The following is a 144179-nucleotide window of genomic DNA, read 5'->3' as shown; positions in this document are numbered from 1 at the left end:
CGGAGAAATAGCCATTATTTACTATTTTACACCTAGGGTTACTATACATGATTTAACCCATTTTATAAGAGATTCTCCGAAATTGAAATGCTCCAGGCATTTATATATAAACCCCAGTCGTACTTTATCAAATGCCTTTTCGAAGTCTGCTATGAATAGCAGGCCTGGTTTCCCAGATTTTTCATTGTTCTATTGTTTCCAGTACTTGCCTTATATTATCTCCAATGTATCGTCCATGTAAAAACCCTGTCTGTTTGGAATTAATAATGTCAGACAATACCTTTTTAATTCTAAGCACTATACAATTTGCTAGAATTTTTGCATCACAACACTGAAGTATGAGGGGCCTCCAATTTTTTTAATGGACTGGATCTTTATATTTTCCACTTGGATCCTGTTTCAGTAATAATGAAATCAGACCTTCTTCTTGAGTGTCTGATAATCTACCATTTACATACAGTGGGGAAAAAAAGTATTTAGTCAGCCACCAATTGTGCAAGTTCTCCCACTTAAAAAGATGAGAGAGGCCTGTAATTTTCATCACAGGTACACGTCAACTATGACAGACAAAATTAGAAAAAAAAATCCAGAAAATCACATTGTAGGATTTTTAATGAATTTATTGGCATATGATGGTGGAAAATAAGTATTTGGTCAATAACAAAAGTTTCTCAATACTTTGTTATATACCCTTTGTTGGCAATGACACAGGTCAAACGTTTTCTGTAAGTCTTCACAAGGTTTTCACACACTGTTGCTGGTATTTTGGCCCATTCCTCCATGCAGATCTCCTCTAGAGCAGTGATGTTTTGGGGCTGTCGCTGGGCAACACAGACTTTCAACTCCCTCCAAAGATTTTCTATGGGGTTGAGATCTGGAGACTGGCTAGGCCACTCCAGGACCTTGAAATGCTTCTTACGAAGCCACTCCTTCGTTGCCCGGCGGTGTGTTTGGGATCATTGTCATGCTGAAAGACCCAGCCACGTTTCATCTTCAATGCCCTTGCTGATGGAAGGAGGGTTTCACTCAAAATCTCACGATACATGGCCCCATTCATTCTTTCCTTTACACGGATCAGTCGTCCTGGTCCCTTTGCAGAAAAACAGCCCCAAAGCATGATGTTTCCAACCCCATGCTTCACAGTAGGTATGGTGTTCTTTGGCTGCAACTCAGCATTCTTTGTCCTCCAAACATGACGAGTATAGTTTTTACCAAAAAGTTATATTTTGGTTTCATCTGACCATATGACATTCTCCCAATCCTCTTCTGGATCATCCAAATGCACTTCAGACGGGCCTGGACATGTACTGGCTTAAGCAGGGGGACACGTCTCGCACTGCAGGATTTGAGTCCCTGGCGGCGTAGTGTGTTACTGATGGTTGGCTTTGTTACTTTGGTCCCAGCTCTCAGCAGGTCATTCACTAGGTCCCCCCGTGTGGTTCTGGGATTTTTGCTCACCGTTCTTGTGATCATTTTGACCCACGGGGTGAGATCTTGCATGGAGCCCCAGATCGAGGGAGATTATCAGTGGTCTTGTATGTCTTCCATTTCCTAATAATTGCTCCCACAGTTGATTTCTTCAAACCAAGCTGCTTACCTGTTGCAGATTCAGTCTTCCCAGCCTGGTGCAGGTCTACAATTTTGTTTTTGGTGTCCTTTGACAGCTCTTTGGTCTTGGCCATTGTGAAGTTTGGAGTGTGACTGTTTGAGGTTGTGGACAGGTGTCTTTTATACTGATAACAAAGTTCAAACAGGTGCCATTAATACAGGTACCAGTGGAGGACAGAGGAGCCTCTTAAAGAAGAAGTTACAGGTCTGTGAGAGCCAGAAATCTTGCTTGTTTGTAGGTGACCAAATACTTATTTTCCACCATAATTTGCAAATAAATTCATTAAAAATCCTACAATGGGATTTTTCTGGATTTTTTTTCTCAATTTGTCTGTCATAGTTGACGTGTACCTATGATGAAAATTACAGGCCTCTCTCATCTTTTTAAGTGGGAGAACTTGCACAATTGGTGGCTGACTAAATACTTTTTTGCCCCACTGTATGAGTGGTTAAAACATGCTAATAACGGTCCTCTGAGTATATCAAAAAAGGTTTGGTATACCTGGACTGGTATGCCATCCAACCCTGGAGTTTTCCCGGACTTAAAGTCTTTAATTGCATCCAGAAGTTCCTTCTCTGTAATTTCACCTTCACATGAGTCTTTCTGTATGGCTGTTAATTTTACATGATCAATAGAAAAAAATCCCTACAATTAGCTTTAGTTAGAGGAGATGGAGACGACTGAAACGAAAACAAATGCTTAAAGTACTTTGTTTCCTCCTTCAAAATATCATTTGGTGAATCATGGGTTACTCCGTCATTTGTAACCAGTTTCAGTAAATTCTTTTTGGTAGCATTTCTATGTTGAAGATTTAAAAATAATTTGGTGCATTTTCCCCATATTCCATGCAGTTTGCTTTATTTAAAAAAAATATTACACTTGATCTTTCCTGAATAAGTTTCTTCATTTCTTTTTGTTTTTCCTCTAATTTATTCTGAGCCTTTATGTTACAGTTTTTATTGCTATCTATCATTGCACTCTATACTCTGTAAACTGGCCATCCTGTATACCCAGTTGATGCTTATTTATAAAACCCTCTTAGGCCTCACTCCCCCCTTTCTGAGATACCTACTGCAGCCCTCATCCTCCACATACAGCACCGGTTCTGCCAGTCACATTCTGTTAAAGGTCACCAAAGCACACACATCCCTGGGTCGCTCCTCTTTTCAGTTCGCTGCAGCTAGCGACTGGAACGAGCTGCAAAAAAAACCACTCACACTGGACAGTTTTATCTCCATCTCTACATTCAAAGACTCAATCGTGGACACCCTTACTGACACGTGTGGCTGCTTTGTGTGATGTATTGTTGTCTTGACCTTTTTGCCCTTCTTGCTGTTGTCTGTGCCTAACAATGTTTGCGCCATGTTGTGCTTCTGCCATGTTGTGTTGCTACCATGTTGTGTTGTTCTCATGTTGTGTTGCTGCCATGTTGTGTTGTTGTCTTAGGTCTCTCTTTATGTAGTGTTGTGATGTCTTTCTTGTCGTGATGTATGTTTCGTGCTACGTTTTATTTATTTTTGCCCCTTTTGCCTATTGGTAAGCCGTCATTGAAAATAACAATTTGTTCTTAATTGACTTGCCTAGTTAAATAAAGGTATCCAACTCGGAATTCCAACTCGGGAACTCTGGCCTCTTTCTAGAGCCCCAACATTCCGACCTGAAGATCACTGACGTCATGATTTGACCTTGTATTTTCCCAAGTTCCCAGTTGTCTTGAAAGCACCATAATGTTAATTATTTAGCTATCTATCTAGCTAGCTACATGTCTAATCAAAATACTTCACTTCACCAGATGATTATATTACCCATCAAGTTAGCCGGGTGTGTCTGGGGTGATTACAGTAATTTATTGTATTTCATGAACATGTGCACGTCTAGACAATAATGACCCATTCACGTAGCTATCTGTGGCTGGGGGGTGGTTATAGCATTTATTTCACATAACCCATCAATTTAGACAAGTGTGTCTGGCTAAGAATCATATAATAATTATACAATATTTATACAACATTTATCTGGACACTTTCTATTTTTTATATTGCTACTATGCAAATATGCAAGTAACCATTTCACTGTATCCTGTACATGTGACAAATACACTTTTTTAATTTGATATAGTGTGTGTTTACCAGAGTAATGTGAAGAACAACATGACCTTCACCAAAGTCAGATTAGGATATAGGCCAAGGAGTAGATAGTGTATTTTTGCTACTACTTTCACCACTTTTAGTATTGAAATCTTTGGTTGTTTACTACACTACCTTACTCTGTTTAACACATGGCCTCACATGTGAATCCTTAAAGAGATGGGTTGGGGTAAGGTTTAAGAGGTTGTGAATGATGCGGAATGGGTATAAACAAAGAAGAGCTCTCCAGTAGGTGTACCAAAACATTCAAGGGCCATTTTCTTAAAGGTTTATCAACTTTCAAAGCAGAATGACTTTCCCATTGTTCCTCAGCTGCAGTGTATGATATACCACGTTCTAGCTCAGAGTCTCTACATTTATCCAATGTAAAAAATAAAAGTCAAGAGAGATGCAAGTAAATTTGTTCTAGAAATGCATACTTTATTCATAACAAATATCACAATGAAGTTAATTAATCAAATTGATCATCAACAGTTACACATAAGTTTCAAATGATATGCAAGGTCAGGGATATCAGCTCATGAAATACATCAAACTATCTGAGAACCATAGTACATGTGCTGGTTGCACCTCTTAATCACATCATTTCAGATTGATTTTCTTTTGACAATGTACATGGGAGCATTATTTCAAGGTGTTGACTATTATACTCAATGAATCTGATATACTGTACACAGTTGTGGGAAAAGTACCCAATTGTCATACTTGAGTAAAAGTAAAGACACCTTAATAGAAAATAACTCAAGTAAAAGTGAAAGTCACCCAGTAAAATACTACTTGAGTAAATGTCTAAAAGTATTTGGTTTTATATATACTTAAGTATCAAAAGTAAATGTAATTGCTAAAATATACTTAAGTATCAAAAGTAAAAGTATAAATCATTTCATCCAATGCGCTTTTAAATTCACAGGTATTATTACATTCTCAAAAACGCCACCAATTGTGTGCTATTCTAGATATCTTAGGCAGAACATCTATCCTCTCAGAACAGAGATTCTATAACTGTTGGCTAACAAAAGAAGTGGGGCACATCAACACACAATTGGACTGCTCTCTGTCTGTCTTACCGGACCTCGTAGGAGTTTCTGATTTGATTCCAGAGAGAGGCCATGAAGAAATCGGACAAAAAGATCCAGATGTCCATTCTTGCTCTCCAAGGCTTTAATAACAGCACTCTTCAGCAACTCTTGCAAGGATAGCTCTTCAGAAGAAACTCCAGTCCAGAAGGACTTCAGTGCATTCAGGTTATTGGTTGTGTAACAATGATACACATAGACAGCAGAGAAAAACTCCTGAATGCTCAGATGGACAAAGAAGTACACCATTCTCTGAGACAACACAGACTCTTCTTTAAAGATTTCTGTGCACACTCCTGAGTACACTGAGGCCTCTTTGACATCAATACAACACTCTTTCAGGTCTTCTTCATAGAACATGAGATTGCCCTTCTCCAGATGTTCAAATGCCAGCTTCCCCAGCTTCAGAAGAGCTTCCTTATCCAACTCCATGAGCTCCTCTTGATCTATCTCATCACTTACATTTACATTTACGTCATTTAGCAGACGCTCTTATCCAGAGCGACTTACAAATAGGTGCATTCACCTTATAGCCAGTGGGATCACCACTTTACAATGTTTTTTTGGGGGGGGGGTTGGGGTTTGGGTTGGGGTAAGGGGGGGGGTAGAAGGATTACTTTATCCTATCCCAGGTATTCCTTAAAGAGGTGGGGTTTCAAATGTCTCCGGAAGGTGGTGAGTGACTCCGCTGTCCTGGCGTCGTGAGGGAGCTTGTTCCACCATTGGGGTGCCAGAACAGCGAACAGTTTTGACTGGGCTGAGCGGGAACTATGCTTCCGCAGAGGTAGGGGAGCCAGCAGGCATGAGGTGGATGAATGCAATGCCCTCGTTTGGGTGTAGGGACTGATCAGAGCCTGAAGGTACGGAGGTGCCGTTCCCCTCACAGCTCCGTAGGCAAGCACCATGGTCTTGTAGCAGATGCGAGCTTCAACTGGAAGCCAGTGGAGTGTGCGGAGGAGCGGGGTGACGTGAGAGAACTTGGGAAGGTTGAACACCAGACAGGCTGCGGCATTCTGGATGAGTTGTAGGGGTTTAATGGCACAGGCAGGGAGCCCAGCCAACAGCGAGTTGCTGTAATCCAGACGGGAGATGACAAGTGCCTGGATTAGGACCTGTGCCGCTTCCATGATACTTCTGGTTCTTCAGGTTGGTCTGAATGAGCAGGACGTGTATGAACATCTCAGTCAGTGTCTTGGGCATCTCTTTTCTCTTGTCTGTACTCAACATGTGCTCAAGGACTATTGCAGAAATCCAACAGAAGACTGGCATGTGGCACATGATGTGGAGGCTCCTTGATGTCTTTATGTGTGAGAGAATTCTGCTGGCCAGGTTCTCATCACTGAATCTCATCCTCATTGAACCCTCGTACCTCTGTCACCTGGTCAACACACTCAGGGGGGATATGATGGGTTGCTGCTGGCCTTGAAGTTATCCAGAGAAGAGCAGAGGGAAACAGATTCCCTTTGATGAGGTTTGTCAGCAGCACATCTACAGACAATGTCTGTGTTACATCAGACACCATTTAATTGTACTGGAAATACAATGGAAATCTGCTTTCATCTAGACCATCAAAGATGAACATAGCTTTACAGGCAGCAAGTTTGTTCACATCATCTATGTCTAGGTCTAGATCTGTGTGGAAGCTGTTTAGAAGTCAGAGCATACTGTACTGTTCATCTTTAATCAAGTTCATCTCCCGGAAACGTGACTCGTCGACTGATACAGATGATATATGCTTTTCACCACTGGGTCTGGTAAGTGTGGAAAGCGACCTGTTGAAGTCGATAAATGACAAATTGGGCATACTAGAATTGGTCAGTAAGGACGTAAAAGAGTTGAAAGCGAGTCTTCAAATGAGTGATGAAAAAGCATTGGTAATGGAGAAAGAAACCAAAAAATTAAAAGTGACAGTCTCTAAGATGGAAACGGACATTAGGGAACTTAAAAAGGAGAACAACCTTCTGAGAGAAGCCTTACTAGACATCCAAACTAGATCGATGAGAGAAAATCTAGTACTTACGGGTATTCAGAAAAAGGAGGGAGAAATAACAGAGAATATTATGAAGGACTTCCTGCATACAGCGCTTCAAATCCCACTCGAGGCTGTCGATAAAATCCAACTCGAACGTGTACACCGTTTCGGAAAATATGAGCACCCAATCGTTGCCAAATTAGCATTTTTTAAGGATAAAGCAATGGTGAAAAGCCTAGGGAAAAGACTTGCTGGCACGAAAATAGGCATGAATGATCAGTTCCTGAGGGAGATTGCAGAAAGGCACAAAGTTCTGTATCCAATCTTCAAGGAAAACAGATTAAAAGGGAAACGTGTTGCACTCGTGGTGGATAAACTGTATATCGGCAACCAAATGTTCAGAGACACAAAGACTACTCCATGGCTATTATAAAAGTTGTAATAGAGGAGTCGAATAATGGAGCACCCAATACTAGCAATGATAGGGATTGTAATATTAAAGAACATTTATAGTAAGTATAGTATTTTATAAAACGATAAAACGATATAACAAGAAAAGATAATACATTTTTAAATACAACTAATTAGAACATGGCTTTTTTGGCGAGCGGTTGTTGTTTTGGCGGATGGTTGTTGTGGTTGGTCCTGTGTTCTTTCTGGCGTCCTTTCCCCCTTGCGGCAGGTGTGGATGCGGGTGCGTTTGCACGCTCGGCCCATTTCTTCCGCAGTCAACCATGTGGTGTGCATTTTTGTGTTTGGAAAGGTGCGGCGTTAAGTGAGTGAGAGGGGAAATGGTTGCATATCCCAGAGCCGACGGGGGTCTATGAGCAGGGGTAGTGAGAGAGAGCTTTCAATTTTGTGTAGATGAGGGATATACATTTTTAAATATGGTATACATCTAATCAAATTTTTTGTTGTCCTATCATGACGGAATGATCCCTAACCCTATATCCTGGACACCCACCTGAGCGACCCATACACCAAAGAGAAGTTCCCATCTCTTTTATGGACCTGCTGTGAGTATGCAGCCTAAACAGATAAATAAATGCGGTCAGAGACCTACTTGAGTAACACCGCCCCCTCAAGATTCTGAGCCTGCCTGGCAGGGTTGGTCCTACAAAGCCAGAGCCCCCTGATGGGAGATCATTATATACAAGGAAATTCTCAAAGCTGCTAATGAGAACCTTGACGACCTTTTACCTAGCCGGTGGGGATTCCGGTGGGGTACCCCCACCCAGGTAGTGGCAGTGCTGGCAACACTGGCTGCAGTAACCCATGGGGAGGGGATCACACTCTGACAATCAGAGAGGGGGTTTATCATTGTGGCCCAGGTGGCAGAAAATAATCAAAGGTCTGACTGCACGGAGATGCTTGGGAAAAATGGTTACAACAGGGGATTAGAGTGTTTGTGTCTCAGATGAAGAGGGTGGATCTGATCTCCATCACCTAGGACTTGACATAGATTAAGTAGATTAATCAAATCTCACATTGTTGTCAATTTCTGCTCAATCTGCATGCTTTCTCAATCAGCTGTAACTGTATGTGCACTCGTAAATCAGGTCCTTTCTTGAGCTGGGCTCTGGGATATAACAGCTGTTGAGTATCTGATTTTATGGTGGATTGTGGATGAGGGGGGTTGAGTGTGTTGGAGTATGTGAGTATGTGCGTGTGTGTTTGTCCGGCATCTGTTGTGGGGGGGTGGGGATGTTGGGGGGAGGGGGGAGGGGGGTATGGGATGGACCTCGGGAATTATTTGCTAGGATAATAATTGCTTGTCAATAAATGAAATGTAATACAATGGCAATCCGGGTTATATGTTAAAATCCTACGCATGAACTGCCGACATTATTACGCATATTAATTGATAATGATGGAAAATAGGATATGCATATTTTTTTTATAGTTATATATATATATATATATATATATATATATATTAGGGGTGTAACGATCCATCTACTACATCGATGTATCGATTTCTATTCCTATGATCCAACTACATCGATCTGTGCTCGGCGAGTTGGCCTTTTGGACAACATATATCGATCTAACATCGTTTTAAAATGTAATAAATCGATTGTATCGATACTAGGAAATAACCCATTGGATTTAAGCGGTCAGACTTTATATGGATGTTTTTTCTAGCACTTTTAATGATAAAGGCTTTAAACATTACTCGATTCAGTCTGCCTATCCGTGACGATCATCGCGCCAACAGCAGCGCAAAGGCGCAAAGACAACCAAACATAGCATGGCGGACTACAGAGGAGAAGCCGACGAGCGAGAAATTATCAAGCCACCATTGCGGTCCAGTGTGTGGAAACACTTTGGCTTTTGCAAAGACGGAGATGTTCTAAATAAGTCGCTCGCTGTTTGTAGGATATGTAAAGGTCAAGTAAAGTACAACGGCAACATCGACAAATCTCTCCAACCACCTACTAAGGCGCCATGGGATTTCACACAACACCGACCGTCCAGGCACCTCTTGCAGCGTTCCCGCTGCTACAGCAGCGAAAGGTAAAGTCAACTCTGCAGAAGCCTCAGGTCTCGCCTGCATGTTTAGTCAGAGACTAGGCCAAAACTCAGTTCGGGCGAAAAACATCACGGCAACAATTGCCAAGTTTATCTGCAAAGACATGCGATCCTACAGTGTGGTTGAAAATCCGGGATTCCGTGAAATGATTCAAACATTGGAGCCAAGGTACACAATACCAAGCCGACCACACTTCTCAGAAAAGGTTATTCCTGCATTGTACGAAAGTACTAAGAATGATGTGAAGCTGTCGCTTTCTCAAGCTGAACGAGTAGCGATAACGACAAATGGCTGGACGTCATGCTCAAATCAAGGGTATGTGACAATTACCTCTCATCACATTGATCCGGAGTGGAAAATGAAGACCTTTGTTCTGCTAACCAGAGTTTTAAATGAAGCCCATACTGGTAAAAATATTGGCGCGTTACTGCGTGAAGCCTGCATGGAGTGGAAAATCTACGACAAGAATCCTGCCATCGTCACAGATAACGCCAGGAATATGATTGTGGCGGTGCAGAAGCCCAGTTCAGTCACACATTACCTGCTTCGCACATACACTCAACCTTGCCTCGCAGAAGGGTTTGGGGTGGACCGTGCTTCCAGGTTGTTGGGGAAAGTGCGAAAAATTGCTGGATATTTTCACCGCAGCCCGATTGCATGTCACGCCCTACAGGAAAAACAAACTCTGATGGATTTACCAAAACATAAACTGATCCAAGACATAATCACCAGATGGAACAGTTCATTCGAAATGCTTGAACGCTTTTTGGAACAACAGCCAGCTATAATGGCAACTCTGATGTCCAAGGATCTACGAAAGGGGGTCACAGATGTGTAGGCACGCTGAGTGAGAGTGATATTGCCAACATGGATGACATTGTTCAGTTGATGGGTCCTGTCAAAATGGCAACCACTGTGATGTGTGAAGAAGACCAGCCAACTCTCTCTGTAATTGCTCCTCTTCAAGCAAAACTGCTGAAACACCTACAGCCATGCGAAGACGACTCAACCCTGGTTGCAGAGATTAAGAGGGTGATGGCCAGTGACCTCTCCACACGCTACAGAGGCACCCAAGATGGTCTCAACATAGGTAATTAATTTGGAGTCTTAATTAAAATCAACTTGGTTAATATTTTAGGTTATTAGACTGTATTAATTTGTAAAATGCCACACCTTTGCGTTTTCAAGTTTGAATTTGAGTTGTTTTTTCATATGGAAAAGTAAACAAGATATCTGCAATACAATTCTTAGTTCATGGTGGCTTTACATCATCACTGTGCCACATTTCTTTTAAACATACTAAAGTTTAATCTTCTGATTATTTTGTGTATGAGGAGGTGGTCATCACTTGCAATTTCAGGTCAACTTAATTTAATAATGCAATGAATGCAATATTCTTGTTCTTTAAACAGCATCAGCGTTGGACCCGCGATTTAAAGAACTGCCCTACCTGGAAAAAGAGGACAGAGAACAGGTCTACACAAAACTGGTTTTTGAGGCAGAAGTGTCCCACCAGGTAACTCTTCTCTCCTCTTTCCTCTGCTCTTTTCTCTTCTCCCCTTTCATTTGTCCTCTCTCAAATCTCATCTGTTCTTTATCTTCCTCTAAATTTATGTGTGCAGTATTACAGAGCAGAAATTTGAACAGTTCACACATTCTTACATCAATAGATGCAAGCAATGGGAAATAAGGAGGAAGACGAGGGAAGCTCAAGCACAAAGCTGTCAGGATTCAATGAAGAGACCACAGGTGTGTTTCATGTGATACCAATAAAAGATTGTTGTTGTTTTGTATTAATGAGAAACATGACTATATTTTGAAATATATTTCTTATATTGTAGCTCCAAATGAGTCACCTCCTTGTAAGAAGAAAGCCTTAGATGCGCTGTTTGGCGATTCCTTCACCCAAAGAGAAAGAAAATCCACAAGCGAGACAGCCAGAGCAGAGGTGTTAAAGCTCTATATTTGTATCTGTTTATGCAACCTATCTTCCTTGGCCATGCATGTATGTGATAGAGACAGAGATACTAATACTTTATGGGAATTAACCCTGTTCTTAGAATCAGCACTGTAGAACATAGCGTGTATAATAAGTATAGTGTTAATTGCAGTGTAGCCTAGGTTGCCTCTGGCTATGAATGTTTCTGTACTTGTATCAGTAAATTTTTGGCTAATAACATAGACCTAACAATTATTGTAAATGTGTGTTTACCTTGTGTTATAATAACCTATTTTCAATATAAATGATAGGACTGACTGAAAAGCTGACTTCCTCCATTATAGGCTCCTGGTTGTAATTATTACATGTGTAAGCCCACAACAGCATTGCTGTTAGATAGCTTCATTTATTTAGTTAGCTATACGAAATTAATAATAGCCTAAAACTTATATTAGCTGTATGGCTAGCTTTATTCAAAATAGCAGAACATACCTGCCAGGCGACAAGTCAGCTCTCCCGCGCTGCCTCTCTTTACGCGAAAATCGTCATGCAGACTTGTGCCCTCATGGAGATTCCGTGCAGTGGATAATTAATACTGAGGTATTAATTTGTGATACTTCACTAGGCTAAAACAAGGTTTACTCGTTCATTCGTGTCGGTCAACCACTGAAAACATAAATGTGTCAAACTTTGTCTGCCTCTTCTTATCCATTTGGTGGAATTTCAACCATGCTCCGTCTTCTCTGCTTCCCACCCCTCCTCGTGCACTTCTCCAATCCTCCCTCTCAGTCTCACAACAAGAGGATAATGCTAGTGTCTCGTTTCCCCTAGCAACCAGTTGCTATAGGAATATTCCTTAGTAATTCAAAGTGTTGATGATGATGATGAAGAGTCCAGATGTATGACCACGATAGTTAGATTAGGCTAGTTATTCAATCAAACACATTTATTTTACAATTATAGACCCCTAACCTAGGAAGAAATGTGTATCTTATAAACGTCTGTGTGCAGTTACAGGTAGCATACTCCAAAAACTAGAGAAAATTCGACAAAAAATATATTAAATCCACCTTTTGCACAGTCCTCGGCATTTTAGCTGTGTACATCTCACATTTCCCAACACCGTTGCAGTAACTAGTCGTTTCTATGCGAAGCGGCTGCGGCCGCTTGTAGAAGTAGCCTTAATGACAGCACTTCCCACAGTGCGACCAAAAGAAAGATCTACACATATGAAAGCGGTATTTATCGCTCAATACAAAAAGTGGATTTAATATTTTTCTGAATATTCTCTGTTTTTTGGAGTTCCACCTGCAACTGCACACAGATGTTCATAAGAGACAAGTTTCTTCCGAATCGAGAACAAAGAAAGTATCGCCAAGGTTTGTAAAAAATGTCCTGATTATGGTAAACAGCAGCCTATGCAAGATCTCAGATGAGCTTTAGCTCTGCCACTGAGGTTCGTGTTTACATGGCTATCTAGCAGTAATGTTGGAGGCTACTGGCTTTGATCCAGTTAGTCTACTGGGAGGAGAAGATTTGTCTTTCCCCAGGATACCCCTTGCTTGTGGAGATAATGCTAGCAACCGAATGCTTTAATAAAGGATGAAGGTATAGTAGACCCAAGTAGCCTATTGTAAACTGTAACACATCTCACAATTAGAGTAACATGCAATTTTATCATTGGGGACATCACACTTTGTGCTATAGAGTATAGACTGTTGGGTTTAACAACATTTCCAAAACTCCATACCTGATCATAGGCTTTTGTTTTGAAATGTGTATGCCAGTAATGTTAATTTTATCACCAGCACTTTTGGAACCATAGCACCACTGTAGCTATATAATCCAACCACCTTGACTGATGACTGTCAATTCCTGCTGGAAGTTTTTAACTTTCACAGACTAACCAACCTTTTCTAACTTTCACAGACTGACCAAACTTTTTTCACAAACGTTTTTAGAGTAAGATTGTTGGTCATGAAGATGTCCCTTTCCTAAAATAGTGTAGCAAACAAGGGGCGGGGAAGCGAACCCAGGTTACATGCGTGAAAGGCACACACCCTACGCATCGCTCCAACAGATTTAACCCACTTGGTCAGAATTGTAATGTGGCTCACTGTATTAGCGAGGATCACTACACCGTTTCGACCACTTTGACCACCAATATGCAGCCTACAGTTTTTTAGAGAGACAATAGATTTGTGGGAGTCCTTCGTAATTAAAACACTAACCAGCCGTAACATACGCATTCGATTTCTATTGTCTGCCATTTTCTTTTAGCCTCTGATTACTTTTATCTCCTAATGAAGATTTGTGTTGGTGTACTGGTTTTCCTCAACAGCCACCCTCTTTGGATGTATTATTGTTGCCGGCTGTACAGCCAGAGCTTGTGTGCTCGCCCAGGGTTTCAATTTTAGTCTATTTTAGGATTAGGGTTATGTCATGAAACGTGGGCTACTAGGCCTACATTATAAATATGACACCATCAGCATTTCACTTTGGATATGAATAATCCAAATTATCAATCAGTTATCAAAACGCTCAGATATAACCACCAGGGCAGGAGGGCGAAGAGATGAGAAGAGTAGGCTATCTCAGCTGATTTATGCAGGATATTTAAAATAATAATGTAAAACATATCTGTAGGCTTTTTAGTAACTATTTGAATGATGTTTTAGTCCAATGCATGTTGGTTGAACGCTTTGACACCTTGAACGTGAAAGTGAGTGGTTCAGTGAGTGTCTCCGCCTAGAACATCACAGAGCTGATGAACGCAGCAACGTTCTTTTTCAGAACCATGGCGAGCGCATTGTGACGCTGTCCCTTCTACTCCTACTCAGAGCCATAGATACAGTATTTTCTAAATGGTTATACTCCTACTGTTCTCTAAACAATGGTTTCATAGTTTACAATTGTATAAACTCCCAAATCATGCTCAAAATTCAATTTAATTGATGTCACTGTTGAGTGTTTTTAATCAGTTTGATAAACATGTTTATCCCATTGTGACATAGCCAACCATGACTTATGGAAGACTTTGACGTATTAATGGTCCCTATAAAACCCTGTAATTCTAAGAAAGAATTGTCAGATGGTTTTGAACTCAGTCAAAATCACTGCAGTATGTAGAGCGATAATGAGTAGGTCTATGTTCAGTCGTTTGTTGAAAGCGACCCCGCTGAGATTCCTCCGCGAGAGGTCGCTTCTGTGTGCAGCTGACCTGTTGTTTGCGACCGGTTCGGCAGTCTACTTTTATAATAATAATAATAATATGCCATTTAGCAGACGCTGTTATCCAAAGCGACTTACAGTCATGCGTGCATACATTTTTTTTGTGTATGGGTGGTCCCGGGGATCGAACCCACTACCTTGGCGTTACAAGCGCCGTGCTCTACCAGCTGAGCTACAGAGGACCACATATAGCAAATATTACGGTATCGGTGAGGATGCACTGGCCACCGTGGAGAGCGTGGACCGTGTTGTCACGGTTGAGGAGGGTAAGTTTACATATTTGACAATGTCTAAATAGTAATAGTCCCAAATGCCACCCAATATCCTATTTCTTATTTTGACCAGGACCCATAGTTCTATGGTTAAAAGGCGCTGGTCAAAAGTAGTGCACTAAATAGGGAATAGGGTGTCATTTAGGTAGCAATCATGGTGATGACATTTTTTACAGTGTAGCCCTAGATTAACAACAACAAACAAACTTGCTCCTTTGAAACCAAACCGTTGCTTTAGGTTTAATTGAACATGTTGGTACATTATGCAGACACATAAATACATTTGATGTCATACAATATAAAACACAAGTAAATATATGATCAGCCTAACTACATGGACAGATGTCTGGTGTCTTGTAGCTAGTATTTCTTAAACTTAGAGAAAACAATCCTTTATTGTTTTTCATAAAGATAATGAGCCCACCCTGGACCAGGAGGACCCAGTCCTTGTTCAGGTAAGAATGCTGCAGGCCTATCAATAGCTTGGGTGCCAGTCTTTCTGCTCTCTTGCCAATTCCATCGTGGCAATATGATATTGGCATCACAATCCCATAAGGAGTGGACAGAGAGCTGAAACAGACTGGCACCCAGGCTATAACAATACTGCTTCATTAGCAGGATTGGTTCAATAACAATCTGTCATTCAAACTGTCATTTTACTGACTCATAAATTGATCCTGATTTTCTTCCTTAGTATGTGGTTGAGGAGGTTGGGCACCGGCCCTGTCTGGCTTTAATCCCTTGGTCTGGACCTCTGTGGGTTCCCAGCTCTGTAAGTCCATCCATTCTGATACTCTTTGGTCTTCTCTCTGGTCTTAAAACTGGTTTATGTACTTTAAACATAAACATGACGTTTTCTGAAGAACAATATGGAAATACATTTCTGTAAACATATTCCCTATTTTTTATAACTGCAGCCAACATATTACCTTACCCATGCTGGGAGGATGCTGGTGAGAGAGCTGGCAGTGTTAAACACGCAGGTAACCATGCAGATTATTGGACAAAGCTCATCTGATCTAATAGGCAGGATTACCTTCAGTATCCACTACGGTAGTGAAATACTTTGATGTTCGTTCCCTCATTTTCTCACAGATATTCACAGTGGAGCAGCCCATTTTCATCTGTTTCACTCCTGCTAGGAGGATGGTATGGAATGAACTGTCCTCTCAAAATGAACAGGTAGCCATTCATATGCAGGTACCTCAGATGTTTCCTTAACCTTTCAACACAGACCTGTGTAGTGTCTCAGAATCTATCATGCAGTAGCCTCCTCTTGTGATCCTCCCTATAGCAGTCTGTCAGACCTATAGGCTACCTGTCTATCATTCAAACTGACTTTTAATTTGATCCTGTCTTGTTCCTTAGTATGTGGATGAGGAGGTTGGGCAGCGGACCTGTCTGGCTTTAATCCCTTGGTCTGGTCCTCTGTGGGTTCCCAGCTCTGTAAGTCCATCCATTCTGATACTATTTGGTCTTTAGACTGGTTTATGTAACTTAAACATAAACATGATGCTTTCTGTAGAACAATATGAAAATACATTTCTGTAAACATATTCCCTATTTTTGTAATAGTCTGTAACACTGCAGCCAACTTATTACCTTACCCATGCTGGACGGATGCTGGTGAGAGAGCTGGCAGTGTTAAACACACAGGTAACCATGCAGATTATTGGACAAAGCTCATTTTATCTAATTGGCAGGATTACCTTCAGTATCTACAATGGTAGTGGGATACTTTGATGCCCTTAAAACTGTTCCCTCATTTTCTTACAGATTTGCAAGATTGAGCAGCACATTTTCATCTCTCGTGCTGGCATGATGGTATTGGATGAACTGTCCTCTCAGCTTGAAGAGGTAGCCATTCATCTGCAGGTACTTCAGACATGTTCTTAACATTTATATCTCAGACCTGTGTATTTCAACTATTATCATTGCAGTGGCCTCCTCTTGCAATCTTCCCTATGCCAATATTTTAGTCCTATACAGTACCAGTCTATCATTCAAACTGACTCTTAAATTGATCCTGTCTTGTTCCTTAGTACGTGGATGAGGAGGTTCGGCAGCAGCCCTGTCTGGCTTTAATCCCTTGGTCTGGACCTCTGTGGGTTTCAAACGCTGTAAGTCCATCCATTCTGATACTCTCTGGTCTTTAGGGGGCTTAAACATAAACATAACTTTTTCTAAAAGAAACTTCTGGAAATACATTTCTGTAAACATATTCCCTTTTTTTATAGCCTGTCAAACTGCAGCCAATTTATTATCTTACCCACGCTGGGAGGATGCTGGTGAGAGAGATGGCAATGTTAAACACACAGGTAACCATTCAGATTATTAACCATTACTCATCTGATCTAATAGGGATAATTACCTTCAGTATCCACTAGTAGAATACTTTGATATCTTTAAAGCTGTTCCCTCATTTTCTCAGATTTTCACAATGGAGCAGCCCATTATCATCAGTTTCACTCCTGCTAGGAGGATGGTATGGGAGGAACTGTCCTCTCAAAATGAACAGGTAACCATTCATAGGCAGGTACCTCAGATGTTTCCTTAACCTTTGAACACAGACATGTGTATTTCAACTGCCAATTGTCTTAGAATCTATCATGCAGTGGCCTCCTCTTGCGATCCTCCCCATTCCAGTCTGTCAGTCCTATAGGCTACCTGTCTATCATTCAAACTGACTCTTAATTTAATCCTGTCTTGTTCCTTAGTATGTGGATGAGGAGGTTGGGCTCCGGTCCTGTCTGGCTTTAATCCCTTGGTCTGGACCCTTGTGTGTTCCTATCTTTGTGAGTCTATCCATTCTGATACTCTCTGGTCTTTAGAGGATATTAAAGATTAACATCAAGTCACTAGTTTTCTATAAAACCACATAATGAAAAAACATATTCCCTTGTCTTCATAGCCTGTCTTCTCCAAGGCCAAACCAGTCTACTACCTCACTCGTGCTGGGAGAATGCTGGTAACAGAGCTTGCAGTGTTAAACACACAGGTAACCAAACACATTATTAACCAAAGCTCATCTGATCTTATAGGGAGAATTTACTTTACCCTGTTCCCTTTTTTTTCACAGACTTCCAAATTGGTTATTGAGGAGCCTACCATTCACCTCACTGAAGCTGGGAGGCTAGTGCTTGACGAACTGTCAGCACCTTCAGATAGCCATTCACAGGTAGTCAATCACATTATTAGACAGTCATAGCTGATTAGTAATAGTACACATTACCATGTCCTCTATCTCCACAATTGTGTGTCTTATTAATCACAGAGCAATCTCTATAATTAGGGGATGTCTTTGTTTTTCAGCCAAATAGGGAAGACTCTGGTTTTCCCTATGAGAAGTTGCAGCTGGTTGGGAACTGGGGTTCGTTTCATTTCCATTACTGGAATATCCATTATGGACGAGTGCAGGTACTTCAGACATATTCTTAACATTTATGAACACACCTGTGTATTTGAACTCCCAATTGTCTCTTGGTTTTCTTTTGTATGTCTGTCCCTAATTGAAACCTAGGGGAAACTTGTCGTACGAACATCATGTGGGCTCTATATCACTGCCAGGGATTATACTCAGAACTGAAATCGCCTGCCAAATGTTATAGACATCTACAGCTAACATATAGAGAGAGGTCTGGAGACTGAAGGAGTTTTTTCTTTATAGCAAAATGAAGAGGACATGCATCACCTGTGCATTGTGAGGGGAGTGGAGAAGCAGCTGTGGTGGAGCAGAGTCATCCAAGAAAAAATCCTGGACCCATGGGTGAGAGATTCTCAACTGGTCTTTCGTCTCAAATGCACCTGATTTGTGTCAAATGACGCACATGCTATAGGTCTACTTATATTTCCTGGATGAAATGTAATGTTTCTCTGTCTCTTTTAAAGGGTCTCGTCCAGGTGGTCCTCACCAACAAGAAGCTGACTGGTATTAAGGTACAGTCAGGCAATTTTTCACAGAAAAAAATTTAAAGTGGCAAATGTCCATTTACCTATTTGAATAAATACATGTTGACAGAAAATGAAATTACACGTTCTAATCTCTTGCCTCATTTTTAGTTCCTTGGTAGAAGGATCCATGGACTCATGTCCTGCCTTGTCAAGAGGAGGTCTGAGTTCACCTATTATGAGGATGCCCAGGTACACCCCGTTGTTTCTCTGTGTTATGATTTATTTCAGTGTTTGGTTGAGGGGTTTTCAATATGGTGGTTTTCAGTGTTGGGCTGACAGTGTCACATGTTGTGTGTTAAACAGCAGGTGGATATCTCCACCACAGTGGAGGGGTACCAGGAGAGGGGGGATGAGATGATGGCATATCAGTTCTCCACCTCTGACATCATCACCACCCCTCATGAGCCGTCCTCTGGCTCCTCTCACCAGTTCCCCCAGAATTCTCCGCCTCCCCCTTTCCCTTCCGATTCCCCTCCCAGTCCCCTCCACCTTACCACTCCACCCAGGACCAGGACCAGACCCCTGACAGCACTCCTCAGGTAAAACTCTTTCTACAGTCAATAATTCTTATTTCATTTGTACTTGTGTGTACAGGTGTGTGTCATTGTTTTGGTATCGATAGGTTTGTGTTGTCTGTCAAGGGTCAAGTTGTTAGGTCAAGATGAAAGTATTGTTATGATGTCACTGAATGTTTTGTCTGCTTCAGTTGATGTTGCAGGTGAAATGCAGTTTAGTAGAGTTTAAGTTAATGTGATGTCTGTTTTAGGAGTTTGAGGAGGAGTTTGTGGAGGAGCAAAATAATGCTGCAGATGTGCCCCAGTTGCGGTGGGTTCGCTTTCATGTGTTCATCTATAGTAAAAACCTTTGCTTTGAAATAATCTGCCCAATATTGTAGTTATACAGATGTAGGATCTTAATTTGAGACAGTTTGCTACAGCAGGAAAATAATCCTGCAGCAACAGGATACATTTTTCGTTAGGGCAAATCGAGTCTAAAATTTCAAAGTGGAAATTACAAACTTGAAAATTCCAAATACGCTACAAGTTTGCATTTCCTGCCGTGCAGGAAAATTCTCAGCAACAAAAGAGTGATCAAATTAAGATCCTACATTGGTATGGTCTTTCTGAATCCTGCAGTTATAATATAGGCTAACATAAAATAATTTCTTAATTTCATGGCACTGATGTTTTAGCTTCTTAGGTTGAACATTTGTTATTGAACATTTCTATTTACAGGCGTTACTTTGAAAACCAAGGGACAACCAACTTCTCTCTGAGGCTGGCCGGTATCAGACGTGCTATGGAGGTGAGAAAATGTGAATTTAGCACCTTTTGTATTTCACTTCATGAACATTTCTGGACTATTTGTAAATGTACTGTCTTGTTCTCACAGGCTCTGACATCCTCAGACAGTACCTCCCTCAATTACCTCACCCACGCTGGGAGGATGGTGTTGAGTGGACTATCCGAGCTCAACCAGCAGGTAACCAATTACATAATTGTGCAACGTTCATCAGACCAGATATATAGTTCCCACTGGGCACAGATGTCATTTCAACGTCTCGTTTTGATTTACATTTGGTTGAGTTGTCAACTAATGTGAATTCAATGTGAAATCCCCCCAAAAATTAACGTAATTGGATTTAGGTTAAAAGACGAAATTCCCTTACGTTGATGACTTCTTTCAAATCCAATCAGTTTCCCACTTTGATTCAACATCATCACATTGACATTTTTTATTGATACAACATTGATTCAACCAGTTCTTGCACAGTGGGTTACCTTTAGGCAACAGTGATTCATAGGGTTTAGTTGAAAAGTTTCAACGTCATACTAGCCAAACAATCGGAGGCCCTTTGAATTACAGACCTGAATCTTTGAGTTTATGATCTAAGTTTTAAGGAATTTTATGATTGTTTTGTTTTGAGGACGTGAGGCAGTTTCCAGCAGGCCTACGACCTACTGGTGAACTTCATTAATGAGCCAGCAAACAGGGGAGCGACTAGAGCAGGAGATGGCTCGTAGGAGTAGGTCTACATACAAGCTTGAGCGTTAGCTGCAGGCACCGTCTTCTCATCTAACATCTACTCAATGAGACTTTCTAAAGTGCTTGTCAATGAAGATTATGTAATTATCCTATTTGTTTGACTTCAGATCGACCGCATCAACTTCGCAGATGTTTTTTATGAATTCGTTCTACTAAGCCTTCTAGAAGGAAAGACATCTCTTCCTATATCTGTAAGTGGCCCTAAGAATGGAACATCCTGTTGTTTATCTATGCTATACACACTGTTGTCATATCAGATCTGTAGACACTCACTCATGTCCCCTGTTCCTTCTCCAGAAGCCTGGTAGCTTCCTTTATCTGCTCCTGGAAGTCATAATGAGGATTCACCCTCCTGGAGGAGCCTGGACAGAGGCTGCTGGGAACTTCTACCTCCTTGTTAAGGTACATTTGTCTCTCTCTCTCTCTCTCTCTCTCTCTCTCTCTCTCTCTCTCTCTCTCTCTCTCTCTCTCTCTCTCTCTCTCTCTCTCTCTCTCTCTCTCTCTCTCTCTCTCTCTCTCTCTCTCTCTCTCTCTCTCTCTCTCTCTCTCTCTCTCTCTCAATAATAGTTGATGATGTGTCTGTCGTCAACAGGGCCAGATGAAGGCATGGCTAGAATCCATCTTCAACCTCACTGAGTCAATCTATGAAAGCCCAGAGAGGCTCTCGGGGGAGGTGATGGGGAATCTAGAAATACAGGTTGAGTTCCTGCTGTCCAGCCTGGATTAAGGTTCCCAAACTGAGCCGAGGGCCCCATCACAAAATAAAGTGTTTTGCATTTAAACATTATCTGTCAATCGTAAACAAATGTTACATCATGTGTAGGGGAGAGTGGGGTAAGTTGAGCCATTTTTACATTCAGCATTACTCTGTCAAGGGAAATATAGTATTCTTTCAAAAATATACAGTATCTGTCACGACTTCCTCCGAGGCTGCCCCTCTCCTTGTTCGGGCAGGCTTCGGCGTTTGTCGTCACCGGCCTTCTAGCCACTGCCGCTCCTCATCTCATCATTCTATTTGTTTTGTCTTGTTTATTACACACACCTGGTTCATATCCCCTCATTAGTACCTGTATAAGTGTTCCCTCTGCCCCCTTGTCTTTGTGTGTGATTGTTTATTGTGGAGGAGAGAGAAGCTCGGTGGAGCTCCATGTATTTTGATTCGCCGGGAATATTCCCTGTGTGCCTTGTATTTTCCAGTGCCCCTGTTTTGCGCACTGGAGTGTTTTTACTAGGGGTGTAACGATCCATCTACTACATCGATGTATCGATTTATATTCCTATGATCCAACTACATCGATCTGTGCTCTGCGAGTTGGCCTTTTGGACAACATATATCGATCTAACATAGTTTTTAAATGTAATAAATCGATTGTATCGATACTAGGAAATAACCCATTGGATTTAAGCACGTCAGACTTTATATGGATGTTTTTTCTTAGCACTTTTAATGATAAAGGCTTTAAACATTACTCGATTCAGTCTGCCTATCCGTGACGTCATTGCGCCAGCAGCAGCGCAAAGGCGCCAAGACAACAAAGCATAGCATGGCGGATGACAGAGGAGAAGCCGACGAGCGAGAAATTATCAAGCCACCATTGCGGTCCTTACAAGAAACAGGAATCTAGGAAACTTCACCTGCACTGTCCAGTATCCAGGTATTTATTTCAGTCACACTGGTTGAATTTTTTGGCTAAAAGGTTACTGAATCGATTTCAAGTCACTGAATCGTTTCGGATCGTATCGTTCTAAATGAACCAATATCGTCCTTGAATCGTATCGACAACCACGAATCGTGATACAAATCGAATCATTGTTAAAACGAATCGTTACACCCCTAATATATATATATATATATATATATATATATATATAGAGAGAGAGAGAGAGAGAGAGAGAGAGAGAGAGAGAGAGAGAGAGAGAGAGGTGACAGCATTGGAAATGCTTTTGGTGGTTAATCTGCTTCTGTTTTGTGGGTGGCACTGTGTGCTGTTTTCGATGGATGGGTCCTGGCCTCTCGGAGCCTTAGGGATCCGGAGGGACGTGGGTGGGATGCCGATCAATGGGATGACGGCTAAACTTGGGATGGGGAGGGGCTTTAGCGGGGGAATTAGTGGAGAACAATTGAAGGGTTACTCACTAGCAATGCAAATATCACGGTACAGCTATATGGACACTCAATCATTACGGTATTTTTTATTGGTAAATTTACAAACATATATAATGATAAATAGACTTGAAACTTGTATCTCATTGTGGTGTATGGTGAAATAAGTATAGCCAGTTGTAATTGTAATGGCTTAGCTGATAATAACAAAAGAAGAACAATATTTACATGGCTCAAAGAGAAGGAATATAATATCTATTGTAGACAGGAAACTCATTCAGCAATTCGAGATGAAGTTGCGAGGAAAAAAGGAATGGGGGGAATATACTTATCCCATGGGCAAAGAAATTCAAAAGGGGTGATGATATTAATTAATAGTAATTTCGATCCGAATGTGCAAATTGTCCAAATAGATACGCAAGGTAGATGGATTATTTTAAATATGTTATTGGACCATCAACAGATATGGCTCATTAACCTTTACGGACCAAATAATGATGATCCACACTTCTTTGACAATATATATAATAAATGATCAACCCTGCAAGCAATTCAAGACAATATTATTATGGTGGGGGATTATAATACTGTTTTAAATAGCTCAATGGACCGTAAAGGAAATCACACCACAAACAATCACCCACATGCTCTTAAGGAAATCGTGAACGTCATGGATACATTAGAACTAGTAGATATATGGAGGCTTAAATATCCTGATCTAGTGACATATACATGGCGGAGACTCAATCAAGCTAGTCGTCTTGACTTCTTTCTTATCTCATTCTCGTTGGAACCAAAAGTTTGAAATTTGTTGATAGGGGACTGAATGCGGTCGGACCATCATATAATTGGCATATACATTACTCTTACTGAATTGGGCGAGGATATTGGAAATGTAATCAAAGCCTATTGAATGATAATTGATTTATAATTAGAACAAAGGAATTTATAACTGACTTTTTCCGACATAATATAGGTACAGCAAATCCCCTTATTGTATGGGACAACTTTAAATGTGCCTTTAGAGGCCATGCAAATCAGTACTCATCTTGAAAACAAAAGCAATTTAGGTCAAAAGAGTTTATACTAACAAAGGAAATAGAAAGTCTAACAGAACAGATAGATGGCAATAAAAACTGTAACATAGGCTCAGAATAAATTAGAGGAAAAACCAAAAGAAATTGAGAAACTTATTCAAGAAAGATCAAGTGTAATATATTATAAAAATAATGCAAACTGGATGGAATATGGGGAAAAATGCACAAAATTATTTTTTAATCTTCAACATAGGAATGCTACCAAAAATAATTTTATGAAACTGGTTACAATTGACCAAATGATATTTTGAAGGAGGAAACAAAGTACTTTAAGCATATGTTTTCTTTTCAGTCGCCTCCATCTCCTCTAACAGAATCTAATTGTAGAGATTTTTTTTCTATTGATAATGTAAAATTAACAGCCATACAGAAAGACTCATGTGAAGGTGAAATTACAGAGAAGGAACTTCTGGATGCAATTAAAGACTTTAAGTCCGGGAAAACTCCAGGGTTGGATGGCATACCAGTCGAGGTATACCAAACCTTTTTGATATACTAAGAGGACCGTTATTGGCATGTTTTAACCACTCCTATGTAAATGGTAGATTATCAGACACTCAAGAAGAAGGTCTGATTTCATTATTACTGAAACAGGATACAAGTGGAAAATATAAAGATCCAGTCCATTAAAAAAATTGGAGCCCCCTTACACTTCAGTGTTGTGATGCAAAAATTCTAGCAAAATGTATAGCGCATAGAATTAAAAAGGTATTGTCGGATATTATTCATTCTAATCAGACAGGTTTTTTTACATGGAAGATACATTGGAGATAATATAAGGCAAGTATTGGAAACAATAGAACACTATGGAAAATATGGGAAACCAGGCCTGCTATTCATAGCAGACTTCGAAAAGGCATTTGATAAAGTACGACTGAGGTTTATATATAAATGCCTGGAGCATTTCAATTTTGGAGAATCTCTTATTAAATGGGTCAAAATCATGTATAGTAACCCTAGGTGTAAAATAGTAAATAATGGCTATTTCTCAGAAAGTTTTAAACTGTCAAGAGGAGTGAAACAAGGTTGTCCACTATCGGCATATCTATTTATTGTGGCCATCGAGATGTTAGCTATTAAAATCAGATCCAATATTAATATCAGAGGATTAGAAATCCAGGGCTTAAAAACAAAGGTGTCATTGTACGCTGATGATTCATGTTTTCTTTTAAATCCACAACTAGAATCCCTCCACAGCCTCATAGAGGATCTAGATACATTTTCTAACCTCTCTGGATTATTGGATCACTAAAAAAATAAAAATGTTACATTACCATGTAGTTTACCAATAAAATGGTCTGATGGTGATGTGGATATACTCGGAATACATATCCCAAAGGAAATAAATGATCTCACTTCAATACATTTTAATAGAAAGTTAGCAAAAATAGATAAGATCTTTCTACCATGGAAAGGTAAATACCTGTCAATTTGTGGAAAAATCACTCTGATTAACTTTTTAATATTATCCCAGTTTACCTATTTGCTTATGGTCTTGCCTACGCCTAGCGAACAGTTTTTTAAATTATATGAGAAAAAAATATTCAATTTTATTTGGAACGGCAAGCCAGACAAAATTAAAAGCGCCTATTTATATAATGAATATGAATTCAGAGGACAGAAATTATGAAATATTATAGCATTAGACCAATCACTAAAAGCTTTAGTCATACAAAAGTTATACTTAAATCCGAACTGGTTCTCAAGCAAATTAGTAAGATTAATGTAGTAATGTTCAAGAATGGCCTTTTTCCCTTTATTCAGATTACAACCACTCATTTTCAGTTATTTGAAAAGGAAATAATCTCCCAAATATCACTATTTCTAAAACAAGCCATAGAAAGTTGGTTGCAATTTCAATTTAATCCTCCAGAAACGACAGAACAAATAATGCAACAAAAATTGTGGTTAAATTCAAATATACTAATTGACAAAAAAACTTTATTTTTTGACAAATGTTTAAAAAAGGTATAATCTTCATAAATGATATCATCGGTAGGACTGGTGGAGTTATGTCGCACATGCAGCTAACAAAAACATATGGAAATGTCTGCTCTACCCACAATTACAACCAAATAATTGCAGCCTTACCGCAAAAATGGAAGAGGAAAGTGGAAGGGGGAGAAAGTAAGGAACTTGTCTGTCGGCCTTGCATTAAAGAACATAATTGGTTAAGGAAAACTGTGGTAAATAAAAAAGTATATCAGTTTCATTTAAGGACCAAAGGATTGACAGCCGTCCCATATAGATTGCAAAATAGTTGGGAAGAGATTTTTGACTGTCAGTTGAACCGATGTGGATGTGGTGGAGGAGTCAGGCGCAGGACACAGAGGCTTCGTCCAACAGACTTTACAAGTCAAAAGTGCTAAATTACAATACACGGCCTCGAAAACAAACAGAGGCGATTGAATACGTAAACCATGCGTAAACACTAAACAAACAAACAGAGTGTCAAAACGCAGCTCCGAAAATACAGGCAGACAACAACACACAATCTAACCAATACCAAACAGGGAACTTATAGGACACGTAATCAGAACACAAACAGACACAGGTGTACAAGACAGACCAAAGCAATCACACCACGAAACATTCAACGGTGGCAGCTAGTACTCCGGGGACGGCGAACGCCGAAGCCTGCCCGAACCAGGAGGAGGAGCAGTCTCGGCCGAAACCGTGACAGTACCCCCCTTGACGCTGCGGCTCCAGCCGTGCGCCGACCCCGGCCTCGGGGGACGGCCAGGAGGACGCGGACCCGGGCGCGTGGGATGCCCACGGTGGAACTCAGTCAGGAGGGATGGATCTAGGATGTCCCTCCTAGGCACCCAGCACCGTTCCTCCGGACCGTACCCCTCCCACTCCATGAGATACTGGAGACCACTCATCCGGCGCCTCGAGTCCAAGATGGTCCGGACCCTGTACGCCGGGGCCCCCTCGATGTCCAAAGGGGGCGGAGGGGTCACTCCTATCTCATCTTCTTGGAGTGGGCCAGCTACCACCGGCCTGAGAAGAGACACATGGAACGAGGGGTTAATATTCTTGTACTCAATAGGCAGTTGTAACCTGTAACACACCTCGTTCAATCTTCTCAGGACTTTAAAGGGCCCCACAAACCGCCGACCCAGCTTCCGGCAGGGCAGGCGGAGGGGTAGGTTTCGAGTCGAGAGCCAGACTCGATCTCCCGGTGCGTACACCGGTCCCTCACTGCGGTGGCGATCGGCGCTCGCCTTTTGTTGACGGATGGCCCGCTGCAGATGGACATGGGCAGCGTCCCACGTCTCCTCCGAGCGCCGAATCCACTCGTCCACCGCAGGGGCCTCGATCTGGCTCTCGTGCCATGGTGCCAGGACCGGCTGATACCCTAAAACACACTGGAAAGGTGTTAAGTTGGTGGAGGAGTGGCGGAGAGAGTTCTGGGCCATCTCTGCCCAGGGGATATACCTAGACCACTCCTCCGGCCGGTCCCGGCAATAGGACCTCAGAAACCTACCCACATCCTGGTTGACTCGTTCAACCTGCCCATTGCTCTCTGGGTGGTACCCCGAGGTAAGGCTCACCGAGACCCCCAAGCGTTCCATGAACGCCCCCCAGACTCTGGAGGTGAACTGGGGACCTCGGTCAGACACAATATCCTCGGGGACCCCATAGTGTCGGAACACGTGGGTAAATAGGGCCTCGGCGGTCTGTAGGGCAGTAGGGAGACCCGGCATTGGGAGGAGACGACAGGCCTTGGAGAACCGATCCACAACGACCAAAATGGTGGTATTCCCCTGGGAAGGGGGTAGGTCGGTTACAAAATCCACCGAGAGGTGGGCCCATGGTCGTTGTGGAACGGGCAGGGGATGTAACTTACCCCTGGGCAAATGTCTAGGCGCCTTACACTGGGCACACACCGAGCAGGAGGAGACATAAACTCTCACATCCTTAGCTAACGTTGGCCACCAGTATTTCACGCTAAGGCAGTGCACTGTCCGGCCAATACCTGGATGTCCAGAGGAGGGTGATGTATGAGCCCAATAAATAAGACGATCACGAACCTCGAGCGGAACGTACGTCCGCCCCACAGGACACTCGGGGGGAGTAGGGTCGGTAGAAGATGTCATTGCAGTGGATTGCTGTGTCCTGTGAGGTTGGCATTCTGGATGCTGTCTCTAGCTGCCACACCTCATGTTCATTGTTAACCTCTTCACTCTCTCCTTCTGTGATGTAGAGCTCTGTGTAAATCCTGTTAAGGAGAGTTTGAATTCCTGCTTTTACGATGCCTTCTATCACACATTCATACCTCCCTTTCAGACTCACTTTATGGTTCTTTAAAGCTCTCTGCAGGCTGTCATCCACTACAAGGGAAGAGTGAAAAGGACGTGTATCAAATAAATACATTCACTTTATTGTTATTTTATGTATTTTCCTAACACATGCTTACTAAATGAATAGTGCTAACTAAAAATGTGATATACACAAAACATAAGCATGGTTTGAACAACGAAACAAATGGTCTTACTCTTTTCAGAGCCTCTTGCATCATTGAGTTCATTTAGTTGCTTTGGTACTGGACGTGTTCTGGATCTCTTTCTACACTGAGGACAGCCATAGTCTCCAAAAGAACCAGGCTGCTCCCAGTATCTGGTGATGCACTGTCTGCAGAACCTGTTTCCACAGGTGATAGAGAATTGATCCCTTGACACCTCTTCACACATTGCACACCTGGACTGCTCCTCTGCCAGAGTACTGAAAGAACATTGAAAGAACATAAGGACTGGCATTATCCCTACGGTGAAGCATGGTGGCGGCAGCATCATGCTGTGGGAATGTTTTTCAGCGGCAGGGACTGGGAGACTAGTCAGGATAGAGGGAAAGATTAACAGAGCCAAGTACAGAGAGATCCTTGATGAAAACCTGCTCCAGAGTGCTCAGGACCTCAGACTGGTGCGAAGGTTCACCTTCCAACAGGACAACGACCCTAAGCACACAGCTAAGACAATGGAGTGGCTTCGGGACCAGTCTCTGAATGTCCTTGAGTGGCCCATCCAACCTGACAGAGCTTGAGAGGATCTGCAGAGAAGAATGGGAGAAACTCCCCAAATACAGCTTATAGTGTCATAACCAAGAAGACTCGAGGCTGTAATCACTGCCAAAGGTGCTTCAACAAAGTACTGAGTAAAGGGTCTGAATACTTACAGTACCAGTCAAAAGTTTGGATACACCTACACATTCAAGGTCTTTTCTTTATTTTTACAATTTTTTTTTACATTGTAGAATAATAGTGAAGACATCAAAACTATAAAATAACACATATGGAATCACGTAGTAACCAAAAACATGTTAAAAAAATCAAAATATATTTTATATTTGAGATTCTTCAAAGTAGCCACCCTTTGCCTTGATGACAGCTTTGCACACTATTGGCATTGCAGTAGTATCTAACAATTCACAACAATACACACAAATCTAAAAGTAAAAAAATGCAATTAAGTGGAAATAAATAAGCATGGTATATAAATAATAATTTTGCTATTATGTTTCTCTTTAAGCAAACAGTTAAGAAGAAATTAGATTCTTGAAAATAAAGTTATTGGATTTGTTCTTAATTCCAAGATAGCTAAACCCTTGTGTAAACTCTGGGCAGTGAGAGAATAAGATCATGAAAGCAATTCAACATGGTTAATTCACTAACAAACGTAATCTCAAAGTTTCAGTATTGATTATTTAAAAAATTAAAATCGTTACATCTTAAGATATTGTTGAGAAATTGCACTTACGAACTATCTTATTAACTTTTTTTTTTTCTTCTTAAGAAGCTTCTTAAGTTTTTCCGTAAGAAGTGTTTTGTGAATTTGGGCCTAGCTGTTCATAATGTTTTGTACACTTTGTATATGTAAACTAGACACTTTACTTTTGGTATACACTATACAATTTGTTTTACTAGTTATCAGTTTTGAACTAATTGATTAAGTCATATTTAGTATGTATTTTAACAAATGACAAGAAAATCATATCAAAAGTTATGTGAATAATGTATTGTGAAAAGCAGATACTTGTAATGTAATATGTATGCCAATTGTAGGATTGATTTGGTGCAGTGAACAAGTGACTTTGTGAATATGTTTGTTGTACTCAGTCAATTTGAAATGTACTTGAAAATGAGGGTGGACTGACTGTATTAATTGGCATTAATGGACTGGTTTTACGCACCACAACTTTCTATCCAAGCTGGGAGAGAGCACGAGGACGTCTCATATCATGCAGGTTCAGGTAGGCTATACATGACAGTTGTATATTTAAGCAATAAGGCCTGAGGGGGTGTGGTATATTGCCAATATACCACGGCTAAGGGCTGTTCTTATGCACGACGCAGCGCGGAGCCGTGGTATATTGGCCATATATCACAAATCCCTGAGGTGCCTTATTGATATTATAAACTGGTTACCAACGTAATTAGAGCAGTAAAAATTAATGTTTTGCCATACCCGTGGTATAAGGTGTGACATACCATGGCTGTCAGCCAATCAGCATTCAGAGCTCGAACCACCCAGAAAAATCTATTGGTAGCTTATTAGTATGCTGTTGAATCGAACATTTATTTTACAATCTGCATTGTTTGAATTCCCAACTTTAATTAGCCTACTGAACAAGTAATGCCATTATTGCCACCAGCCAGAAGTCTAAATGTCAGCATTGCGAGTCCATGTATAGCTTCGTGAAATGTTCGGCTTAACATGACAAAATTACGACCAAATAGGCCTGCCCAATGAACATGTATCCATTAGCTAAAGCAAAGCTACAGGCCACATGCCCTGACACCACAGAAAGCCTATCATCGATTCGATAGGCAGCCACATAGACATGTTGCAATTTCAGCACCATGGACAGAGATCGGTAGCCTGTACTTTGTGAGTGGCTGCCTGGCTGAAGCGTTTGCATTTTTATTTGTATTTTATGTAGGGGCAGGGAGAAGGTAGGGGGTGAACTCCGACCTTGCAGGGGTCCAGAGAAACTGCGTTACGCCAGTGGCCAACTGCTTCAGCACCTATTGATGATAGTATCTTCTGACCGGGGAAATTTGATTAAGAGACCCGACTCTTGCTCTAATCATTAACACGCATCGCTTGTGGTACGTTTTTTCATATCTTTCAGCGAGAAATTACTTCCAGAAAACAAAAGGTTCAATTAGTACACACCTTTTATAGGGTTAGGGTTAATGTCCCCACATGGCCATATCTCCATGTTACATCGCTTCTTAATGGAAGACAGACGAAAGACACCTGTGCTATCTAGCGTGCTCCGAACACCTGTGTGAAAGTGTAACTGGGGAGGAAGTGTAGTTTGTCAACTGGAGGCACACGAGGCTTGTGGATCTGTGCAAAACTGCTACAGTAAGTGTAGCCCAAGATGGACTCTTAAGGAGCCTAACATTACTCCTTAAAGTTCAAGATCTTATGTAGACTGGCTCTGGCAGCCAAAACAGTCAAATAATCTAAACGTGAATCAATTCTCAATTGCGATACGGTTCTATAAACATAAATCCATTTACTTTCATATCACATCAAAATGATTTCATAAATGCAAAATATACACTTACTGTACACTGTTTTAACTGGCTTTATCACAGTTGCAGCCAACAGTATTTTTCAGTTACAACATGTTTCTGGCAGTTTTCTTCCATTACACACAGGTGTTCAGAGCATGCTAGATAGCTAATTAGCACAGGTGGTCCCTCTGTCTTCCGTAAACACGTGCTGTAACATGGAGATATGGCCATGTGGGAACACTAACCATAACCCTATAATGGTGTGTATCAATTTAACCTTTCGTTTTTTGAAGATAAGGTCCTTATACTTCCAAAAACGTACCACAAGTGATGCGTGTTAATGTTCAGACCGAGCGTTGGGGCTCTTAACAAAACTCCCCCGTACAGAAGATGCCTTTCGTCCAATGACTCTTGTGTAATGTAATGGAACTGAGAGTCATGATCAAGAGCTACAGTAAGTGTATCTTTTTTATTTGAAAGATTCTTTCTCGCTGATATGAAAGATAAGGGGCATGTTTCGGAAACCAGTTTGAAAGCGATGATTGTTGACTTAAAACACAGCGTCGGAATTTTGGTTCACATGGAGCCAAATGTGGGCGAATGTAACCGTTGAAAACCTTGCATATGGAGAAAGGTTTTCGAGAGCTATAACAAACAGCAGACATCCTTCTTGGAAAGAGCTCTCAAACAATGCAAATTACACTCTCCATCACTAAAGATATTCAGATGCATATTTATTGATTTAGTGGTATACCTTTTTGTTGTTTATTACTTATAACATTTTATTCGTCAAATCCTTTATTAGCAACAGGTGTGGACTAACAGTGAAATGCTTACTTACGGGCCCTTCCCAACAATGCAGAGAGAAAGAAAATAGAGAAATAATAGAAAAGTAAAACATGTAATAATAAAGTAATAATAGATACACAGAGTAACGATAACATGACTATATACAAGGTGTACCAGTACCACGTCGATGTGCAGGGGTACGATGTAATTGAGGTAGACGTACTTACAACTAGGAATAAAGAAGTTGCCATACCAGGCGGTGATGCAGCCAGTCAAGATGCTCTCAATAGTGCAGCTGTATAATTTTTTGAGGATCTAAGGGCCCATGCCAAATCTTTTCAACCTCCTGAGGGGAAAGAGACATTGTTGTGCCCTCTTCATGACTGTGTTGGTGGGTTTGGACCATGAAAGATCCTTAGTGATGTGGACACAGAGGAACTTGAAGCTTTCGAGCCGGTCCACTACAGCCCTGTCGACACAGGGACAATGGTGGTCTGCTTGAAACATGTAGGTCTTACAGACTGGGTCAGGTTGAAAATGTCAGTGAATATACTTGCCAGCTGGTCAGCACATGCTGATGTGATTTATTGATGATGCGCTGTCCATAGTTAGGCGCGATCATATCTTTCACTATTTTGTGACATCGCATTTTCTGGTATATGTACCAAGATGTTCAAATAAACCTAATCTGCGTAGTCTACAAGAGTGTGTGAAATAGTGTATTAAATACAGTAGAGGGACAAGGGGAAGTAACCCACAACCCTGTGGGAAACTAACCCACAACCCTGGCGTTGCAAGCGCCATGCTCTACCAACTGAGCTACAGAGTAAGATGAAGATGATGCTCCTGTGTTGTTCTTTGTGCTACAGGCTAAGTCTATATATGTAGGATGGCTCCTTCTGGCACCAGCAGGCCTGAACTTTGCCAACCCAGCTCACAAGACAAGGGTAAGGAAACCACAGTCTGTATTCATAAGCATCTCAGAGCATTGCCTTTAAGATCATAATGAATAAGATTAATCTGGACAGGTGGGATCTGATCCTAGATCAGCAGTCCTACTCAGACACTTTATGAATACGGGCCCATGACCCTCCAAACTATGACCTTTTCACCTCACACGCCTTTATTTACTTTTTTCCTTCCCTTTTTGGCACTGGAATAAAACCACAATGTTAAAGTAAAGATTGGGAGAAGAAAATAACATTAAAGACCTTTTTAGTGAAAATGAAGTTGAATGTTAATCACTTTGTTTTTCCATATGAAATGAATCTGCCCTCTGTTCTCCCTTTATCACTTCCTCCATCCCTCTCCTCTCTTTTCTCTCTTTTCTCTCTTCTCTCTCTCTTTATCTCTCTCTCTCTCTCTCTCTCTCTCTCTCTCTCTCTCTCTCTCTCTCTCTCCCTCTCTGAACCTTGTCGCTCTCCTTGAAAGAGGCAGAGGAGATTTTTTGTGCTGCATGAGCATGGTGTACTGCGCTACGCCTTGGATGACATGGTGAGAGCAGAGCACCTTTTCTACTTAGCGTGTGCATCATCTAAACTGACTCTGCTTAGGATAGATGTGGATAGAGGCAAGACACACATTGTCGGCTCTACCTCTATGTCCCCAGCCCAGTATACTGCCCCAGGGCTCCATCAACATGAACCAGTGCTGGGAGGTTGTGGACGGTGAGCAGCAGACGGGCCAGAGGAATACTCTGTGCCTCTGCCTCTTTGACAACAAGGAGACCTACCTCCGGGGGGGCCATCGCAGGGTGAAAGAAACGACACACAGTATAATTCCACAGAAATGTTTATCTGGGTAGACAGCAAGTAGGCAATCATTTGATTAGAGGGAAACACACACACACTGCTGATGGCTCCCTCTAGTGTAATACATCTAAAGCTGCAGCTGTGTGGTGGCTTTTGGGGAAAAAGGTTTTGATTTAGAGCCTAATTTTAATGTTCCTCTCACTCCCCATTTACCCAGTCAATATTATATATCCAATTTAGCAGAGACTTTTATCCAAAGCGACTTACAGTAGTGCTTGCATACATTTTTGTATGTGTGGCGCCAGTGGGAATCGAACCCACTATCCTGACTGCAGAGTTGCAAGCGATATGCTCTACCAACTTGAGCCTCATCAGTGAGTAAGCCTCTCTGACTTAGACTAGATACAGGTCCCCTCAGTTCAAGTTCAATGCTGATGGGCTTGGCTTTCTGGATTCTAGTGTTTAGCAAGGGTTAAAGCCTTTAACACAGATATTTTATGGAAATATTACCAACCCCTTCTTGTCTCCTTCTTGTCTGTTCTTCCTGAGTCTCTCTATCTCTCTTTCTCGCTCCCCATCTCCTTCATCACTCACTCACTGTCTCCCTGTTCCTCTCTCATCCTCGTTTTCTTGTCATTAGGCTGTAAATCTGAAGGAATCTTTGCTTAATCCAGTAAGACTGTAATGTAGTGTGTCAACTCTGTCTGAACAGGATTAAAGTGGGGGGGTGTTAATGTGTTTGTGTGTGTAAGTATGTGTGTGCACCAAGGTGTGTGTGTGTGTGCAGCATGATTGGTGTGTCTACTTGAGTTCCTGACTTTTTGTGTATGGCTATGTATCCTAAAGACTGACTGAATGGCATACTTGTGAATTCTTGCGATCTCAATTTGGATTTCTTTGTTCGACATTACTGATATTTAAGGATTGTTCGGTCTTGGTCATTCCTCCTTTGAGATAGAGATCTTTTGTGCCTGGTGTGGATTATTGTGGACATCTCTTCTGGAATAACTACTTTTCTGAGACTAGACAATGTCCAGGAAACAGAAGTAAGAAATCTGAATATTTAGATGTAGACATGGGAATATTGTAGGGTTAGAAAAGGGAATTGCACTCCATTTGTGTAGATATGAGTTAAATTAGTTTGAAAGCTCTAGAGGTCTTGTGTGGTGATATTAGGTATTGTCTGGTTCATGATAATAGTCCAACATAATGTTTTTGATTTCTGAATGTTAAATGTGCATGGAACAATTTGGATCTGTAGGAGCGATACTTTGTCATTGTGATCCGCAAGAGTCTGGATTTCATTGAAACTATGTCTATCCAAAGATTATTTGACGGCAGCTTCTGAAAGTCTGTGACTCAAACCTTAAGGTTTATGTGTCTGGCATATGTCTGGCATATAAGTAACTATCAACTATTTAGAAAACAAACACATAAAAGGAATTTACAGTAAACAGAATTCTCACTATAACTTCTTCTACATATGACTGAAAGTCGTTTGATGTGAACCTCTTTACCACTAATGAAATGTTCATTTAAAGCCTTAATCCCCTTAAGGGCTAATTTAGTTCTATACGTAATACTATTCCAGTCTGGATGGCAGCCATTTTGTAAGGACAGCACAGCCTTCTTGACCTCAGTGGCCTTTTAATGCTTTATCGTTACCATGGAATCGGTTTACATCAGAACTGGCTGTTGCTTAGTGGTTTGTGCCAAACCTGACCCAAACCATTGGAATACTCCCAAAATTGCAAACTCCACCCATCCTGCACACGATCAAGCTTAATCTTAATCAAGTGCACCTCAAGTATACAATAATATATTTGAAAGCATTACACATGAAACAGTAATGGCTAAGTGTTTCCTCTCCAGTCCACATCTGCGTTTACACTGGCAGCCCAATTCTGATCTTTTTATTCACTAATTGTTTTTTTGACCAATCAGATCAGCTTTTTTAACAATAATTGGTTAAAAGATCAGAATTGGGCTGCATGTGTAAACACAGCCTATGTGTTTCAGTCAGCAATCTAGATCTAAAGAGTTTAATCCAAGGTAGTCAACACTACTCTCCTGCCAAAGGCTGCTGCCTAACACACTGGTTAGCTACTGAAGCTGACCTCTATAAACTTGACTCTGAGTACACATTATTCTACAATAGATATAATTAGCCGTTAAACACCGAACACGCACTAGCCTATACACAGAAACAAACAGTTGGAGATCAGCCATGCTCAACATTTCGGCTTGTTGTGTGCAGCTGGTTGTGTGTGTGTGCTGTGTGTGTTTTGTGTGTGATTTTGGTGTGTATCTATTTAAATTGATACTGTGTTGTTTGTGTGTGTATGTTTATAACAATATGTGTTTTTCTCAAGCAGGTGGCAGGAGGCCCTCGTTGTATACCCCAAGACCCATAAACTGACCCAGAAGAAGAAGAGGAAAGTGGACACGCCCACATCCCAGGTAGACCCTGTCTCCTGACTCATCACACCCACAGATACTGTAAACCCGCCTTATTTTCCTCATTGTTCAACCTCTATAGCTTTGTCAACAACATGGTGAGATGATATCTAGTATGTCCAATGCTGGGATGAATTCTATTTCAATTCAGACAACTTGTATATAGCTGAAACTACACAACGGATGTTGTGGGATGTAGACTCATCTTGACAGACTACTTGAGGTCCGAAAAGGTTGGGAAAACTTTGATTTTGCAGTGAACTAAAGAGGTAGTTTATGACTGCATCAGTAGCAGAGTCAGGACTTTCCTGGCATGAGGCTGGAGCCAATTGATTTTACCCTGCTTTATAAGTGGTGCAGTCACAGATAGATGGCCCTACTGATTGATTATTATGTGTGTGTGTGTGTGTGTGCTTGGTGAGGTTGCAGCTCTCAGGATTTGCACATCTCCCAATGGCGCTCCGTCTTCCTAGAATGTCTGTCTGATGGCATCCTGTGCTCTAGTGTAATTAAGCTTTAGTCAGACTTGTGTATGTGATTTACACTTGCTTGTGTGTATGTGTGTATGTGGGGAGGGGAGGGGACTTTTAGCGTTGTTGGTCAGCCGGCTGTGTGCACAAGTGTGATTAAAGGCCCAGTCAGATGGCCACATTAACAGAATTAGCTGCAGCGATCTGATCAGGATTAAAGGGCACTCCCCTCCCAGGCTGATGGGATTGAGAGGTGGAAGAGCAGCCGTGTCCCAAACGGCACCCCATTCTCTATATAGTGCAACACTTTTGACCAGGGTCCATAAGTTGCCATTTGGGACGCACACAGGGGACTTGGTGCTGCTCCGTGGGACATTAAACTACATGAGGGAGAGGGGCTGACTGGACTATATAGGGGATGAGGTGTGTGATTGGAAGAGACGAGGGACGGGGAGCGTGGTCAAGGCAGATAGGTAACTGTTTATTTTGGTGGTCAAGTAGTGGCAGTTGGAGTCTCCACAGATTTAATGAAATGTATTCCTGCATCATCATCATTCCTCCTCCTTCTCTCCCTCTTGTTTGTCTCACATTATCTCTCTCTCTCTCGCTCGGACTCAATCTCTATCTGTCTTTCATCCTTTCAATCTCTCTCCTTCTCTTCCCTCTTTATTTATTTCTCTCTCTCTCACTCTTCTTTCCAGGAACCCGGGCCAGCTAAGGTGGCAGTGACCAGTGGAGTTGACCAGCCGGGCATCAGCAGGAAAAATACCTTAAGCATGAAAAGTAACAGCAGTGCTACTAGCGGCAGTGCTGGCAGCGCTAGTGGTAGCTACAGCAGTTGCCCTAGCTGTAGCATCAGCAAAAGCGATATCAGCAAAATTAGCGACAGTGTTAGCGCTAGCCGCCACGGCAGCGCTAGCAAAGCCATGGTGGAGAAGACTCCGACCGGTCGGTCCTGGCGGTGCCAGGAGGAGCAACAGCAGAGGATCGGAGGCAGGAGACGAACCCTACCCAGCAGCCGCAGCTCCCCATCCATCAGCACCGCCTCCTCTCTCTGTGGCTCGTCTCCCTCCATGAGTGGCAGTGCTTCTCTCAGCCAGCTCAGCCAAACCATCTCCAGAGACGGTAAGAGCAAATACATGGTCCATTGTTTGTTTTATTGGTGGCCCACTCTGATCATATACATCATGACAAACTTTGATGGTTTGTGTGGCTTTAATGTGTGTTCATGCTTGTTTTTCTATGCAATGGAGTGCTGTAAGTGTTTTTGTTTGTGCATCTGTTTGTGTGAGAGAGTTGTGTGTGAGGTGATTTGTGCTCGTTTTTATGGTATTGTGTTAACTTTATGTAAACTGTGCTATGCCACCTTTTTGTAACGAGGCGATGTTCTCGGGGCAAGTTATACACAGGTATGTCAAATAAATGACAAACAGAGTTAACCAAAGTGCCAAGATTTATTACAGAAAAGAGGCAATAAATACAATTCATAAGGCCGGTCACCACAACATGAACAGAGTAACTGGCTGGAACTACAGCTTAGAGGGCACACACAATGAATTAGCGGACAGGGCAACAAATAATACCAAGACTCAAGCCTTGCATGTAAAACTCTTCTAGGAGAATATCATGCACATTTTTTATAAAGTATATTCACACTCGTTGTAAGATGGCACACTGGACATGAAACACTCTGAAAGATGATAACACACTTTGTGATAATTAGCATACAAAAGTACACACGTGAATTCACAAGACTTGCTGCTACTCTATAACCAAAAGACAGCCAGCCCTGAAGGTCTCTGGAGAAGGGGTGACAAAATAAGACAAACATATAAACATAGAACAAAGAAAATGTAAAAACTAAATCTAACATATGTGACACGAACTACTGTTAAACCTAAGAGCAGTGAAAGGCTGCTCCAAAGTTATCTGAAAAATACAAACATAATTATAACCTCGGTTCACTTACACAATAGCAATATCAAAACTTTAATACTTTATTCAATACACAACATTATCAAATAGACTCAAATCATATTAAAGTTAAACGTGCATACCTTTAAAGTTGGTAAGCCATAATCTCTCCCAGCCTACACAACCAACAAAACGGTTGAGTAGGCAGCAGACAGACAGCGTTGATTACTTCTCAAAACAGCATCAAACACATCACTGAAACACAAATCATTGTTTTACATGGCTATCGTTTACTTTAGCAAGCGGTAAAACATTATCAGAACAAGAAACAAAAGTTTCACACACACAACTTTTCCCTGTCCTCCTTGCGGAACCAAAGCTGCCATCTGAAAGGTTCCACTCACGTATTTATGACATTGTTAATCTCTTACCAGCCACTAGGTGCCAAGGGCTACATTGATATTGCCCAACTCACAATTCCTGAAAAAAATTGATGCAGTCCTTGACAACTCCATTGAATTTAAGTATTAGGCACAATATATGTTTTTGCTGTGCATCCCTTTTTCAGGTTTCAGTTTGAGTACATTTTAGAATAAAACATTATTGTCCATCCAAGGATTACAAATGTTCTTGGATTACACTGTACAATAATTGAAAAGATAGCATGCACATTGTATACTTTGTCACATACCTTGTTGCATACCCATCTTCCAACACAAATGTTATGGTTGAACTTCATTTTGCAAAGGTGTAATGGGTATTTGGGCAGGGGGTAGGTGAGTCGGTAGGTGCATGCACACTTATCTGGGAAGTTGTGGCTTTAAGGTAACTGTTTACAGATTTCTATGAAATATGACCTATAATTACTCACAATATGAGTGAAATAGTTTTCCTTCCAAAAAATGGTAATTATCAGATTCCGATTCTGATTCCCATGTAAAATAACCTTTAGAATGACTAAAATATCACCCATAATATTTTGGGGGGATAGAAATGCTCAGAATTTGGGAAAGTACTTTTTCTCTCATGGCTAACTACCAGGAAGTTTGAAAAGACAGGCTGAGTGGGCGGGGAGCTTATATTCATGAGCTCACCTTGATGGACAGCTCTTTGAAATGCCAAGAAACTTGGATGCAGTGTTGCAGTAAAATCATCTCAAGCAAATCTGGTGATACACAAAGCAACTCAAACAATATTGAAATTGCATCAATGATCTCCCGTTTGGCATGTCTCTTGGGATGCGGTTCACAGCAACACTGACGGATGTGTTGACTTGACAACTGCATCAGTGTTTTGAACGACCCTTCCTCCCTTCTGTTCCATGCTGGCTGAAGACCTAGCTAGCCAGTAACTAGCTAACACCAGACACAGATGAAAGGGGAGACATAAATGTCTTTGCCATAGATGACAGTGTAAACTGAATTATATTTGCTGACACCCTACAGTGACATTTTGGCACCAGTAGAGTACAGTCATAGTCAAAAGTTTTGAGAATGACACAAGTATTGGTCTTCAAGTATTTGCTGCTTCAGTGTTTTTAGATATTTTTGTCAGATGTTACTATGGTATCCTGAAGTATAATTACAAGCATTCCATAAGTGTCAAAGGCTTTTATTGACAATTACATGAAGTTTATGCAAAGAGTCAATATTTGCAGTGTTGACCCTTCTTTTTCAAGACCTCTGCAATCCGCACTGGCATGCTGTCAATTAACTTCTGGACCACATCCTGACTGATGGCAGCCCATTCTTGCATAATCAATGCTTGGAGTTTGTCAGAATTTGTGGGTTTTTGTTTGTCCACCCGCTTCTTGAGGATTGACCACAAGTTCTCAATGGGATTAAGGTCTGGGGAGTTTCCTGGCCATGGACCCAAAATGTCAATGTTTTGTTCCCCAAGCCACTTAGTTATCACTTTTGCCTTATGGCAAGGTGCTCCATCATGCTGGAAAAGGTATTGTTCGTCATCAAACTGTTCTTGGATGGTTGGGAGAAGTTGCTCTTGGAGGATGTGTTGATACCGTTCTTTATTCATGGCTGTGTTCTTAGGCAAAATTGTGAGTGAGCCCATTCCCTTGGCTGAGAAGCAACCCCACACGAATGGTCTCAGGATGCTTTACTGTTGGCATGACACAGGACTGATGGTAGCGCTCACCTTGTCTTCTCCGGACAAGCTTTTTTCCAGATGCCCAGCAATATCCTTGCCTGTGAAGCCCTTTTTGTGCAAATGTCACGGTTTCGGCCGAGGCTGCTCCTCCTCCTTGTTCGGGCAGGTTTCGGCGGTCGTCGTCCCCGGAGTACTAGCTGCCACCGATCTATGTTTCATGTTCGTTTGGTTTTGTCTTGATGTTGTACACCTGTGTCTAGTTAGTCCTCATTAGTGTCCTATTTAGTTCTCGTTGTGTGTGTATGGTGTTGTGTGTGATTGCTCTTCTGTTTTGGTGTTCTGAGCTACGTACTTCCCTCCGTTGTTTGGAGAGGTTTTCGCACATGTTAGTGCGCCTTTTGTTTGACGCCTGTGTGCGCCTTTATTTCGCCTCCGGGCTTATTGTGCTCGTTTACTACGTGAATAATTCACTAAAGTCTTTTGGACTTAGCTTCTGCGTCCTGCGCTTGATTCCTGCACCACACCCACCTTCAGCACCCCGTGACAGAATCACACACCTTTAATAATGGAATCAGCAGGAGCAACAGTCACGCCTGAGTCGCTGGAGGAGCATGTCCGCGGCCAGGATGACCAGATACGACAACTGGGGACCGCTCTACAGGACGTCATCAACACCCTGCACCGATGGGAGTCCAGAGGGGTACCCACACCTCCACCTACCCTGCCACCCCCATCGGCCGGTCCACCAGTCCCAGGTCCGGAACCCAGTAGGATTCGGCTCTCGCTCCCGAGGGCGTATGACGGAACAGCTGCCGGGTGTCAGGGGTTCCTCCTGCAGGTGGAGCTATACCTGGCCACTGTACACCCGGTGCCCTCGGGACACGAGAGCGTTTCCGCCCTCATCTCCTGTCTCACGGGCAAGGCGTTGGAATGGGCCAACGCCGAGTGGAGGAGGATGGACGCCACCACCATCTCCTACGCCGAGTTCTCCCGTCGCTTCAAGGCCGTGTTCGACCATCCACCTGAGGGCAAAGCGGCGGGGGAGCGTCTAGTCCACCTGAGACAGGGGAGGAGGAGCGCACAGGCGTTCGCGCTGGAGTTCCGGACTCTAGCGGCAGACGCAGGGTGGAATGAACGGGCCCTCATCTACCATTTTCGATGTAGCCTACGGGAGGACGTTCAACGTGAGTTGGCCTGCAGGGACACCAATTTCACCTTCAGCCAGTTGGTCGATATGTCCATCCGTCTGGACACCCTGCTGGCCACCCGTGGGACGTCCCCGAGTGGGGGTCCGTCCATTCCACCCTCCGGCACCTCCGAGCCGAGCCCTATGGAGCTCGGGGTGCTGGCGCTAGAGAAAGGAGGAGGAGGAGCCCGAGGGGGCCTGTCCCCTGCACCAAGTGCGGTCGTGGAGGGCACACTGCGGCCAGGTGCTGGGGAGGGTTCCCCGAGGGAGGAGACAACAGGCCACACACTGGGGAGCCTTCCCAGGTGAGTAGACGCCCCACTTACCCAGAGCTCTCTGTTGCGCACTTTTGTATACCTGTTTGTTTTCCACAGGTTGCACCTCATTCCCAGCATAAGGCGCTAGTAGATTCAGGCGCAGCTGGGAATTTTGTTGATCAGAAGTTTTGTTTAGATTTAGGGATCCCTCTCCTACCTGTTGACAAGCCTTTTCCCGTTCATGCTTTAGATAGCCGCCCGTTGGGGTTGATTAGGGAAGTCACAGCGCCACTTAGGATGTGTGCGCAGGGGGGTCATGAGGAGACTATACAGTTGTATCTGATCGACTCTCCTGCGTACCCGGTGGTGCTGGGAATTCCCTGGTTAAGCACCCATAACCCTGCTATTTCGTGGCAACAGAGGGCTCTCGATGGGTGGTCTGCTCAGTGTGAGGGGCGATGTCTGGGTGTTTCCGTGGGGGCGACTTCGGTGGAAAGTCCAAACCAAGTGCCCGCACTGCACATTCCGCCTGAATATGGGGATTTAGCTCTCGTGTTTAGTAAAGCTAGGGCGACGCAGTTGCCTCCTCATAGACAGGGGGATTGTGCGATTGATCTCCAGGCAGGAGCAGCGCTCCCACGGAGCCACGTGTATCCTTTGTCTCAAGAGGAGAGAAAAGCTATGGAAACTTACATAGCCGAATCTTTGAGACAGGGATACATACGGCACTCCACTTCTCCCGCCTCCTCGAGCTTCTTTTTTGTGAAGAAAAAAGATGGAGGGTTGCACCCGTGCATCGATTACCGTGGTCTCAATCAGATTACTGTGAAATACAGTTATCCACTCCCTCTGATTGCGACCATGACGGAGTCATTGCATGGAGCGCGGTTTTTCACAAAATTGGATCTCAGGAGCGCGTATAACTTGGTGCGCATTAGGGAGGGCGACGAATGGAAAACAGCGTTTAGTACCACGTCAGGTCATTTCGAGTATCTCGTCATGCCATATGGGTTGATGAATGCTCCATCAGTCTTCCAATCCTTCGTAGATGACATTTTCCGGGATATGCAGGGGCAAGGGGTGGTCGTGTACATTGATGACATTCTAGTGTACTCGTCTACCCGAGCCGAGCATATAGCCCTGGTGCGTCGTGTATTGAGGAGGCTGTTGGAGCACGACCTATATGTCAAGGCAGAGAAATGTCTGTTTTTCCAGGAGTCGGTCTCCTTTTTGGGCTATCGGTTGTCCGCGTCAGGGGTGAGAATGGAGGTGGATCGTGTGTCAGCTGTGCGTAATTGGCAAACCCCAACCACTGTCAAAGAGGTGCAGCAGTTCTTGGGCTTTGCGAATTACTACCGGAGGTTTATCCAGGGTTCTGGACAGGTGGCAGCTCCCATCACGTCCCTTCTGAAAGGGGGTCCGGTGCGCCTGCAGTGGTCAGCTGATGCGGACAGGGCCTTTAGGAGACTGAAGGACCTGTTTACGTCGGCTCCGGTGCTGGCGCATCCGGACCCCGCATTACCCTTTCAGGTCGAGGTGGACGCGTCTGAGGCCGGTATAGGGGCCGTACTCTCTCAACGGTCCGGCACGCCACCTAAACTCCACCCCTGTGCTTTTTACTCTAAAAAGCTCAGCCCGGCGGAGCGAAATTATGACGTCAGGGACAGGGAGCTGTTAGCTGTAGTTCAGGCCCTTAAGGTGTGGAGGCATTGGCTTGAGGGGGCTCGACACCCTTTCCTCATTTTGACTGACCATCGGAACCTGGAGTACATCCGGGCAGCGAGGAGACTGAACCCTCGCCAGCTTCGATGGAACATGTTTCTCGCCAGGTTCGTATTTAAAATCACGTACATCCCTGGGTCCCAGAATGGTAAGGCAGATGCGCTGTCCCGGCGGTATGACACGGAGGAGAGGTCCGTTGAGCCTACTCCCCTACTACCGGAGTCTTGTCTTGTGGCACCGGTGGTGTGGGAGGTCGATGCCGAAATCGAGCGAGCGTTGCGTACCGACCCCAGCCCTCCACAGTGTCCTGAGGGTCGGAAGTACGTTCCGCTCGAGATTCGGGATCGACTCATTTACTGGGCTCACACGTCACCCTCCTCTGGACATCCGGGTATTGGCCGGACAGTGCATTGTCTTAGCACTAAATACTGGTGGCCCACGTTAGCCAGGGATGTGAGGTTTTATGTCTCCTCCTGCTCGGTGTGCGCCCAGTGTAAGGCGCCCAGACACCTGCCCAGGGGTAAGTTACAACCCCTGCCCGTTCCACAACGACCATGGTCCCACCTCTCGGTGGATTCTGTGACAGACCTTCCCCTCTCTCAGGGGAATACCACCATCCTGGTCGTTGTGGACCGGTTCTCTAAGGCCTGTCGTCTTCTCCCTATGTCGGGTCTTCCTACTGCCCTACAAACCGCAGAGGCACTATTTACCCACGTCTTCCGGCATTACGGGGTACCCGAGGATATAGTGTCTGATCGAGGCCCCCAGTTTACCTCCCGAGTATGGAGAGCGTTCATGGAGCGTTTGGGGGTCTCGGTGAGTCTTACCTCAGGGTACCACCCGGAGAGTAACGGGCAGGTAGAACGAGTCAACCAGGATGTGGGTAGGTTTCTGAGGTCGTATTGCCAGGACCGGCCTGAGGAGTGGGCTCGGTACATTCCCTGGGCCGAGATGGCCCAGAACTCTCTCCGCCACTCCTCTACCAACCTAACCCCCTTCCAATGTGTGTTAGGTTACCAGCCGGTTCTGGCACCTTGCCAGCAGAGCCAGATCGAGGCCCCTGCAGTGGATGATTGGATGAGGCGCTCGGAGGAGACGTGGAATTCTGCACACGTCCACCTGCAGCGGGCCATCCGTCGTCACAAGGCGAGCGCCGATCTCCACCGCAGTGAGGGGCCGGTGTACGCACCCGGAGATCGAGTCTGGCTCTCTACCAGAAACCTACCCCTCCGCCTGCCCTGCCGGAAGCTGGGTCGGCGGTTTGTGGGGCCTTTTAAAGTCCTGAGAAGATTGAACGAGGTGTGTTATAGGTTACATCTGCCTGTTGAATATAAGAATATTAACCCCTCGTTCCATGTGTCTCTTCTCAGGCCGGTGGTAGCTGGTCCACTCCAGGAAGGTGAGATAGGAGAGACTCCTCCGCCCCCACTGGACATCGAGGGGGCTCCGGCGTACACCGTTCGGTCCATCTTGGACTCAAGACACCGGATGGGGGGTCTCCAGTATCTCGTGGAGTGGGAGGGGTACGGCCCGGAGGAGCGGTGCTGGGTGCCGCGGAGGGACATCCTAGACCCATCTCTCCTGTCGGAGTTCCACCGGGACCATCCCGCGCGCCTTGCTCCGCGCCCTCCTGGTCGTCCCCGAGGCCGGGGTCGGCACACGGCTGGAGCCGCGCGTCAAGGGGGGGGGGGGGTACTGTCACGGTTTCGGCCGAGGCTGCTCCTCCTCCTTGTTCGGGCAGGTTTCGGCGGTCGTCGTCCCCGGAGTACTAGCTGCCACCGATCTATGTTTCATGTTCGTTTGGTTTTGTCTTGATGTTGTACACCTGTGTCTAGTTAGTCCTCATTAGTGTCCTATTTAGTTCTCGTTGTGTGTGTATGGTGTTGTGTGTGATTGCTCTTCTGTTTTGGTGTTCTGAGCTACGTACTTCCCTCCGTTGTTTGGAGAGGTTTTCGCACATGTTAGTGCGCCTTTTGTTTGACGCCTGTGTGCGCCTTTATTTCGCCTCCGGGCTTATTGTGCTCGTTTACTACGTGAATAATTCACTAAAGTCTTTTGGACTTAGCTTCTGCGTCCTGCGCTTGATTCCTGCACCACACCCACCTTCAGCACCCCGTGACAGCAAAGCAATGATGATGGCACGTGTTTCCTTGCAGGTAACCATGGTTAACAGAGGAAGAACAATGATTTCAAGCACCACCCTCCTTTTAAAGCTTCCAGTCTGTTATTCTAACTCAATCAGCATGACAGAGTGATTTCCAGGCTTGTCCTCGTCAACACTCTCACCTGTGTTAACGAGAGAATCACTGACATGATGTCAGCTGGTCCTTTTGTGGCAGGGCTGAAATGCAGTGGAAATGTTTTTTTGGGATTAAGTTCATTTTCATGGCAAAGAGGGACTTTGCAATTAATTGCAATTCATCTGATCACTCTTCATAACGTTCTGGAGTATATGCAAATTGCCATCATAAAAACTGAGGCAGCAGACTTTGTGAAAATTAATATTTGTGTCATTCTCAAAACTGTTGACCATGACTGTACCTATCTAGCTATATAAACCATGCCCCTACGCAAACAAGCCTTCTCCGATGTTGGTTACAAGTGGGCACTTATTTAAATTAGGTTACTCTATCCCCTTAATAATCTCGCCTCCTGAATCCAAGTGTTTGACATGTGGGAGGGGACTAATAACTTTATGATCAAACTTTATCAATGTAGAAGCAAGTCATTTTTCATACTTTGGTCATCATACTTTGATCTTGTTTCATCCAAATATCAAATGTAATGAAAAACATGATTTTGACTGTTCATGACCTATGTTAAAAAGCAGATTTTTTTTGTGTTGGAATGGTGTGAGCGTATACCGGTCCTAAAAAATATTCCTGCAAATTTGTGGATTTGGCTATTTCAGCCACACCCGTTGCTGACATGTGTATAAAATTGAGCACACAGCCATACAATCTCCATAGACAAACATTGGTAGTAGAATGGCTTTACTGAAGAGTTCAGAGACGTTCAACGTGGCACCGTCATAGGATGCCACCTTTCCAACAAGTCAGTTCGTAAAATGTCTGCCCTGCTAGAGCTGCCCCGGTCAACTGTAAAGGCTGTTATTTTGAAGTGGAAACGTCTAGGAGCAACAACGGTTCAGCTGCGAAGTGATAGGCCACACAAGCTCACAGAACGGGACTGCCGAGTGCTGAAGCACGTAGCGCGTAAAAATCGTCTGTCTTCGTTCGGTTGCAACACTCACTACCGAGTTCTAAACGGTCTCTGGAAGGAACGTCGGTACAGGAACTGTTCTTTGGGAGCATCATGAAATGTGTTTTCACGGCCGAGCAGCCGCACACAAGCCTAAGATCACAATGCCAAGTGTCAGCTGGAGTGGTGTAAAGCTCGCTACCATTGGACTCTGGAGCAGTGGAAACACGATCTTTGGAGTGATTAATCACCCTTCACCATCTGGCAGTCCGACGGACGGATCTGGATTTGGCAGATGCCAGGAGAACGCTACCTGACCAAATTCATAGTGCCAACTGTAAAGTTTGGTGGAGGAGGAATAATGGTCTGGGGCTGTTTTACATGATACGGGCTAGGCCCCTTAATTCCAGTGAAATCTTAACGCTACATAATGCAATGTCATTCTAGACGATTCTGTGCTTCCAACTTTGTGGCAACAGTTTGGGGTAGGCCCTTTCCTGTTTCAGCATGACAATGCCCCCGTGCACAAAGCGAGGTCCATACAGAAATGGTTTGTCGAGATCGGTGTGAAAGAACTTCACTGGCCTGCACAGAGCCCTGACTTCAACCCCATCGAACACCTTTGGGATGAATTGGAATGCCGACTGCGGGCCTAATCACCCAACATCAGTGCCCAACCTCACTAATGCTCTTGTGGCTGAATGGAAGCAAGTCCCCGCAGCAATGTTCCAACATCTAGTGGAAAGCCTTCCCAGAAGAGTGGAGACTGTTATAGCAGCAAAGGGGGTCCCAACTCCATTTTAATGGCCATGATTTTGGAATGAGATGTTCGACAAGCAATTGTTCACATACTTTTGGTCATGTAGTGTATTTAGGCTTGCCATAACAAAGGGGTTGAATACCCTTTTATAGAAATGTCTTCACACACAACAATGAACTGAGCCACTTACAGAAATTATCTGATGACTCTGCTTTAGTCAGCTGTGTCATGAGAGGAGACAATGCTCATCACAGGGATATAACAGAGTCCTTTGTGAAATGGTGTGAGGCCAAATGTACTGTAGACCAAGGAGCTAGTGGTAGATTTTAAGAAAAATAAATATGTTTTTTTATCCCATTTCTATTCATTGTGAAGAGATTGGCACTGTTGACTCTTATAAGTACTTGGGTGTAATAATGGACAACAAACTGAACTGGAAGGAGAATTCTCACAAAAAAGCCCAATCCAGACTACTTTTTAATGAAGCTTACTGTTGATCTTTTAATATATGTGACAACATGCTTCGTATCTTCTATAGCAGTGTCTTGGCGAGTGTAGTGACCTATGCCATTGTGTGCTGGAAAAGGAATTTAGCTAAGGGAGACTTAAATAAGCTTGACAAAATCATTAACGAAGCCAGTGTTACAATTGGCTGCAGCCTGGAATCAATGCAGGACATGTTCATAAAAAGGCCGCAAGTAAAGACACACATGATCATGGAAAATGACACCCACCCACTCCACAGCACTCTAATGCAACTCAGGAGCAGCTTTAGAAGCAGGTTCCACAGCGAGGTTTAGACAGTCATCTTTACCCACAGCCATGAGGCTTTTTAATGAGTGTAATTGATTAACTGTTTTATGGGGTCTTTCTATTGGAAAATGTTGTTGCCTGTTTTCCCCAGAGTAGGATAAAAAAAATCAGCACTTGAATCAGACTATTCTTTTAGGCATGTGCCTTTGTCTTAATGTGTTTGTTATTTTTTATTCTGCTTTTTATCAGGTGTTGGTCATTGTTGCGTGTTCTGTCATTATAAGTCATTGATGATGCATGCTGTGATAAACCAATTTCCCAAACAGGAATTAATAAAGTAATACTCTACTCTACTTATCGACTCAAAACATTTAAGCTTTTCATTTTTTATTATTTTATACAAATTTCTAAAAACATAATTCCACTTAGACATTATTTTGTGTGTAGGCCAGCAAAAAAATCTATAATATATGTACACTACCAGTCAAAAGTTTGGACACACCGGGGAAACCACAAAGCCCCAGCTCGGGACAGATAATTCCTGACTGTTTATACACACACAGACACATGCACGCATGTACAGTGGGGAAAAAATTAGTATTTAGTCAGCCACCAATTGTGCAAGTTCTCCCACTTAAAAAGATGAGAGAGGCCTGTAATTTTCATCATAGGTACACATCAACTATGACAGACAAATTGAGATTTTTTTTCTCCAGAAAATCACATTGTAGGATTTTTAATGAATTTATTTGCAAATTATGGTGGAAAATAAGTATTTGGTCAATAACAAAAGTTTCTCAGTACTTTGTTATATACCCTTTGTTGGCAATGACACAGGTCAAACGTTTTCTGTAAGTCTTCACAAGGTTTTCACACACTGTTGCTGGTATTTTGGCCCATTCCTCCATGCAGATCTCCTCTAGAGCAGTGATGTTTTGGGGCTGTCGCTGGGCAACACGGACTTTCAACTCCCTCCAAAGATTTTCTATGGGGTTGAGATCTGGAGACTGGCTAGGCCACTCCAGGACCTTGAAATGCTTCTTACGAAGCCACTCCTTCGTTGCCCGGGCGGTGTGTTTGGGATCATTGTCATGCTGAAAGACCCAGCCACGTTTCATCTTCAATGCCCTTGCTGATGGAAGCAGGTTTTACTCAAAATCTCACGATACATGGCCCCATTCATTCTTTCCTTTACACGGATCAGTCGTCCTGGTCCCTTTGCAGAAAAACAGCCCCAAAGCATGATGTTTCCACCCCATGCTTCACAGTAGGTATGGTGTTCTTTGGATGCAACTCAGCATTCTTTGTCCTCCAAACACGACGAGTTGAGTTTTTACCAAAAAGTTATATTTTGGTTTCATCTGACCATATGACATTCTCCCAATCCTCTTCTGGATCATCCAAATGCACTCTAGCAAACTTCAGACGGGCCTGGACATGTACTGGCTTAAGCAGGGGGACACGTCTTGCACTGCAGGATTTGAGTCCCTGGTGGCGTAATGTGTGTTATTGATGGTAGGCTTTGTTACTTTGGTCCCAGCTCTCTGCAGGTCATTCACTAGGTCCCCCCGTGTGGTTCTGGGATTTTTGCTCACCGTTCTTGTGATCATTTTGACCCCACGGGGTGAGATCTTGCGTGGAGCCCCAGATCGAGGGAGATTATCAGTGGTCTTGTATGTCTTCCATTTCCTAATAATTGCTCCCACAGTTGATTTCTTCAAACCAAGCTGCTTACCTATTGCAGATTCAGTCTTCCCAGCCTGGTGCAGGTCTACAATTTTGTTTCTGGTGTCCTTTAACAGCTCTTTGGTCTTGGCCATAGTGGAGTTTGGAGTGTGACTGTTTTAGGTTGTGGACAGGTGTCTTTTATACTGATAACAAGTTCAAACAGGTGCCATTAATACAGGTAACGAGTGGAGGACAGAGGAGCCTCTTAAAGAAGAAGTTACAGGTCTGTGAGAGCCAGAAATCATGCTTGTTTGTAGGTGACCAAATACTTATTTTCCACCATAATTAGCAAATATATTCATTAAAATTCCTACAATGTGATTTTCTGGAAAAAAGAATCTCAATTTGTCTGTCATAGTTGACGTGTACCTATGATGAAAATTACAGGCCTCTCTCATCTTTTTAAGTGGGAGAACTTGCACAATTGGTGGCTGACTAAATACTTTTTTCCCCCACTGTACATGTTGGTGGCCCACTTTAATTGTATGCACATTTTACAGAGTGCAGCTACATGGGCTAAAATCCTCCTACAACTTACTGGTTATTCCCATTGACTTATCTGTATTGCAGGTAAAACCTTTCCTTCCTCTTCTCCCTCTTTTTCATATTTCTCCTGTTCCCTCTCCTTGGAACTCCCTCCCCAGATGCCAAACAATTCCTTCTATATTCCGGACCCAAGTCTCGGGCGGAGAGTGGATGCTCCTCCCTAGAGAAGAACACACCAGCTACAGATTCCTGGCAGCCATCTTTGTCCCTGTCTGGTGTTTCTCCCAGGGACCCCCTGAGGTTTGTCTTCCTCCCCATCAACGGTCCCCTGGCCTCTCCCGTCTCTTCCTCCTCTTCCTCCTCTTCCTGTTGCTCTTCCTCCTCCTCCCCTGGTTCTCAGGCCCTGATTGGCAGGTCCCCAATCGGCTCAAGATGCTCTGCCACCAGCACGTCCTTCGGCTGGCTGAGTGGTGAGTCTACCAGGGGCATGGTGAAGCTGGACAAGGGCCGGGCTGAGGGCCGGGCTGAGGACCAGGGTGCCGACCCCCAGGGTCCCAGTGTGGGGAGACAGAAGTACGTGTGGTCTGCTGACGTGCCCAGGGCCAGACGGCTGGATGACAGGGAGATGATGGGGGCCTTCGGGGGCCAGGCAGGGAGTCTGGTGCAGGGTAGAGCAGACAGCCCTGGCAGGGACCAGCTCAACAGGCTGTTTGAACGCAGGTCAGACTTCTTGTCACAGTGGTGTTTGAGAGCATAAATTATTCTCACGTCGCTGATCACTGACAGAGCAGACTGACTGAGCAGAATTGATGCTGTCATAATCTCTAGTCTCTTTCTGCCACATGAGCTGTGGTGTTCACCATCTCAAAACTTGCATCTTCTGTTTTTATGTTCATATGTTCTAAACACACAGAATACTCCTTTGTTGTTTTCCCTGTCCTTCTAGGTCGCCTGGAGCCCCACCCACCATGTCACTGCTGGCCTCTTTCCAAACCATCCTCCAACCACAACATGGGGCTCCAGCCTTCACCCCTACATTACCAAATCCATTCCTATCATCACACCTATTCTTTTGCCTCTGTACTTCCTTATCATTGCCATGCTGAAATTACATCACTAAACATTTAAACTGTACATTTTTAAAGGAATCTGTTTGTGTACTTTTGTATTATGGAAGTTGTTTGAGTTCAGCATTGATATGTGTTGTTCTCTGTGTGTATTTTAAGGGAATGTGTTTGGGTACTTTTGCATTTTGTAAGTCAATTGAGTTAAGCATTGAGATGTGTACTCTGTGTGTTTGTTTGTTGGCATCAGGAGGTCGCAGGTCATAGACCAGTTAGAGGGTGATCACGTTGACAACATGGACACCAGCTCTTCATCTGAGCCCACCTCCTCTTCCTCATCATTCTCCAACACTACACGCCAGACCCGACACAGCAGACCGCAGATAAGCAAAAAACAGGTACACTGACCATTTTTGGAAAACTGATTATAGCGCAACAAACTACCAGTATATTGATCACATTCATTTTGCTTTGGACTACCAAGTACCTGTCTTGTGAGATATGTGGAGATAGACATTGCTGTTGAAACTGAAGAGACATTAAGTAGGGTGTCCAATCAAAACTGCATATTTTGGCCAATGGGTAAAAAAGTGTAGATAATCATCTAAGAAAACCAATGGTCCTCTTGTCTCTATCATAATCCGTTTAAAACTTATTGGAGTTTTTACACTTGTAGGATGGTCAAAATTAGGGTGACTAAATCAATGGAGGCCAGAGAAAAAAAGTTGTCAAAAATCTGGGTAATAGCTTCGCGTCAGCTAGGCTGGATGCTGTGCCAGGTTGCCTGACAGGTTTACCATTGAACTCGTCATCTTTCTTCTTAAATCCGGAGGACATAAAACAATATAGAAGTAAAATAGATATCTATTTTGAGACATGACAGGTAGCATTTTCATATTTTAGTATACGCTGTTCATATTAATGCGAAGTTCTCACAAAAACAAGCGTATCTCTGTGAAATGTCAACGGAGCACTGAGCCTTTTACATTTAATTCAGCTCGTGTCTTGCTAATTTGGTATTTGCGACCTGCGGAAACAACTTGGAAGAGGATGACCATGAAATGTTAACATTTACATTTACGTCATTTAGCAGACGCTCTTATCCAGAGCGACTTACAAATAGGTGCATTCACCTTATAGCCAGTGGGATAACCACTTTACCTTGGAGTAAAGGGGGGGGGGTAGAAGGATAACTTTATCCTATCCCAGGTATTCCTTAAAGAGGTGGGGTTTCAAATGTCTCCGGAAGGTGGTGAGTGACTCCGCTGTCCTGGCGTCGTGAGGGAGCTTGTTCCACCATTGGGGTGCCAGAGCAGCGAACAGTTTTGACTGGGCTGAGCGGGAACTACGCTTCCGCAGAGGTAGGGGAGCCAGCAGGCCAGAGGTGGATGAACGCAGTGCCCTCGTTTGGGTGTAGGGACTGATCAGAGCCTGAAGGTACGGAGGTGCCGTTCCCCTCACAGCTCCGTAGGCAAGCACCATGGTCTTGTAGCAGATGCGAGCTTCAACTGGAAGCCAGTGGAGTGTGCGGAGGAGCGGGGTGACGTGAGAGAACTTGGGAAGGTTGAACACCATACGGGCTGCGGCATTCTGGATGAGTTGTAGGGTTTAATGGCACAGGCAGGGAGCCCAGCCAACAGCGAGTTGCAGTAATCCAGACGGGAGATGACAAGTGCCTGGATTAGGACCTGTGCCGCTTCCTGTGTAAGGCAGGGTCGTACTCTCCGAATGTTGTATAGCATGAACCTACAGGATCGGGTCACCGCCTTGATGTTAGCGGGCTGGAGGGGAGGAAAGCCACCGAGCTGGAGGGGAGGAACGAGCCGGCCGGGAGGATAGGGGACATAGAGAGTCAAAGGATGCAGAAAGGGAGGAGAGGAGGGTTGAGGAGGCAGAATCAGGAGATTGGAGGGAGAAGGATTGAGCAGAGGGAAGAGATGATAGGATGGAAGAGGAGAGAGTAGCGGGAGAGAGAGAGCGAAGGTTGCGACGGCGCATTACCATCTGTGTAGGGGCAGAGTGAGTAGTGTTGGAGGAGAGGGAGAGAGAGGGAGAGAGAAAAGGATACAAAGTAGTGGTCGGAGACTTGGAGGGGAGTTGCAGTGAGATTAGTAGAAGAACAGCATCTAGTGAAGATGAGGTCAAGCGTATTGCCTGCCTTGTGAGTAGGGGGGGACGGTGAGAGGGTGAGGTCAAAAGAGGAGAGGAGTGGAAAGAAGGAGGCAGAGAGAAATGAGTCAAATGTAGACATAGGGAGGTTGAAATCCCCCAGAACTGTGAGGGGTGAGCCATCCTCAGGAAAGGAACTTATCAAGGCGTCAAGCTCATTGATGAACTCTCCAAGGGAACCTGGAGGGCGATAGTTGACAAGGATATTAAGCTTAAATGGGCTAGTGACTGTGACAGCATGGAATTCAAATGAGGACATAGACAGATGGGTCAGGGGAAAAATTGAGAATGTCCACTTGGGAGAGATGAGGATTCCTGTGCCACCAACCCGCTGACCAGATGCTCTCGGGGTATGTGAGAACACATGGTCAGACGAGGAGAGAGCAGCAGGAGTAGCAGTGTTTTCAGTGGTAATCCATGTTTCCGTCAGCGCCAAGAAGTCGAGGGACTGGAGGGTAGCATAGGCTGAGATGAACTGCCTTGTTGGCAGCAGAACGGCAGTTCCAGAGGCTGCCTGAGACCTGGAACTCCACGTGGGTCGTGCGTGCAGGGACCACCAGGTTAGAGAGGCAGCAGCCACGCGGTGTGAGGCGTTTGTGTAGCCTGTGCGGAGAGGAGAGAACAGGGATAGGCAGAGGCATAGTTGACAGGCTGCAGCAGATGGCTACAATAATGCAGAGGAGATCAGAATGAAATGAACTAAACATCTGGGAAAGGAGAGAGCGGGGCCTCCCTCACCACAACTCCCAAATATAACTCTCCCAACTTCCACCTCAGAAACTATAATTGTTGTAAACTACAGAGGTTCAATGTTTTCTAGGAATAGACTAACTTAGTTTATTCAGCTAGCTAACTAGGTGCAGTATTATTCCGTGAAAAACGTCCGGGCACCTCGTCATAAGACGCCACAGCCAGCTAGCATGCCGGTCTCCAACAACACGGTTTAGCGCCAATACTCAGCCACAACAAACCACCAGTGTATCAACACGCAAGCAGATCGTTCGTGTCCGTGTCTAACGTTGTGGGTTAGTCCCGACAGCTTGAGCGAGTCCGTCGTCAACTTATTCAGCCAGTTAGTTAGCTAGAATAGTTAGCAAACTAGCTAGCCATTGCTTTCAGACAAAGAAGAACCCCTCCTTTCACGGCACGAACACAAAGAGAGCCAAACTAACGTTAACTAGTCACCCATGTCCCGAATTCCTTGAACGACTCGGGCTATCAATATGTAAAAAACAAAACACAAGTGTAGGTTATGACTTACCCCTAGCAGCTACTGTTAGCTAGCCAAGTGCAAAGCTAGCCACTGAATTGACTCGGCCAGTTCGCGTCTGTTCGCTCGGTCGTTCCAGCTATTGTTTGCTAGTAGCTATCCAGGTAGCAACAAGCTAGCTAAATTTCAAGCACAGTAGCCACTTGCTACCTAACGTTAACGGTTCAGACAATGAGGTTAGAAAACAGCTGAATGGTAGGCAGTTCTTGTATGTAATTATTGTAGGCAGCCAGCTGGCGTAATTACAAGCACTCTCAGGCGTGAAACAACTATACCGTTGCTAATAGCTACTCGCCAGCTAGTCCAGGTGGTGAGTTAGCTAGCTAGCTAGCTAGCTAGCTTCGTGCTACATCCGGAACCGCCGAATACAGTACTAACCTACAATAATTACATACAATAACCCACGATACCTACCTACAATACCTAACTACAATCTAAATACATAGATTAAGCCTTACTCGACAAAGCCCAAGCTATGTATAAAGCCAAACTTACCCGACGCCAAGCTTACCCGACGACCTCCTCCGACAGCATCCGACATCCACACAACCTGTTGTTTTAAATCCTCAAAAGTGTCCACAGAGCTCAGTGCTTATTATCAGATATATTAGGTTACGAAATCCAACATTTTAGATATAATGTTAATGATATGTTAGAGAAAGACCCCACTGAACGAACATGAAGGATCATATTTAAGGAAGTGAAATGTCATCACCAAAGTGCTTTTTCACACACCCAACATTAAGCAACTCCTGATTACACAATGAAAGAAAAAGAAAAAAAGTATTTTATTGATAAAATTAGATATGTGCTCAGCTGTAGTTCTCTCCTCTCTGTATGTGTTAGGAGCAGGCCCTGGACTCTGCTCTGAAGCATTCTGCCCCAGGTGTCTCCAGACCAACCATGCCCTGCTACCGCCGCTCCAAGTCCCTGGACCGGAGAGCAGCAGAGGCCATGGCCACCACAGCCACGGTAAGTCTGGGGGCCATGGGACCTCCACATTCATAAACTAGACCTGGGTGTGTCCAATACATAATGTTTCCCAGCCAAAGAGATTATCCGTTGAGCATGCTTTTTAGTCCAGGACAAAGTTTAATCTGTGTCTGGGGAAACTGGCCTAATATTACAAATGTGGGGTAAGCTTGATTTAGCTCAACCGGCGTACATTATTATGCATTTTTTTTACATTAAAATTATGACCATTTCCCCCTTCCCAGCCTGACCTCCTCAACTTCAAAAAGGGCTGGATGACCAGACGGACAGACAAAGGGCAGGTTAGTGTTTATAAACTTTATATCTGTGTTTGTGCATGTGAATTCCATTTCTTTAATTGTTTTTTTGTTATCTATCTTGCAGTGGAAGAAGCACTGGTTCATCCTGACTGACCAAACCCTGAGGTTCTACAGAGATGCTGTTGCTGAGGAGGTATGGATGGACACTTATCTTTATTTTAATGGTGTGGCTGCGGATCCTTCTTTTTCGGGATCTTTTGTCTTTTAGTCTGACTAAAAGATCAGAAGCTTCCTGACTGCACATTACATTTAAGTCATTTATCAGACGCTCTTATCCAGAGCAACTTACAGTTAGTGAGTGCATACATAATTTTTTTATTTTTCATACTGGCCCCCGTGGGAATCGAACCCACAACCCTGGCGTTGCAAACGCCATGCTCTACCAACTGAGCTACATCCCTGCCAGCCATTCCCTCCCCTATCCTGGACAACGCTGGGCCAATTGTGTGCCACCCCATGGGTCTCCCGGTCACGGCCGGCTACGACAGAGCCTGGATTCGAACCAGGAACTCTAGTGGCACAGCTAGCACTGCGATGCAGTGCCTTAGACCACTGCGCCACTCGGCAGGATGGATCACGTTCTGTGCATTTGTATATTCTCTACTTTACGCTCAGAGAACAGGCTACTCAGGCGAAGTTAGATCAACGTTAGATGAAGCTGAATCAATGTCTGCAAGATCACATAATGATCACAGTATTCTACATAACAGAACCAACTATAATAGCATAGTATAATGTTTTTTTATTTTTTATTTATTTTATTTATTTATTTATTTATTTCGGGGGGATGGATCAGCTTAATATTGCAGATAGATTGTATCTTCTATCAATGTAATTGTCTGCATCACTTCCAATCCCCCATGTTTTTTTTTTTTTATATATATATTCCCCTTTATTACTTTTCAACCCCACCATCCTTTCCCTACTTGGAGTAAATTAGTGAACAACAACGCCCAGGCCTCTACTTCCGGTCTATACTTACTATCTACACCTTATGGACAGAGTTAATTTTACAATAATTCTATATCTATATATATATAAAAATATATTTATTTTTTTATTTTTTTGCTCCTGAACTTCTTCTACTCTCAACCTCTCCGATCATTTTCATGATGTCCATCCGGTTTGCTTCTAAATGCCATATCTTTCTAACTGTGCTCTTTCCCAAAAGCTCCCAACATACAACCTATATACTTATTATGGACACAGTATGCTTACATTATTAGCTATCTTTGTTATTATTTGTTGTTATTAGTCCCATCCTTCAACTCTATTCAATACCTCCCATCTATCTCTTAACACCATCCATATAGGATTTCTATTTGCCATATATATTTCAACCGTACTGTGATGTTTTACAAAAGTTCTGAACCTTTCTATTCTCATTGCTTCTACAGATTGTGAATTAAAAATAAACATTTTTGCTAAAAGTATTATTATATTATTGATTGATTGACTATGACTTTTCAGATCACCCAGTAATGCTATCTGCAAGGTTAGTTCCAGGTAAATATTGCAATCCTTTAGCCATTCCTGGACCTGTGTCCAAAAACAAGCTACAAATGGACAGAACCAAAACAAATGATCTAATGATTCTATCTCTTCACAGCAAAATCTGCAGAGCTGGGAAGATTGTATCCCCCATATAAATAACATTCTATTGGTAGCAAGAATTTTATATAATAATTTAAATTGAAAGATTCTAATTTTTGAATCCGGTGTCGTTTTGCGTGTCAGTTCATAAACACTATGCCATGGGATCGGTACGTCAAAGATCTCTTCCCAACTATTTTGCAATCTATATGGGACTGCTGTCAATCCTTTGGTCCTTAAGTGAAACTGATATACTTTTTTATTTATCACAGTTTTCCTTAACCAATTATGTTCTTTAATGCAAGGCCGACAGACAAGTTCCTTACTTTCTCCCCCTTCAACTTTCCTCTTCCACTTTTGCGGTAAGGCTGCAATTATTTGGTTGTAATTTTGGGTAGAGCAGACATTTCCATATGTTTTTGTTAGCTGCATGTGCGACATAACTCCACCAGTCCTACCGATGATATCATTTACGAAGATTATACCTTTTTTAAACATTCTGTCAAAAAATAAAGGTTTTTTGTCAATTAGTATATTTGAATTTAACCACAATATTTGTTGCATTATTTGTTCTGTCGTTTCTGGAGGATTAAATTGAAATTGCAACCAACTTTCTATGGCTTGTTTTAGAAATAGTGACATTTGGGAGATTATTTCCTTTTCAAATAACTGAAAGTGAGAGGTTGTAATCTGAATAAAGGGAAAAAGGCCTTTCTTGAACAGTGGGTGAGACAATCTTACTAATTTGCTTGAGAACCAGTTCGGATTTAAGTATAACTTTTGGATGACTGAAGATTTTAGTGATAAGTCTAATGCTTTAATATTTAATAATTTCTGTCCTCCGAATTCATATTCATTATATAAATATGCTCTTTTAATTTTGTCTGGCTTGCCGTTCCAAATAAAATTGAATATTTTTTTCTCATATAATTTAAAAAACTGTTTGCTAGGCGTAGGCAAGACCATAAGCAAATAGGTAAACTGGGATAATACTAAAGAGTTAATCAGGGTGATTTTTCCACAAATTGACAGGTATTTTCCTTTCCATGGTAGTAAGATCTTATCTATTTTTGCTAACTTTCTATTAAAATGTATAGTATAATGTTACTGTAAGACAAAAACACCACGCATGTTTCGCTCATGTGGCCAAAATGCAACAGCGCGCGCCACCAGACATAATCAAATCAAGTCACATTTTCTTTGTCACATGCGTCGAATACAACAGGTGTTGACCTTACAGTGAAATGCTTACTTACTAGCCCTTAACCAACAATGCAGTTTTAAGAAAAATAAGTGTTAAGTAAAAAATAGATAAGTAAAAATTAAAAAATATTAAAAAATATAAAAATTAAAAATTATTAAAGTGCAGCAGTAAAATAACAGTAGCGAGGCTATATACAGGGGGTACCGGTACAGAGTCAATGTGCGGGGGCACAGGTTAGTCGAGGTAATTGAGGTAATATGTACATGTAGGTAGAGGTAAAGTGACTATGCAGCCATTTGATTAGCTATTCAGGAGTCTTATGGCTTGGGGGTAGAAGCTGTTAAGAAGCCTTTTGGACCTAGACATGGCGCTCCGGTACCACTTGCCATGCGGTAGCAGAGAGAACAGTCTGACTAGGGTGGCTGGAGTCTTTGGCAATTTTTAGGGTCTTCCTCTGACACCGCCTGGTATAGGGGTCCTAGATGGCAGGAAGCTTGGCTCCAGTGATGTACTGGGCTGTACGCACTACCCACTGTAGTGCCTTGCGGTCGGAGGCCAAGCAGTTGCCATACCAGGCAGTAATGCAACCAGTCGGGATGCTCTCGATGGTGCAGCTGTTTCACTTTTTGAGGATCTGAGGACCCATGCCAAATCTTTTCAGTCTCCTGGGGGGGAATAGGCTTTGTCGTGCCCTCTTCACGACTGTCTTGGTGTGTTTGGACCATGATAGTTTGTTGGTGATGTGGACACCAAGGAACTTGAAGCTCTCAACCTGCTCCACTACAGCCCGGACGATGAGAATGGGGGTGTGCTCGGTCCTCCCTTTCCTGTAGTCCACAATCATCTCCTTTGTCTTGATCATGTTGAGGGAGAGGTTGTTATCCTGGAACCACACGGCCAGGTCTCTGACCTCCTCCCTATAGGCTGTCTCATCGTTGTCGGTGATCAGGCCTACCACTGTTGTGTCATCGGCAAACTTAATGATGGAGTCGTGCCTGGCCATGCAGTCATGAGTGATCAGGGAGTACAGGAGGAGACTGAGCACGCACCCCTGAGGGGCCCCCGTGTTGAGGATCAGCGTGGTGGATGTGTTGTTACCTACCCTTACCACCTGGGGAAGGCCCGTCAGGAAGTCCAGGATCCAGTTGCAGAGGGAGGTGTTTAGTCCCAGGGTCCTTAGCTTAGTGATGAGCTTTGAGGGCACTATGGTGTTGAACGCTGAGCTGTAGTCAATGAATAGCATTCTCACATAGGTGTTCCTTTTGTCCAGGTGTGAAAGGGCAGTGTGGAGCACAATAGAGATTGCATCATCTGTGGATATGTTGGGGTGGTATGCAAATTGGAGTAGGTCTAGGGTTTCTGGGATAATGGTGTTGATGTGAGCCATGACCAGCCTTTCAAAGCACTTCATGGCTACAGATGTGAGTGCTACAGGTTGGTAGTCATTTAGGCAGGTTACCTTAGTGTTCTTGGGCACAGTGACTATGGTGGTCTGTTTGAAACATGTTGGTATTAGACTCAGACAGGGAGAGGTTGAAAATGTCAGTGAAGACACTTGCCAGTTGGTCAGCGCATGCTCGGAGTACACGTCCTGGTAATCCGTCTGGCCCTGCAGCCTTGTGAATGTTGACCTGTTTAAAGGTCTTACTCACATCGGCTACGGAGAGCGTGATCACACAGTCATCCGGAACAGCTGATGCTTTCATGCATGTTTCAGTGTTACTTGCCTCAAAGCGAGCATAAAGTAATTTAGCTCGTCTGGTAGGCTCGTGTCACTGGACAGCTTGCAGCTGTGCTTCCCTTTGTAGTCTGTAATAGTTTGCAAGCCCTGCCACATCCGACGAGCGTCGGAGCCGGTGTAGTACGATTCGATCTTAGTCCTGTATTGACGCTTTGCCTGTTTGATGGTTCGTCGGAGGGCATAGCGGGATTTCTTATTAGCTTCCAGGTTAGAGTCCTTTAAAGCGGCAGCTCTACCCTTTAGCTCAGTGCGGATGTTGCCTGTAATCCATGGCTTCTGGTTGGGGTATGTACGTACGGTCACTGTGGGGACGACGTCATCGATGCACTTTATTGATGAAGCCAGGGACTGATGTGGTAAACTCCTCAATGCCATCGGAAGAATCCCGGAACATATTCCAGTCTGTGCTAGCAAAACAGTCCTGTAGCTTAGCATCTGCGTCATTTGACCACTTTTTTATTGACCGAGTCGCTGGTGCTTCCTGCTTTAGTTTTTGCTTGTAAACAGGAATTAGGAGGATATAATTATGGTCAGATTTGCCAAATGGAGGGCGAGGGAGAGCTTTGTACGTGTCTCTGTGTGTGGAGTAAAGGTGGTCTAGAGTTTTTTTCCCTCTGGTTGCACATTTAACATGCTGGTAGAAATGAGGTAAACAGATTTAAGTTTCCCTGCATTAAAGTCCCCGGCCACTAGGAGCGCCGCCTCTAGATGAGTGTTTTATCTGTTTGCTTATGGCCATATACAGTTAATTGAGTGTGGTCTTAGTGCCAGCATTGGTTTGTGGTGGTAAATAGACAGCTACTAAGAATATAGATGAAAACTCTCTTATCATGAGATACTCTACCTCAGGCGAGAAAAACCTTGAGACTTCCTTAGATATCGTGCAGCAGCTGTTGTTTACAAATATACATAGACCGCCACCCCTTGTCTTACCGGAGGCTGCCGTTCTATCCTGCCGATACAGTGTATAACCCGCCAGCTGTATTTTATTAATGTCTTCGTTCAGCCACGACTCGGTGAAACATAAGATATCACAGTTTTTAATGTCCCGTTGGTAGGATATTCGTGCCTGTAGTTCGTCCACTTTATTATCAAGCGATTGTAAATTGGCCTATAGTATCGATGGCAAAGGCAGATTAGCCACTCGTCGCCGGCTCCTTACCAAGAACCCCGATCTCCTTCCGCGATATGACAGGGATGAGGGCCCTGTCGGGTGTCTGGAGCAAATCCCTCTCGTCCGACTCATGAAAGAAGTCTTCGGGAAGCTCCAGATCTTTTAGTCTGCGGACTAAAGATCCCGAAAACGTCAGATCCGCAGCCACAGCCTTATTTTAAATGTACCTTTATTTTTAAGTTGTTTGAGAATACACTCTTTTATTATTTTGTACGTGTGAGAGAGAAAGAGCGAGAGTGTGTTTATGTGGGCATCACAGCATCCTCTTAACTTCGACTGTCTTTCTCTATCATATTTAATTTCAGGCTGCTGATTTGGATGGCGAGATTAACCTGTCTACTTGTTATGACATCACAGACTACCCAGTTCCGAGGAACTACGGCTTCCAGATCCACGTGAGTTGACATTTAGAGTCTTTGGATGGGTTAATCTTCAGTCAGATGAGATGATTTGTTATAGCCCGACAGTTCTATGTAGTAGGGCTGTCAAGGGGTGTGTGAGATGATATTACAAGTTAATAATAAAGGGTTCATGGGGGTGTATCTCAGATCAGATCTTTTTTTTTGTCTTCTGTGAGTAGTGCATGTTCAGGGTGAAAATATTCTATGAAAGGAATTATTCAAGGGTAGGAGAGGACAGGGTAGGATAGTTAACATCTACGGGATCGGTGTCCTGTATACGGGACGGTTGAGCTAACGTGCGCTAATGTGATTAGCATGACTGTTGTAAGTAACAGGAAACTTTCCAAGACATAGACATGTCTTATATGGACAGAAAGCTTAAATTCTTGTTACTCTAACTGCACTGTCCAATTTACAGTAGCTATTACAGTGAAAGAATACCATGCTATTGTTTGAGGAGAGTGCACAACAACAAACAACTTATCACGGCAATTTGTTTGATACATTCACCGCTGAAGGTAAATAATGTACTTACATTCAGTAATCTTGCTCTGATTTGTCATCCTAAGGGTCCCAGAGATAGAATGTAGCATATTTTTGTTTGATAAAATCCATTTTTATATTCAAATGTAGGAACAGGGTTCCTGCTGTCTCTGGCTCCACACCCACCCCGCCTGCCCATCTAGATGTGTGAAAGTTAGTGTATAAGCTAATGATCCATCATGTATGACGTTCCTTGGAGTCTGTAAACTTACATTTTGTATTACCATATCATTTTTGTATGTTCTCTATAGTTATGTACTTGAAAATGTATCAATTGACCAATTCGGCACATTTGGGCAGTCTTGATACAAAATAGTCCAGTATTGCAATGCTTCACTAGATCAGAAACTTTGCGCAAACTGCTTCCATCTAGTGGTCAAAATCTAAATTGTGCCTAAACTGCAATATTATATTGTGGCCTTTCTCTTGCATTTCAAAGATTATGAAACAAAAATAAAAAATATAAAATGCATGTTTTTTTGTTTGTATTATCTTTTACCAGATCTAATGTGTTATATTCTCCTACATTAATTTCACATTTCCACAAACTTCAAAGTTTCTCCTTTCAAATGGTATCAAGAATATCCTTGCTTCAGGCCCTGAGCTACAGGCAGTTAGATTTGGGGATGTCATTTTAGGCGGAAATGGGAAAAAAGGGTCTGATCCTTAAGAGGTTAATGACAAAAAGCACACTGAAATCACAGTGATTGAGTCTACCACCTCCTCACCCAGACTGCAGAGGGAGCGTTCACCTTGTGTGCCATGACCGCTGGGATCCGAAGGAACTGGGTCCAGGCCATCATGAAGAACGTGAGGCCCACCGTGGCCCCGGACGTCACAAGGTAAAGGAGACTTCTCTGGTTGTGACAGAAACTATTTAGGATTTATTGATTCATTTTCAATCACAAAACAAAACAAGACTGACAAGACAAAAAGACAACAACAACTCTCTAAACAAAACATTACACAATCCACTTCAGTTTACAATGACTTGCAAACTTTACAAACAATTACTTGCAAACTTTACAATGACTTGCAAAATTTACAAACAAACATGCCATCCAGCACTGAACACCTCAATCCCCTGATATGTGCTTGTTATGATACAGAAAGTCTGATGTCTCTTCTTTACTGTTTTGTCCTATGTATTCCACGCTACTCTTTAGGAAAAGCCTGCGGCTGCTGAAACTTTCCACTCTCAGAGCCAGGTTGAATCCTTGGGCCTCGTGACCATTGACCTTTTAGATATATTTGGGTAACACTTTACTTGACACCAGTGGGGTCAAAACCATGTCATAATGTCATAACAGCTGACATAACTTGTCATAATCTGTCGTAATATGGTCATAACACTGTCAAGACCCATATATTTACAGCTTCTGCGGCATATATTGCGTTATTTTATGGCGGATTATGACACCTACATAAGAGTTTTAAAACCCACATTATTATTTTTTTTTAATGTCTTTCCTTTCGTTTTAAAGTTTGTTTCTTAAATCCTTGTTGTTGTTGTAATGAATTCTTCACAGTCATGTTTTTTTTCATCATATTTTAAATAAAATGACACTGTCATGAAGAATAATGATCATCCTGTGTCACTTTACATAGACTAAGAAAATACACTTTATGACACTGTCAAGCAGTATTATGACCATCATAATCATATAAGCCATATAACAGAGTATTGGGGTAGGTGCATGTCTGACATCGATGTGTGCGCAATTACAATTATCATTTAATATGGTCTATTTCAAAAAAAATTATACAACATAAACATACTGTTGACACGTAGGCTATGGTGTAATGGAATGTTTTGCCTTGAGTGGTGGTTTTGTGGGTTTTGACACGCTTATCTAGGTGTCATAACCAGCCATAAAATACTTACTGTGATTTGGTTTTTTGTGTTTTTACACTCCTATGTAGGTGTCATAACCAGCCATAAAATAACGCAACAAATGTCACAACAGGTCTAAATATATGTGTCATGACCATATTATAACAGGTTATGACAAGTAATGTCAGCTGTTATGACATATTATGACATGGTTATGACCGTGTCATAACATGTTATGACGCTGGGTGTCAAGTAAAGTGTTACCTGTATTTGTGTATCTGTGTACACAGACCAGACCTGGGTCAAATACATTACTATGATGTGCACTTGATTCAGTTTGGAGTTTGCACTTTTGGACATTCCATTGTTTCCATTGTGCCTAGAAAACTAAATCAACCCGCAGTTCAAGTATTTGAAAGTATTTTGGGCGGCAGATAGCCTAGCGGTTAACAGCGTTGGTTCGAATCCCCGAGCCGACTAGGTGAAAAATCTGTCTGTGCCTTTGAGCAAGGCACTTATCCAGAGTGACTTACAGGAGCAATTAAGGTTAAGAGCGACTGCTAAATGACTAAAATGTCAATGTAAAGTAGTTCTGGTGTACCCTATGTAGATTGTAACAGTTGACTTGGTCCCTTTGTCATAGCTAGCTGACTAGGTGATGAGTAAGCTTGCATAAAGTGTTATGTTGTCATTTGACAACAGTTGACCATGCCTTTTGCCTTCTCTTCTGTCCTCCAGTTCTCTTACAGAGCAGAAGGAGCCAACAGGGCTACAGGATCCAGCCCCTACGGAGACACGCTCTGCAGTGGAAGATGTGGATCCAGATCAGAGGAAAAACCGTAGTGTCCGCGAGCGTCGCCGGGAGGGCCGCTACAAAACCTTCGACTGGGCTGATTTCAGCCACCAACTGCACCACCAGGGAGAAGAGAAGGAGGCTGAGCCCAGTGGACAGCCGCGTCCTGTGGTAGGATGGGACACCGCTGATGGCGGCAGCCCCTCACCAGTCTCCTCCTCCTCCTCTCCGGTTGCCTCTAACTCCTGCTCCTCCGTGGCCTCCTCGTCCACCTCTCAGTGCCTCAGGGACACTGTAGCTTCACAAGAGGCGGAGGTACTAGAAAGGGGGGCAGGTCCAACCATGCTACCCCAGGCTCCATCCACGGCCACACCCTTAGAGGAAAGAAGTGTTGCTGGGACTAAAACACCCACAACAACCACAACACTAGTTCATGCTCAAAATAAGGTTTTTGAGAAAAGGGCAGTTTCTGAGGTGGACAGCAGCTCCACCTCTTCTACACTGGAGCTGCCCATTGGGTGTGGCGATGATGATGCCACTGGCCACAACCCTAGTGATGTCCCTAGCGTTGCCCTTAGTGATGGCCTTGGCAACACTCCTAGCAACACCCCTTGTGATGGCACTGCCGGTGTACGGGTGGATGTGGTGATAGAGCAGCACTGGCAGCAAGTGGCTTCCACACCGCTGAGAGAGGAGAGGTGGGTTCCCATCAGTAACTCTGATGAAACCACAGAAGACACGGAGCAGCAGTCCTATGAACAGCAGACTGGACAACTGGTCGGAGAGGTGAGCTAGAGTATGTGTGTGTAACGGTGTGTTAGGAGTGTGATTTAAGTCACTGTGGCTTGTTTGTGAGTGTATGTGTATGTTTGAGCATGCACTTGTGTGTGTGCGTGTGTGTTTGAGCATGTATTTGTGGTGCGTGTGTGTTTGAGCATGTATTTGTGTGTGTGTGTGTTTAGGCGTGTGTTTGTGTGTGTGTGTGTGTTTGTTTGAGCATGTTTCTGTGTGTGTGTGTGTCCTCAGCTGGAGCAGACCCAGAGAGAGTTGTCCAGACTCCAGCAGGTGAACATCAGTCTGCAGCAACAGCTGCAGCAGGAGAGGGAACGCTCCAGGGAGAGCCGCCTACTACAGGTCAGACCATACCTGTAGCTGAATTGGGTCAAATACATACAGTACCAGTCAAAAGTTTGGACACACCTACTCATTCAAGGGTTTTTCTTTATTTTAACTATTTTCTACATTGTAGAATAATAGTGAAGACATCAAAACTATGAAATAACACATATGGAATCATGTAAACTCAGCAAAAAAAGAAACGTCCCTTTTTCAGGACCCTGTCTTTCAAAGATAATTAGTAAAAATCCAAATAACTTCACAGATCTTCATTGTAAAGGGTTTAAACACGGTTTCCCATGCTTGTTCAATGAACCATAAACATCCATCATGGTCTGGGGCAGTGTGTCATAGCATCATCGGACTGAGCTTGTTGTCATTGCAGGCAATCTCAATGCTGTGCGTTACAGGGAAGACATCCTCCTCCCTCATGTGGTACCCTTCCTGCAGGCTCATCCTGACATGACCCTCCAGCATGACAATGCCACCAGCCATACTGCTCATTCTGTGCGTGATTTCCTGCAAGACAGGAATGTCAGTGTTCTGCCATGGCCAGCGAAGAGCCCGGATCTGGTGCAGTCCATGACGAGGAGATGCACTGCTGTACTTAACCCTCCCGTTGTCCTAGGGTCAAAATGACCCGCCACTGTGTTGAACCAACTTTATTTCATTTTTATATTTTTTTGATAATTTGTGAGAAGGAGGCAGTGATACTTTCTTTAAAGTCTCACTGCCTCCTTCTCACAAATGATCCCCCAAAAATAAATAAAGTTGGTTCAACACAGTGGCGGGTCATTTTGACCCTAGGACAACGGGAGGGTTAATGCAGCTGGTGGCCACACCAGATACTGACTGTTACTTTTGATTTTGACCCCCCCTTTGTTCAGGTACACATTATTCAATTTCTGTTAGTCACATGTCTGAGGAACTTGTTCAGTTTATGTCTCAGTTGTTGAATCTTGCTATGTTCAATAGTTAAACGTTAAGTTTGCTGAAAATAAACGCAGTTGACAGTGAGAGGACATTTATTTTTTTGCTGAGTTTAGTAACGAAAAATGTGTTAAACAAATCATAGCTTCCCTATGCCTTGATGACAGCTTTGCACACTCTTGGTATTTTCTCAACCAGCTTCATGAGGAATGCTTTTCCAACAGTCTTGAAGGAGTTCCCACATATGCTGAGCACTTGTTGGCTGCTTTTCCTTCACTCTGCAGTCCACCTCATCCCAGACCATCTGAATTGGGTTGAGGTCGGGTGATTGTGGAGGCCAGGTCATCTGATTCAGCACTCAATCACTCTCCTTCTTGGACAAATAGCCCTTACACAGCCTGGAGGTGTGTTTTGGGTCATTATCCTGCTGAAAAACAAATGATAGTTCCACTAAGCGCAAACCAGATGGGATGGCGTATCGCTGCAGAATGCTGTGGTAGCCATGCTAGTTAAGTGTGCCTTGAATTCTAAATCAATCACCAACAGTGTCACCAGCAAAGCACCATCACATCTCCTCCTCCATGCTTCACGGTGGGACCCACACATGCGGAGATCATCCGTTCACCTACTATGCGTCTCACAAAGACACAGCAGTTGGAACCAAAAATCTCAAATTTGGACTCATCAGACCGAAGGACATATTTCCACCGGTCTAATGTCCATTGCTGATGTTTCTTGGCCCAAGCAAGTCTCTTCTTCTTATTGGTGTCCTTTAGTAGTGGTTTCTTTGCAGAAATTCGACCATGAAGGACTGATTCACGCAGTCTCCGCTGAAAAGTTAATGTTGAGATGTGTCTGTTATTTGAACTCTGTGAAGCATTTATTTGGGCTGCAATCTGAGGTGCAGTTAACTCTAATGAACTGATCCTCTGCAGCAGAGGTAACTCTGGGTCTTCCTTTCCTGTGGCGGTCCTCAAGAGCCAGTTTCATCATAGCGCTTGATTGTTTTTGCGACTGCACTTGAAGAAACTTTCAATGTTCTTGAAAGTTTCCGTATTGACTGACCTTCATGTCTTAAAGTAATGATGGACTGTCGTTTCGCTTTGCTTATTTGAGCTGTTCTTGCCCTAATATGGACTTGGTCTTTTACCAAATAGGGCTATCTTCTGTACACAACTCCTACCTTGTCACAGCACAACTGATTGGCTCAAACGCATTAAGAAGGAAAGAAAATCCACAACTTAACTTTTAAGAAGGCACACCTGTTAATTGAAATGCATTCCAGGTGACTACCTCATGAAGCTGGTTGAGAGAATGCCAAGAGTGTGCAAAGCTGTCATCAAGGCAAAGGCTGGCTACTTTGAAGAATTTCAAATGTTAAATATATTTTGATTTGTTGAACACTTTTTTGGTTACTATATGATTCCATATGTGTTATTTCATAGTTTTTATGTCTTCACTATTATTCTACAATGTAGAAAATAGTAAAACTAAAGAAAAACCCTGGAATGAGTAGGTGTGTCCAAACCTTTGACTGGTACTGTAAGTCAAATACTTTAGAATACTTAAGGTATGCTTGGTTAAGCTTCCCCGTAACAATGGAACCAAATCTCTCATCAATCTCTTTTAGAATGGCCTGCCCACTTCTTTCAACCCGTCCTCCTCCGCAGAGGCGTGCGCGTGGCAGCGCCTTCAGAAGCTGAACCAGGACCTGCGCTTCGAGCTGGAGGCCCAGAGGAGGAGCCAGGAGGTGGCGCGTGAGGCTGAGCTGCAGCGGAGGGCAGAGCTCATCGCCTTGCAGGCGCAGGCGTTAAGCGCAGGGGAGGCTGCAGCCCTGGCACACTCTGAGCTGCAGCAGGAGCGCCGGAGCGCTCTGAAGCAGCGGGAGGAGGAGGAGCATGACCACCGGCAGGAGACGGAGCGGTTGCGCCAGCGGCTGCAAGAGGTGTCAGCCCAGATGAAAGCCACAGAGAAGGTACAGGCCGAGAAGGAGGTGCGCCTGCAGAAGCACCTGGGCCTCTTGCAGGAGAGCCAGGAAAGGGAGCGCAGAAGCCTGGGGGCCAGCCTGGCCCAGGCGGAGCGCCGGACCCAGGACCTGCAGGAGCAGCTGCAGAAGGCTGAGCAGCAAGCGGAGACATTGTTGAAGGGGCAGGGGCAGCCGTGGGCCAGGGGAGGAGAGGTGGCGGAGGCTCAGCAGCAGCTGCAGGAGGAGCTGGCTCGCACGCTGGCGGCTGTAGGGAGGCTGCAGGGGGAGGGGGAGCAGCTGGAGAGACGCTGCCAAGAGCTGCAGAACCAGCTGGCCGAGGTAGACGGGGAGGTAGATCGGCTGCAGAGACGCCTGCAGACGGAGGAGACTGACTACTACAACCTGGAGCACTCCTACGAGAGTGTTTCAGAGGAGCTACAGCGGGCCCTGGGACAGGCGCAGGAGAGGGAGGTGGCAGCTCGCGATGCTCGGGAGGACTACGAGAGGCTGCTGGATAGGAAGGAGCGGGAGCTGAGTGAAGCCTTGGTTAAGATGGCCGCCCTTGGGAGCAGCCTGGAGGAGACGGAGCTGAAACTGAGCGAGGCGAAGAAAGCATGCACCTGTTGTTCCTCTCTTCCTCTCTTCAAAGTGACTGACAACAGACTGAACATCAAATCCAGCGGTCTGAATTCACGGGAAACCCAGACCATCCACCACTCTTACAATACAGATGGAGCACAGACAAATGGCAGCGGCGTCCCTGATGTAAACCACTCTGGACCTGGCTCATGTTCTGTCGACCCGGCCTACCAGTACATCGTTACGGCCGGAGACGACCCGGACAGGTTCATGTCAGTGATCCAGGTCCTGGAGACCAAGCTGTATGTGACCGAGGAGAAATTGAGAGACATCACCCAGAGGCTGGAGGAGCCACAAGGTCAGTGGTGCAGCGGTGCAGCCGCTGACCCCCACCTCCGCTCCCAGCTCACCCAGAGCCGGGCCGCGACCCAGCGGCTTAGCCTCCTTCTCCACAACCAGGCCAAGCAGAGCAGGCGCTTCACCCTGGAGACGGAGGGCCGAACCAGGGTGCTGGGTGGGCAGTGTCAGGCGGCCCTGGCCAGTGTGCAGGCCTGCAGAGAGAGGATCCAAGCCCTGCTGAGGAGGAACCCTGGGGAAGGCAGCAACGTTGACCTAGAAGCCGCGTTCTGCGCCCTGGAGATGCAGCTGGTCACTGCTGCCGCCTGCCTCAGTCAAGGAGGAATAATTGCCGATGAGCAATGGCGCGAGTGCAACCGAATTCAGAGGGAGGAGGAAGACTTGATTGATGACAAGACACAATCGTGTGCCACAATGTCATGCCCAGAAGGAGATGAAGCTGGAATGGAAACGTTGGGTAGAGCATTAGCCCTGGAAGCGTCTACGTTAGAGAAGATGGCGTCGGCACTGCAGAGCCAAGATGACATTTTTTGCCAGACCGAAGCCCTGCTTGGTGGAGACGAAGGTGACTCGGCACACATGTATACCGACGTGCTTTCGAAAAGGATGGCCCTCGGAATGGGGTGTGGCAAACCAGTAGGTGGCGACACTGAGTCGGAGAAGAGCGCCATTGCCAGGGTCTGTGCCAGAGCAGAGCTGGCCTACATCTCTCTAACCTTACAGCGTCGCTACCAGGGGGAGCCGATGCAAGAAGAACTGCACTCAGACAACCCGACCAGGGAGCAGCTGTGGCGGGGCTCTGAGCCAGAGGAACAGTGTGGCGGCACTGGGGATAATAAGCTGAGCTCTGGTCAGGCCAGGGGTCTGGCTGACATCAGTCCTCCAGAGTTGGCTCCTTATGAGGAACAGGTCCAGCTGAAGAACAGAGGCCTCACAGACAACATGCTGGAGAGGGACCAATCAGTTTGGAGTGGGGACAAGGCAGAGAAACAACACAACTGGACAGAAAGACTTGCAGTCCAGCTGCGGAAAAGGGCCAAGGTCTTGCACCAACTCTGTCAGGAGATCCCCAGCAGCAGTGGCTCAAAGGGGGAGAGTAGTTTGGCAAAAGGTGGACGCTGTTTGGATGACCCGGACTCTGTTGGAACCCTGCACTTGACCCTGTGCTGGCCGGAGGTGCTGTTCCAGTCCCAGGTGACCTACGTGGCGTGCCGCCTGCAGCTGGATCACGAACAGGAACTGCTACGATGCAAGGGGCTATGCGACAGCCTGGGGGCGCTGTGTCAGGAGCAAGAGGCCATGCTCAGCGAGGAGCGCCGCGCCTTTAGCCACGCCCTGTCCCGCCTGCAGGAGGACAGCCAGGCCCTCAAGGAGAAGCTGGAGTGGGTGGAGCAAGGGAGGGCTGCCGCAGAGAGCGAGACCCGGCGTAAGGTGGGTGTACTCCTAGCCGACATCGAGAGCATCGAGGATCGCCATGAGGAGCAGGTGCAGAAGCTGGAGGAGGAGTTCCAAGGGAAGATGCGGGAGCTCCAAAAGATCCATGAGGAGGAAATGATACGTCTGCACAGCCACCATGCTCGGTCTGCCTGTGTTGCAATAGACGCACAACACGAGTCCCGCTCTTCACAGACCACCCCTAACACTCCTCCTGAAAAAGCCACCTCCTACCCAGACTTCACCTTAGATTCCACCCTGCCGGCAGAGGAATTGAATATGGATGGAGCCTGCAAAATAGACCCAGTGTCCATGGAGACAATGAAGAATCGAATCCATGTGCTTGAGACGCAGGTGAACACCATGAAAGACGAGGCGGGGAGACGGAATCTGGAAGGGGATGAAATTGCCATGAAGGAGGTTTACCAGAGAGACCTTGAAAACTTCAAGGTATAACACAGCCCCACCCAAATACCGAATACGTTTACACAAACACATTGTGGTAAATTAGGTTTAATTAATTACTTATATTAGGTAAATGCTAATGCTTTGATATACAGTGACTTTGGAAAGTATTCAGACCCCTTGACTGTTGTTACGTTACAGCCTTATTCTAAATTTGATTAAATAGTTTTTTCCCCTCATCAATACCCCATAATGACAAAGCAAAAACAGATTTTTTGAATTTGTTGCTAATTTATAAAAAATAAAAAACAGAAATATTACATTTACATAAGTATTCAGACCCTTTACTCAGTACTTTGTTGAAGAACCTTTGGCAGCGATTACAGCATCGAGTCTTCTTGGGTATGACGCTACAAGCTTGGCACACCTGTGACGATTGGCATTCAGGCCAAAGAGTTCAATCTTGGTTTCATCAGACCAGAGAATCTTGTTTCTCATGGTCTGAGAGTCCTTTAGGTGCCTTTTGGCAAACTCCAAGCGGGTTGTCATGTGCCTTTTACTGAGGAGTGGCTTCCGTCTGGCCACTCTACCATAAAGGCCTGATTGGTGGAGTGCTGCAGTGATGGTTGTCCTTCTCCACAGAGGAACTCTAGAGGTCTGTCAGAGTGACCATCAGGTTCTTGGTCACCTCCCTGACCAAGGCCCTTCTCCCCCTGATTGCTCAGTTTGGCCAGGCAGCCAGCTCTAGGAAGAGTCTTGGTGGTTCCAAACTTCTTTCCATTTAAGAATGATGGAGGCCACTGTGTTCTTGGGGATCCTTCAATACTGCAAAAAAAAAATGTGTACCCTTGCCCAGATCTGTGTCTCGACACAATCCTGTCTCGGATCTCTATGGACAATTCCTTCGACCTCATGGCTTGGTTTTTGCTCTGACATGCACTGTCAACTGTGGGACCTTATATAGACAGGTGTGTGCCTTTCGAAAGCATGTCCAATCAATTGAATAAGGTATTACTGTTTTTTATTTTTAATACATTTGCGAAAAAAGAAAAAAAAGCTGTTTTCACTTTGTCATTATGGGGTATTGTGTGTAGATTGCTGAGGATATTTAAAAAAAATCTATTTTAGAATAAGGCTGTAATGTAACAAAATGTGGAAAACGTCAAGAGATCTGAATAATTTCCAAAAGGCAGTGAAAACTAATCAGTACCAACATCATACCACATACTCCATAAAAGTAGGAGTTAAAAAGTATAGACATATAAAGGTGAAATTCATACCCTGCAGGCTTCCTGTGAGCGAGGCTTCACTGCCATGGAGGCGGTGCACCAGAAGCTGGTGGGGGACCTGCAGCGGCAGCACCAGAGGGAAGTGGCCACGCTCCTGCAGGAGAGAGACCGCCTACTGGAGGAGGAGACAGCCGCCACTGTCGCAGGTAAAACACCTGGGCCATGTTCCGAAGGCAAACATGGTCAAAAGTTGCTGACACAAATGCCATGAATAGAGCCAACATGATTCCTTATTCTACATGTCAGAGAGGCATGCTTGTTCCACATAGCATATTTCCATCTGAACGTTTCCAAACGTTGTGTCCTGCTGAACATGCCCCTGGAAGTGGGATGGGGGGGAGGGTGGGGTATGTGGCAACATGTCTGTTCACTTCCTGTGTTTGTGGCCTATGTGTAGCGATTGAGGCGATCAGGAATGCTCATCGGGAGGAGCTGGAGAGGAGTCCGAGTGGAGGGAGCTCTGACGTCACGGACCTTCGCTCCCAGTACGAGTGAGTGACTGTGTGTGTGTGAAAAAGACACATGCCGTGTCCGAAATCTGGCTTGCCTACTACTTACTTAAACTGCATACTGTGTACTACATACTAGAACGTACTGTTTACTAAAAACAAATGCAGTAAGCAACAAATATCAGAATTCTAGGCTCATCCTACTGAGAATCCATAATCTAATGCAGAATTGTGTTGATTCCCGCCATTCGTTCATTTTGGTACAGTGCGTCCCCTCAGCTGATTATCAGCTGTTGTCAGACACACGTCTCTAAAGACGATTCTCTTCCTCAATAGTGTACAGTGAATTCTATTAGATGAGAAGCTGAAATGAGTTTGACATCCTGGCATTTAAAGCACTACATTTTCCAAATGTAACATACTATAAAACTTGCATACCCAAATTGCCTACTATTTAGAATGTAAGTACGGGTATTCGGACACGGCCACAGTGTATATGACTGAGTGTGTGTATGTATGTGACTGTGACTGATGGGTGCCTTTGTTTCATTGTGTCTAGGTGTCTAGGGGGTGACAGTAGCCTTGAGGTTAGAGAAGCGGGCCAGCAACCAGCCATTTCCAACCTAATGTGTGTTTGTGTATATGTATATCGGAGGGGTTGGGAAAACGCAGAAGACACATTTCCATCTCATATGGACTAATAAAGCATATCTCTATTACATTTACATTTACGTCATTTAGCAGACGCTCTTATCCAGAGTGACTTACAAGTTGGTGCATTCACCCTATAGCCAGTGGGATAACCACTTTACAATTATTATTATTATTATTATTTTATTTTTTTTAGGGCGAGGGGGTAGAAGGAATACTTTATCCTATCCCAGGTATTCCTTAAAGAGGTGGGGTTTCAAATGTCTCCGGAAGGTGGTGAGTGACTCAGCTGTCCTGGCGTCGTGAGGGAGCTTGTTCCACCATTGGGGTGCCAGAGCAGCGAACAGTTTTGACTGGGCTGAGCGGGAACTATGCTTCCGCAGAGGAAGGGGAGCCAGCAGGCCAGAGGTGGATGAACGCAATGCCCTCGTTTGGGTGTAGGGACTGATCAGAGCCTGAAGGTACAGAGGTGCCGTTCCCCTCACAGCTCCATAGGCAAGCACCATGGTCTTGTAACAGATGCGAGCTTCAACTGGAAGCCAGTGGAGTGTGTGGAGGAGCGGGGTGACGTGAGAGAACTTGGGAAGGTTGAACACCAGATGGGCTGCGGCATTCTGGATGAGTTGTAGGGGTTTAATGGCACAGGCAGGGAGCCCAGCCAACAGCGAGTTGCAGTAATCCAGACGGGAGATGACAAGTGCCTGGATTAGGACCTGTGCCGGTTCCTGTGTGAGGCAGGGTCGTACTCTCCGAATGTTGTAGAGCATGAACCTGCAGGATCGGGTCACCGCCTTGATGTTAGCGGAGAACGACAGGGTGTTGTCCAGGGTCACGCCAAGGCTCTTCGCACTCTGGGAGGAGGACACAACGGAGTTGTCAACCGTGATGGCGAGATCATGGAACGGGCAGTCCTTCCCCGGGAGGAAGAGCAGCTCCGTCTTGCCAAGGTTCAGCTTGAGGTGGTGATCCGTCATCCATACTGATATGTCTGCCAGACATGCAGAGATGCGATTCGCCACCTGGTTATCAGAAGGGGGAAAGGAGAAGATTAGTTGTGTATCGTCAGCGTAGCAATGATAGGAGAGGCCATGTGAGGATATGACAGAGCCAAGTGACTTGGTGTATAGGCAGAATAGGAGAGGGCCTAGAACTGAGCCCTGGGGGACACCAGTGGTGAGAGCACGTGGTGCGGAGACAGCTTCTCGCCACGCCACTTGGTAGGAGCGACCGGTCAGGTAGGACGCAATCCAGGAGTGAGCCGCGCCGGAGATGCCCAGCTCGGAGAGGGTGGAGAGGAGGATCTGATGGTTCACAGTATCAAAGGCAGCAGACAGGTCTAGAAGGACAAGAGCAGAGGAGAGAGAGTTAGCTTTAGCAGTGCGGAGAGCCTCCGTGACACAGAGAAGAGCAGTCTCAGTTGAATGACCAGTCCTGAAACCTGACTGGTTTGGATCAAGAAGGTCATTCTGAGAGAGATAGCAAGAGAGTTGGCTAAAGACGGCACGCTCAATAGTTTTGGAAAGAAAAGAAAGAAGGGATACTGGTCTGTAGTTGTTGACATCAGTGGGATCGAGTGTTGGTTTTTTGAGAAGGGGTGCAACTCTCGCTCTCTTGAAGACGGAAGGGACATAGCCAGCGGTCAAGGATGAGTTGATCAGCGAGGTGAGGTAGGGGAGAAGGTCACTGGAGATGGTCTGGAGAAGAGAGGAGGGGATGGGGTCAAGCGGGCAGGTTGTTGGGCGGCCTGCAGTCATGAGTCGTAAGATTTTATCTGGAGAGAGAGGGGAGAAAGAAGTCAAAGCATAGGGTAGGGCAGTGTGAGCAGGACCAGCAGTGTCATTAGACTTAACAAACGAAGATCGGATGTCGTCAACCTTCTTTTCAAAGTGGTTGACGAAGTCATCCACAGAGAGAGAGGAGGGGGGGGGGAGGAGGATTCAGCAGGGAGGAGAATGTGGCAAAGAGTTTCCTAGGGTTAGAGGCAGATGCTTGGAATTTAGAGTGGTAGAAAGTGGCCTTAGCAGCAGAAACAGATGAAGAAAATGTAGAGAGGAGGGAGTGAAAAGATGCCAGGTCGGCAGGGAGTTTAGTTTTCTTCCATTTCTTCTCCGCTGCCCGGAGCTCTGTTCTGTGAGCTCGCAATGAGTCATCAAGCCACGGAGCTGGAGGGGAGGACCGAGCCGGCCGGGAGGATAGGGGACACAGAGAGTCAAAGGATGCAGAAAGGGAGGAGAGGAGGGTTGAGGAGGCAGAATCAGGAGATTGGAGGGAGAAGGATTGAGCAGAGGGAAGAGATGATAGGATGGAAGAGGAGAGAGTAGTGGGAGAGAGAGAGCGAAGGTTGCGGCGGCGCATTACCATCTGTGTAGGGGCAGAGTGAGTAGTGTTGGAGGAGAGCGAGAGAGAAAAGGATACAAAGTAGTGGTCGGAGACATGGAGGGGAGTTGCAGTGAGATTAATAGAAGAACAGCATCTAGTAAAGATGAGGTCAAGCGTATTGCCTGCCTTGTGAGTAGGGGGACGGTGAGAGGGTGAGGTCAAAAGAGGAGAGGAGTGGAAAGAAGGAGGCAGAGAGAAATGAGTCAAATGTAGACGTAGGGAGGTTGAAATCCCCCAAAACTGTGAGGGGTGAGCCATCCTCAGGAAAGGAACTTATCAAGGCGTCAAGCTCATTGATGAACTCTCCAAGGGAACCTGGAGGGCGATAGATGACAAGGATATTAAGCTTAAATGGGCTAGTGACTGTGACAGCATGGAATTCAAATGAGGAGATAGACAGATGGGTTAGGGGGAAAAATTGAGAATGTCCACTTGGGAGAGATGAGGATTCCTGTGCCACCACCCCTCTGACCAGATGCTCTCGGGGTATGCGAGAACACATGGTCAGACGAGGAGAGAGCAGTAGGAGTAGCAGTGTTTTCAGTGGTAATCCATGTTTCCGTCAGCGCCAGGAAGTCGAGGGACTGGAGGGTAGCATAGGCTGGGATGAAGTCAGCCTTGTTGGCAGCAGAACGGCAGTTCCAGAGGCTGCCTGAGACCTGGAACTCCAGGTGTGTGGTGCGTGCAGGGACCACCAGGTTAGAGAGGCAGCAGCCACGCGGTGTGAGGCGTTTGTGTAGCCTGTGCGGAGAGGAGAGAACAGGGATAGGCAGAGGCATAGTTGACAGGCTGCAGCAGATGGCTTCAATAATGCAGAGGAGATCGGAATAAAATGAACTAAACATCTGGGATAGGAGAGAGCCACAACTCCCAAATATAACTCTCCCAACTTCCACCTCAGAAACTATAATTGTTGTAAACTACAGCGGTTCAATGTTTTCTAGGAATAGACTAACCCAGTTTATTCAGCTAGCTAACTAGGTGCAGTATTATTCCGTGAAAACGTCTGGGCACCTCGTCATAACACACGGCACGAATACACAGAGAGAGCCAAACTAACGTTAACTAGTCACCCATGTCCCGAATTCCTTGAGCGACTCGGGCTATCAATATGTAAAAAAAAAAAACACAAGTGTAGGTTATGACTTACCCCTAGCAGCTAGTGTTAGCTAGCCAAGTGCAAAGCTAGCCACTGAATTGACTCAGCCAGTTCGCGTCTGTTCGCTCGGTCGTTCCAGCTATTGTTTACAAGTAGCTATCCAGGTTGCAACAAGCTTGCTAATTTTCAAGCGCAGTAGCCACTTGCTACCTAACGTTAACGGTTCAGACAATGAGGTTAGAAAACAGCTGAATGGTAGGCAATTATTGTATGTAATTTTTGTAGGCAGCCAGCTGGCGTAATTATAGGCACTCTCAGGCGTGAAACAACTATACCGTTGCTAATAGCCACTCGCCAGCTAGTCCAGGTGGTGAGTTAGCTAGCTAGCTAGCTTCGTGCTACACCCGGCACCGCCGAATACAATACTTAACCTACAATAATTACATACAATAACTACCCACAACAACCCACAATACCTACCTACAATACCTAACTACAATCAAAATACATAGTTTTAAGCCTTACTCGACAAAGCCAAGCTATGTATAAAGCCAAGCTTACCCGACGACCAGAGCGCTCAGGACCTCAGATTGGGTCTGGATGTTTTTTGTATTCATGCTCCTGTTTTTTTTTTTTAAGTGTGTGTGTGCATGCATGCACTGTGTGTGTGGGTGTTACATGTATGCTTCAATGCAAAGTACATGCACCTTTGTATAACTGCCGACTCTCCCCTTTGCCCCATCGTCCAGGGTTGAGCTGCGGTCTCTGCACAGGGAGCTGGAGGTGTTGTCAGGCCAGTACTCCAAGAAGTGCCTGGAGAGCGCCCAGCAGAATCAGGCCCTGGAGGCCGATAGACAGGCCCTGCTACAGTGCCAGAGGGAGAACCAGGAGCTCAGCGCCCAAAAGCAGGCAAGACACCACCAGACACCCATACAGTACACTGCATGTACTCCCCCAGTGTGCCAGTTTAGACCAACGACCACCAGACCTGATTTGTGTTTATTCGGCAGGTAGGCTAGTGGTTAGAGTAGGCGAGCCAGCAACTGAAGGGTTGCCAGTTTGAATCCTGGGAAGTGAGCTGGCAATCGGAGGCCAATTGACACCATGGCCCCAGCGTTCCAGTCTGGAAGCATGCTTTCGCCTGTACCTACAGGCCAGCATTGGTATTGCAGTTTAACTTAAGTCTGGCTCAAAAAGACAATTCCAATTGAGAAGTAAAATACAAAAATTCCTAATAAGACACTTTAGTCATCACCTTTGCGAACAGCTACAATTATTTGAGTGGATGTTCTGAGATCAACTTATTTTCTATCACTCCCAGCCAAAAATATCATTTTATATTCATGCTCTGAAGTCATAAACCCAGCTGGATAGGGGGAAGTGCTGGTTGGTTTGTTTAGCTGTCCACGTGCTTGGCACATTCTCCCGGAGCATGTTCGCTTGATACCGCTGTCTGTCATCTGCAAAAATGCGCAGCCTTAGTCTGCCCAAAAAACGGATGTAGAAATATGGCAACAACCACGAAACAATGTATGCGCACGTCAACAGATTACATTGAAATCAATGTTCGGCCATCTTGTAACCTCGTCCCCAGGCTATTGCGCACACAGCCTGGGATATCAACCATTCAAAGTTGGCCTTAGTGGGAGTGACCATAGAATTCTATGGGAGTGACCTTACTGAGTAAAGTATGCCATTTCATTTTAGCAAATCACACGACTGCGAGTCGTGGCTCCAAATGGAGGCAGGACCCAGGCAGGAACATATGGTGTGCTAGCAAAAACATTGGCTGAATCCCAAATCCACCCCTTTCTCTTCCCCCTCCATTTGCGCGTTCATGTGCGCCTCCACCATTTGCACAAGTGTCCCAAAGCTGAGGGAGTGAAAATTATTGAGGGTGTAGGGGCTAATTAGACCGAAGCAAAGTGCTATCCCGACACGCACTGCGATATGTTTGGAGTTTGTGCAATTTAATACAAAACAATGCAGAGGCGTGTCTAATTATATGCCACGTGCATTTGTTTGTCTGATTCAGAGAATTGTCACAGATTAGAATACCTCCCAAACTAAATGTTGAACTGTTACTGAGGTTTAAATCTTGTAAAACAACAGTAGGGATTCGATAATGAAAATGTCATGCTTGTTTTATTATTTAAAGTGGAACATTAATTGCATCATTCAAGTCACCAGTGTCCTGAAGTTGAAGTTGTCACTGAGTTTCGTCAGCATCACGTGACAACAGAGGACCCTCTGAGTGAGGTGGTAGGGGCGAGGGGGTGGTTTCAGATTCACCGATTCCCACTGGCCAAGCTAGCTAATTACAGTGCCTTGCAAAAGTATTCATCCTCCTTGGCGTTTTTCCTATTTTGTTGCATTAGAACCTGTAATTTAAATGGATTTTTATTTGGATTTCATGTAATGGACATAAACAAAATAGTCCAAATTGGTGAAGTGAAATGAAAAAAATTACTTGTTTCAAAAAATTCAAAAAAATAAATAACGGAAAGTGGTGCGTGCATATGTATTCACCCCCTTTGCTATGAAGCCCCTAAATAAGATCTGGTGCAACCAATTACCTTCAGAAGTCACATAATTAGTTAAATAAAGTCCACCTGTGTGCAATCTAAGTGTCACATGATCTGTCACATGATCTCAGTATATATACACCTGTTCTGAAAGGCCCCAGAGTCTGCAACACCACTAAGCAAGGGGCACCACCAAGCAAGCGGCACCATGAAGACCAAGGAGCTCTTCAAACAGGTCAGGGACAAAGTTGTGGAGAAGTACAGATCAGGGTTGGGTTATAAAAAAATATCTGAAACTTTGAACATCCCACGGAGCACCACTAAATCTATTATAAAAAAATGGAAAGAATATGGCACCACAACAAACCTGCCAAGAGAGGGCCGCCCACCAAAACTCACGGACCAGGCAAGGAGGGCATTAATCAGAGAGGCAACAAAGAGACCAAAGATAACTCTGAAGGAGCTGCAAAGCTCCACAGCGGAGATTGGAGTATCTGTCCATAGGACCACTTTAAGCCGTACACTCCACAGAGCTGGGCTTTACGCAAGAGTGGCCAGAAAAAAGTAATTGCTTAAAAAAAAAAAAAAGCAAACACGTATGGTGTTTGCCAAAAGGCATGTGGGAGATTCCCCAAACATATGGAAGAAGGTACTCTGGTCAGATGAGACTAAAATTGAGCTTTTTGGCCATCAAGGAAAATGCTATGTCTGGCGCAAACCCAACATCTCTCATCACCCCGAGAACACCATCCCGACAGTGAAGCATGGTGGTGGCAGCATCATGCTGTGGGGATGTTTTTCATTGGCAGGGACTGGGAAACTGGTCAGAATTGAAGGAATGATGGATGGCGCTAAATACAGGGAAATTCCTGAGGGAAACCTGTTTCAGTCTTCCAGAGATTTGAGACTGGGGCGGAGGTTCACCTTCCAGCAGGACAATGACCCTAAGCATACTGCTAAAGCAACACTCAAGTGGTTTAAGGGGAAACATTTAAATGTCTTGGAATGGCCTAGTCAAAGCCCAGACCTCAATCCAATTGAGAATCTGTGGTATGACTTAAAGATTGCTGTACACCAGCAGAACCTATCCAACTTGAAGGAGCTGGAGCAGTTTTGCCTTGAAGAATGGGCGAAGATCCCAGTGGCTAGATGTGCCAAGCTTTACAGAAACATACCCCAAGAGACTTGCAGCTGTAATTGCTGCATAAGGTGGCTCAAAAAAGTATTGGCTTTGGGGGGGGGGTGAATAGTTGTGCGCGCTCAAGTTTTCTGTTTTTTTAATCTTATTTCTTGTTTGTTTCACAAGAAAAAATATTTTGCGTATTCAAAGCTCTGTCAAATTGGTTGTTGATCGTTGCTAGACAACCATTTTCAGGTCTTGACATAGAAAATCTATTTTAATTCCAGGTTGTAAGGCAACAAAATAGGAAAAACGCCAAGGGGGATGAATACTTTTGCAAGGCACTGTATCAAAGGACATAGTTAGCTAGCCATCTAGCTAGCTAATGGCTTCACAGAGAAGAAGAAAGACTAAACCCTTAAAACCATTGGTCGATGTGTGTCGCACTTGCGGGGAAAACTAGCCCAATAAGAGTTACAAACACAATCTCTTTATTGCCATGACATCGGACCAAAACAACAGAGATGCACAAGACATGCGGGGGAAGGTGTTGTGGGAGATGATTGGTTGGTAGATTAAACGGGAACAACGGCACATTTCTGAGATTTGTCAAAGTACCTAAACCTCTGAGTCAGAGTTGGACTGTCTGTCACAGTGCGCAGCTCTCTCGCTCTAGGAAAGCTAGGCAGAGCTAGAGCTACGTCACAGCTGCACCCCTCCTCTTCACAGCAGCACTACTATGCACTAGATATAACTTTGTGGAATAATGCAGAGCTACGAAAAAAATTACTTATTTACATGGCCTCCATCATTCTTAACTAGAAGAAGTTTGGAACCACCAAGACTCTTCCTAGAGCTGGCTGCCCGGCCAAACTGAGCAATCGGGGGAGAAGGGCCTTGGTGGTTCCAAACTTCTTCCATTTAAGAATGATGGAAGCCACTGTGTTCTTTGGGAACCTTCAATGTTGCAGAAATGTTTTGGTACCCTTCCCCAGATCTGTGCCTCGACACAATCCTGTCTCAGAGCTCTACGGACAATTCCTTCGACCTCATGGCTTTGTTTTTGCTCTGACATGCACTGTCAACGACCTTCGACCAGATGGAAGCCACTTGAAGTTTGCCAAAAGGCACCTAAAGGTCTCTCAGACCATGAGAAACAAGATTTTCTGGTCTGATGAAACCAAGATTGAACTCTTTGGCCTGAATACCAAGCGTCACGTCTGGAGGAAACCTAGCACCATCCCTACGGTGAAACATGGTGGTGGCTCATCATGCTGTGGGGATGTTTTTAAGTGGCAGGGACTGGGATACTAGTCAGGATCGAGGGAAAGATGAACGAAGCAAAGTACAGAGAGATCCTTGATGAAAACCTGCTCCAGAGCACTCAGGACCTCAGACTGGGGTGACGGTTCACCTTCCAACAGGACAACGACCCTAAGCACACAGCCAAGATAACGCAGGAGTGGCTTCAGGACAAGTCTCTAAATGTCCTTGAGTGGCCCAGCCAGAACCCGGACTTGAACCCGATCAAACATCTCTGGAGAGACCTGAAAATAGCTGTGCAGCTATGCTCCCCATCCAACCTGACAGAGCTTGAGAGGATCTGCAGAGAAGAATGGGAAAAACTCCCCAAATACAGGTGTGCCAAGCTTATAGCGTCATACCCAAGAAGACTCAAGGCTGTAATCGTTGCCAAAAGTGCTTTAACAAAGTACTAAGTAAACGGTCTGAATACTTATGTAAATGTCATAATACCGTTTTTTTTTTGTGTGCTATGAATATTGGACCAAATACTTAACTTTTTACTACTTTAATACACATAAGTGAATTCGTCCCAATACTTTTGGTCCCCTAAAATGGGGGGACTATGTACATTTTACATTTTAGTCATTTAGCAGAGACTCTTATCCAGAGCGACTTACAGTTAGTGAGTGCATACATAAAAAATAAAAAAATCATACTGGCCCCCCGTGGGAAAAGTGCTTTAATTTCTAACTGGTTCACCCAATATTGATGAAAATACCCTCCAATTAAAACTGACTGTCTGCACTTTAACCTCAGTAATTGCATCATTTCAAATCCAAAGTGCTGGAGTACAGAGCCAAAACAACAAATCATTTGTCACTGTCCCAAAAATGTTGGAGCTCAGGAGCAGGACAAGACACCCTCTTTGTGACTGATGACTAGGCTATTTCATGCATTACCAAAATTGGGGGCAGGGAAGAAACTTGCTGCTGCTCCCCATGGACATTTTATCCTGATGCTTCTGACAATAGTAAAAGGGTGATGTCTGTATTTTGAAACCTGCTGGTGACAGACAGGTGTAATGTTTATGAGGAGTTCCCTTGTGCGTGTGTTGTTGCATGTGCTGTAAGCCCACAGACAGATATTTCTTCTTCCTGCTTGGCAGAGATTTCAGAGAAGGTAAAATTGTGAACCCGCAACCCAAATGTATCACATAAAATGTATATGCCATATCTCACAATCGATTGGGCTTCCCCGAATAAAGAATGTTCAGAACATGTATTTTTACGTGTATTTATTTCGTAGATCTGTGTTATTCCACAAAGTTATATAGTAGCGCTGCAGTGAGGGGGAGGGGCGCATAACCCTGTGACCTAGCTCTACCTCGCTCTGCCTGTGTGAGAGAGCTGCACACTGTGACAGTCAGTCCAACACTGAGTCAGAGAGGTTTAGGTACTTTTAGACATTTCGGAAATTTGCCGTTGTTTCACTTTAAGGGCTCTATTCAATCAGATACGCTCTAACCGACATCCGCATAGCAGTTGTTTTGGCGATGACGGAGGTGGAACTGTGTTAGAGCTGTCAAATCCACAAGCGGCTCCTGGCATTATACCTACAGTAAAGCGAACATTGCCATTGGCTGCTCGGAGTTGCATTAAGAGAAATCCCATGCAGCCTTGTTTACAAGTTTGAACACTGGAATGTCAGATGTAATCTACACCTCGATTAGGCTGACAGAAATCCTAATTATTTAGTTTAACTATGAGGCCATGTTTGATGTATTGGTCTACCAGAACTTCCGCAGATTTGGGTGGAAGTGTCTGGGAACGAGATCAGCCATCTTCTAATGCTGTCTCCAGTTAATGATTTACCTCAGTGATTGACACACAGCAAACCCTGGGAGGAGATGTAAATGACATTTGTCTAAAGTATTAAATAAAGTGCACAGAATCTGAAAGATACAGTATGTTAATTATCTCGAGGGAAATTATTGAAAAAATTAAAATGTTTGTTTTCATGAAGTAGGACACCAAAGTTTCCATAGACTCAACATGGATGGTTGGCAAAAGGGAAGCTTCTTTGATGTTGGTGTCCGACACTCATATCCCTCTCCTCAGGAGCTGACTCAGAGGCTGACCGAGGAGATCTCTTGCAAGCACTCCCTTCTCAGCGGAGAACTGGCCACTGCTTTTCAGGGAAAAGACCTCTACGAACTGGAGGTACTCCCATTATAGCAGAATTCATACTACACATTCCCTCAGTCAAAATATGATTATTCAAAAGTAGATACAGTGGGGAAAAAAAGTATTTAGTCAGCCACCAATTGTGCAAGTTCTCCCACTTAAAAAGATGAGAGAGGCCTGTAATTTTCATCATAGGTACACGTCAACTATGCCAGACAAATTGAGGAAAAAAAATCCAGAAAATCACATTGTAGGATTTTTAATGAATTTATTTGTAAATTATGGTGGAAAATAAGTATTTGGTCACCTACAAACAAGCAAGATTTCTGGCTCTCACAGACCTGTAACTTCTTCTTTAAGAGGCTCCTCTGTCCTCCACTCGTTACCTGTATTAATGACACCTGTTTGAACTTGTTATCAGTATAAAATACACCTGTCCACAACCTCAAACAGTCACACTCCAAACTCCACTATGGCCAAGACCAAAGAGCTGTCAAAGGACACCAGAAACAAAATTGTAGACCTGCACCAGGCTGGGAAGACTGAATCTGCAATAGGTAAGCAGCTTGGTTTGAAGAAATCAACTGTGGGAGCAATTATTAGGAAATGGAAGACATACAAGACCACTGATAATCTCCCTCGATCTGGGGCTCCACGCAAGATCTCACCCCGTGGGGTCAAAATGATCACAAGAACGGTGAGCAGAAATCCCAGAACCACACGGGGGGGACCTAGTGAATGACCTGCAGAGAGCTGGGACCAAAGTAACAAAGCCTACCATCAGTAACACACTACGCCGCCAGGGACTCAAATCCTGCAGTGCAAGACGTGTCCCCCTGCTTAAGCCAGTACATGTCCAGGCCCGTCTGAAGTTTGCTAGAGTGCATTTGGATGATCCAGAAGAGGATTGGGAGAATGTCATATGGTCAGATGAAACCAAAATATAACTTTTTGGTAAAAACTCAACTCGTCGTGTTTGGAGGACAAAGAATGCTGAGTTGCATCCAAAGAACACCATGCCTACTGTGAAGCATGGGGGTGGAAACATCATGCTTTGGGGCTGTTTTTCTGCAAAGGGACCAGGACGACTGATCCGTGTAAAGGAAAGAATGAATGGGGCCATGTATCGTGAGATTTTGAGTGAAAACCTCCTTCCATCAGCAAGGGCATTGAAGATGAAACGTGGCTGGGTCTTTCAGCATGACAATGATCCCAAACACACCGCCCGGGCAACGAAGGAGTGGCTTCGTAAGAAGCATTTCAAGGTCCTGGAGTGGCCTAGCCAGTCTCCAGATCTCAACCCCATAGAAAATCTTTGGAGGGAGTTGAAAGTCCTTGTTGCCCAGCGACAGCCCCAAAACATCATTGCTCTAGAGGAGATCTGCATGGAGGAATGGGCCAAAATACCAGCAACAGTGTGTGAAAACCTTGTGAAGACTTACAGAAAATGTTTGACCTGTGTCATTGCCAACAAAGGGTATATAACAAAGTATTGAGAAACTTTTGTTATTGACCAAATACTTATTTTCCACCATCATTTGCAAATACCTACAATGTGATTTTCTGGATTTTGGAGTGTGACTGTTTTAGGTTGTGGACAGGTGTCTTTTATACTGATAACAAGTTCAAACAGGTGCCATTAATACAGGTAACGAGTGGAGGACAGAGGAGCCTCTTAAAGAAGAAGTTACAGGTCTGTGAGAGCCAGAAATCATGCTTGTTTGTAGGTGACCAAATACTTATTTTCCACCATAATTAGCAAATATATTCATTAAAATTCCTACAATGTGATTTTCTGGAAAAAAGAATCTCAATTTGTCTGTCATAGTTGACGTGTACCTATGATGAAAATTACAGGCCTCTCTCATCTTTTTAAGTGGGAGAACTTGCACAATTGGTGGCTGACTAAATACTTTTTTTCCTCACTGTATGTGCTGGATCCTCCTAAATTGTATCCATAAAAAATTATATGGACGGCACTCCAAAGGGTACATATCATTATTATTGTTATTATTATTAAACCTCTATTGACAAATTCACTTAACACTCAGGTCTTTTTTTAACCTCCATTTGTTGTGTTGTGCTGCAGGTGATCCTACGGGTCAGGGACACAGAGCTGCAGTGCCTCAAACAGGAGACCAACTCTCTGAAGGAGGAACTAAAAGCTGCTCACAGGGTACATGCATTCACCTCCTAGCATTTAGAAAACACTCAGAGAAAACAACCATTTACCAGAGACACTTCATCACTTTCCTCATTGTATAACACTTGTGTGGCAGTGCATCAATGTAGAGGTCTGTGCAGGACTGATTTATTCATCCCTCTCCTGCCCGCACCTACAGCTTTTCATACCGCACCGCCCACACCCCCTGACTTTCTGTCTGACTTCCACCCGCTACCACAAGAACTGATCCCGAACCCAACCGCAGTCCCGCAATGTAATTTTAGCATGTGTGCCAAGAGGGGGGCCACTAAAATGTTTTGCCACGAGGTGGGGGGCCCCCCAACCAAATCTCACTTAGGGCCCCCTAAAGGCTAGAGCCAGCCCTGGTGACAAATATGGGTGATCAATATTTATTTCTAAGCAATGTAGTAAACTATAGCCTAATCATATTTATGAAGTGCATTTCCTTGGAAAGATAATTGCCCCGTGCTTCTCCGCCCATGCAAAAGCTATAGCCTACTCTACTCAATTGAGACCACATGCGCACCTGATCTCACATGTATGGCTACTGAACTAGCACTTTCTCTTGAGCTACGTTTTGCATATAGGATATAGCATAACTTTTAGGATGACGATTTGCAGGCAGAGACAAATAAATGGTAATCAATATTTATTGAAAATGAAAAGGTGCAACGCTCGCTCACCATGGTAGCCAATGCGCGTGTTGCGCCTTCAATGATCCAATTTTTTGATTGCATGTTGGTTGAGCGCCCTCCACTTCTTTCCATTATCAATATGAATTTACAGACACTCTAGTAAACTATAGTCTAATCATATGTGATTTCCTTGGAAAGATAACTGCCATGTGATTCTCTGCCCATGCATAGGCAGCCTACTCTATTTCATTGAGACCACACATATACTAGGCCTGCACACGCCCAACTAGGAGACGTGAGGTAAATGCCGACCACCCCCCAATGGTCTGCACTCTACATCAATGCCCTCTAGCAGATGCGTTTTCAAAAAAAAGTATATGTAAAATAGACCATGGCCATGTCTGAATACCCATAAGAGCGTACTAAATAGTATGCAAGAAAATAACGTTTTATAGTATGTGAGATTTCAAAAATAGTACTCTGAATGCATAATCTAATGCGCGATTGCATTGACTCCCGCCATTCGTTCATTTTGGTACAGCCCATCAATTTATCTGATTTATCTGTTGTCAAACAGCTGAGTCAGGAAAGACGAGTGAATTCTACTAGATCAAACGTTGAAATTAGTATGCAGTTTAAGTATGTAGTAGGCTAGTATGGGTATTCGGATACAGCCCATGTGTATGTGTTTCAAGTAGGGATGGGGGTTTGAAATAATTTCACTATTCATATAGTATTATGAATTTTTGTCGGACATCCAGATATTTGAAATAGGAGCTACATGTAATATTTTTGCATTGTAATTTCAGAAAATGTCTTCAATATATCTACAGTAATAGTGAAATGATAGTGTTTCACAATAGTTTTCCCCAGGAAATGTGTATTGGGCCCACACAAAATTGCATTCTAATGGTTCAGCCTTCTTATTGGTCAACAAAAGATGGACTGGCTCTTGTTGTCAAATTGACTGGGCCTGAGCCGCACACTAACGATTCGGCTGTGGCACAATCAGTTAGCGCACGGAGCCACTCAAATTGACTGGAGCCACTCTAGGTGGTGGACAGTAGAAAGCTATCTGCTTTGGTTTTTGAGATGATCGATCTGTCGAGGGAGGAGCTGGTTTTTACATATTGTGTATATTTCTTCTGAACACATAATAATAATCAAAATACTTGTATGTTTGCTAGCTGGACAGGTATACGCCGCCGGGTACTAATCTGTAAACCAATCAAAACTTGTGTCTTATCCATGGTACCATCTCTGCTGATCACGTCTGCCAATCACATTATCCGTATCTAAGGTAGTAGACAGCTGGTGAGATCTGTCCAACAAGCTGCTATCAGGTAAAGTATTTTTTATTTATCTGTAATCTAACTAGTTATAGAAACGTGATATCATCAATGCAAGCTGTAAAATGAGTCCCAACTTAGAACACAGCAATCTTAGAAATGTAGCTAGCTTGCTAGTTAGCTAGTTACAACATGTAGATATGTTGCTAGCTAGCAGGAGCAGATAGCTTTATCACTAGCTAGCATGTTATTCTGGGACAAGGAGCATTTTAGCTATCAGTTTATTCAATTGTGAAGTTGGGTGGATGTCCTTTGGGTGTTGGACCATTCTTGATACACACAGGAAACTGTTGAGTGTGAAAAACCCAGCAGTGTTGCAGTTCTTGACAAAACCGGTGTGCCTGGCACCTACTACCATACCCCGTTCAAAGGCACTTAAATATTTTGTCTTGCCCATTCACCCTCTGAATGGCACACATGCACAATCCATGTCTCAATTGTATCAAGGTTTGAAAATCAATGCAAATAGTCCGGGTAGCCATGATTAGCTGTTCAGGAGTCTTATGGCTTGGGGGTAGAAGCTGTTAAGAAGCCTTTGTACCTAGACTTTGCGCTCCGGTACCACTTGCCTTGTGGTAGCAGAGAGAACAGTCTATGACTAGGGTGGCTGGAGTCTTTGATAATTTTTAGGGCCTTCCTCTGACACCGCCTGGTATAGAGGTCCTGGATGGCAGGAAGCTTGGCCCCAGTGATGTACTGGGCCGTACGCACTACCCTCTGTAGTGCCTTGTGGTCGGAGGCCGAGCAGTTGCCATACTAGGCGGTGATGCAACCAGTCAGGATGCTCTCGATGGTGCAGCTGTAAAACTTCATTCCAAATCTCCTCAGTCTCCTGAGGGGGAATAGGCTTTGTCGTGCCCTCTTCACGACTGTCTTGGTGTGTTTGGACCATGATAGTTTGTTGGTGATGTGGACACCAAGGAACTTGAAGCTCTCAACCTGTTCCACTACAGCCCCGTCGATGAGAATGGGGGCGTGCTCAGTCTTCTTTTTTCCCCTGTAGTCCACAATCATCTCCTTTGTCTTGATCACGTTAAGGGAGAGGTTGTTATGCTGGCACCACACGGCCAGGTCTCTGACCTCCTCCCTATAGGCTGTCTCATCATTGTCGGTGATCAGGCCTACCACTGTTGTGTCGTCTGCAAACTTAATGATGGTGTTGGAGTCGTGCCTGGCCATGCAGTCATGGGTGTACAGGGAGTACAGGAGGGGACTGAGCACGCACCCCTGAGGGGCCCCCGTGTTGAGGATCAATGTGGCAGATGTGTTGTTACCTACCCTTACAACCTGGGGGCGGCCCGTCAGGAAATCCAGGATCCGGTTGCAGAGGGAGGTGTTTAGTCCCAGGGTCCTTAGCTTAGTGATGAACTTTGAGGGTACTATGGTGTTGAACGCTGAGCTGTAGTCAATGAATAGCATTCTCACGTAGGTGTTCCTCTTGTCCAGGTGGGAAAGGGCAGTGTGGCGTACAATAGAGATTGCATCATCTGTGGATCTGTTGGGGCGGTATGCAAATTGGAGTGGGTCCAGGGTTTCTGGGATGGAGGGCTGTAAAACGGCCTCATCTTCTTCGGCACCATAAGGCTTGAAAATCCTTCTTTAACCTGTCTCCTTCCCTTCATCTACACTGATTGAAGTGGATTTAACAAGTGACATCAATAAGGGATCATAGCTTTCATTTGGATTCACCTGGTCAGTCTATGTCTTGGAAAGAGCAGGTGTCCTAAATGTTTTGTATACTCAGTGTATGTAATGGGGAATTGATAGAATCTAACAATCAAAGGGCAAACAATTCACACAATGAAGTTATGAAACAATGAATGCGTTCGAAATGGCGGGCGAGAGCGCATTCTGGAGCGAGACGTGCCTTGTGCATCTTAGCCACACTCCCCTTCTTCTTGGACCGTGCCATCCCTGTGGCATCCGCAATGGATTAGTCCACTGAGACAGACTGAATCAGCAACTGCTCGACTAAAGAAATCTCGGTCGACCAACAGCCTATCGACCAAACAATTGACCAGTCGACTAAATGGGGTCAGCCCTAGTTTATTCCAAGTAATAATTCAAGACTACAAAAACCTTTAAAATCACAAACTACATTATTTTGCTGTGATGAATTATTTTATTCATTATTGTCTCTCACTTTTGTCTCTATTCAGCTCTCCTGTGTCCTGCTCCCAGAGATCAACCAAGTGCTATTCACCGGGCTGATTTACTCACCTGTGAGGAGAACCATCCTACTGCAGTTTGAAATAGCCCTGCCGTCACTACTTAGACATTGGGACCACCTATGCATTTGCCTGTTTTCTTTTCTTTGTGGATTTTGTTTTACACGGTCGAGTGCATTTAGGGTTGAAGAATACCAACCAATACTAAATTCAATGTAGAATCAGTTTAACATGTGACAAAAATATTATTTTACTATTGTAAAATGCAGTTGGGAGAATTATATTGTCTCTGTCAGGAGCCCAGGCTTTTGCCATAGATGTTAGTTCTCTTCTCTGGACCACACAAGCTTTAAATTGCATTCTGTTAAGGCACTACTTTTACATCGGTCAGCTACATTGGTGACCAGGGTGGGATCCTTTCGATATGCCTATGGGGCCTGGGCACACAAATGCTCCTAGAGAGAAGGGGGAATAGTGAAACATGTGTTGTTGACAGTTCTACAGTCTCCATCAGAGGCCCATACTTTTGGCATAGATGATATAGCTCTCATTTCTGGACTGCAACATTGTAAGATTGTGCCATCCACGGCACTTGGATTGGTAGGTTACACTATATTTAGATACTTCAAATACTGCCCCAGACACCTTTGCTATTTGTCACTGTACTCAGTAAATGGTGAAACACTTTGTGATGGTGTTCTTCGTTTGAATGCCTTCAGAAAGTATTTACAACCCTTTTTCCACATTCTGTTGTGTTACAGCCTGTATTTAAAATGGATTCAATTGTGATTTTTTTGTCAATGGCTTATACACAATACCCCCATAATGTCAAAGTGGAATTATGTTTTTAGAAATGTTTAGTCAATAAGTATTCCAAACTTTTGTTATGGCAAGCCTAAATAAGTAGAAATAGAGTAGAAATGTGCTTAACAAGTCACATAATAAGTTGCATGGACTCACTCTGTGTGTAATAATTGTGTTTAACATGATTTTTGAATCAGACGATTTTGTAACAAAAATATTTTTGTTGTCCTGCAAATTATTTGGAAACGGTCATCTTTCTGCTTTGTATGCCTAGGCCTACCTATTGTATTAAACACATTTGTCGCACTATTCACACACACTCAGAATTCACTGCTTCATCTTCAGTAGCCTACCTCTCCTCTTCTAGTTGGGCATGTGAGATCAAGTGCGCCTAGTATACAGTGCATTCGGAAAGTATTCAGACCCCTTGACCTTTTCCACATTTTGTTACGTTACAGCCTTATCCTAAAACGTATAAAAAACATAATAATCCTCATCAATCTACACACAATACCCCATAATGTCAAAGCAAAAACTGGTTTTTAGAAATATCAAATTTACATAAGTATAAGTCCGGGTTCTGGCTAGCCACTCAAGGACATTCAGAGACTTGTCCCGAAGCCACTCCTGCGTTGTCTTGGCTGTGTGCTTAAAGTCGTTGTCCTGTTGGAAGGTGAACCTTCGCCCCAGTCGGAGGTCCTGAGCGCTCTGGAGCAGGTTTTCATCAAGGATCTCTCTGTACTTTGCTCCATTCATCTTTGCCTCGATCCTAGTCACCCTGTCCCTGCAGCTGAAAAACCTCCCACAGCATGATGCTGCCACCACCATGCTTCACCGTAGGGATGGTGCCAGGTTTCCTCCAGATGTGATGCTTGGCATGCAGGCCAAAGAGTTCAATCTTGGTTTCATCAGACCAGAGAATCTTGTTTCTCATGGTCTGAGCGTCTTTAGGTGCCTTTTGGCAAACTCCAAGCGTGCTGTCATGTGCCTTTTACTGAGGAGTGGCTTCCATCTGGCCACTCTACCATAAAGGCTTGATTGGTGGAGTGCTGCAGAGATGGTTGTCCTTCTGGAAGGTTCTCCCATCTCCACAGAGGAACTCTGTATCTCTGTCAGAGTGACCATCAGGTTCTTGGTCACCTCCCTGACCAAGGCCATTCTCCCCGATTGCTCAGTTTGGCCAGGCAGCCAGCTCTAGGAAGAGTCTTGGTGGTTCCGAACATCTTCTATTTAAGAATGATGGAGGCCACTGTGCTCTTGGGGACTTTCAATGCTGCAGACATTTATTGGTACCCTTCCACAGATATGTGCCTCTACACAATCCTGTTTTGGAGCTCTACAGACAATTCCTTCGACCTCATGGCTTGGTTTTTGCTCTGACATGCACTGTCAACTGTGGGACCTTATATAGAAAGGTGTGTGCCTTTCCAAATCATGTCCAATCAATTGAATTTACCACAGATGGACACCAATCAAGTTGTAGAAACATCTCAAGGATGATCAATGGAAACAGGATGCACCTAAGCTCAATTTCGAATCTGATAGCAAAGGGTCTGAATACTTATGTAAATAAGGTATCTTTTATTTTTATTTTTTAAGACATTTGCAAACATTTCTACAAACCTGTTTTCACTTTGTCATTATGGGGTATTGTGTGTAGATTGATTAGGATTTTTATTTATGTAATCCATTTTAGAATAAGGCTGTAAAGTAACAAAATGTGAAAAAAGTCAAGTGGTCTGAATACTTTCCAAATGCACTGTATGTGTGGTCTCTTTGAAATAGAGTAGGCTGCCTATGCATTGGCGGAGAATCACTGGCAATTATTTTTTCCAAGGAAATGTACTTCCTAAATATGATTAGGCTATAGTTTACTACATTGTCTAGAAATAGGTATTGATCACCCATATTTGTCTCCGTCTGAAAATCGTCCCACTCCTAAAAGGTTGGATATAAAAATAGAGAAAGTGCAAGTCACTCTGTTCTCTTCAAATAGTCTGGCATATTGGCTGATATAGCCCATTAATACCTATAGCTTAATATAATGGGCCACGTGAGAATCTCTGGTAATTTATCAATTTCTTAGGTTATTTTTGCACATTCTTGTTTTGCCTACACTTGCGCAATAATGCTGGGACCATGGCTGGCAAGTGAGCTGCATCACATACAGTATTCATACCCCTTGACTTATTCCACATTTTGTGTTAAAGCCTGAATTCAAAATATATTAAATAGATGTATTTTCTCACCCATCTACACACAATACCCCATAATGACAAAGTTAAAATTTGTTTTTAGAAATGTTGGCAAATGTATTGAAAATGAATTACAGAAATATCTAATTTACATAAGAATTCACACCCCTGAGTCAATACTTGGTAGAAGCATCTTTGGCAGCGATTACAGCTGTGTCGTTCTGGGTAACATGCTGACCACACCGCTCTCGTCGTGTGCGCGAGCGTTGCAAAATAAATGTACACATACATGTTATTCAGTCATTGCACCCACACTGCTCACGCGCGTCTGCGTAGCCCAGGCTCTAAAATAGAACTTGGTCTCCTCATTGGTCTCCCATCTCCTCATTGGTTTTTAGGAGCATATACCCACGTGGGTGATTGAAAGATGAACTGAGGTACACACTCCAGCCCAGTTGGTGGTGGTAATGCACCTTAAAGTTGGTTGCCAACCGCCATATAAAGTCCGAAGAAGAAGCCTGAAGGAGGAGAGATTTAGTTTCTAGTGCTCTGTTTACCCTTTTATCTGTGGATTAATTGTCGGAGTAGAGGACCTTGTGCAGTTCAGGTAAAATAACAACCCAATGTTTATATCCCAGGACAAATTAGCTAGCAACAGCCAAAAATGTTTAATGCTTTTCGACATTTCCCCAAATTAATATAGTTGGTTCAGATATTTCAACCTGCGTGTCCCTGATCGCATCTGGTGTTGGTGGACAAAATCAACATGCGCGCGCACCCGGTCTAGTCAGCGTGTAGGTCTCGAAGGTTGTGTTTACACAGACACCCCCAAACAGATATTTTATCCACTAATTGGTCTTTTAACCAATCACATCAGATCTTTTCACATCAGATCTTTTTCAGAGCTGATCTGATTGGTCAAAAGACCAATTAGTGAAAAGTCTGTTTATAATGGCGCTGGAGAAGAAGGCTGCCGTTTTACAGCCCTCTAACCAATTGTACTATTATGTGTGTTTTTCCGCGTTATTTGTAATTTATTTTGTACATAATGTTTCTGCCATCGTCTCTTATAACCAAAAAGAGCTTCTGGACATCAGGACAGCGATTACTCACCTCGTATTGGACAAATATTTTTTCTTCAACGAGGCGGCCGCGAAGGATATCCTACAGACACCCGACAAGGCCCAAATCCCCGTCATTCGCATGAGGAAGAGACGGAGATATCGTGGACGTAGGTCGGGGTGCCTTGTAAGGCGAGCGAGTAAACTGCCGCTCCCATCAATCCTATTAGCCAATCTTCAATCATTTGAGAATAAATTGGATGACTTAAGATTACGGTTATCCTACCAAAGGGACATTAAAAACTGTAATATCTTATGTTTCACCGAGTCGTGGCTGAACGACGACATGGACAACATACAGCTAGCGGGCTATACGCTACATCGGCAGGATAGAACGGCTGACTCCGGTAAGACAAGGGGTGGCGGTCTGTGTATATTTGTAAACAACAGCTGGTGCACAAAATCAAATACTAAGGAAGTCTCGAGGTTTTTCTCGCCTGAGGTAGAGTATCTTATGATAAGCTGTAGACCACACTATTTACCAAGAGAGTTTTCATCTATATTTTTCATAGCTGTCTATTTACCACTACAAACCAATGCTGGCATTAAGATTGCAATGAATGAGCTGTATAAGGCCATAAGTCAACAGGAAAACGCTCATCCAGAGGCAGCGCTCCTAGTGGCCGGGGACTTTAATGCAGGGAAACTTAAATCTGTTCTACCTAATTTCTACCAGCATGTGAAATGTGCAACCAGAGGAAAAAAAACTCTAGACCACCTTTACTCCACACACAGAGACGCATACAAAGCTCTCCCTCGCCCTCCATTTGGCAAATCTGACCATAACTCTATCCTCCTGATTCCTGCTTATAAGCAAAAACTAAAGCAGGAAGCACCAGTGACTCGGTTAATAAAAAAGTGGTCAGATGACACAGATGCTAAGCTACAGGACTGTTTTGCTAGCACAGACTGGAACATGTTCCGGGATTCTTCAGATAGCATTGAGGAGTACACCACATCAGTCACTGGCTTCATCAATAAGTGCATTGATGATGTCGTCCCCACAGTGACCGTACGTACATACCCCAACCAGAAGCCATGGATCACTGAGCTAAAGGGTAGAGCTGCCGCTTTCAAGGAGCGGGACTCTAACCCGGACGCTTATAATAAATCCCGCTATGCCCTCTGACGAACCATCAAACAGGCAAAGAGTCAATACAGGACTAAGATTGAATCGTACTACACCGGCTCTGACGCTCGTCGGATGTGGCAGGGCTTGAAAACTATTACAGACTACAAAGGGAAGCACAGCCGTGAGCTGCCCAGTGACACAAGACTTCCAGACGAGCTAAACCACTTCTATGCTTGCTTCGAGGCAAGCAACACTGAGGCATGCATGAGAGCACCAGCTGTTCCGGATGACTGTGATCACGCTCTCCGTAGCCGATGTGAGTAAGACTTTTAAGCAGGTCAACATTCACAAGGCCGCAGGGCCAGACGGATTACCAGGACGTGTACTCCGAGCATGTGCTGACCAACTGGCAAGTGTCTTCACTGACATTTTCAACATGTCCCTGACTGAGTCTGTAATACCAACATGTTTCAAGCAGACCACCATAGTCCCCGTGCCCAAGGACTCTAAGATAACCTGCCTAAATGACTACCGACCCGTAGCACTGACGTCTGTAGCCATGAAGTGCTTTGAAAGGCTGGTCATGGCTCACATCAACACCATTATCCCAGAAACCCTAGACCCACTCCAATTTGCATACCGCCCCAACAGATCCACAGATGATGCAATCTCTATTGCACTCCACACTGCCCTTTCCCACCTGGACAAGAGGAACACCTACGTGAGAATGATATTCATTTTTTACAGCTCAGCATTCAACACCATAGTGCCCTCAAAGCTCATCACTAAGCTAAGGATCCTGGGACTAAACACCTCCCTCTGCAACTGGATCCTGGACTTCCTGACGGGAGGCCCCCAGGTGGTAAGGGTAGGTAACAACACATCTGCCACACTGATCCTCAACACGGGGGCCCCTCAGGGGTGCGTGCTCAGTCCCCTCACCCATGACTGCATGGCCAGGCACGACTCCAACACCATCATTAAGTTTGCCGACGACACAACAGTGGTAGGCCTGATCACCGACAACGATGAGACAGCCTATAGGGAGGAGGTCAGAGACCTGGCCGTGTGGTGCCAGGATAACAACCTCTCCCTCAACGTGACCAAGATAAAGGAGATGATTGTGGACTACAGGAAAAAAAAGAGGGCCGAGCACGCCCCCATTCTCATCGACGGGGCTGTAATGGAACAGGTTGAGAGCTTCAAGTTCCTTGGTGTCCACATCACCAACGAACTCTCATGGTCCAAACATACCAAGACAGTCGTGAAGAGGGCACGACAAAGCCTATTCCCCATAAGGAGACTGAAAAGATTTGGCATGGGTCCTCAGATCCTCAAAAAATTCTACAGCTGCACCATCGAGAGCATCCTGACTGGTTGCATCACCGCCTGGTATGGCAACTGCTTGGCCTCCGACCGCAAGGCACTACAGAGGGTAGTGCGTACGGCTCAGTACATCACTGGGGCCAAGCTTCCTGCCATCCAGGACCTCTATAACAGGCGGTGTCAGAGGAAGGCCCTCAAAATTGTCAAAGACTCCAGCCACCCTAGTCATAGACTGTTCTCTCTGCTACCGCACGGCAAGCGGTACCGGAGTGCCAAGTCTAGGTCCAAAAGACTTCTCAACAGCTTCTACCCCCAAGCCATAAGACTCCTGAACAGCTAATCATGGCTACCCGGACTATTTGCACTGCCCCCCCACCCCCATCTTTTTACGCTGCTGCTACTCTGTTAATTATTTATGCATAGTCACTTTAATTCTACCCACATGTACATACAGTGAGGGAAAAAAGTATTTGATCCCCTGCTGATTTTGTACGTTTGCCCACTGACAAAGACATGATCAGTCTATAATTTTAATGGTAGGTTTATTTGAACAGTGTGAGACAGAATAACAACAAAAAAATCCAGAAAAACGCATGTCAAAAATGTTATAAATTGATTAGCATTTTAATGAGGGAAATAAGTATTTGACCCCGCTGCAAAACATGACTTAGTACTTGGTGGCAAAACCCTTGTTGGCAATCACAGAGGTCAGACGTTTCTTGTAGTTGGCCACCAGGTTTGCACACATCTCAGGAGGGATTTTGTCCCACTCCTCTTTGCAGATCTTCTCCAAGTCATTAAGGTTTCGAGCCTGACGTTTGGCAACTCGAACCTTCAGCTCCCTCCACATATTTTCTATGGGATTAAGGTCTGGAGACTGGCTAGGCCACTCCAGGACATTAATGTGCTTCTTCTTGAGCCACTCCTTTGTTGCCTTGGCCATGTGTTTTGGTTCATTGTCATGCTGGAATACCCATCCACGACCCATTTTCAATGCCCTGGCTGAGGGAAGGAGGTTCTCACCCAATATTTGACGGTACATGGCGCCGTCCATCGTCCCTTTGATGCGGTGAAGTTGTCCTGTCCCCTTAGCAGAAAAACACCCCCAAAGCATAATGTTTCCACCTCCATGTTTGACGGTGGGGATGGTGTTCTTGGGGTCATAGGCAGCATTCCTCCTCCTCCAAACACGGCGTGTTGAGTTGATGCCAAAGAGCTCGATTTTGGTCTCATCTGACCACAACAATTTCACCCAGTTCTCCTCTGAATCATTCAGATGTTCATTGGCAAACTTCAGACGGCCCTGTATATGTGCTTTCTTGAGCAGGGGGACCTTGCGGGCGCTGCAGGATTTCAGTCCTTCACGGCATAGTGTGTTACCAATTGTTTTCTTGGTGACTATGGTCCCAGCTGCCTTGAGATCATTGACAAGATCCTGCCGTGTAGTTCTGGGCTGATTCCTCACCATTCTCATGATCATTGCAACTCCACGAGGTGAGATCTTGCATGGAGCCCCAGGCCTAGGGAAATTGACAGTTATTTTGTGTTTCTTCCATTTGCGAATAATGTTGTCACCTTCTCACCAAGCTGCTTGGCGATGGTCTTATAGCCCATTCCAGCCTTGTGTAGGTCTACAATCTTGTCCCTGACATCCTTGGAGAGCTCTTTGGTCTTGGCCATGGTGGAGAGTTTGGAATCTGATTGATTGATTGCTTCTGTGGACAGGTGTCTTTTATACAGGTAACAAACGGAGATTAGGAGCACTCCCTTTAAGAGTGTACTCCTAATCTCAGCTCGTTACCTGTATAAAAGACACCTGGGAGCCAGAAATCTTTCTGATTGAGAGGGGGTCAAATACTTATTTCCCTCATTAAAATGCAAATCAATTTATAATTTTTTTTACATGCGTTTTTCTGGATTTTTTTGTTGTTATTCTGTCTCTCACTGTTCAAATAAACCTACCATTAAAATTATAGACTGATCATTTCTTTGTCAGTGGGCAAACGTACAAAATCAGCAGGGGATCAAATACTTTTTTCCCTCACTGTATTACTTCAACTACCTCAACTAGCCGGTGCCCCCGCACATTGATTCTGCACCGGTACCCCCCTGTATATATAGCCTCCCTACTGTTATTTTATTTTACTTCTGCTCTTTTTTTCTCAACACTTTTTTGTTTTATTCTACTTTTTTATTACAAATAAATGCACTGTTGGTTAAGGGCTGTAAGTAAGCATTTCACTGTAATGTTTGCACCTGTTGTATTCGGCGCATGTGGCCAATAAAATTTGATTTGAAGATGAGAATTGGGCTGCCTGTGTAAATGCAGCATAAGAGGTTTCCACACCTGGATTGTGCAACATTTGCACATTACTCTTTTCAAAATTCTGTCAAATTGGTTGTTGATCAAGCATACTGAACAAAAATTAACAAAAATATAAACGCAACAATTTCAAAGCTTTTTCTGAGTTACAGTTCAAATGAGGTAATCAGTCAATTTAAATAAATAAATTAGGCCCTAATCTATGGACTTCACCTGACTTAGAATACAGATATGCATATGTTGGTCACAGATACCTTAAAAGAAATGGGCCTCAGGATCTCGTCACGGTATTTCTGTGCAATCAAATTGCCATCGATATAATGCATTTTGTGTTCTTTGTCCGTAGCTTATGCCTGCCCATACCATAACCCCACCGCCACAATGGGGCACTCTGTTTACAACGTTGACATCAGCAAACTGCTCGCCCACACGACACATTACACACTGTCTGCGGTTGTGAGGCTGGTTGGACGTACTGCCAAATGATCTAGAATGACATTGGAGGCAGCTTATGGTAGAAAATTAATATTGAATTCTCTGGCAACAACTCTGGTGGATAATCCTGCTGTCAGCTTGCCAATTGCACGCTCCCTCAAAACTTGAGACATCTTGTGGCAGTTGAAGAGCACACTTCTCCAGCGTGCCATGGGCCATCGAAGGTGAGCATTTGCCCACTGAAGTCGGTGACGAAGCCAAAATGCAGTCAGGTTAAGACCCTGGTGAGGACGACGAGCACGCAGATGAGCTTCCCTGAGTTTCTGCAGAAATCCCGAAAAACTTGAGACATCTGTGGCATTGTGTTGTGTGACAAAACTGCACATTTTAGAGTGGCCTTTTATTGTCCCCAGCACAAGGTGCACTTGTGTAATGACCATGCTGTTTGATCAGCTTCTTGATATGCCACACTTGTCAGGCGGATGGTCATCTGTAGCTCAATTGGTAGAGCATGGCGCTTGTAACGCCAGGGTAGTGGGTTCGATCCCCGGGACCACCCGTACATAAAAATGTATGCACACATGACTGTAAGTCGCTTTGTATAAAAGCGTCTGCTAAATGGCATATTATTATTATTGTCCTGGCAAAGGAGAAATGCTCACTAACAGGGCTATAAACAAATTTTTGCCCAACATTTGAGAGAAACTTTTTGTGCATACAGAAAATGTCTGTAATATTTTTTTTCAGCTCATGAAACATTGGACCAACACTTTACATGTTGTGTTTATATTTTTGTTCAGTGTAGATTTATGTCAAAACTGTAACTCTGCTACTCAGGACCATCCACTGTCTTCTTGGTAAGCAACACCAGTGTATATTTGGCCTTGTGTTTTAGGTTATTGTCCTGCTGAAAGGTGAACTTATCTCCCAGTGTCTGTTGGAAAGCAGACTGAACCAGGTTTTCCTCTAGGATTTTTCCTGTGCTTAGCTCCATTCCATTAATTTTTTTATCCTGAAAAACTCCCCAGTCCTTAACGATTACAAGCATACATATAACGTGATGCAGCCACCACTATGCTTGAAAATATGGAGAGTGGTACTCAGTAATTGGATTTGCCCCAAACATAACACTTTGTATTCAGGACAAAATGTTAATTGCGTTGCCACATTTTTAGCAGTATTACTTTAGTGCTTTGTCGCAAAACGGATGCCATGGTTGCCCTTAGTTTGATGATGTGTCACGTTCATTGAAGGACGGGACGGACCAAGGCGCAGCGTGATATGCATACATGTTTATTATACCGAATAAACACAACGACAAAACAACAAACTAAACGAAACGTGAAGTCCAAGGTAGACACAAACAACATACCTTACACGGAACAAGATCCCACAACTAGACTGTGCCAATAGTCTGCTTAAGTATGGTCCCCAATCAGAGACAACGAGCGACAGCTGCCTCTGATTGGGAACCACACCGGCCAACATAGATCCACACATACTAGAATATACAACATAGAAAACACACAACAAAGAATATACACACCCTGACTCAACATTTAAGCGTCCCCTGAGTCAGGGCGTGACAGTACCCCCCCCCCCCCAAAGGTGCGGACTCCGACCGCACAACATAAACATAACAGGGTAGGGGCCGGGTGGGCATTCCGCCTCGGAGGCGGATCCGGCTCGGGGCGTGACGACCTCTCACTCTCCGCCTCCCTGTTGCGCCCCTGGTCTGGTCTGGACCTCGGCGCGCTACTTCCCCTCTCCTTCCTCCCACGATACGCCAGGCCCTGTCTGGACCCTGGTGTGGGAGACCCCGAACCTGGAGAGGGGCTGACGTCATGGTCTGGACTGGAGCCGCTGACCGGAGCTGGACTGGGCACCGGTGGAGCGTACTGCTCTGGCTCCGGAGTGGAACTGCTGACCGGAGCAGGACTAGACCCCGGTGGAGCGGACTGCTCTGGCTCCGGTGTGGCGCAGCTGACCGGAGCTGGATCAGGCACTGGTGGAGTGGACTGCTCTGGCTCCGGAGTGGAGCAGCTGACCGGAGCTGGATCAGGCACCGGTGGAGCGGACTGCTCTGGCTCCGGAGTGGAGCAGCTGACCGGAGCTGGATCAGGCACCGGTGGAGCGGACTGCTCTGTCTCCGGAGTGGAGCAGCTGACCGGTGCTGGACCAGGCACCAGTGGAACGGCACGGGCCGTGCCGGACTGGACAAACGCACCACAGGCTTATTTATTTATCTTCTGTCACGTTCGTTGAAGGACGGGACGGACCAAGGCGCAGCGTGATATGCATACATGTTTATTATACCGAATAAACACAACGACAAAACAACAAACTAAACGAAACGTGAAGTCCAAGGTAGACACAAACAACATACCTTACACGGAACAAGATCCCACAACTAGACTGTGCCAATAGGCTGCTTAAGTATGGTCCCCAATCAGAGACAACGAGCGACAGCTGCCTCTGATTGGGAACCACACCGGCCAACATAGATCCACACATACTAGAATATACAACATAGAAAACGCACAACAAAGAATATACACACCCTGACTCAACATTTAAGCGTCCCCTGAGTCAGGGCGTGACATGATGTAATCCGGAGACAGGTGTTTAGTACAACAGCCTCTGTGTTCTCTTTTCGACTCCCTCCGCATTTGCAATCAAACGCCTGAATCTCCTTAGCTATCATACTCTGCTTCCACCGGGCATTCCACTGATTTCAAAACTCGGTCCTCCAGAAAGTAGAGAGCTATCTTTAAAGGATTACCTACACGTACTAAGCAGCTCATTATAGACAGAAGCGTGCTACATGGCAGACCAATCCGAACTCATCTCTCATTATCTTCCTGTATTTTTCTGTGGCTAAACCAACTAGGCTCGTAATATAATAATTGTATTCGTATTTACAGATGGCATGCAAGTTTGTTATTAAGGCACATAAAAGTTCACATGTTCCAGAAGGCATCTGCCAAAACACGCATTTTATGTTCAAATGCCTCTCCTGTGGTGTAGTTTCCTGAAACGAGTCATATATATGCTTCCGCCACATCGGCCACAACAGGCAGGTGCATGTTGGAGTTGATATTAGCTAGCTAGCTAGCTACCATTATCTAGCTAATGACTTGCCTAGTTAAATAAAGGTTAAATAAAAATGTAATAAAAAATGTCAGACCTCTGTGACAAACCTGTATTCATGACTCATGAACATACTTGCTACTAGCAAACGTACTGTACGATGATTCTGATGTCACTCATTATTGAACATAAAATTGGAACATTCATGCAAAAGCTAGCATTAGAAGCTAAGCTATCTGTTAGCTAACCCTCTACTAGCATAAGCCTAGCCCTAGTTGATACAAAAATATGAAAGTGAAAATCTTAATTTAATTAGATGATAGACTTACCAAACAAATGATCCTCCTTGGAATAGCGATTAGTGCAGTTAAATCATGAACAAGGCATGTTTGCCCTTGCTATCAAAACTGTATCCCATACCCGAAGAACAAACACTGGAAAGTGGCGCGATCATAAAAATAGCTCTGATATAAAAACTATCAGCCTGTAAGGAAGAAGGAGACTGGAACATCTTTCCCGCGGAGTTCAATGACCATATAAGGTTCTCGCTCTTCTTCTCTACACAGGATTGTGACGTCAAAACTAGCTGCTGGTAGCTAAAATATTATCCTCATAACTTTTTCAGTGTGCGATTTTAAAGTAATTGGTTGAAGGACATACATCTGGTGAAATAGAAGCAAATATTCATACACGATTGTGTTAGAAATAAAAAACATTTTATCCAGGAATATTGACCACGAAGATCGCCATACTCCCATTGACTATAATAGGGGATCCTGTTTTCTGGAAACAATTGCCTGCAGTACCGCTGTCAACCTTGAACTTGAAATCCTCAAGGCGAGTGAGCAGTCATTCTCCCCTGGTAAACGCAGCATAGTCCTTTATCCGGCTTCGGTATACTGGCAATGGTGTTCGGCATGGTGTGCATGAGAAGCTGAGACTTCTTGTGCTTATGGCGATGGGCTTGTCCTGTCTGTGGTGAACGGCCAGCTGGATAAGATTCTTCCGAAAGTGGTGTAGGGCTTCGTAACCACCAAATTTTTGGTCCTCTTGCAGACGATTTGCTGGTACTGCATGTCTCCTGGAAATACATGGTTGTGGTGTTAGCATTTTACACTTTTTGTGGAAGGGACAGATGGCAACACACCTTTGTTGGTAAATGTATCAACCGAATGGGACTGGCTAGAGTATTGTTAAGGGACAATGAGGGGACATTGGGAGCTGCTTTTGAAAGGAAAGATCAGTCAGCAAAGTGAATGGGCTGGGGGGCTAAAGTGAAAAGTCTTAGGAAGGCAGATCTTACAGTATGAATTGGTGTGTATGGGAGAGTTAGGAGAAATGGCACCTCAATCGCTCTCATACACAACAATACATTTACTGTATAAGCACAACCCTGCACAATCAAAACCCTTCCTCATCTCAAAGTACTATATGTAAACCTCCCCTAGCCCATTGACAGATCATTCTTGTCAATAGTAGCCCTTTGCAGGGGAATTTTGAGAATCTGCAGAGAGAATAATGAGGTGGTTGTGTCATTACTGTTGTCTTGATTTTATACCTTTCAGTGTCCCTTGCAGGTTTCTGTCCCACAATCTTGTTGCGCTCCATAACTGCAAGGTGTGTCCACTCCCTCATGCTTGTGTAGCCAAAATGCCCCTGCTTTGGGGTATTTTTCAGCAGGGCACTGTGGAATGACTCAAGATAACCTGAGTTTTCCAAAAAGAAAAGGTAAAAAGAGAAGAGGGGTAGACTAAATTGATGACATGGTCTGGAAGATACTCTGTGGTCCTCAGGCTACCTGCAACCCCATAACACAAACACAAACCATACAAACACTACCCAATTCATGTTTATACCATGCTTACTGTAAAATGAGAAGTCTTAGCCATCAACTTGTAAATATTTAGGCCAACTTTCCTTCACCTTGTGCAGAGCTAGGGGTTGGAAGCGCATGTTGGTGAAATCAGATTATGTACCACCTACAACAAAATACACAACAATACACAATTTAGCTAAGCGTATTTAACATGGACGTTTCAATAGTCAGCTTGCTGTTAGTTAGCCTCTTAAGGATCGGACCCTTTTTTTCAATTTTCCCCTAAAATTACATACCCAAATCTAGCTGCATGTAGCTCAGGACATGAAGCAAGGATATGCATATTCTTGATATCATTTGAAAGGAAACACTTTTGAAGTTTGTGGAAATGTCAAATTCATGTAGGAAAATATAACACATTAGATCTGGTAAAAGATAATACAAACATTTGAATATAAAAATTGATTTTTCAAACAAAACTACACTACATTGTATCTCTGGGACCCTCAGGATGACAAATCAGAGCTAGATTACTGAATATAAGTACATTATTTACCTTCAGAGGTGAATGTACCAAACCAGTTGCCGTGATAAAAGTGTATTGTTGTTGTGCACTATCCTCAAACAATAGCATGGTATTTTTTAGCTGTAAAAGCTACTGTAAATTGGACACTGCAGTTCGATTAACAAGAATTTAAGCTTTCTGCCCATAGAAGACATGTCTATGACCCGGAAAGTTGTCTGTTGTTTACAACATCATTCTAGTCACATATCGCATATTGAGCAGCAACTGTCCCGTATAAGGTTAACTAGTGTCACTACAATGGCAACAAGATTGCTATCCAGCTGAGACTGTCTGAGAACCAACTAACCAACCATAGACGATTTATACACATTCAGCATTGCTACCAACACACAGAGTGAGTTAGCTATATCGACAATTCTATTTTTAGAAACTGAGTGTTTTCCAGACGAGTGGAATGGATGGCTACCAAATTTAGATACTCTTATTTGGTAACATTAGCTAGCTTATGTTAGCTAATGTCCGTCAAAGATTTCAGAGTTCAATACAGGACTGTAACGCTAGCTAGGTAGCTAACTTACCCAGATAGTCCAGCTAGGCTAGCAAGCTCGCTAACGTTAGGTTACCTCTAATTGAGAATCTTCAGTTTTGTTGTGAAAAAAAAGAAAGAAAAAATCAATGGTATCGCATCACTTCTCAGCTTTCGTCAAAATGGATTCCCCATCAGTTCAGCCTGAAAATCACTCTGTTAATCTTTGGTCACTGCATTATTTTTGATAACCGCAAGCCACTGGCAGAATCGGGGTGAATCTCTGGTAGGTAGAACAGTGAAAGATAACTGTTTATGATAAAAACATAATGTTGTTAATATAGTAATTACTATATGCCGTGGCAGAGCCAGGGTGAAATTCCCCTTTGATATAGTTGGTTCACAGTTGGTTTTGGTATTTTAACCTGCATGTCATGAACGCATCTTGTGGGGATAGACAAAATCAACATGCGCACGATGGTCATCTGGTTATTAGCGTAGAGTGTGCCGCATCATCCCATGGGATCTGTCAAGGCTGGGCACAGCAGAAATATTCTAGTTCCTACACATCCGCTTCTATACCTGTATATATTCAAACAAGATAGGCCTTTTATAGGCTACGTTGATGAGCATCATGCTCATGCCAGTCGTCTAGAAGGCTAAATGTGTTAGTAGGACTCCGTTTCAGCGTGTTTTGGGAGTCAAGCAAAAGTAAACTATGACTCCAAACACAGGATGTGTCGACTCAAAAAATTCTGGAGTCGTTCACTACTACATCAAGAGGCTGTGTTTACATTGTAGATAAAAGCAGGCCATTGGCTGCCTTCATCACAATGGGTACGTACGGGAGTTCGGCAAATTTGCCTGAGCAGATAATGTTGAAATATACTTTTTCTGATAAAATGTGCAAGAATTGAAAGTGCCAACAACTTTATAGTCATTATAAGAATGTTTTACTGTCGTATACAAAAAATCAGCTCCTCCCTCGACAGGGATCGATCAACTTCACATATTTCGGTTCGGCCCACCACGTACTCAAATTGACTGTGCCTAAGCCGCACGCTCATGACAAATCGCTCAGCCCCAGTCAATTTGACAACGAGATTTGCTGGCCACAAACATATTACATGTAGCACATACGTTTTTAACCTGAGCACTGCTGTGCGAGGGAGAGGCTGGCACTTTATTGCTGCAGCCGTGCAGGTGAGATGGGAGCATGCAGACGGAGGCAGAGAGCGAAACACTACTTTGCTACACCCAAGACTACCTAACTTGTAGCAGCCACAAAGTTATTTATCATTCCATATACAGTGCATTCGGGAAAGTATTCAGACCCCTTACCTTTTCCCACATTTTGTTACGTTACAGCCTTATTCTAAAATGGATTAAATGAAAAAAACATCTCATCAATCTACACACAATACCCCATAATGACAAAGTGAAAACAGATTTGTATAAATGTTTGCAAATTTAAAACTAAAACAAAAACGGCAATGATAAAAAACAAAAATGTATTTACATAAGTATTCAGACCCTTTGCTATGAGACTTGAAATGTAGCTCCTGTTTCCATTGATCACCCTTGATGTTTCTACAACTTGATTGGAGTCCACCTGTGGTACATTCAATTGATTGGACATGATTTGGAAAGGCACACACCTGTCTATATAAGGTCCCACAGTTGACAGTTCAAGTCAGAGCAAAAACCAAGCCATGAAGTCAAAGGAATTGTCCGTAGCACTCCGAGACAGGATTGTGTCGAGGGACATATCTGGGGAAGGGTACCAAAACATTTCTGCAGCATTGAAGGTCCCCAAGAACACAGTGGCCTCAATCATTCTTAAATGGAAGAAGTTTGGAACCACCAAGACTCTTCCTAGAGTTGGCCACCTGGCCAAACAGAGCAAACACTCCACCAATCAGGCCATTTATGGTAGAGTGGCCAGACGGAAGCCACTCCTCAGTAAAAGGCACATGACAGCCCGCTTGGGGTTTGCCAAAATGCATGTAAAGGACTCTCAGACCATGAGAACAAGATTCTCTGGTCTGATGAAACCAATATTGAACTCTTTGACCTGAATGCCAAGCATCACGTCTGGAGGAAACCTTGCACCATCCCTACGGTGAAGCATGGTGGTGGCAGCATCATGCTGTGGCGATGTTCTTCAGCGGCAAGGACTGGGAGACTAGTCAGGATTGAGGGAAGGATGAACAGAGCAAAGTACAGAGAGATCCTTGATGAAAACTTGCTCCAGAGCGCTCAGGACCTCAGACTGGGGCGAAGATTCACCTTCCAGCAGGACAATGACCCTAAGCACACAGCCAGAGCCCGGACTTGAACCCGATCTAACATCTCTGGAGAGACCTGAAAATAACTGTGGAGCGACACTCCCCATCCAACCTGACAGAGCTTGAGAGGATCTGCAGAGAAGAATGGGAGAAACTCCCCAAATACGGGTGTGCCAATCTTGTAGCGTGATACCCAAGAAGACTCAAGGCTATAATCGCTGCCAAAGGTGCTTCAACAAAGTACTGAGTAAAGGGTCTGAATACTTCTGTACATGTGATAGAGATTTTTTTTATAAATGTGCAAACAGTTTATAAAACCCTGTTTTTGCTTTGTCATTATGGGGTATTGTGTGTAGATTGATCAGAAAAAGATTTTTTTTTTTAAAATCAATTTTAGAATAAGGCTGTAACGTAACAAAATGTGGAAAAAGTCAAGGGGTTTGAATACTTTCTGAATGCACTGTAACAGTGCCTGTCTTGACTGGAGTAGCCTAGCTAGCCAGCTATAGCTAGATAGGCTAATTAAGGCCACATTTGGCCTTTCTCCCCAACTCCCCTGTTGGTTGCTCGTTGTAGCCTACTCCTTCTAATTTCTTTTAGCTTTTAATTCCAAAATGTATTTCCATCTTGCATTGCATTAGTGAACTCTCACTACACTTGCTACACATTGAGCCTCTTTGCTGCTTTGACAACAAACAAAAAGCTACACACATGAAGGCTACCAGATGGCTACCGGTCTTTTTAATGGGGTGCAGTGCATGTCATAAAAACTACATTGAAAAGTTTATTTTATTAAATTACTAATTTGAAATATCGTGGTATATACTTGTATGTAAAAATGTCACATGGATATTGTAATGTAATTCAGACTCAATACTTTTCAGTGTTAAAATAGTCCTATAATTTTATTTTGAGCAAAAAGGAATATTCACACTATTTGAATATTCAAATAACAGTGCACATCCCTAGTTTCAAGTCGTCGAATATAAATTGGTTCCCCGTTCCATAGCGGTTCTGAAAACATGTATCCTCTCCAATTCACCAGATTTCTTGTCAATAGACCATTAAAGGGAATCTGGCAAAACGTCAATCTTCCCTATGTGTGTATGCAGGATAAGGCGTACGCCACAGACAAGCTCAAAGCCCTGTATGCTGAGCTGAGCTTCAGCCGGTCCAAGGTCCAAAGTGACATTCCCAAACTGCGAGAGGAGCTCCAGACTGCAACAGGGTCTCCCAGGGATGAGGGCAGGGGCGGCGATGACCTCAATGCTGCTCAGGCATACGGTAAGACATGCACACACAAACACCCCCACCCCACACAGTGCAACCTCTTCACACTCACATGGGCACACCTGCATGCACACTTACGCTTAATCTTACTGGCATGTATAGTGACTTAGGTCTTCTCTCTATGCATACACTGTAGACATAGTGAAGTCGACAAGCAACCCTGATTTCCTGAAGAAGGAGAGGTCGACACTCACCAGGCAAATCAGAGGGGTCAGGTCAAAGGTGAGAGGTCATCTGCATACAGGGTTGAGGTAACTCTCACCCAATCCCATTTTGATAATACTCTGCAATAACTAAAAACAAAACACTGATCTTGTGCCTTATTTCTTCCCTTTTTATCCATCTGTGTCGTCTCTTTGTCTGTCAGAGTCTGAAAGAGGGTCTCTCTGTCCAGGAGAGAATGAAGCTGTTTGAGCAAATGGACTAGAGGAAGTCCTTCATTTGCTCCTTCGTCAGTGTGTTTGTGTGTGTGTGGCATTTGCCAATCGTGTGCTACAGTGCTAGTCTGAATAGAAGTCTCTTTAGCTAACATTGCAACTCCTTTTCATTGCCAATCTTCATCTTTGGCACATGACATTGAGTACAGGGAGTGTATTAGCTAAAGATACTGGATACTGGTACCCAGGCTACTGCAGTGCTTGGCTTGCCTGTGATCTGTAGAGTGTACCATTTGGGAGATTTGTAGAGCAGTGATGTGGTGAGGTTGCAAGTATTGTGATTAACTATTAATTTATATATTTATTATTACACAGACCAAAATATTGCACAGGTGTGCTAGTTAATAAAAAGATCTTACAGGGCTCAATGCACAATGTGTTTCTCTCCTCCTAGTCTACTGCACCACAGCCAGACAGTCATGTGAACTGTTTAATTAGGGCACACTGTAGCAAAAACGAACTACCTATGTAAGAACACACTCAAATCTAAACACTGGTCATGTAAAAACGCATGTCTGATTTAAAAAAAATAAGTATTTTAATACACTTGTGTCCTGTGTTTTCGTGTTCCATATTATTAATAAAATGTTTTTATTTGAATGTCAGTTTGTCTAAATACATTTAATCTCTGAACTATTTTTCTGTTTCCATCCTCTTTCTCCCAATGGCCATGGTAACACCTGACCACAAGGTGTCCCTCTCGCAGCAGTCAGAGCATTCATTGGCATTCTCTCACTCACTGTCTTTATGGCATTTGTTTTTCTCAATACGATGGGAAAATGAGGCCTCGCATCCCTTCCCCACCATTGATTTGGTATCCACTATTAAACTATAGTTCTGTAAACTGCCTGAAAACATGCAACGGTGGTGTCCTTTAGTGGTATGATCGTCCCATTGGAGGATTGTGTAGATATACAGTCGTGGTCAAAAGTTTTGAGAATGACACAAATACTAATTTTCACAAAGTCTGCTGCCTCAGTTTTGATGATGGCAATTTGCATATACTCCAGAATGTCATGAAAAGTGATCAGATGAATTGCAATTAATTGCAATGTCCCTCTTTGCCATGAAAATGAACTTAATCCCCAAAAAACATTTCCACTGCATTTCAGCCCTGCCACAAAAGGACCAGCTGCCATCATGTCAGTGATTCTCTCGTTAACACAGGTGAGAGTGTTGACGAGGACAAGGCTGGAGATCACTCTGTCATGCTGATTGAGTTAGAATAACAGACTGGAAGCTTTAAAAGGAGGGTGGTGCTTGAAATCATTGTTCTTCCTCTGTTAACTATGGTTACCTACAAGGAAACACGTGCCGTCATCATTGCTTTGCACTAAAAGGGCTTCACAGGCAAGGATGTTGCTGCTAGTAAGATTGCATCTAAATCAACCATTTATCGTATCATCAAGAACTTCAAGGAGAGAGGTTCAATTGTTGTGAAGAAGGCGTCAGGGCGCCCATGAAAGTCCAGCAAGCGCCAGGACTGTCTCCTAAAGTTGATTCAGCTGCGGGATCGGGGCACCACCAGCGCAGAGCTTGCTCAGGAATGGCAGCAGGCAGGTGTGAGTGCATCTGCACGCACAGTGAGGCGAAGACTTTTGGAGGACGGCCTGGTGTCAAGAAGGGCAGCAAAGAAGCCACTTCTCTCCAGGAAAAACATCAGGGACAGACTGATATTCTGCAAAAGGTACAGGGATTGGACTGCTGAGGACTGGGGTAAAGTCATTTTCTCTGATGAATCCCCTTTCCGATTGTTTGGGGCATCCGGAAAACACCTTGTCTGGAGAAGACAAGGTGAGCGCTACCATCAGTCCTGTGTCATGCCAACAGTAAAGCATCCTGAGAACATTCATGTGTGGGGTTGCTTCTCAGCCAAGGGAGTGGGCTCACTCACAATTTTGCCTAAGAACACAGCCATGAATAAAGAATGGTAACAACACATCCTCCGAGAGCAACTTCTCCCAACCATCCAATAATGCCTTTTCCAGCATGATGGAGCACCTTGCCATAAGGCAAAAGTGATAACTAAGTGGTTCGGGGAACAAAACATCGAAATTTTGGGTCCATGGCCAGGAAACTCCCCAGACCTTAATCCCATTGAGAACTTGTGGTCGATCCTCAAGAGGCAGGTGGACAACCAAAAACCCACAAATTCTGACAAACTCCAAGCATTGATTATGCAAGAATGGGCTGCCATCAGTCAGGATGTGGCCCAGAAGTTAATTGACAGCATGCCAGGGCGGATTGCAGAGGTCTTGAAAAAGAAGGGTCAACACTGCAAATATTGACTCTTTGCATAAACTTAATGTAATTGTCAATAAAAGCCTTTGACACTTTTATCGAATGCTTGATTGTTAATCTAACTGCACTGTCCAATTTACAGTAGCTATTACAGTGAAAAAAGACCATGCTATTGTTTGAGGAGAGTGCACAACAACAAAAAACGTATCACGGCAACTGGTTTGATACATTCACCTCTGAAGGTAAATAATGTACTTACATTCAGCAATCTTGCTCTGATTTGTCATCCTAAGGGTCCCAGAGATAAAATGTAGCATAGTTTTGTTTGATAAAATCAATTTTTATATTCAAATGTAGGTACTGGGTTATACAGTTTGAACCCCTGCTGTCCCTGGCTCCACACCCACCCCGCCATCTACATGTGTATAAGCTAATGATCCATTATGTATGACATTCCTGGGATTGTGTAGACTTACATTTTTTATTACCATATCATTTTGTATGTTCTCTGTAGTTATGTACTTGAAAATATATCAATTTACCAATTCGGCACATTTAGGCAGGATACAAAATAGTCCAGTATTGCAATGCTTCACTGGATCAATCTGAAACTTTGCAGAAACACTGCTGCCATCTAGTGGCCAAAATCTAAATTGCGCCGAAACGACAATGTTATATTGTGGCCTTTCTCTTGCATTTCTAAGATGATTGGAGAAAAAAAAATGCATGTTTTTTTGTTTGTATTATCTTTTACCAGATCTAATGTGTTATATTCTCCTACATTAATTTCACATTTCCACAAACTTCAAAGTGTTTCCTTTCAAATGGTATCGAGACTATGCATATCCCTGCTTCAGTTCCTGAGCTACAGGCAGTTAGATTTGGGGATGTCATTTTAGGCGAAAATTGAAAAAAAGGGTCAGATCCTTAAGAGGTTAATGACTGCGGCAATTATGACTTCCATTGTGTAAACAATTCCAGATTGCTCATATTCTTGAAGAATGTAGGTTATGCTCACTGGTTTGAGACCACAATAACGTGCCACTAACAGCTTTATTAAAAATATTGTGATTAATCATTTATTTTAGAGATTAAATAATTTTTAAACATATAGGTCCATTATTTCAACACACTTCTGGTTGTAGTTGTTTAAATTTATACTGGAGTATATTTTATTTTACCTTTATTTCAACAGGGACACAAAGAACTGGTGTCTTTCACACGGGAGCCCTGCATCTTACAATTTCACACATTTGACAAAATACAAGAGAATACAAAAATACACACTTAAGAAAAACAATCACATTCCTCAACAAAGATGTCCTCGATCAATATTTTGAACTGCCCGAGAGTCACCAATGTAACTAGTTGAAAGGAACTTGTTCCATACATGGAGTGCAAAGGCTGTTTTTCCTAAATCTGTAGCAACAGACGGAATTTCCAGTTAGCCATCCCTGTGACTGGGTATTGTAACTCGTACTTCTATTGGTGAGTAAAGATAATGTGGGAGTTTTTGGCCAACCTACTTTCTGATAGCAGTGATGAGTGCAAAACCTGTCACCCATGATAAAACAATGTGCACGATGGAAAACTGCATCTTAACAGCTTCACTGAAGTGAAAGCTGCATTCATGTAAATGAGGTCAGCATGGTCTAGGGACTGGAAAAAACAGACTGCATGATCTGCATTCTACAATTAAGTGAAAGGCATGACCTAATTCTATAGAATAAATCAATCAGATCAAGCATTAACTGGGTATAGCTGATGTTTTGGCGGTGTAAAAGGAGGAACTCCTGTTGGAGCTGTCAAATCAGTGAGTGGCTGCTCTTGTGATCATTGTCAGGAAGCCACACCTGTCTCACTCCTGTTAGAAGTTCAGAACGAGAAAGTGTAGGGTACAGTGCCTTCGGAAAGTATTCAGACCCCTTGACTTTTTCCACATTTTGTTAGGTTACAGCCTTATTCTAAAAGTTTTTTTTCCTCATCAATCTACACACAATACCCCATAATGACAAAGCAAAAACAAATAAAACTGAAATGTTACATTTACATAAGTATTCAGACCAGTGGCGGCTCCTGAAAAAATTCTCAGGGGGGGCAATTTTTCTGATGATTTAGGTGACCTACACACATTTAAAAAAAGATATGTCCAGCAACAACACGAAGACAGGGGCAGCATATAAGTCAATACCAGAAGCATTTATTGACTGATCTCAAAAGTGTTGGCTTACAAAAGCAAAATAAGTTATCACAGTAAAAATAATCAAGGGTGTTCTTTCACATTCCTCAACACTGCATAAACAATATGCATTTCCATAAAACACCTCATCTAATTGTGCCACAAAGTTGACAAGTCCAAGAAAAATACCAGGGTTGGTGGAGCCCTCAGTTTCATCTTTGCCTCGCTAAAGCTAACTCAAACACTCCGCAAAACTTCACACACTGGATTAGCCGGCTGAGGATGTGGCGGTTCTTGCTAACCTCATCGTTGTGGCGGCGGACAGCTAGCCTGTATCCCTCATCCAGTTGAGTGGCAATGTTCACTCTCCCCAAAGCAGACAATCTCAAACAGCTATCCATGTGGGTCTTTGACAGCTCATGTTTCTTAATCTTTTCTGAAAGATGGTGCATGTCCGTTACACCAGTCGCTGTCCAAGCGGTGCTGTCTGCCGTGCCGCCTTCAGGGTGAAAGAGTAAGCAGGGGTAGCAGAAGACTGCATTAGCTACATCGCAGCCTGCTAGCCAGGTTTTTCGTTCGACCCATTTTTGGAAAATCCTCGGGTGTAGGACTTTCTCCCTTTAGTAGAAACCTGTTGAATTATTAAATTTGGTCTGGGAGGTACTAATTGTTTCGTTGCCAATTTATCTTGATTTGTTCGCCGACAAAAAGGAACTTCTTTTAAAGAGACAATCGAGTTGCACTGAACGCTAGCCATCTTGACAGTAGTACGTGAATTGATTGACGCTGCTACCCGCTCTTTTCTTAGTTACGTTCATGGTTATGTTACGTATGACGAAAGCGCGTAAGTGCAAGCCCTCCCCGGAACCCATAGAGATTGTATTGAAAGCTCTGATATTTGAAAAAAAGATTTTACATGAGAGTCTATGAGAGACTTCTGGGGCGATTTTCAACCTGACTGAAATCGCCCCAAAAGGGGCGGGGCCATTTGAAGCACGACTTTAGCCTGATTGGACATTTAGTGGCAGATCAGACGTCTAGATTAGAACACTGATAACTACTGTTGCCGGGATATAATTGATTAGAAAAAAAATCCCTTCCTTTTCCCGTTTGGCAGTGCGTCGCCCATATCGCCCTAATGAACACACCGCCCCTGATTCAGACCCTTGACTCAGTACTTTGTTGAAGCACCTTTGGCAGAGATTACAGCCTCAAGTTTTCTTGGGTATGATGCTACAAGCTTGGCACATCTGTATTTGGGGAGTTTGTCCCATTCTTCTCTGCAGATCCTCTCAAGCTCTGTCAGGTTGGAAGGGGAGCGTGGCTGCACAGCTATTTTCAGGTCTCTCCAGAGATGTTCGATCAGGTTTAGGTCCGGGCTCTGGCTGGGCCACTCAAGGACATTCAGAGACTTGTCCCGAAGCCACTCCTGCGTTGTCTTGGCTGTGTGCTTAGGGTTGTTGCCCTGTTGGAAAGTGAACCTTCGCCCAAGTCTGAGGTCCTGAGAGTGAGTAGGTTTTCATCAAGGATCTCTGTACTTTTCTCTGTTAATCTTTGCCTCGATCCTGACTAGTCTCCCAGTCCCTGCCACTGAAGACATCCCCACAGCATGATTCTGCCACCACCATGCTTCACCGTAGGGATGGTGGCAGGTTTCCTCCAGACATGACGCTTGGCATTCAGGCCAAAGAGTTCAATCTTGGTTTCATCAGACCAGAGAATCTGGTTTCTCATGATCTGAGAGTCTTTAGGGGCCTTTTGGCAAACTCCAAGCGGGCTGTCATGTGCTTTTAATGAGGAGTGGCTTCCGTCTGGCCACTCTTCCATTAAGGCCTGATTGGTGGAGTGCTGCAGAGATGGTTGTCCTTCTGGAAGGTTCTCCCATCTCCACAGAGGAAATCTGGAGCTCTTTCAGAGTGACCATCGGGTTCTTGGTCACCTCCCTAACCAAGGCCCTTCTCCCCCGATTGCTCAGTTTGGCCGGGCGGCCAGCTCTAGGAAAAGTGGTTCTAAACTTCTTCCATTTAAGGATGATGGAGGCCACTGTGTTCTTGGGGACCTTCAATTCTGCAGACATTTTTTGTTACCCTTCCCCAGTTCCGTGCCTCGACACAATCCTGTCTCCGGCACTATACGGACAATTCCTTCGACCCCGTGGCTTGGTTTGTGCTCTGACATACACTGTCAACACCTTATATAGACAGGTGTGTGCCTTTCCAAATCATGTCCAATCAACTGAATGTACCACAGGTGGACTCCAATCAAGTCTCAAGGATGATCAATGGAAACAGGATGCACCTGAGCTCAATTTCGAGTCTCATAGCAAAATAGCAAAATAATATGTAAATAAGGTGTTTCTGTTTTTAATCTTTAATACATTTGCAAAAATCTATAAAAACCTTTTTTCGCTTTGTCATTATGGGGTATTGTGTGTAGATTGCTGAGGAATTGTTTTCGTCATTTAATCCATTTTAGAATAAGGCTAACATAACAACATGTGGAAAAACTCAAGGGGTCTGAATACTTTCTGAAGGCACTGTATATAGAAATAATGACATCCAAATTTAAAATCATTAAATTAAATAATGACGATTTATATCAGCCTAATCGAGTTGTATAGATTACATCATTACATTACTACATTAATAATTATAGTTATACATACATAACATTACTACATTTGAACTAAACAGGGTTGATTGGCTACATTGAGTCGCATTGAGAGAAATCCCAATGTCAATATCCGCTTTAGGTATAATGCCGGAGCCGCTTGTGGATTTGACAGCTCTAAAAGGCTTACATAGTATCCAACGGAGGTTCGTGACGCAAACGGAGCTCCATATACAGTAACTGAATTTGCATAGACTGTGAAATCATTGTGGAGAGCCCTTAAAGGAAAACTCCACCCAAAACTATCTTTTGGTATTTGTTTCATTAGTCAATTGTTGATATAGTCCCAAAATGTTTTGCATGTTAGCATTCAAGATGTATATCTTTCAAAATACAGAAATACAGCCATTATAATCCATTTTGCATCATATGATGCAGAATGCATCATACTGGCAGTATTTCTGTATTTTGAAAGTTATATATCTTGAAAACTTGATTGCTGACATGCAAAACATTTTGGGACTATATCAACAATTGACTAATGAAACAAATACCAAAAGATAGTTTTTGGGTGGAGTTTTCCTTTGAGGCCATGTCTTCATTGACACCGTTGTTTATTTAACCTTTATTTTGACAGGGAGTGAATGCTGAGACCAAGGTCTCTTTTCCAGATGAGCCCTGTACAGCATCACAATACACATCAAAATACAAATACAATAAACTACACATTCATATACACAATAAAATACAGGTTATTATACACAACAATAAACAAAAAGCAAAACACAATAATAAAAAACAGACACATTCTTCAGTATAAAGGTCCCTAACAACCGTCTGAAATGCCATAGAGGCACCAATTCCTCCAATTTTAAAGCGTATTGTAGATCATTCAACACGTAAGGTGCAAGGAAATTAAAGGCTGATTTACCTAACTCTCTGGACACCAAAGGAGTCTCCAGAGTTAACCAACCCTGTGAACGAGTTTGATAACTTGTCACTTTAAATCTTAATAGTGATGTTAGGTAAGTTTGAAGTTTGTGGAGCAGGGCTTTGTAAACAAAAAGAGTGTAATGATGTGATCTACGTGACTTCAAAGAGGTCCCACACAACCGTTTGGTAAAGAATACAGTGATGACTAATAAAACAGTCTCCTGCTGACTAGAGACAGACGAGATCACAAGTTTTTAAAATGATAAATCAGTGTCAATCCAAATATCAAGGTATGTGTATGCAGGGACTCTTTCAATTATAGAACCATTTGATGAGTAAATATTTCATCCATCTAAGACAATATTACGAAAACCTATAAAGTAAGAGATTTAAATCAGTAAGGGCTTCCTGTACAACTGCAAAATCGGACAGTAGCCTTGTCACGCCAGGTCAGCAGTTGGGGAAATTGTGTACATAATAGTATCATCTGCATATAGATTAAATGTACAATTTTTAACAGCTTGACCAATAGCATTTATATAAATAGTGAAAAGAACAGGTCCTAGTATCGACCCCTTCGGAACACCTTTATGTACTTCAAGAGATTCACAATGGCCTGAGTTCTGTCACTAAGATAATCATGAAACCATGAACAGGGGTCAGAGCTCAGGCCTATCGAGGACAACTTATTCAATAAAATAGCATGATCAACAGTATCAAAAGCTTTTGACAGGTCCACAAACAAAACAGCACATTTCATTTTAGTGTCTAAAGCAATGACAAGATCATTAACCACTAAAGTGGTTGCTGTAATAGTGCTATGCCCAGGCCTAAACCCTGATTGGTTTACATTCAAAATACATTTCTCAGATAAAAAAGAGCAAAGCTGTACATTTACCAAGGATTCAAGAATCTTAGCTAGACAAGGAAGCCTTTAAATGGGGCGATAATTATTAAGATCACTACTATCCCCGCCCTTATGGAGTGGCAGCACAAGAGCTGATTTCCATACTTTTTGAATATTTCCTAATAACAATGTTAAATGAAAAATGTGGGTTATTGAGCCAACAATGATGGGCGCTGCACACTTAAGCAGACCGGGATCCAATTGGTCGGCCCCTGTGGATTTCTTGTTGTCTATTGCTAGCAAAGCATCCAGGACTTATTTTTCTGTAAATAGACTAAAAGATAAGCTTTGACTATCATTTCTCTGATCATTCAGCAAGTTTCCCCTATCAGCATCCAGCCCAATATCATTGTGAATAGGCTTAGAAGTTATTTCAAATAGATAGCCCGCTGAAATAAAATGGTGATTAAATGCATCAATGATGGCATTTTTCTCCGTAACGAGGCCAGTGTCTGAATTAATTTGTTGTGGCAGAGATTTTACAGTTTTCCTGAATGTAGCTGGGTTCCAATTACAATCCAAAAGAGCCGGGCCTAAACCTGTATTTCTGGCCAAGCATCATCTCTTTTACGAATGACGTCTGATAATTCCGTAGTGTACCAGGTATTCAATCTATCTTTAACCCTTAATTTTTTCAAAGGAGTACTACAATAGTATTGAAAACTAAAGCTAAATCAAGTTCAGGGATAGCTGAAATACAATCAATGTCACTAAAATAAAGATCACGTAAAAAAGCTTGTTGACTGAGGTTTTTAAAGTTCCTCTTTGTGATGACACGAGGCTTAGATTTTTGTAATCTCACATCTCTAACACAAACAACTGGGCAGTGGTAACTAATATCTTCGGCAAAGACACCAGTAGAAACATATTTATCTTGTGTATTCGTTAAAATAAGACATCCTTGAGGCCTGATGTGAGAGGGAGCCCTGGGGGTACAGGCCTGTGGTAGAAACCCCCTGAGCTAGACCTTTAGGATACAGTGTAGAGGATGAAGGAGCAGGAATCTCTGGAAGCAGGTGGGTGAAACTGTTGGTCAGCAGGATGGGATCCCCCAAAGCCATTTCAGCCCCATTCACCAAAGACTGCTGCCTTGCGCATGGCTTACGGTGTGTGACATGCCTCCACTGGGATGCAGGATAACTGCTGCATCCGCCAGGTCCGCATAAAGCGTCCTTGAGCCGTTATTCTCCAAGTGGATGGGAAGGGCGGTTGAGTTGGGAGGGGAGAGGTGACTTCACTAGGGAGGGGTCTCTGCAGGGCAGCCCTGGCCAGTCAGTCAGAGAGAGGTGACACAATGTTGAGGCAGTGGCATGACGACCAGGCTGAGGAGTGGAAAAGGAAAAGGTCTTAGAGCTGGACCTATCCAGTATACGCTGCAATGTCTCAATTTGCTTACTCTGGATGTCCAGCTCAAACATTCCTCAATAAGCTGACAGTTTCCACATTGGAAATTTGGCCGTTCAATATTTTCCCCGTAACTGTGCAAAATAGATGCAGCTCCGACATGGGATGAAACGTTCACCGTAGTCTCTGAAGGTGGCAGCTGCCAATCTGGAAAAAGTAAGTTTCCCCGTATGGCAGAAAGTGGTAGACGCCATTTTGGAAAAAATCTGTTTATATCCACACAAATCAAATAGGTTGACGAGGAATCAGCTAAAAGGCAATCAATCCACACAGTGTGATAGTTAGATTGAATCACACTGTGTGGGATTACCACAGTATAGGCAGCAAGCCAGAACCCAACCACAAACCAGCCAGCCAGCATTACATTTTACATTTTAGTCATTTAGCAGACACTCTTATCCAGAGCGACTTACAGTTAGTGAGTGCATACATGTTTTTTTTTTTTTTTCATACTGTCCCCCCATGGGAATCGAACCCACAACCCTGGCATTGCAAGCACCATGCTCTACCAACTGAGCTACACGGACCCACAATAAACACAACCAAGGCACAAAACTCACCAGCATAACAACAGCAAGGAGAGAGTGGTGACTTACTCAATGCGATTAAATGCTGGGGCCCATCAAAGCAGCAATGCAACGGAGGCCGTGTTACCAGTATGATAGCCAGGAGAGAAGCATCTTGGAGGGGATGTAGTTTCCATTACAGGCCGGTGGAAAGCCGGGAGGGTGGTAAGCCCTACACCGGGCCTTGGGAGAGTAAATAAATAGTACATCCAAGTGGAGCTCAAGTTTGACAGTAGTCTAAAAACATCCAAGGCACAAAGTGGAAGGAAGAAAGCAGCAGTAGGCAGGTGTCTGCTCAGATAATTCCCCAGTGCAGGCCCCAGTGCAAAATAGGATGCCCAGGTATATCCAAGTAGTATCCAAATAATGGGGTTTGGGGTTCACTGGAGGTGCCCCCCCAGATAAGCAATGGCAAAATTTGTAGAATTGCAGGAAACAGTCGACTTTGGGCCCGAAAAACGGTCCAACTCCTTTTTCGCAATTTTCAAACAGAAATGGGGTGTGCCTTTGGTGGTTTATCGATGTGTCATTCTGGTGAGTTTATTAGCTAAGCTATTCATTTGTAGCTAGCCAGTAACTCCTCCAGTATGTGTTGATGTCATTTCACAGGATTTGTTTTTGTACGGAAGCTGTGGAAATCGGTAACAAATGGCACTTCTGTAGCCAAATATCTTATTCATACAGTTTCAATACTTTATTTACGAGTTTTTGCCAAAAGTCAAACTTTTGAAGTAAGTGTTTCCAGATTTCTATTAAATATTACCTATAATTAATGAATGAGTGAAATAGTTTTCCTTAAAAAGCAGCTTTTCTGTGTTGGAATGGTGTGGGCGCACCCCAACAACATAATGGTGTGGGCATATACCGATCATTACAGAAACAAGTTTGAGGTGGGGTTTATGAAGTGTTTTTTCTCTCCAATTTATGCTTTGGCCACAAATACGAATATAGAATGAGTCAATACAATTATTTGGGTAGGAGTTATGAATTTTTAAAAGTGAGATTTTCACAGGACAGTTACTTTAAAGTAGAGGAGAGATTAACTTCATCACTACTTGTATTTGTGAGAAGAATTGAAATCACTGAGGTGTCTGTTTAAACAACTAGCATACAGCTCAGACACCCATGCATACCCCACAAGACATGCCACCAGAGGTCTCTTCACAGTCCCCAAGTCCAGAACAGACTATGAGAGGCACACAGTACTACATAGAGCCATGACTACATGGAACTCTATTCCACATCAGGTAACTGATGCAAGCATTAGAATCATATTTAAAAAACAGATAAAAATACACCTTATGGAACAGCGGGGACTGTGAAGCAACACAATCATAGGCAGAGACACATGCATACAAACACATGATAACAAACGCACTATACACACACGTACACATAGATTTTGTGTTGTAGATATGTGGTAGTAGAGTGGGGGTCTGAGGGCACAGAGTGTGTTGTGAATTCTGTAATTAATGTATTGTAATGTTTTTTAAATTGTATAACTGCCTTAATTTTGCCGGACCGCAGGAAGAGTAGCTACTGCCTTGGCAGCAGCTAATGGGGATCCATAATAAATATAAATACATTGACATGCATATAATTAATTTTAGCTCCCCGTGTACATTTAAGGGCCAGCCATGCTGCCCTGTTCTGAGCCAATTGAAATTTTCCAAAGTCCCTCTTTGTGGCACCTGACCACACTACTGAACAGTAGTCCAGGTGTGACAAATCTAGGGCCTCTAGGACCTGCCTTGTTGATAATGTTGATAAGAAGGCAGTGCAGTGCTTTATTATGGACAGACTTCTCCCCATCTTAGCTACTGGTGTATCAATATGTTTTCACCATGACAGTTTACAATCCAGGGTTACTCCAAGCAGTTTAGTCACCTCAATTTATCAATTTCCATATTATTCATTACAATATTTAGTTGGGATTTAGATTTTAGTGAATGATTTGTCCCAAATATAAGGCTTTTAGTTTTTGAAATATTTAGGACAAACTTATTCCTTGCCACCAATTCTGAAACTGCTTTGTTTCCCCCCTCAGGAGACAAAAGATTTGACATGGGTCCCCAGATCCTCAAAAAGTTCTATAGCTGCACAATCGAGAGCATCCTGACCGGTTGCATTACCGCCTGGAATGGCAACTGCTCGGCATCCGACCGTAAGGCGCTACAGAGGGTTGTGCGTTTACCCCAGTACATCACTAGGTCCAAGCTTCCTGCCATCCAGGACCTATATACTAGGCGGTATCAGAGGAAGGCCCAAAAACTTGTCAATGACTCCAGTCACCCAAGTCATAGAGTGTTCTCTCTGCTACAGCACAGCAAGTGGTACCGGAGCGCCAAGTCTAGGTCCAAAAGTCTCCTTAACAAGCCATAAGTCTGCTGAACTATTAAACCAATGACCACCTGGACTATTTACATTGACCCCCCGCTAGGTTTTTAACTGCTGCTACTCGCTGTTAAAAATCTATGCATAATCACTTTACCTCGACTAACCTGTACCCCCGCACATTGACTCGGTACCAGTACCCCATGTACAGTGGGGAGAACAAGTATTTGATACACTGCCGATTTTGCAGGTTTTCCTACTTACAAAGCATGTAGAGGTCTGTAATTTTTTATCATAGGTACATTTCAACTGTGAGAGACGGAATCTAAAACCAAAATCCAGAAAATCACATTGTATGATTTTTAAGTAATTCATTAGCATTTTATTGCATGACATAAGTATTTGATACATCAGAAAAGCAGAACTTAATATTTGGTACAGAAACCTTTGTTTCTAGGTCTTGACCAGGTTTGCACACACTGCAGCAGGGATTTTGGCCCACTCCTCCATACAGACCTTCTCCAGATCCTTCAGGTTTCGGGGCTGTCGCTGGGCAATACGGACTTTCAGCTCCCTCCAAAGATGTTCTATTGGGTTCAGGTCTGGAGACTGGCTAGGCCACTCCAGGACCTTGAGATGCTTCTTACGGAGTCACTCCTTAGTTGCCCTGGCTGTGTGTTTCGGGTCGTTGTCTTGCTGGAAGACCCAGCCACGACCCATCTTCAATGCTCTTACTGAGGGAAGGAGGTTGTTGGCCAAGATCTCGCGATACATGGCCCCATCCATCCTCCCCTCAATACGGTGTAGTCGTCCTGTCCCCTTTGCAGAAAAGCATCCCCAAAGAATGATGTTTCCACCTCCATGCTTCACGGTTGGGATGGTGTTCTTGGGGTTGTACTCATCCTTCTTCTTCCTCCAAACACGGCGAGTGGAGTTTAAATCAAATCAAATTAAATTAAATTTGATTGGTCACATGCGCCGAATACAACAGGTGCAGACATTACAGTGAAATGCTTACTTACAGCCCTTAACCAACAGTGCATTTATTTTAAACAAAAAAGTAAGAATAAAACAACAACAAAAAAGTGTTGAGAAAAAAAGAGCAGAAGTAAAATAAAGTGACAGTAGGGAGGCTATATATACAATAAAATAAAGTGACAGTAGGGAGGCTATATATACAGGGGGGTACCGTTGCATAGTCAATGTGCGGGGGCACCGGCTAGTTGAGGTAGTTGAGGTAATATGTACATGTGGGTAGAGTTAAAGTGACTATGCATAAATACTTAACAGAGTAGCAGCAGCGTAAAAAGGATGGGGTGGGGGGGGCAGTGCAAATAGTCCGGGTAGCCATGATTAGCTGTTCAGGAGTCTTATGGCTTGGGGGTAGAAGCTGTTGAGAAGTCTTTTGGACCTAGACTTGGCACTCCGGTACCGCTTGCCGTGCGGTAGCAGAGAGAACAGTCTATGACTAGGGTGACTGGAGTCTTTGACAATTTTGAGGGCCTTCCTCTGACACCGCCTGGTATAGAGGTCCTGGATGGCAGGGAGCTTTGCCCCAGTGATGTACTGGGCCGTAGGCACTACCCTCTGTAGTGCCTTGCGGTCAGAGGCCAAGCAGTTGCCATACCAGGCGGTGATGCAACCAGTCAGGATGCTCTCGATGGTGCAGCTGTAGAATTTTTTGAGGATCTGAGGACCCATGCCAAATCTTTTTAGTCTCCTGAGGGGGAATAGGCTTTGTCGTGCCCTCTTCACGACTGTCTTGGTGTGTTTGGACCATGATAGTTCGTTGGTGATGTGGACACCAAGGAACTTGAAGCTCTCAACCTGTTCCACTACAGCCCCGTCGATGAGAATGGGGGCGTGCTCAGTCCTCTTTTTTTCCTGTAGTCCACAATCATCTCCTTTGTCTTGGTCACGTTGAGGGAGAGGTTGTTGTCCTGGCACCACACGGCCAGATCTCTGACCTCCTCCCTATAGGCTGTCTCATCGTTGTCGGTGATCAGGCCTACCACTGTTGTGTCGTCGGCAAACTTAATGATGGTGTTGGAGTCGTGCCTGGCCATGCAGTCATGGGTGAACAGAGAGTACAGGAGGGGACTGAGCACGCACCCCTGAGGGGCCCCCGTGTTGAGGATCAGTGTGGCAGATGTGTTGTTACCTACCCTTACCACCTGGGGGCGGCCCATCAGGAAGTCCAGGATCCAGTTGCAGAGGGAGGTGTTTAGTCCCAGGATCCTTAGCTTAGTGATGAGCTTAGAGGGCACTATGGTGTTGAATGCTGAGCTGTAGTCAATGAATAGCATTCTCACGTAGGTGTTCCTCTTGTCCAGGTGGGAAAGGGCAGTGTGGAGTGCGATAGAGATTGCATCATCTGTGGATCTGTTGGGGCGGTATGCAAATTGGAGTGGGTCTAGGGTTTCTGGGATTATGCTGTTGATGTGAGCCATGACCAGTCTTTCAAAGCACTTCATGGCTACAGACGTCAGTGCTACGGGTCGGTAGTCATTTAGGCAGATTATCTTAGAGTTCTTGGGCACGGGGACTATGGTGGTCTGCTTGAAACATGTTGGTATTACAGACTCAGTCAGGGACATGTTGAAAATGTCAGTGAAGACACTTGCCAGTTGGTCAGCACATGCTCGGAGTACACGTCCTGGTAATCCGTCTGGCCCTGCGGCCTTGTGAATGTTGACCTGCTTAAAAGTCTTACTCACATCGGCTACGGAGAGCGTGATCACATAGTCGTCCGGAACAGCTGGTGCTCTCATGCATGCTTCAGTGTTGCTTGCCTCGAAGCGAGCATAGAAGTGGTTTAGCTCGTCTGGTAGGCTTGTGTCACTGGGCAGCTCGCGGCTGTGCTTCCCTTTGTAGTCTGTAATAGTTTTCAAGCCCTGCCACATCCGACGAGCGTCAGAGCCAGTGTAGTATGATTCAATCTTAGACCTGTATTGACTCTTTGCCTGTTTGATGGTTCGTCGGAGGTCATAGCGGGATTTCTTATAAGCGTCCGGGTTAGAGTCCCGTTCCTTGAAAGCGGCAGCTCTACCCTTTAGCTCAGTGCGGATGTTTCCTGTAATCCATGGCTTCTGGTTGGGGTATGTACGTACGGTCACTGTGGGGACGACATCATCGATGCACTTATTGATGAAGCCAGTGACTGATGTGGTGTACTCCTCAATGCTGTCTGAAGAATCCCGGAACATGTTCCAGTCTGTGCTAGCAAAACAGTCCTGTAGCTTAGCATCTGCGTCATCTGACCACTTTTTTATTAGCTTGAATCACTGGTGCTTCCTGCTTCAGTTTTTGCTTATAAGCAGGAATCAGGAGGATAGAGTTATGGTCAGATTTGCCAAATGGAGGGCGAGGGAGAGCTTTGTATGCGTCTCTGTGTGTGGAGTAAAGGTGGTCTAGAGTTTTTTCCCCTCTGGTTGCACATTTAACATGCTGGTAGAAATGAGGTAGAACGGATTTAAGTTTCCCTGCATTAAAGTCCCCGGCTACTAGGAGCGCTGCATCTGGATGAGCGTTTTCCTGTTGATTAATGGCCTTGTACAACTCATTCAGTGCAATCTTAATGCCAGCATTGGTTTGTGGTGGTAAATAGACAGCTATGAAAAATATAGATGAAAACTCTCTTGGTAAATAGTGTGGTCTACAGCTTATCATAAGATACTCTACCTCAGGCGAGCAAAACCTTGAGACTTCCTTAGTATTTGATTTTGTGCACCAGCTGTTGTTTACAAATATACACAGACCGCCGCCCCTCGTCTTACCGGAGTCTGCCGTTCTGTCCTGCCGATGTAGCGTATAGCCTGCTAGCTGAATGTTGTCATTGTTGTCGTTCAGCCACGACTCCGTGAAACATAAGATATTACAGTTTTTAATGTCCCGTTGGTAGGATAACCGTAATCTTAAATCGTCCATTTTATTCTCAAAAGCTTGAACGTTGGCTAATAGGATTGATGGGAGAGGCAGTTTACTCGTTCGCCGTCGGATCCTTACAAGGCACCCGGATCTGCGTCCACGATATCTCCGTCTCTTCCTCACGTGAATGACGGGGATCTGGGCCTTGTCGGGAGTCTGTAGAATATCCTTCGCGAACGCCTCGTTGAAGAAAAAGTCTTCGTCCAATACCAGGTGAGTAATCGCTGTCCTGATATCCAGAAGCTCTCTTTGGTTATAAGAGACGATGGCAGAAACATTATGTACAAAATAAATTACAAATAACGCGGAAAAACACACATAATAGTACAATTGGTTAGAGGGCTGTAAAACGGCAGCCATCTTCTTCCGGCGCTGTTAAGACAAAAAGCTATATTTTTGTCTCATCAGACCACATGACCTTCTCCCATTCCTCCTCTGGATCATCCAGATGGTCATTGGCAAACTTCAGACGGGCCTGGACAGGCGCTGGCTTGAGCAGGGGGACCTTGCGTGCGCTGCAGGATTTTAATCCATGACGGCGTAGTGTGTTACCAATGGTTTTCTTTGAGACTGTGGTCCCAGCTCTCTTCAGGTCATTGACCAGGTCCTGCCGTGTAGTTCTGGGCTGATCCCTCACCTTCCTCATGATCATTGATGCCCCACGAGGTGAAATCTTGCATGGAGCCCCAGACCGAGGGTGATTGACCGTCATTTTGAACTTCTTCCATTTTCTAATAATTGCGCCAACAGTTGTTGCCTTCTCACCAAGCTGCTTGCCTATTGTCCTGTAGCCCATCCCAGCCTTGTGCAGGTCTACAATTTTATCCCTGATGTCCTTACACAGCTCTCTGGTCTTGGCCATTGTGGAGAGGTTGGAGTCGGTTTGATTGAGTGTGTGGACAGGTGTCTTTTATACAGGTAACGAGTTCAAACAGGTGTAGTTAATACAGGTAATGAGTGGAGAACAGGAGGGCTTCTTAAAGAAAAATGAACAGGTCTGTGAGAGCCGGAATTCTTACTGGTTGGTAGGTGATCAAATACTTATGTCATGCAATAAAATGCAAATTAATTACTTAAAAATCATACAATGTGATTTTCTGGATTTTTGTTTTAGATTCCGTCCCTCACCGTTGAAGTGTACCTATGATAAAAATTACAGACCTCTACATGCTTTGTAAGTAGGAAAACCTGCAAAATCGGCAGTGTATCAAATACTTGTTCTCCCCACTGTATAGCCTCATTATTGTTATTTTATTGTGTTACTTTTTTTGTGTTTATTTAGTAAATATTTTCTTAACTCTATTTTCTTAAAGCTGCATTGTTGGTTAATGGCTTGTAAGTAAGCATTTCACAGTAAGGTCTACACCTGTTGTATTCGGCGCATGTGACAAATCAAATTTGATTTGATTTGTTAAGTGTTGCAGTTATTTCAGTCACTGTAGTAGCTGACGTGTATAGTGTTGAGCCATCCGCTTACATATACACACTGGCTTTACTCAAAGCCGGTGGCATGTCTTAGGAAAGATTGAAAAAAGTAAAGGGCCTTGTCACGGGTGTAGAGAGGAGTAGGCAGGAGGTAGTTGCAGGTTTAGAACTACTGAATTTATTATCGCACCATAGCTTAAAGTGGGACGAAACCCACAGTGCTAAATATACAGTACTCAGGAAAATAGTAGGAGAGACTCCTCTCAGGAAAACAAGCAACATTTACAATGACCGACAAAGACAAATGACAGAGGGAGTATATATACAGTGATAGAGAGGGGTTTGGAACCAGGTGTGTGTAATGATGACGAGACAAGTCCGGGGTTGATGAGTGAAGGGCGTTTGCCAGCAGCAGGTTCGGCAGCAGCTAGAAGGCCGGCGACACTGAACGCCTGAGCTGGACAGGAGGGGGAACCAAAGCGAAGGCTGGTGTGACAGGCCTAGACAGCTGCCCTGGAGAATTCCTGATTCTACCTGGATTATGTTGGAGAGGCTTCCATTAAACAACACCCTCTGTGTTCTGTTAGACAGGTAACTCTTTATCCACAATATAGCAGGGGGTGTAAAGCCATAACACATATGTTTTTCCAGCAGGAGACTATGATCGATAATGTCTAAAAGCCCCCCCAAACTTTTTAGCATCAATTTCTCTCAGCCAATCATCAGTCATTTGTGTAAGTACTGTCCTTGTTGAATGTCCTTCCCTATTAGTGTGCTGAAAGTCTGTTGTCAATTTGTTTACTGTAAAATAGCATTTTATCTGGTCCCAAAAAATAAACTAAAAATGTTTACTAAGGGTTGGTAACAGGCTGATTGGTCAGCTGTTTGAGCCAGTAAAAGGGGCTTTACTATTCTTAGGTAGCGGAATGATTTTTGCTTCCCTCCAGGCCTGGCACACACTTTCTAGTAGGCTTAAATTGAAGATATGGCAAATAGGAGTGGCAATATTGTCTGCTATTATTCTCAGTAATTTTCCATTCAAGTTGTCAGACCCCTGCGGCCTCTCATTGTTGATAGACAACAATAACCTCTTCCACACTCACTTTAGGAATTCAAAATTACAATGCTTGTCTTTCATAATTTGGTCATGTATACTTGGATGTGTAGTGTCAGCGTTTGTTGCTGGCATGTCATGCCTAAGTTTGCCAATCTTGCCAATGAAAAAATAATTAAAGTAGTTTTGTGATGAATTAGCCATCTAATTCAATGAATGATGTAGCCAAGTTTGCCTTTTTGCCCAAAATGTCATTTAAGATGCTCCAAAGCTTTTTACTTTCATTCTTTATATCATTTATTTTATTTCGTAGTAGTTTCTTCTTTTTATTTAATTTAGTCACATGATTTCTCAATTTGCAGTATGTTTTCCAATCGGTTGTGCTGCCAGACTTATTTGCAATACCTTTTACCTCATCCCTCTCAACCATACAATCTTTCAATTCCTCATCAATCCCAGGGGATTTACAGTTTTTACAGTCATTTTCTTAATGGGTGCATGCTAATTAGTAACTTGAATAAGCAATTTCATAAATGTGTCAAGTGCAGCGTCTGGTTGCTCCTCATTACACACCACAGACCAGCAAATATTATTTACATCATCAACATAAGAATTCCTACAAAACGTATTGTATGACCTCTTATATACTATATTACGCCCAGCCTTTGGAACTTTGGTTTTCCTAGATATGGCTACTATATTGTGATCACTACATCCTATGGATTTGGATACTGCTTTAAAGCAAATTTCTGCAGCATTAGTTAAGATGTGATCAATACATGTTGACGTTTTCATTCCTGTGCTGTTTGTAACTACCCTGGTAGGTTGACTGATAACCTGAACCAGGTTGCAGGCACTGGTTACAGTTTGAAGCTCTCTCTTGAGTGGGGAGCCTGATGAAAGCCAGTCAATATTTAAATCACCCTCTCTAAGCTTTACAGGAATGTGGTTCTGAATATAGACCGCAACACCGCCCCCATTGGCATTTCTGTCTTTTCGGTAGATGTTATAACCATGTATTGCTAGCACTGTATTATCAAAGGTATTATCTAAGTGAGTTTCAGAGATAGTCAGAATATGAATGTCATCTGTTACTAGCAAATTATTGACTTCATGAACCTTGTTTCTTAGGCTACATATGTTAACATAGGCTGTTTTTAGCACTTTTCTGGACTGCTTCATTGTTTTTAATGCTTTACTGGGAAGCTTATCAGAAGTAGACTTGCTCATGTTATTTATATTGGAGATGATAGTGCAGGGTGAGCTGCACACAGTGGACTTCCTACGAGGGCCACTGCCTCAGTGCTAACAGTATAACTCTGGTTCATAGGCACATGATTACTGCATACAATAGCTGTAGGATCAACAGAGGTATTCAGGGCAGTTAGGGGGTCATAAATTAAGTTACTTACATTATGTCTGCCAACGCCCCTGTGATAATGTACATTTGATGCAGCATTATGATAACTCAGCGACACAATGGTAGGGATTAACTGAGCTTGACTTGGGTCATTGATAAGTCATTGTCTCAACGCAGCCTTGAAATGCCCAGGAGCCTGTTTCCAGAAGGTTTCGACGTTATCTATATAAAAGTGATTCCAACAGAGCTACAGTAATCTTTTAGCCAGGTGTGTAATGCCAGTAGCCTGCTGAATCTTTCACACCCGCGGCCCAACGATGGTACCGGCCCTGAAATGATTGGCCGCTTTTTGGAATCTTTCATTGCTAGAATCAGTTCTTTAAAATCAATTTTCAGAAGTTCCAAGCTAGCCCTCCTGATGTCGTTTGACCCCACATGGACTACGACAGCGTCAGCTCCTGGTCATGCACAGCATGCACAGCAAAAAAGTTTTGTAGGGTTTAAAATCGTTTTTAAAATCTGTTTACATTTTTTGTTTTTTCCCAAATGACTTTCTTGGTTTTGCTTTTCCAGGTTTGGATTTCGGCATTTTTTTCTGGTTTACCCCATTTTTTCCACACTTTTTTAATAGAAAAACAACAAAATTGGATTTTCTGTGTTCACAACAATGCTTAAACCACATCAGGGGATGACTTTTCAGTTCTGGGAAAAATCTAAGAAACTTTAGTTTTTGAGTGTAGTTACCCTTTAATTCAGTGAGCATGCCCTGCACTGTTGTTTGGTTAGCATGTTTTCTGTAGTACAGTAAGTGCAAGTGATTCGGCAGCAAATGGAATAGGTGGAGTAAACAGCCAGCAACACTCTGTATTATTCAGAGCCACATGAAATGACACCATGTATAGACTCTACAGACCCTACTCAGTATTCCCTACAATACTTTTCCTGCTGCACCAAGAATAGTTCTTGCTCTAAACCAATATGTATTCCATATACAGTGATTCGCATTGGGGGCATTTATTTCATCTTGGAACATGTTTTAAAACCCACATTTAATGCAAATGTCACTTAAATATGAACACATATCAATCATTGTTCATGTTTAGACAATTATTTTTTATATTTTATGAATGGTTATTGACACAATTCTACTATTATGTGGTGACCTGGAAGTACTTTTTTAGTGTTGCTGAGGAGACGCTGATCATGTGATGCCCCACTTTTGCTGCCACTGGACAGTGAAAAACAAGTAAGTTAACTTTTAAATTTAAATTAGTTGGTAGTAGTTAAGTGTTGAGTTAGATTACATACTGTAGCTACCTCAATTATTATTTCAAATAATTTCGGTGACTTCACAGCAATTGCTAGCTAGCTAGCAGGCTCAGCTAAATACAAATCCCCCTAGATACAGCCATGTCTCATAGTCTCATGAGATTTGTAAATGAAAGAGAAATATAATAATACTAATTGAATGGAGTTTCGTATCTTCCCGTGTTCTGGCGCAGCACAGAAATACCCTAATCCAGATGATGTGACAAAGGCATTTCCTAACAGACCTGCTAACGTTCTTTGTTGTTACTTTAAGGTTGGAACCAACATGCAGTATCTCCAGCAGGAAGAGAGGCAAGAACCATGTGTTCTTCAGCTCAGGGACAAGCTACACTATTCACAGCCCTGTGTAACATTCAATGTAATTGCATTGCTGGATTATTTTTTTTTATGTACAAATATAAGGAAATGTATGGTTTAAACATGTCTTTAATGTTTATTTGTTTTAGCTCTTAGTGATAATTCCTTAAGTGTTAATACATTTGTGTTTACATCATTAAGCCTTTATTTATGTGTTATGAATGACCAAAGGTGTCTGACCTTATAGTAAGTGCAGAGTCATATGATACAAGGCATTTATGTATGTTTTATAAATGATCAAAGAGGTCTAACTTGAAATTAAGTACAGTGTCATGCGATATAGTCTTTATGGATGTGTTATGAATGACCGAAGGTGTCTCACTTCAAACTAAGTATTACAGGACACTACATAAAGTGTCAATAAATAGGTTATTAACGTTCTGCTGATTTATGAAGGTTCTCACATTATCCACAGGTTACTGTAGGGTGTGAGAGGTATTTAAATAGGTTGATGGATCTGCAAAGCTTGCGTTTGTGTGTGTGTTAGAACCAAGATGACTTGGAGTAGTCCAACCTGAGGCCACCGCACCAGGTATTCCTCTTCCGTTCCCATGCTGGAGACCAGGGCTTGATTACAACCTGTTACAATGGTGCCAACAATTTGTGGCTGATCTTTCAGTGGAGCAGTTGGTGAATGTGTCAAAGACCTGAATGGGCCCAGCACCGCGCAGTATGGCTTGTTTTTGTTGTGTGCATGTTTGTGTACTGAAGAACATGTAACTTGGTTCCAGAAGAAAGACACTTTCAATTTCTTTAGGTTGGGGGCTTTCATCAAGGTAAGTGGTTCTTAGTGTAATGTCGTCCCCAGGCTATTGAACACACAGCACATATAAGCCTGGGATATCAACCATTCAAAGTTTGCTTTAGTGGGAGTGACCATAGAATTCAATAGGAATGACCTTACTGAGTATACTGAGTACAGTATTTGTCATCGTCACTACTTAACACAGTCAAAAAGTCATAAATATTGCTAAACCCTGTCCATTTCTACAATTTATCTTCTTAAAATTAGATTTTAAACCTAACTAATGAAGGCCAAGTTTGATGCGTTGGTCCACCAGACCTCCTGCGCATTTGGGCGGAAGTGTCTGGGAACGAGATTAGGTGTAATGTGACTAACATGACATCACTTTAGAGCATATGTCATCGCACGACCCAAAAATTCCCCCTTCATAAAGCAATTGTTTATATCATATTTGACATAGTGGGTTATGTCAGATTTGACATTGGTGATTATGTCACACAGTTATGCCACTTTTATGAACCCTTTATAAAGCAGGACATATGGTTATAGATGCTTTGTAACACATTTATGTAGTGCTTATGTAGGCTTTATGAAGCATTTATAAGCTGAACATCATTTAAAGTGGGACCAAAATTTGCTTTAAAACTTCAAAACTTTCTCTGAGACTCGTGACAAAATGTGTAGAATAGCATTATAAAACTGCATATTTTTCTCTCTGCCCCATGGCAAAATGTTTTGAAATGCAAGAAATAAACACTGAGTGTACAAAACATTAGGAACACCTGCTCTTTCCATTACATATACTGACCAGGTGAATCCAGGTGAAAGCTATGATGTCACTTAATTATTATTAATTAATTATAACTTCAGTTCAGAATGTGTGGCCACTTTTGTGCCACAGTTAAACCTCTCACTCAAGCCCTTGTCTTAAAAAAAATAAAATCTTATGTTGTACCTACCCCAAATTTTCCATGACTTTTCCATTTGTTATAGACAAATGCTGCGAAAAGTACATTAAATATATAATGCACATAAAATCAATAGTCTAATGTTTGGATTCAGTTGCGTGTCAGATGAACTGTTGTGTCCTCACCTTTGGTTGGATAATTTCCCCATAATCTCTAAAGTGTTCCTTTTCAATTGCTACCATGGTTATGCATATGCTTCTCATAATTCTCTAGTTAGATTTTTTTAAATGTGTCCCTATATAGGCCAATTCACACGTAAAAGGTTCAAATATAAAAACAAATGGATTGAACTTAGTAGAACATTTATTGAACTTGTTAGGAAAGTAGTTCAATTGCACTAGTTTGTCATAATTCATGAAAAGAATGCATCAGTGATTTGTATTTCCTGCAAGTTTCCAAAGAAGTAACAGCATAGGAATAATATGCCATTTAGCAGACGCTTTTATCCAAAGCGACTTACAGTCATGCGTGCATACATTTTTGTGTATGGGTGGTCCCGGGGATCGAACCCACTACCTTGGCGTTACAAGCGCCGTGCTCTACCAGCTGAGCTACAGAGGACCACTGTATGTGCCTGTATGTGTTGTGTAGCCAGTTAGCATGCCGAAACAGTCATTTCTAAAGGCTTTCCCAAAAAAAACTTACTAAATGCCAGAATGTTATCATGATGATTTATTTCCATCAGGTGGGCATTTGTTTTGTTTTTCCATCGGGTGCCATCACATGTCCAGTACAGAAACACTGCTAACCAAACACATGGGTCTCTTGCTAGGTGTGCACTTGCATTTAAGGGAAACTACACCCTCCAAAATCTTTTTTTTGCAGCCCTAAAAAGTGGTTTCCTGATGTGGTTTAAGCATTGTTGTGGACTTAGAACATCCAATTTAGTTATTTTTCTATACAAATATAAAAAGGTGTGATTCTGAGAGTGAAAACCTGAAAAAAAACAGGGGAAAGATCCAAAACCTAAAAAAACTAAAACAAGAAAAAGGAATTTGGCAAATAACAAAACATATGTTTTTTTTTTTTGGGGGGGGGGATTATTTTATAGGACCCTAATCGAGGCATCTCACCTTCAGCTCCAAAGGCTCTCGAGCAATGTTCCTTGTAAGCTGCATGCATGCGCGAGACTGCCGCGCAGCTCCCCAGGACTGCTGTGCAGAGTGCAAAAGATATATCAGCCCACAGAGAGAAGCACGAGATTGAACTTCACTCAACTTTCTAGAGATTTCCCTGTTAGTTAACACTATCAATGTTTCCCTTTACTGTGGAAGTTGTGATCAAATCAACGCAATATTAGCCACTTTCAATGCAACATACCGAAACAAAATGAACTATGCAAGAGATTCTGTTGTAGGCAGAACACATCAGTGTAGGATTCTATTATGCATGACTCAGCCTGGACTCTACACAGACCGGTGCGGCATAACCAATCAGAGCTGCAGTAGGCCTATATGCAAATAGACCATTGCCATCTATGGATCTATGCCATTTACTTTGAACTGGACTGTGTTTACAGCTGTGGTCTATTTGCATATAGGCCTACTGCAGCTCTGATTGGTTATGCCGCACTGGTCTGTGTAGAGAACAGGCTGAGTCATGGTCCTCTGTAGCTCAGCTGGTAGAGCACGGCGCTTGTAACGCCAAGGTAGTGGGTTCGATCCCCGGGACCACCCATACACAAAAATGTATGCACGCATGACTGTAAGTCGCTTTGGATAAAAGCGTCTGCTAAATGGCATATTATTATTATTATGCATAATAGAATAGATGCCTTGTTTTGAGATCAAAGCGAGAGCTGCACATAGCCATTTTGTTCATATCCTTTGCTAGTTAGTGAGTTATTAGTCCAGTTATAGAAACTTTGTAGTCTTTGAAAAGCAATTCAGGTAAATAGCTTTTTTTTGTCTTAAAACGGGGAATGTTGTATTTTGAGACAGGCTTGAATAAGCTAGGTAACCAATAGGCAGAGGGTAACATAATTTGTCTGATTCTCTGTAATAAGGGTATGGGAATAATAATGCATTTTAATTTTGTAAAGTGGTTTCTTGTATCAAACAACACAACAACATTTTCAGTCACCTCGTTGTCTGAAGGACAAGTGGATAAACAGGTTAATGTCAAATGTTTTTTTCAAAAGTCTCATGGAATGATGGTCTATATAGAACACCACATATTGGCTGCTGCTGTAGGCTGAATGATAGAACAGATTTTTCCATGTTAAACTTTTATGGGATGCATTTTCTCAATTTTTTTTTATGGTAGGCCACTCTGGTAGGCCTAAATTATGATCAAATAGCCACAGTAGCCTACTTAGCCACTGTTAAAACTGTAACTTAAAGCGGGTACAGCCTCAGTGTTCACAGTAAACACGCGCTGGAAGTTGCACAGAATTTTCACAACATTCAAGTTTGCGCTCAGCAGACCTGAAATTTGCTCAGTACCGAAAAAAAATGAAAGGGGACATTGCGAGGTGTTGATTCTATTGAAATGCCTGAAGACTGCCTGTAAATAGAATTAACTACCTAGTGTAGTGCATGCAAAATGTCGTTCTGGTTTCCAAAGATTAGCAGATACACTTACCAGTATACAGATGTAGGATCTTAATTTGAGTCAGTTTGCTACAGCAGGAAAATAATCTTGCAGCAACAGGAAATTTGAATTATGTGGATTATAATGAATGGTAATTTTTTTGTAGGGGTTGATACGTTTGTCATTAGGGCAAATCAAGGGACATTTTTAAAGTGGAAATTACAAACTTTAGAAGCCTTTTCAAACCACGAATACACTGCAAGTTTGCATTTTCTGCAACAAAAGAGTGATCAAATTATCATCCTACATCTGTATGCTAAAAACAAATGCACTCATCTAATCCAAACACACAGAGATAGGATGTATATTGGGTACGTAACTTGACACCCTGACTGAGGACACAGTTCCTCTGTCTGGCTGGGGTTATTGATTTGTGGCTGGGCTGCCAGGGAGCTGCTGGACAGAAAGGTGCAGACACCGCCTCAGCTGTCCATCAGATAGTCAGCACACTGGCCCATAACAAATTATGTCACTTATAAAGTATCCTACTAAGGTTGCCAAATTTCAGATTTTGCAAAACAGGACAATATTGTGCACGCACAAGGGTGTGGGGATTTTGGAGGCAGAGCTACCAGAACACGAAGTTTGGGTTATTGGAATATCTTTCTTTAAGGAACTGTATGGATTCTGACAGGACAATTTTTCAAGTGTTTGTACAGGGTCCGGTCAGAAGTCTGTGAAATATTGTATATCTGACCTGCACACAGTCATGCCGATATTAGTGCTATTTTACTGCAGACTGTAGTTTTTCATTGGGTGACCTGGAAAAACCTTTCAAAGAACAATAATGTTGAGGTCAATTTTAATCTTCCAATTTAAACACACCGATCAATCAACTTTCTGAGCCTCCTTTGTTTTTCTTCTTTTCAAGATCAGGGGTCAAAGTTATAACTGTGATTTTATCAATACATGTCAGAAAGAAAGTTGAAATACTGAAGGTGAGAGAGATACAGATATAGTCAGCTAGACAAAGACCTGCACAAGTAACGTTGTAATTTTTTAACGTATTTTTTCCCCCTCTTTTTTGTCTCTATACACATAATGGGCCACCAAAAATCTAATTTCGTCAATTGTTTAGATTACTTAAAAGTTCCCCGAAGTTGGCCTGTATAACACTCTATAACAGCAGCCCCTTGGGCCCAGGTCAAAAGTAGTGCACTAAATAGGGCATAATGTGCAATTTTGGATGCAGCCATTGACTAACTATTATAGGAAGGGAGACATAATGCAAATATACTACAAAAGGGCACACTGGTCGGAGAAATCCTAGACAGCACTTCACTCTATTGCCTGCATAGCCACGCCAGTCTCCTAGAATTCAAGTCATGAATGTCTAAACACACCCCTTTCATTCCCTCTTGCCTGATTTAATGCATTGTAATGAACTCTAATGATCCGCATAGAGAGGAGGAGGGTTGGGGGGAGAGAGAACCTGAGTTGACTTACTACTCACTTGAATCGAAGTGCAGTTGAGCATAACATAGAAATGCTTTACTCACATGCAGTGGTGGCTCCTGAAAAAATTCTCAGGGGGGGCAATTTTTCGGATGATTTAGGTGACCTACACACATTTAAAAAAAGATATGTCCAGCAACAACATGAAGACAGGGGCAGCATATAAGTCAATGCCAGAAGCATTTATTGACTGATCTCAAAAGTGTTGGCTTACAAAAGCAAAATAAGTTATCACAGTAAAAATAATCAAGGGTGTTCTTTCACATTCCTCAACACTGCATAAACAATATGCATTTCCATAAAACACCTCATCTAATTGTGCCACAAAGTTGACAAGTCCAAGAAAAATACCAGGGTTGGTGGAGCCCTCAGTTTCATCTATGCCTCGCAAAGCTAACTCAAACACTCCGCAAAACTTCACACACTGGATTAGCCGGCTGAGGATGTGGCGGTTCTTGCTAACCTCATCGTTGTGGCGGCGGACAGCTAGCCTGTATCCCTCATCCAGTTGAGTGGCAATGTTCACTCTCCCCAAAGCAGACAATCTCAAACAGCTATCCATGTGGGTCTTTGACAGCTCATGTTTCTTAATCTTTTCTGAAAGATGGTGCATGTCCGTTACACCAGTCGCTGTCCAAGCGGTGCTGTCTGCCGTGCCGCCTTCAGGGTGAAAGAGTAAGCAGGGGTAGCAGAAGACTGCATTAGCTACATCGCAGCCTGCTAGCCAGGTTTTTCGTTCGTACCAATTTTTGGAAAATCCTCGGGTGTAGGACTTTCCCCCTTTAGTAGAAACCTGTTGAATTATTAAATTTGGTCTGGGAGGTCCTAATTGTTTCGTTGCCAATTTATCTTGATTTGTTCGCCGACAAAAAGGAACTTCTTTCAAAGAGACAATCGAGTTGCACTGAACGCTAGCCATCTTGACAGTAGTACGTGAATTGATTGACGCTGCTACCCGCTCTTTTCTTAGTTACGTTCATGGTTATGTTACGTATGACGAAAGTGCGTAAGTGCAAGCCCTCCCGGAACCCATAGAGATTGTATTGAAAGCTCTGATATTTGAAAAAATAAGATTTTACATGAGAGTCTATGAGAGACTTCTGGGGCGATTTTCAACCTGACTGAAATCGCCCCAAAAGGGGCGGGGCCATTTGAAGCACGACTTTAGCCTGATTGGACATTTAGTGGCAGATCAGACGTCTAGATTAGAACACTGATAACTACTGTTGCCGTGATATAATTGATTAGAAAAAAAATCCCTTCCTTTTCCCGTTTGGCAGTGCGTCGCCCATATCGCCCTAATGAACACACCGCCCCTGCTCACATGTATAAATACATGTAGGGGTGGTTTCCCGGACACAGATTAAAGCTGGTCCTGGATTAAAAAACAAACTCAATGGAGAATTGCAATTGAAAGTGCTTTTCAGACCAGGACTAGGCTTAACCTGTGTCTGAAAAATGGGCCCATTTGGCCAGAGTACATTTAGAATTTCCATTAAACTATTTCGGAGATGTAGAGTCTGGACTGAAGAGGGGAGGGGAAACTCATTAATAGTAAGCTCTTCATGAATAGTGAATACATTCAGTAATACCCATGAATAAGGCATCTCATTTATAAGCACTATTACTAATGCAGTGGTACTGGTGTCATGGTAGCTCTGTTTACCTGTTGGCTGGCTGGGTTGACCCACGCATGGCCCAGAGAAGGAAAGTGGAATTAAGGCCTTTGAAGTCACTTTCACTAAGGGCACATTCACATGTGTCCTGAATGTGTCCTGATTTCCTTTCGCTGCGCTATATGTACTTTCCTTTCGAAAGCGCTGTACACGCCTTCAGTAGCCTGATACAGTAGAGATCCAGATACAGTGTGAGCCCGTCTACCTCCGGAGGTGGTCAGCCAGATATGGTTCTTTAAACTGGATACAGGTCTTTAATACCAAGTGTAAATGGAGTCTATCCCTGTATGATCCGGATCCTGGAGCGTTTGGTACCCTGATCAGCGCTAAATGTGTAGAACGCAAACTAATCCTAGTGCTGCCCAAGTAGTGGGTCCAAGATCCAGGACCACAGTACCAGAGTAGTGTGACACTGTTGCGGTAGAGTTGTGTGTGTGTGCATGTGCATCATTCAGAAATGAATACTAAAGCATTACTAAATTGACTATGCTCATTAACTCTGTGACAGTAGAGGCTCCTCAGAGGAGGAAGGAGATGTCCATCCTCAGTGAATTTCAGAAAAATATAAACAGTGAAACATAAAAAAAGTTATCATTTTTAGATACAGCTATACTAAATACATATTCACGTCACCAAATAGTTTTTTAAAACACACCGTTTTGCAATGAAGGTCTACAGTAGCCTCAATAGCACTCTGTAGAGTAGAGACTGAAAGAGTAGAGAGAGAGAAATGCACGCAGGGAGAGAGATCAGTATAATTACACTTCTATTCCTGCAGCATGAATAAGACATCATTACTTAGATAATGGGCTCTGAGTGTCCCCAGCAGTTTCTCACATCATGTGTGTGTGTGTGTGTGATGTGTGTGTGTGTGTGTGTGTGTGTGTGTGTGTGTGTGTGTGTGTGTGTGTGTGTGTGTGTGTGTGTGTGTGTGTGTGTGTGTGTGTGTGTGTGTGTGTGTGTGAAAGAGAGTGTGTTTTGTGAAGGGGGGTCTGAGAGAGAGCAAGAGCCAGTGGGGGAAAAACGTGTGTGTGCATGTTCAGGAATACTTCCTTCCAGGCAGAGGGGAAACTACTCTGTGACTGGTGATTGAATTGAGCTCTGTGGGATTCTGATGACCATGATCAGTGTCCCGCTGTTACCTCCTACTGTCACCCCTCCACCCTTCACTCCCCCTCCACCTGAGACAGACCCGCTGTTACTTCCCATGGTCACCCCTCCCCCTTCTCCCCTCCACCTGAAAGGAGAGGCTCTTCTCTCCCTCTCTTTGATCCGAGTCTCACTAAATTAAATGGAAGTTCAGGAGAGAGAAGGAGGAGGAGAAAGAGAGTGGGAAGGAGATAATAATACCTTGACAATAGGAGGTACTATTTACCACATCAACGCCATGCCCTGAAAATTAAATTGAAATTGAGAAAGGGATAGAGAGACAGAGGGATAGATAGACAGAGAGGGATAGAGAGAGAGAGAGGGGGTGGGGGGTGGGGGAAGTGACATTACAATGCCTACCTGTGGAGTTCTGTGTTTTAAATGTCAAGCAGTGGGAATCAAAGGGGGGAGGTAGCGGAAATGGGCCAGGAGGAGAGGCTGAAATCAGGTCAGCTACAGACTCAGGTGGGACCACTTTAAAATAGCTGCGAGCAGTAGCATAGCTATATCGTGACAGCATATTCAGGGCCGATTTCCCAGACACAGATGAAGCCTAGTCCTGGACTAAAAGCGAGTTTAATAGAGAATTCCCATAATGTATAGTAGTGTGTATAGTCAGAGGGCATCAGTACTTTTGGATTAGCAGTGCTAGTGTAAAGGACGTGACGCCGCCTGCTTAGTGAAAACCACTTCATCTCACAACAAGGCTCGAACCCAAGACTTTTGTGTTGTGTTGGAAGAATGAGACTTTGTTCTTTATAAAGGACTCTGGTTTATTAGCTATCTCAAACATGCTCACGTTCCTCAGCTAGCATAACAACCACGTTTAGCCAAAATACGGTGGCCCTTCTGGATAACAATACGGTGGGTCAAAAGACCCATACAACAAACTCACAGGAGCTAAATAAAACCAAATCAAATCCAATTTTATTGGTTGCATACGCATATTTAGCAGATGTTATTGCGGGTGTAGCTGTCACGCCCTGACTCTGAGGACTTGTATTTGTTGAGTCAGGTTGTGTATTTTCTGTGTTGTGTTTGCTATGTCGATTTTCTATGGTTAGATCTAGTATGTATAGATCTATGTTGGCCTGAGTGGTTCCCAATCAGAGGCAGCTGTTGCTCGTTGTCTCTGATTGGGGACCATACTTAGGCAGCCTTTTGGCACCTGTTAGTTGTGGGATCTTGTTCCGTGTAAGGTACAGTGGGGAAAAAAACTATTTAGTCAGCCACCAATTGTGCAAGTTCTCCCACTTAAAAAGATGAGAGAGGCCTGTAATTTTCATCATAGGTACACGTCAACTATGACAGACAAATTGAGGGAAAAAAAATCAGAAAAACCCATTGTAGGATTTTTAATGAATTTATTTGCAAATTATGGTGGAAAATAAGTATTTGGTCACCTACAAACAAGCAAGATTTCTGTCTCTCACAGACCTGTAACTTCTTCTTTAAGAGGCTCCTCTGTCCTCCACTCGTTACCTGTATTAAT

The 144179-nt window shown here is 43.6% G+C and overlaps 3 protein-coding genes and 3 long non-coding RNA genes across 7 annotated transcripts; 5 read left to right on the top strand and 1 right to left on the bottom strand.

The window, feature by feature from the left end:
• The first annotated feature begins 10416 nt into the window (after positions 1-10416).
• On the top strand, positions 10417-11287 carry LOC123482513. 2 transcript variants are annotated; one of them, XR_006657775.1, is made up of 4 exons: positions 10417-10427; positions 10750-10853; positions 11008-11086; positions 11179-11287. It is a non-coding gene; the product is annotated as an uncharacterized LOC123482513 (long non-coding RNA). The 2 variants fall into 2 exon arrangements; XR_006657774.1 differs by lacking the exon at positions 10417-10427 and having other exon boundaries at positions 10437-10853.
• Positions 11288-16391: 5104 nt separating this feature from the next.
• On the top strand, positions 16392-16863 carry LOC121551547. Its single transcript, XR_005997080.2, has 3 exons — positions 16392-16435; positions 16556-16654; positions 16822-16863. It is a non-coding gene; the product is annotated as an uncharacterized LOC121551547 (long non-coding RNA).
• Positions 16864-18461: 1598 nt separating this feature from the next.
• On the top strand, positions 18462-21621 carry LOC121551546. Its single transcript, XM_041864246.2, has 10 exons — positions 18462-18545; positions 18668-18715; positions 18839-18919; positions 19210-19269; positions 19497-19555; positions 19966-20035; positions 20123-20212; positions 20884-20967; positions 21074-21178; positions 21369-21621. Exons 1-10 carry the CDS (start codon positions 18462-18464, stop codon positions 21501-21503), a joined length of 816 nt encoding a protein of 271 aa, XP_041720180.2. The 3' UTR covers positions 21504-21621.
• Positions 21622-32447: 10826 nt separating this feature from the next.
• LOC123482667 (myosin phosphatase Rho-interacting protein-like) lies at positions 32448-34098 on the top strand. The gene is made up of 4 exons (XM_045211142.1): positions 32448-32507; positions 33164-33241; positions 33726-33788; positions 33904-34098. Exons 1-4 carry the CDS (start codon positions 32448-32450, stop codon positions 34096-34098), a joined length of 396 nt encoding a protein of 131 aa, XP_045067077.1.
• Positions 34099-34860: 762 nt separating this feature from the next.
• On the top strand, positions 34861-112081 carry LOC121551151 (centrosome-associated protein CEP250-like). The gene is made up of 21 exons (XM_045210830.1): positions 34861-35091; positions 36421-36505; positions 37674-38097; positions 51244-51385; positions 52400-52547; positions 56435-56560; positions 56806-56862; positions 56945-57013; positions 62898-62987; positions 64269-64378; positions 66109-66949; positions 67190-67297; positions 69840-72995; positions 74238-74385; positions 74637-74730; positions 79567-79726; positions 85825-85926; positions 87980-88066; positions 110862-111033; positions 111176-111261; positions 111407-112081. The coding sequence occupies exons 1-21, from the start codon at positions 35075-35077 to the stop codon at positions 111464-111466; spliced, it is 6282 nt and encodes a 2093-aa protein (XP_045066765.1). The 5' UTR covers positions 34861-35074; the 3' UTR covers positions 111467-112081.
• LOC121551152 lies at positions 104576-107742 on the bottom strand. Its single transcript, XR_005997031.2, has 4 exons — positions 107514-107742; positions 106459-106572; positions 106152-106299; positions 104576-105674 (listed from the first exon to the last, which is right to left on the bottom strand). It is a non-coding gene; the product is annotated as an uncharacterized LOC121551152 (long non-coding RNA).
• Positions 112082-144179: the final 32098 nt, after the last annotated feature.

This window comes from Coregonus clupeaformis, chromosome 35 (assembly GCF_020615455.1).
Source record: "Coregonus clupeaformis isolate EN_2021a chromosome 35, ASM2061545v1, whole genome shotgun sequence".
NCBI classification, from domain to species: domain Eukaryota; kingdom Metazoa; phylum Chordata; class Actinopteri; order Salmoniformes; family Salmonidae; genus Coregonus; species Coregonus clupeaformis.
Note: the sequence above shows the minus strand (reverse complement) of the source record. Positions and strands in the feature narration are given on the sequence as shown.

What these genes read in the sequence shown, in the direction of transcription:
- LOC123482667 (XM_045211142.1), top strand. Translation starts at nt 32,448, where the DNA reads ATGACTATATACAAGGTGTACCAGTACCACGTCGATGTGCAGGGGTAC. An exon ending in AGGGGTACGATGTAATTGAG is followed by an intron (nt 32,508 to 33,163) that starts GTAGACGTACTT and finishes TTTGTGCTACAG; the next exon opens with GCTAAGTCTATATATGTAGG. An exon ending in ACCCAGCTCACAAGACAAGG is followed by an intron (nt 33,242 to 33,725) that starts GTAAGGAAACCA and finishes TCTCCTTGAAAG; the next exon opens with AGGCAGAGGAGATTTTTTGT.
- LOC121551151 (XM_045210830.1), top strand. An exon ending in GTGGCCCCGGACGTCACAAG is followed by an intron (nt 64,379 to 66,108) that starts GTAAAGGAGACT and finishes TCTGTCCTCCAG; the next exon opens with TTCTCTTACAGAGCAGAAGG. An exon ending in GACCTTCGCTCCCAGTACGA is followed by an intron (nt 74,731 to 79,566) that starts GTGAGTGACTGT and finishes CCCATCGTCCAG; the next exon opens with GGTTGAGCTGCGGTCTCTGC.
- LOC121551546 (XM_041864246.2), top strand. Translation starts at nt 18,462, where the DNA reads ATGCATCACCTGTGCATTGTGAGGGGAGTGGAGAAGCAGCTGTGGTGG. An exon ending in CCTATTATGAGGATGCCCAG is followed by an intron (nt 18,920 to 19,209) that starts GTACACCCCGTT and finishes TTCCCCTCCCAG; the next exon opens with TCCCCTCCACCTTACCACTC. An exon ending in ACTTCTACCTCCTTGTTAAG is followed by an intron (nt 21,179 to 21,368) that starts GTACATTTGTCT and finishes TGTCGTCAACAG; the next exon opens with GGCCAGATGAAGGCATGGCT.